We start from the raw sequence: 107,431 nt of genomic DNA, 5'->3' as shown, positions 1-107,431 counted from the left end.
AGTTATGAATTATATTTTTATTTTACATTACATGTATCTAAACAAATTTATTCAAGTTGAATAAAATTATTATCAATAATAAATTCTCTCTTAAAATATTTAATGCAATTTGAATTTGATACACGAATCATATAATTTTGACTCATGAGTCAACTAAGAAGACCAACCCCGATAATATTCAACTTCAGTCACCTTAATTTCATTTTACCTGTGTATTGAAGTGAAATTAGTTTATTTTATACTTTATAGGATTTATTTTGATTGACTTTATATATGTTTTTAATTTATTTAGGTGAGAAAATTGGAATATGTAACATAAGTTGAGAAGAGGAATGATGAGCTCGTGACTGAAAGTTGAGCATCGAAAGAAGTGAAGGAGAAGCAACAAATGAAAGGATGTGTTAGTTCTGAATTTGGAATGCATCCAAACACTCCTCACGGGGAATTTTTTTAGGTTCTCCTCCCGCGCGATCTCTCTTCTATCACCAGCAATGAAACTTTGTCCTCTTTTTCCTTCTCTCTCCACACGAGCCTCTTTTCATATCAGACATTCAAACCCTCTTTCTTTTTCCTTTCCCTCGTGAAAGTGAAATTTATATCATACTCTTCGATTTTTGACAAATAAATATATTTAATTTAATCACAATCTTCGTATTTTCATTGAAATATCATATTGTTATTTTTAAAAGCAGTTTGCTTGTCATATATTTAGGGACTTCCACAATATTCATTATAACAAAATAAATTTTTAGTAATAATAAAAATTGTTGAAAATTTTTTTATCAGTATTTTTACATTAGTCATTAGACATTGTATATAATATTATTAAAATATTTATCGACAATTATTCTATTAGTAAATACTTTAATAATGTTCGAGAAAATTATATAAATTTTTGTGACATTATGAATATAAATACTCTTTAATTATTTTATCTTTAATCGATATAAGACTTGTAAGATGATAGTTGTCATCTATTTATATATTCTTTAATTTTCTTATATTTATAATTATCTTGTCTCCTAATTAATTATTCATTAATAGTTGGTGTAGGATTTAAATTTTTTCCAATACACCCTTCAAGTTTAAGACTATTGAGTTTGATAATGGTGAGTAATCTGATACCAACTTAGAATAGTAATTTATAGTCCAACTCTATCTTACAAAACAAACTTATAAGGTGTGAGTTATCATCAACTTATATACTCTTTAATTATCTTATCTCTAATCGATCCGAGATTAAAGTTTTTCTCAATAAATAATTATCACTAATAATAAATTTTGGTGTGATGCAATACACTTTTAGTAACCATTATATATTAGTCATTAATATTTTTATTATTATTAAATAATTATTAATAATAATAAATTTTATTATAATAATTATTAGATCGTTCAACAATAATTATATATAATATCAAGCTCTAAGTTTGTTAAATTTTTAAAAGTAAAAATAATTTTTAACAAATATAGTCATTCTTCATATCATTCTATTATGAATAAAAAAAATAAACTATTTAATTGGTTGGGAGAGGATTTTCTCCATTCTCTAGCTTCATTCTTCTTCATTTTCCTTGTATTTTGGATGCTATGCATGGAATGAGGAATTAAGCTTTTTATTGTTGGTATTAAATAAAAGAAGGTGTTTGTTTCAAAAATATGATACCACATATTATTTGGAATGTTATTTCTGAAAATATTTATAAATGTATTTGGTACGATTTTAACATTTTTAGAAATGATTTTAAATTTTAAAATAATTAAAAAAATTAAAATAAAAAAGAGTTTAATGAATGAATTAAAATATAACTTTTCATATGAGAATATGTCATTCCTAAGCTTATATTTGTGGAAATGAGTTTTTAATCCGTAAAAAAATCACATCCTAATTAAATTTATTATCCTTGTACATATATTTAATAAATATATTTTTCTACATACTTCAATATTAATATTTTTATTTATATGCTTAATACTTGATCGTTCATAACATGATTTATGGTTTTGATAATAATTGGAAATATTTTCTTAACCATTAGTATGAAAGAAAACTCCTAGTGAACCTTATTTTAGGGACTACCTAGTATGGTTTGCTAGTCATCTTTAAAGTTTAAATCACTTAATGAATTATATCAAATAGTTTTGTTAAATGGGCAAGAATTGACATTTAAAAAAAAGATTTGAGATTTTTTTTATCTAAAGGATTAGAATTAAGAGAGTATTTATAAACTAATGATAATTTTGAAGTTGAAAAATAGCATATAACTTATTTATGAAAAGAGTGTTGTACCACTACACTAAAAATAGTTTTTTTTTTTGCAATTAATTTATTATTTAACGGCCATATAATTTGTCATTATTTTTTTTATCAGCATTTAAATAATGGCTGGTGTATCCAGTGTCGCTAATACTATTACCGACATTTATATAAAATATCGGTAAAGATCTACTAAATTATCGAAAAAAATTTATTTTTTTAATGGCAATTCTAGTAGCCATTTTAAAGGTTATTAAAAGTTGTGTCCTTTACTTTAAATAATTTATTCTTATAATTTCCTTTTCTAAACTCATAACTTATATATTTTTTTATCTCTGCTCGATGTGGGATTTGTAAGATGAAAGTTATCTTTTAGTTATATATTTTTTAATTTATTTTTTTAATTGTTTTGTCTCTTAAGAGATGTGAGATTTATAAGGTGAAAGTTGTTCTCTAATTGTTTTATAGCACTATTGAACTTAGTAACAATGAGTGATTTGATACCAATTTTGAATAATGAATTAGGAGTCAACCCTGTAAAATAAATCTGTAAGGTGATATATACTATTTAATTATCTTATCTGTAATCGATGTGGGACGTAAGTTCTTTTTAATAAATAATTATCGCTAATAGTAAACTTTAGTGTAATATAAATACATTTTTAGTAACTATTATATATTAGTCATTAATATTTTTATATATGACGGTAATTAAATTATTGCCATTAAATAATTGTCATTAATAACAAATTTTATTGTAATGTACTATATTTCTAATATTTCATTCTATTGCATGTTATGTAAATGAGAATATGATAAAAAAAAATATTTTTTTAAACTTTATTTATTATATTTGTAATGAAAACTCAATATATTAATTGGTTACATTAAAATGTTCATTTTATGTATAATTTGTAATTAATTGTATCATCAAGTATTACACGAGTCCTTGAAAATAAAAATATTTTATTAACTTTTGAATACTATTAAACGAATTAGTACACTTTGCTTATAAAAAAAAAAAAAAACAAATTAGTACACTTGTGAAAGAGTTAATTAACACGCCACACCAACATGGCTTGCTCCATCACCAAGTGAACTTGAATCATGTAAGGAATGATTCATATATATATAGTTTAAATTTATATTTTGATACTGAAGTTTAAAAATTAAACATCACAAAATTTTTAAAATTAAAATTATATTTAATTTTTTAGAATTCAAAATTTAAATCAGTAATCTCATGGTCCAAAAATATAATTAGAATATAATATTTATATTAAGATATGGACGCTTTATAAATAGAGGTTTCAAAATTGGCCCTACAAATAGATTGGTCTAGCTATATAATTGGTTTAATCAGTCCATTGCATGAGAAATTTGAGCTTATTTTATTTTATTTTTTATAATGTACCTTTTTCTATTTAGTAAAATGATAATATTCATTATCTTGTTATATAAAGTTTATAGTGATTAATCATATTTATTAATTAACTTGTTATATTTTAAAATATGAGTGGCCCATAAGTCAGTCCACGATATATATACCAAAAGTTGGGATAGGCTAGCAAAATTTCAGTATGATATTAATTAAACTAACTTGATCTCTCCTAAGGTATTCTTGGTGTAGAACTAAGGATTAATTTCTCGAGTTATTTAAAAGTGTCAACTAATGTTTTTTCCAATTACATGAACCTAATAATTGAAACTTATCTGTCAATAATGATAATAAACTTAAATTTATATATAATGCAATGACAATTAACTGTTCCCAAAAACGTTAGATAAAAACTCGTGACAAATGCATCTAGTATGAATTGAATTACACATATAGAGATGTGTGTACATGCACACATAATGACAGGGATCTAGTTCATATGATATGTATGTATTTTGTATTTAGAACTGTTACTTGTTGTTGCTTGCAGTATTGTCACCATTCCACAAGGACAAATCACGTACCCATTCACATGTGTGCCCATTTAATCATCACAACAAAACAATAGTATCCTCCATATATACGCATGTATCCTGCTCCTGCCTTGTCCATTGCCTCCATCAAGAAGTATTTGTTGCACTGCTCTGAACTCCCCTAGCTAGAGTACTCTTTTGGATCCCATTATGTTCACCTAGCCTTTCCTTGTGACCCAATTTTCCACCTCAACCTCTAGCCCAATGCTTTCTTGTAATCTTATATATATTTGGATGCTAGGGCTTTCAAAGATTGTTTAATAAATTAATCGTGCATGCTTATCCACTGACTTATTATTATTATTATATTAATACAAAATATTTATCATTAAAAACAACGATTAATCTTCATCATAAATTATAAATATATATATATATATACCCTTTTTAACATAAGATATTTTATATTTGAATCAAAATTTAAACTTCAAATTCGGACGACAAGTTAAGAAACACACTATTATCACTTTTACTAATTAGATTTGATTTTTGTGGGTCACTTAATGTATTAAAGCTTACATTGTTACTTTTTTTAAGATAAAAAAATAACAAAGTTATTAATCGTTAGACATTAATAACGTTAAATTGAACGTTTATTTTAATATATTTGTATTTATTTATTTTTTAATCTATTTATTAATTAACACTTTGTTTATCGATTTAAGTGATGATAATTAAGGGAGAAGTTCATTCTCCTTAAATAATTAATGTTTTATATATTTTTTTTTGAAATTAATAAAATATTATTATGAGATCTTATGAACAAGTTACATGTTTAAATGGTATTTACACGATGAGAAAAGCTATTTGTTCAACAAATTATTTGTACAATAAGTTTTACAATTAAGAGGAAAATGTATGAGATATAACAAATAATGTGATAGAGAAAAATTGAACATAAAAAATGATATGTAAATTGTTGTATAAATATTATATATTTTAATTGTGTTTCCCAAGCAAATATTGAGTTTAAATTGAGTTCTTCAAACAAGATATTAAGTTTAAATATTGTGTATGGAAAAAAGTCTATGCATGTTATCCATCCAAAAAATTGTTTCTATGAGAGGATGTTTAAGTTGTTATGAGAACATTTTAACCTAGTTCAGTTTGAATTATTGAGGTTCAAATTGATTAATATCAAAAAAGACTTGGAATATATATATTTTTTGAACTTCTAACCAAAATCGATGCGGGAATGTAAAATATCAAAACTCTGTAATAAATGGTTCATACGTGCTCAAGTTTAATTCGTTCTTCATTTTTTTTTATAATAATTATGAAGTTTTTTCGTGTAAAAAGTAAACTTGGATAGAAATTTGTGTTTCTTAACATTAATCCCTCAAAAAAAAAAATTAGTTAATTTGATTTCTGAAAGATGATAGATGTCTACAAAATTGTGGTATTTAATTTTTTAAATTTTGACTTTATTATGTAAGTTAATATTTTTATTATATTTAATCACTAATTTTGTTAATTTCTTGAATAATCAATTAAGTATTATATTGAAACCTATTATTTTTTCCTGTTGGTTATTGTTCTCTCTTCTATCATTTAATATGTGTTATAAAGGATTTGGTACTTTTTCAATCACTAATAGATATTTTATCATGTTTAAATATTTTGGTAATGAGTATTCTCATTAAAATGAAAGGTTGTTGTTGGATGTCTTAATTTCTTGTAGTTGAATTTGTGTCTTGGTTATCCTTAATTTCTTTGTTTATTCTAATTACAAGTTTAGGATTGTAAATCCTATATTATTAAATTTGAAAATCACAAAAATGAGTGGTCATTGTGAAAGATTTTAAGTAATGATGTGTTAATTAAATATGAGAGATTATGCTATGTTTAATAAATCACAAAATTTATTTGCTAAAAATGGGAAAGAATTTAGTGGTAATGGGAGTTGGTGGAAAGAAATAAGTCATTCAAACGTCACTTTAGTTATTTTTAAATTAAATTAAAAATTAAACCTCACTATATCACATATCTACAACTACTTGTTTGTAATTGTTGCATGTTAACTGGAGAGAGAATACGTGTTAATATAAAATTTAACTGTAATTGAATATAACGGAAAGACTAACTTACATAATAAAATTAAAATTTAGAGACTCGAATATCACAAAAAAAAATTTAGGGACTTATTGGTCACCTCTACCATCTTTTAAAAATTAAATTTAATATTTACTAAAAAAATTATCATGTAGTGACACAAATCTTACAGTAACATATTATTCATCAATAAAAAAATACATTTACCTCACTATAGATTTAATATATATTGATATATTGATATTATTGAAAAATGTAAATAAAAAAATACATTTACCACACTATAGATTTAATATATATTGATATATTGATATTATTGAAAAATGTAAGTACAAGCTATATGATACATAAAATATATTATTAAATCTCAGTTAAAATTAATATTAAAATTATGTGTATATATAACTAACAAATAAATTCATACTTATATTATATATATTATATTTATATAATAACACTTTTTTTTATGTCAGAATGTAGTAATCAATAAACGATACATAAATAATATGATAATTTATTGTTCATTTAATTAAATCTTTTTAATTACCTTACACATGCACGCGTAAATATTTCTATAAAGTAAAAAAGTTATGTGCTTATATACACATATATTGTTAAATTTATAATTTTTTATTTCACCGTAATTATTTAGAGCTTAAAAGTTGATGATATATTACGTGCTATTTTTTTAAAAATTATATTCTGGTTTTAGAATACCCAATTTTCACAAAACATCCAACCAGTTAATGATAGTAGTACCATTAATAATAATAAATATGAATAACAGTATAATAATAAAATAGAATAAAAAAAGAAGAATTTTTACATGATTTTTAAACCTGAAAATATCATAATTTTTATTTATAGTCTTTACCAAAATATGTTTATTTTTAGTTGATATATTTAATAAAACATTTTTGAATTGTTCATTACACTTGCTTTTAGTTCTATTTTTTTAAAATTAAATATGCTTTTAATTCATAATAAAGAATTAAAACCATGTTATTTTATTAAAATACAAGGACTGTCAATAAATATTTTATAAAAAAATTGAAAATTGTGACATTGTTAAAAAAATTAAAATATATTTAACTCTTATTTTTATTAGTTGAATCAATGTGTCCGAGTCAATATATATCCATACATTTGATGGTATGACGATAATGTGGGAAAGATACAAAATTATACAGGTAAGCAATTTGTCTTGAATCATGAGCCGAGTCTTTTAAAGTCTATCCACCCACCTTATGTACTGTACATATATATACTTTTGGTACCTTCATTTCAATCAAAATCATATTCGCTAGCTCACAAATCAATAATTGAGTAAGTATTTATGTATTAAAATTAAAAAAACTAATTGAATATGTAACTTCATTTCAATCAAAATCATATTCCCTAGCTTTGGCTAGCTCACAAACCAATAATTGAGTAATTGTATATATGTATTTAAAAAAATCGAATATGTAATTTTATAAAAATATTACATATAATAACATAGAAAATATTACTATAAATATAATATATATATATATATATATATATATTTATAAATCTATTTGATATATAAATACACTCAATTTTAATGATATTTTGAATGAAATTTAAAAATAAATATTATGTGTCATTATAGTTTATACATACATTTTTTAATAATATACTAACATATTATATTTATAGTGTAGGTAATAGAAAAACTATATATTAACATTTCTTGAACCAAATAAAACGCATATTAGAAACCAAAAGCATAATGAATTGAATAAATATTACCAATAGCCATTGCATTTGAAGAGTAGTTTAAATAGCTATAGTTGTTAGTTCTTCCAAGCTCTCATCGACGTATCAAAAAACTTTTGAGCGTGTAATTTAGGGACTTACAACTCATTATATTTGTAGGTATTCTACCATCAAAAATCCATTTAATAACTATTATCATTACATTGATAGTCTGCCTTTTTAAATCCAAAACATTTGAACCAATCAATAAAATTAAACATGATGATTATATTTTAAAATTATTACACCCTTTCACTTGGTTCAAACTTTTAAAGAGTCAACTAAGAATTATATTAAGAAATGATTACATGAATCATAGCAATAGTTTCGAGTATTATCATTCATGTATCACACATAACCAATTTCTCAAGTTTTATACTTAATGTGATAACAAAACTTAATGAATAAACCCCAAGTTTATTCTTGATCCAATGAATAAATTAATGCACACACGAATATGAGAAAACATCAAAATTTATGAGTATCATTATTCGTCTATATGTATACAATCAATATAGAATCAAATCTCATTTTCTCTACATGATCCTTAAATTTTACTGGTGGCATGCCCTTAGTTAAAGGATCGATGATCATTAACTCAATGTTAATATGCTTAGTGATCACTTTCTTTTCTTTTACTTTTTCTCTAATAGTTAAGTACTTAATGTCGATATGCTTGCTTTGACTTCCACTTTTGTTGTTCTTAGCCATGAAGACAACAACTAAATTATTGTAGAAAATTCTCAATGACCTAGAAAATTGAATCAACAATTCTAAGCTCAAAAATGAAACTCTTAAGCCAGACACTATAAAAAGTAGCAAAAAAAAAAAACACAAACTCAGCTTCCATTCTAGAAGTAGTAACCAAGGTTTGCTTAACACTTCCCTAAGAAATAGCTCCATCGGCCATCATGAAAATGTACCATGATGTTGATTTGCGAGAATCAACACACCTGGCAAAATCAAAATCTAAATAGTCAATCACATCTAGATTGTCTATCTTCCTATACATAAACATGTAGTCTTTAGTTCCTTGAAGGTACCTCATCACCTTCTCGTAGCTCTCCAATGATCAATACCTGGATTACTCTAATATCTTCCTAACATTCCAATAGCAAATGCAATGTCAGGCTTTGTGCATATCTGAGCATACATAAGGCTCCTAAAAATAGAATCATAGGCCAAATGAAGAAATTATCGCATGAAATTTAAGATACCATTGACGGAAGGCTTGTTTAAACCATATATGAACCTTTTAAACCTACAAACCAAATGCTCACTTCCTAGAGGAGAAACCTTGGTTGTTTCATATAAACTTCTTCCTCTAAATAACCATTAAAAAATATTTTCACATCCATTTGTTGCAACTCAAGGGAAAAATAAGCAACTAATGCTAATATAACACATAGAAAATCTTTCTTAGAAATGGGAGAAAAGGTCTTTGTATAATCGATTTCTTCTATTTTAGTAAACTCTTTAGAAACGAGACTTGCTTTATATCTTTCAATGTTTCCTAATGAGTCCTTCTTGGTCTTAAAGACCCATTCACGATCAATGACCCTTACTCCATTAGGCAACTCCACAAGATCCCAAACTTTGTTGTTTTGCATGGAATTCATCTCATCCTTCATGGTAGCATACCATAAATTCGCCTCTCTACAACTCATGGCTTGTGTGAAATTTTCAGGATCATTTTCAACTCCGATGTTATAATCAAATTCTTATGGATACACAATGTAATCATTAGGAATAGCTAATTTCCTTATCCTTGTAGATCTCCTCATTTATGAATCAACAATTTCATCTAGATCATGTTGTTCAACTAGTTGTTCATCATTTCCTTGCATTTGATGATCAATTTGATCTACTAGATTATCATCAACAATTTGCGGATCGCTATGATTGGTTGTTCAACGTCTATTTGAATTTAAAGAGTTTTATGAATGACAACCAATCTATCACTCAATGTGAAATGTTTAGATATTGTATGATCATATTTATAAACTAAGTTCCTAGTTTGATCACTCCCACTAATCAAGTCATTTTCAAGAAATTTGGCATTTCTTGATTCCACAGTCCTAGTAGTATGAGATGGACAATAAAACTTATAACCTTTAGACCTTTTGGCATAACTAATGAAATACCCACTAGTGGTCATAGGGTCTAGTTTTTTCTATTGTGAATTATATATCCTTACCTCAGTCGAACATCCCCAAATGTGCATATGTCTCAAACTTGGTTTCCAACCTTTAAATAACTCAAAAGGCATCTTTAGAACAACCTTGGTTGGAACTTGATTTAATATATACACGATTGTATTTAGTGCTTTGCTCCATAAGAATCTAGGAAGATTAGAGTTGTTAATCATACCCGTCACCAGTCCAATAATGTTCAGTTCCTTATTTTTGTAATACCATTCTAGTTTTGGGAACCAAGCATAGTGTATTGGGAAATAATCCCATATGCTTGAAGAAACTTAGCAAAAGGACCAGGTGTTTGCCCACTTTTGGTATATCTACCATAATATTCTCCACCTTTATCTGACCCTGCTATTTTTATTTGCTTTTCGTGTTGGTTCTCAACTTCAACATTAAAGACTTTAAAGGTATCCAATGCGCAAATAAACATATATATATATATAGATCGTGAGTAAAATCATCTATAAAACATGAATTACTTTTTACCATGTGCATCCATATCTGGACAACATATATCGGTGCAAATTATTCAAAATATGTTTGAACTCTTTGTAGCACCTTTCTTAGACATGTTGGTTTGTTTTCCCTTAATACAATCCCCACAAGTCTCATAGTCAATAAAATCAAGAGTATTAAGCATTCCATCTTTTACTAACCTTTTAATTCTCTCAATGGAGATGTATTCTAAGCTTTGATGCCATAGCATAGAGGAATTCTCATTAATATTACATTGCTCAACATCAGTGTGAACATGTATTGAACTATTAGAGGTTTCATGTTGCAAACAAAGTTGATAAAGACCATTAGACAATATATGATTTCAAACACATTCATTATTATAGTATAAGCTAAAAGATGTGTTCATGAAACAAAAGGAATATCCAAATGGTACAAGTCTAGAAACAAAAATCTAAGTTTTAAGAAAAACTTGGTACAAAGAAAGTCCTTTCTAATTTCAAATTAAAATCATTATTCAAAGTTAAAATGCAAGTTCCAACAACCTTCATGGTTGAACTCATCTTGTTTCCTAATAAGATGCTTTGCTCACTTTCCATTGGTTTCTTTAGGTTTTGCATACATTGTAAAGAGTTTACAACATAAATCCAAAATCAATCCACGAGGTGCTAATATTAATGGTAGTCATATTAGATTCACGGCAAACAAATGAGATTGAATTACCTTTGTTCTCAAATCATTTATGAAATTTAAGACAATCTTAACAACCTTTTTAAATAACCTTGGCATGAAGAAAGGCACCCTCACTCAACTTCATTACCAACCTTTCTTCCTCCTGAACACACATGTTTATTAACTCATTAATTGACCATTTGTCCTTATATGTGTTGCGGGAAATCTTGAAAGGTCCATATTCTTGTGAAAGAGTGTTCAAAATGTAATGCACGAGAAAACACTTAGATATATCAACCTTGAGTTTCTTAAGTATAGCTAAAATATGACACATTTGCCTTATATGCTCATGCTCACCTTTCACTTTGGTGAGCCTAAGGGGAGAGAACTTCATGATTGGAGTGCTTGCTAATGCTTATCAAAAGTGACAAATTGGTCATCAATGACTTTAAGCAAGTCTCAAACATTTTCATATTAATCGACAAAATATGTATTTCAACTGAGATTTTAGTCGTAATAAACAGTACACTGAGCAAATTGAATCACTCTCATCGCTCATATAGTGTAATATCAATTTGATCACTTTTGAAATCTTATAATTATCCCTTTTAAGTTGGGAATGTCACATTGAGTATTAGAAAAAAAATTAACATTTTGAGGTACTACATGATTTAAAAACTTGTGTCAAATTTTAAGGCATAATAATTTAAATTATATGTTTTTACCAATGCAAACACACACATATCAAATTGAAACTAGCAACATGAAAATTACATGGCTAAATTTGCAAATCAAATAGATTCATCAATTATATGATAGAATTATCAATTTTGTACATAATTTTAATCTATATGTATATGTCATTTATGATTTTCTATCTAAAAATCAATTTATCAATAAAACTGTCAAAATCATATAATTTATGTGGGTAAATTACAAAATTACGATCTTTTATCCTAATTAATTATACAAATATAACAAAAATACCTGTGAGATAAAATTTATTATATTTAAATATAATTAAATAATTTATTATAAAATTTTATTAATTATAGGTTTTGTAACTAATTCATAATCAATAAAATTATAAAGATTATTAGACAATTAAAATTTTATTTAATGAGAATCAATCAAATTATCAATATATAAACAAAATTATCGTAAAAGAATATCTAATCATGCACTTGGTTTTATTTATACATACAAAATAAATATTCAATTACTATATATATATATATATATATATATATATATATATATATATATATATATATTATTCTGGTTTCCCCGATCCAAGAACTACTATAAAATGAGCATGCCATTGATTATCATATATTGAATTAATAAATATATGAAATACGGGCGTAAAATGCAACCAGCCACTATAACACATGAATATTGTGTGACATTGGACTTTATTTTACTTACAAAAGATGGAACCACACAAACAATAAGTGTTTTAGTTGTCTTCAACGCAACCAAATAGAAACCCAACAGTTTCCAGCCATTTCATATATAAAAAAATTAAATCATAAAAATATTATAATAAAAACTAATTATCTCCCATTTTAATTAATTAAAACCTTAATAAATAAATAAATAAATATATATATATATATATATATATATATATATATATATCTCGAGTTATATATAAAAAAAACTCAGATCATAAGCAAGGCAAATATAATAAAACTGAATCAAATATTACTTTCAACCATTGCAATTTGAAGAGTAGTTTAAAGAGCTACAATTTTTAGTTATTTCAAGCTTTCACTATTAGAAAAAATTCAAGTCTCACATCAACTAAAGATTAGACAATTAAATAGTATATAAGTGAAAAATAATCCTCACCTTACAAGCCGATTTTGTAGGGTTGAGTTAGGCTTAAATTCACTATTCTAAGATGGTACACTACAAAAAAATTGTTATTATCTACGGAATATTATCTATGGAAATTTTTCCGTAGATAACGTTTAATTATCTACGGAATATTATTTACGAAATTTTTTTCGTAGATAATATTTAATTTTCTACGGAATATTATCTACGAAATTTTTCCCGTAGATAATGTCCAGTTATCTACGGAAATATCCATAGATAAGTTATCTATGGAAATTTCCATAGATAACTTATCTACGGAAATTTCCGTAATATCCGTAAATAAGTTATCTACGAAAATTTCCGTAGATAACTTATCTACGGATATTTCCATAGATAAATTCCGTAGGTAAAACATATTTTTATTATCTTTTCATTTTTATTTATTATAAAATAATTAGAATATTTAATTTAACATCATCAAAAAAATAATCATTATAAAATTTATTCTTTTTTAATTTAATTATTTATTATAATACTTTTTAGTTACCGTATTTACCAAAAAAATATTTTAATTAAAATATATTTTAAAATTTTAGTTATTTCATTATCATTCACTTACTTGATTAAAAAGCGATAAAATATAATTAATTTTTAATTAATTTAATAAAATAAAAACTTTAAAATATATATCTAAAATCTGTAACAATTTCTTAAATACAAATATTTAATTAATTAATTTTAATATATACTAAATTTAATATTATAAAATTTATAAATATTTTAGTTATAATTTTTTTTATCTTTTGATTTAATATTAGATTTCTTTTGATTATGAAAGATATTTACCTGGATTTGAGTTATGATTGTTATAATCTTTTGATTTAATATTGGATTTTATTTATTATAAAACATAATAAATAAAATCTAAAATCTAGAGCAATTTCTTTGATACAAATATGTAATTAATTTTAATATATAATAAATTTAATATCAGAATATAGTTTAGTTATGATTTATATAATATTTTGATTTAATATTAAATTTCTTTTGATTATAATATTTTAATATATTTTATTTAAAATATCAGTTAACATATTTTATTATATTTTTATTTTAATTTATTATAAAATAATTAGATTATTTAATTTAGCATTATGAAAAAAATAACTATTATAAGAATTAATTTATTTAATTTCATTATTTATTATAATACCTTTTAGTCACCATATTGACCAAAAAGTTATTTTTAATAAAAATATATTTTAAAATTTTAATTAATTCATTATCATTCACTTACTTTATTAACAAGTGATAAAATATAATTAATTTTCAATTAATTTAATAAAATAAAAACTTTAAAATATATGTCTCTGTAATAATTTCTTAAATAAAAATATTTAATTAATTTTAATATATTAAATTTAATATGAAAATTTATTATTATTTAATATTAATAATAACATGTTTGATTCAAATTAAATTTTAAAATAAATCTTTATTTATTTATTTATTTTAAAACAACTGAGCAGAAACAAAAATTAAAAATAATGCTGATATACGGAATATGTTTTGAAACTTTCGTGTTACCCTAATAAACCTCCTCTCTTCTCTGTTAAACAGCTGCAACACTCCCTCGCCGACCACCATAGATCCTTGTCCGTTAAACCGTTCCAACAGTCCCTCGTTGGCCACCACACCTCGTTTTGTGTTAAACCGTTCCAACAGTCCCTCGCCGGCCACCACACCTCCAGCTGTGTTAAATCGTTCCAGCAGTCCCTCGCCGGCCACCACACCTCCTTGTATTTGGTATTTTATGGCTTCTCTGCTCTGTTTCTCGCTTTCATTCTTCCTCAATTTTTATACTTTTATTTATTTAAGCTTTCATTATGCTCTGTAAAAATAAGCTTCGTTCAGCATTTGTAAAAATACCAGTTGTAGTGACCTTGCTATTCTCTCGTAGATCACCAATTATTTTGACATTTATTACTTTAGGTGGTGCTGAGAATGAAACAAGCATCATAGCCAAACATTTATTGGTTACGGGAAAACAGGGATTCCGGGTCTGTATTCTCTTCTTTGCACTTTACTAAAGGGCATGGAAGCATCAAGTTAAAATATAAATTCCTTTATTCTAGACTTTTGATTTGTGCTTTTGCAAATTAGAATTGCATTTTTTACAGTGCTTTGGGGATGCTTCCTGCTTTTGTTTTGTTTAAAAATTTAATTTTTTTTCATCCCTCATTGAACTTACTAAGCTCTTTACTCTTGTTTCATTGTGGAAAATCTATGCAGAAGCTTTTTGTTAGTATCAGCAGGTACATCTGAGTATAACTTGACCAAAGAGGACGTTGGTTGTTGTTTGGCTTTTGTGTACATTCCCATTAATTTTGAAGGTTTAGCATCCAGACTTCCATCAGTGTATCTTTTCCAAATACTTGTGACTTGTTTCTATAATATATTCATTTGTATCTTTCAGGTCAGGAAGGAAAATCTATGTCAGTAATGTCTCCTGTTGTGAAACAAGGTACCATGATGAGTATTAGCAATATCTTATGTTCTTTGGTTCTGTTTTCTCTTCTCTGCTCTTTGTGATTTATATTGTTTGTTCTCAGTTCCATATCTCCCTTTCTGGAATTTTCTAATTTCATCCTATAAAAGAAGAAGACTTCCATCTTTCACACTTTAAATTCTGAAAATAGTTTTTTATATATTTGATGCATCAGCATTCATTCTTGTAAGAATTTATATATACTTGCCTCTCCTCTGCCTCGTCTATTTATATATACTTGCAATAATTTATATATATTGTTCCTACAATTTATTAAGTTTTACTTTCAGGTGTAATGTGTTGATGAAGTTATACTGTGCATTCATGTTGATAAGTAACATAGGAGGGGGGGTAAATTGGTTCATTTTTTTCACCCCTCGTTTTCATTGTCTTGAAATTTTCTGACAGTGGTCCTAATAGTGCAGCAAAAGTTACCAGCCTTCATATTTGTCTTTTTTAAAATTTGAATGAGTTGGCTAAAGAGGTCACTGATTATTCTCCTTCCGCTCATGATGATAAACCATGATGAGTTTGTCTTTTTTATGAATTAAGATAAGAACATCATTTAGCTAGTGGTGGTGCTGATCATACTGAGGTGAGAAATTAAAATAAAAAGGGAAGCATGCATGACTTAGGGTCCAAAAAGCATGTGGTTTTGGGGCAGCAAAACATATTCATGAAGAATGCTGGAAGGCCACGTCCCACTCCTTGTTTAGTCACACTTTGGAGTCACTGGGACCAGAAACATTCTCTGTGACTTGTGTCTCCTTGACCAACTTCATTCTATTGCCTACATTCTAGCTTGTTCAAATATATTCTTAGCATAATCACCACCTTTGCCTTCCATTCATTAGTATTAGCTCTTGATAGTATTAAAATTAAATTACACATGCGGGGAAATTTCCTTGTTATGCTGTTTCCAACGTTGGATCAACTAGGATTTCTACTGACCTTCATTGTCAGGTGAATTGGTGGTTAACACGGGTGTCTGCATAATTAGCACATTCAGTCTGTTCTGCACGTTTTCAACCAAAATAAGCATTATGAAAATCTAATGGTTATGTGTCAAGTAGTTATGTATCTAAATCTTACACAGAAAGCCAAAATAAGCATTTGCCTATCTAATGGTTTAATCTACATTAGCAAGAGGATGATTTCAGTTATCTAAAAGCTTGAAACATCAATGAAAATCAGATTTATCAGTGTAATTTTGTGAAGGAGCTGTTATGCTAATGCTAACCAAAGAAAATCTAATTTCACATAGGCAGGTTTGAAGCATGCATGCACTCCCCCACCCTCTCTACTGGAACTAGTTTGTTATGCTAATGATTACTTTAGACTTCTTTTTTAATTTCGATAAGTAATACCAGAAAGGTAATGAAGTTTGCATATATAGCATGAGTTTGAATTAATTTTCTATTCGATTGAAATCAATAATAAAATCACTTAAAGTCAAAACAGCAAATAACTTTTTCAACTTTTGACAGTAATTCTGAGGCTGGGAATTGATTATATAGAAAGTGTCTGAATATAGTATTAGTATGATTGATATGCGTCAGCAGTTATGGAGGTAGAATCTAAGTTTTAGAGTTATGAAATGTATGTATGGGACATGTGCAAGTGTAAGCACTACGTACACTTCTATGACTCTGGAATAATAATTAAATAGTATAAAAGCAATATAAATATTTAAAAGTAGTGATTTAATTGATAATAATAAATAGAGATGTGGGCCGGTTGAAGTTACATCAATGGTCAAGGGAATACCCTCAGTAGGCCAACATTTGGTGTGACTTTACTTTTGGGACCTGCACTGCTTCAAAAGTAATCATCATAAGTTAATAATCTATCTCCATTAACAGTAACCAATATGGTTTCTATTTTTCATCTTTCAGTACTGCTACGCAATCATAACTTGCATAAGGAATTGATCGAATGGCACCATAGCCATTATGGGACATGTTTGATTTAAATATAAGATTCTTCTAGCAATCACCTCAAACCATATAGCAGTGCTATATTGGGTTCACTATCTTTCTATGTGGTGACCAAAAATTAACGTGTGAAAGACTCTTATTATGGAGGCAGTTGCTTTGTCAATAGGAGAATATATATATATGACTAATTCTAAACCAAGAAAATCCTCAAAATGATGGAAGGAATGAAGCATCGGTTGTATCTTTATGGACTTGCTATTCAAAAATTAGGCTGTGATGACTCTAAAATCTCTTCTGACATTCAAAATCATCACCAGAGCCACTCAAACTGTTCTTGGTGCATGGTTGCATCTTATTTGGAGTTTTGAATTTTTCATTGGAATCTAAGACCTCTCATATTTAATGATTTGTTTTTTGTTGCTTGTATTCTTGGTTTGTTTATTATTTTGGGTTAGTGAAATATAGGTGAGAACGGAAGGGGAAATAGGGAGCTTGTCTTGGTGAGTCAGGCGTTCCTGATAATTGTGTGGACTGGTTGAGGATTCTTTGTGCTATTTCCCAGTCCTAGTCTATACGCTACATACTTATTGGTGCCTTGTTGAACGGAGACGTGTCTGTTTTAAATTGTTCATTTAGATTTGGATAGTGAGTCCTTATTTCTTATGTTTATAGTAGATTTAGTTTCATGAATGTGCATTTGTCAGAGAAAGTCGGAGAGAAATTTTATTTTTTATTAAATGGATCAGATTGATGTCTTTTGATTTTTGTTTATATGTTTTCTGATGGATCCAATTGTTTTTGATGAAATGTATCAGATTGTTTTCCTTTAATTTTTGTTTATATGTTTTTCTCATCAGCTTCTATAACATTGTGTATGGATATATTTGGCTCCCCAAGAAATAGTTCTTCTATGTTGAAATCAGTTATCTACGGAAATTTCCGTAGATAAACTCATCCGTAGATAAATTCTATATCCGTAGATAAAATCCGTAGATAACGTTATCTACGGAAAATTTTCCATAGATAATGTTATCTACGACCTTATTATCTACGAATTTTTTTCCGTAGATAATCCGTAGATAATTATCAGTTATCTACGGATTTTCATCATTATCTACGGATTTTTTCCGTAGATAATGCTGATTTTTCTTGTAGTGGTATCATAATTATCCTAGATTCTTAAAAAGCCACCCACCATTCATTGATACATGCACCATGGGCATGAGGGGGTGTATTCAAGTCCCGCCAATCCTAGATCATTAAAAAAGGGTCACCTACCATTTATCCACATACCAAGCCTAATAGTGCTTGACGTGAGAGAGTGTATTGGGAAAAACCTAAGTCCCACATCGACTAGAGATTAGGCAATTAAATATTATATAAGTGGAAAGTAACATTCACCTTACAAGCTGATTTTGTATGGTTGAGTTATAGGCTAAAAAAGGGCCACCTACGATTTATTCACATACCAAGCCCAATAGTGCTGGACGTGAGAGGGGTGTATTGGGAAAAATTCAAGTCCCACATCGACTAGAGATTAGGTAATTAAATATTATATAAGTGAAAAGCAACCCTCACCTTACAAGTCGATTTTGTAGGGTTGAATTAGACTTAAATCAACTATCCTAAGACTCACTATCACTATAGATGGTGTATAAAAAACTTTTGAGTATGTAACTTAGGAACCAATAACTTATTATTTGTAAATATTCTATAATAAAAAATATATTTAATAACCATTATTACGTACTATATAGATGATTAACTTTATAAATCCAAAATGTTTGAACCAATTAATAGAATTAAATATGTTCATTATATTTTAAAATTGTTACAAATAAAAATAATTTTTACATTATGGTATTATAAAATAGTGTCATGACAATTTTTTTAGTGATATATATATATATATATATATATATATATATATATATATATATATATATATATATATATATATATATATATATATAATATGCAAGGAGTTGGCTTGTTTAACTTGAATCAAAAGATATAAGTTTTCGATTGATGAACATGATGATATGTACGAAGCAATGTTTTAGTATGATTGGAATCTTGCTTGGATGTAGGTTATATATATTCTTACTAACATGTTTCATGATGATCAAGCTATTCCCGGTTTTTGAGAGTTTCTGTATGTTCCTGTTCGATGAATAATTTCTTGTGTGTAGAGTCAAGCACCAAAGACAAAACTCCTCTAAATAATGACATTTTTGTATATATGTTTTTTTTTTCATCTTCACTTATTTAAAAGATTTCAACTCAAAACGTCTTTTATTGATGAATATGATACGTATGAAGTAATGTTTTGGTATGATTGTTGGAGATTTGGAATCATGGATATATGTAGCCATGTAGGTGATATCTATAACGAGTATTATAATGATGATACGTATTTTTTCTTTCCATATTTTTTATATAATTTTATCTCTTAACTAATATAAACTACATACTATTATATTTTAACCGCAGATAAAAAAATCATCTCACTAAATCCTACTATATATATATATATTAAAGATCAATTAACATCGATCGGTGTCAAAGTTTTATACATACAGCATTTAACTTTTTAAATGATACCAAAAACCTATCAAATTGTTAAATCATTAATATTATATTTCTAATCATATATCAAATTTTACTTAATTTATATTTACAGCTTTGCTATATAATAAAGAACATTTGTTTATATTTTAAATGCTTATTTGTCTGTGTGATTAAGTATCTTGTAATTTTATTTGTACGAAATTTCATAAATTAGATATATTTTATAAAATATTTTAATTCAATAACTGAATCATTTAATTTTATATTTTAAGAAAATATTAGTTATCCATTGTTTAAAATTTTAATGTTACAAGAGCAGTCAGAACTAAGAGAACCAAAACACACTTAGGTTGTATGAGAACTAAAAATGTAAATAAACAAGAAAAATATTAGTTTGTTCATGAATCATCCAACAAAACACAAACGTGCGCTTGTAGTAGTAGGCAGTGTGGTTCGACTTTTAGCTTAAAAATTATCTAAACTAAATAAGAAAAATAAGTATCATTCGATTTTAGTATATCAAGAAATTCAAATCAAACCAAATCATTTGTAACATATATCAATCACTTATAAAACACTTTTTTATATTGTGTATTAATGATGTATATCTACACTATGTATGTAGAAAAAAAAATTATATATAAGTGTGATTCAATTTGAATCGTTTCATACTTCAATTTAAAAATGGATACAAATCGTGCAGTTTAAAAAAATAAATTCAATTCTTAGAAACACATTTAATTGTTGTACCCCATTGTCAACATGGGTCGAGATCCAATATGAAAATGGGCTGACGCATTCATCTCCAACCCAGCAGGATGCTAGTCATAAATTAACTGTCAGGTTTGGGCCTACCAATAGAATCCCTTAACTCAGCTACACCCGACCCGGATAAGACATTCGGGTCCGGATCCTGCAGTGTCAGCAGATTTTGACGAAGAACGAAAGAAGAGTTAGGGAACGTCGTGAGGTTCAGCAAAATGCGCGCCCTAGCAGCTCAGTTCTCTAATGTAAGTCTTTGCTTCTGTTCAATTTTAACCCTTATTCTACGATCAAAAGTAAAAATAAATAATTCATTTTCAATTTCAATTTGTGTTTGAAGTTGATGCTTGTTTTCTGGGTCGTAATAAGTACCCATTAGCTAATTCGTTTTATTCTCAGTATTTATGCAGAAGAAAAGTTGGTGCTAATCTGCGATCTCGTAATTTTTCATCGTACAATGGCAAAGGTATCACCTTGTTTTTTCTATCGGTACTTCAAAAAAAATTATATCCAATTAATTTATCAGGCTATGAAATCATTCTGTTGAGAACGAGAAAGCCCTATAATTGTTTGACTAATCTATTTTAAAATAATGAATAATATAAAAGGAAATTTCTATTTGTATGCTCTAGTAGTAAAAATGGTACGTAGACAATGCTGATTATGGGGATATCTGGGGTTAGATAATGAGGCCAAAATCTGGCACTGTAAAAATACAAAAAAAAGGTTTTTTTTTCATTCAATTTTTGATTTAGGGTATGCTTGGATAAACTTCTTCAAAAAATAACTTTTAATAGAAAAATGAGAAGTAAAAAAGAAATGAGTTTTTTGATAGTTAAAATTAACTTATGCATATAATAATTTGTAGAAGCTTTATCGTATTAGTTTTTCTAAATTCTTTTAACTTTTCCACAAGTTAGATTTAGCTTATGGAGAAGCTCATTTTTATTTTCCTTCTTATTTTTGTCTTTCTCTCCTAGTAGTGTTTTTGGAGAAATTTATCCAAACTCTTAGTTGTCTGAACTGCAATTCTGTTTCTCAATTTCGCTTGTATCTCTTTTGATTTCCAGATGAACTATCCATCGAGGAAGAAGCTGAGAGAAAAGTTGGGTGGCTATTAAAGACGATATTTTTTGTGACTGCAGGGGTCGCAGGATACCATTTCTTTCCTTATATGGGTATTCTCACATTGTCCTGCAACGATTTTCAACTTGTACCCTTCATTTACTCTTGGTAGTTCTGACCTGAGTGTTGCTAAAATAAAAATTTTCAGGAGAAAATTTGATGCAACAGTCTGTTTCACTTTTGCGAGTCAAGGATCCCTTGTTTAAAAGGATGGGAGCTTCTAGATTAGCTCGATTTGCAATAGATGGTAACCATAGTTCTTTGGCACATAATATATATATTGAAGCACTCTGTGGTTTATTAATTATTAGGCATTTGTATATTAGAGTAGTTGTTTCTTAGAACTGATTGTTCTTTCTACAAGCATATTTTCATTATTTTTGTGCTTTACATTGGTGACATTTAGTCATTTAGTATTAATCTCAACTTATTCTTGAGATGATAAAGTCATGGATGAAGGGGAGAGTTGATGGGAGATTTTGAACTTGGATAAAAGAGTTATTATAGATTGAAATTTTGCTCCTGAACTGTTAATGAAACAGTTACTGAGATTTTAATTGAGCTGCATTTGTTAGACACAATTGCTAAGAGTTACCTTGTTGTCAGTTATACTATTTTCATGACATAGCACAGATTGCAGTGATCCACAACTGAGTTCTATTCTGTAGAAGGCAAATATAATATGTACACTGCATAACTGCTTATTCATCTTTAGTTTTTCAATGTATATTGGTATCTCATGAAACTTAGTGAGGTTAGAACATGGTGATTTATTACCTTCTAAAATCTGTTGTCCCTGCATAAGTTGTCTATATTCAAAATTGTTTACCTTACGTTTGCTCACAAGATGAAAGAAGGAAGAAGATAGTTGAGATGGGTGGAGATCAAGAACTCTTAAATATGCTAAGCACCGCCAAAGATGACCGGACACGGAAAGCAGCATTGCAGGCACTTGATGCACTGTCACAGTCAGGTGGAATCATAATTTTAAGTATTTTTATTTATGTGTTCTTTTATGCATATTAGTTAACACTTCACATTTTTCTTTACTAATTAGCCTTTTTTTAAAAATATACTTATTATCATGCTCGTGGAGTGGTAGTTTATTGAGACCAATTGTACCTTAGTGGTCTTGGTCTTAAATAGTAAACCAGAAATGTCCAACCGCTTACTAATTTTTTATTTGTATAATATTCTAGCTCGAATAACTTTTATGAGCAAAGTGTTGCAAGAAGCTTAGAAAACTTTTGTTTCCAGTTTCTGTCATCCTTATTCAATAGATATTGGTTATGTAAAGATGAAAAGGAAAGTAGATTATTTTTTCCATTAATTTTGGGACGTTATATGTGCACGAGCTTATGTGTAATTTATACTATAATTATACATTTATACAGGATACTTTTCTTGACAATATATCGGTTATTAAGAATCCAGTTCAAATAATAGTTGAGGTTGAAAATATGCAACAGTTCAACCAAAATAGTACTGCTGGTACTAGTCCTTTTGTTTTCTTTTGACTGAGATAAAATACTTCATTGTTATATAGATGAAGCTCTTGCATCCTTGCATCTTGCCGGGGCCATCGCAATAATTAGGTCTGCACCAAATTCACTTGAGGATGCAGAAGTTGAGGGATTCAAGTTAGGCTTGATGAAAAGGTTTCAGGATCTGCGGTATGATGTGCCATCATGAGTTGAAGTGTGTGGCTTATTTTTTTGGTTGGTTGGAGCATGAAATATCATGATAAGGAAGAGTAAGCTGGCAACCAAATCATTTTTGGGGAAGAGTACTGAAAATTATTATGTATCCTTAGACGAAATCTAATGGAAGATTATAGTTATATTGTCATTTTGTTTTGCTCTCTTGTTGCTTATTGTTATGTCAATCTTAATAAGATGACAAGATTTATGTTCGCATCAATTTACTTTTTAAACGTTTGTATATTCAGAAGATAATAAAAGATTACAACAAACTAGCATTGAAGGTGAAGTTATTGGTAACTGTAACTGTATATTTGGTTAGCCCTACTTGATTAAACTTAAACCCTTGATTGAACTGTATGCAATATATGATTGATAATACTTGTCCTTATTGAATGTATGTAGTTGCTAGTAAAACATGAGCTTCATCTTTACACCTGGTAATTGTAGGTTGCGGTTTCAGTTGTGTTATTTACATCTGCCTTAACTCGTAAGTCTTAACCGATCCTCATCAGGCTTATTGTATTCCCCAAACAGCAAGTGTTCAACTCCCAGGGGAACATCTTCCACCCGGGATGTTAGAAATTTTATGCCGATCCGAGCTTCCAGAATCACTATCTATTAGATCATGAACCCAAGTTAAATCCTCCACCACACCTGCCTTGTCAATTCCACTATGCAATTTCTCATCAAAGACATTTAGGACCCATTTATCTTTCCAAATTCTGAGTATCCGACACATTCACCATCTCTAATCTTCCATAAGGACCCACCTTAGACTTTCCACTCAGAAGAAATGACACTAGACCAAGTATAACACGGTCTTTATCCTCTTGTGGCTTCTGAAAGCTTCTTTTATGGATTTTTTTTTGTATGATCGGGATTTATCTTTCTTTAATCGCTTTTGTAATCGAAGCATATTTATTATGAATATATATGTTACCATTATTTTGCAAGAAGATCCTCATTGAATGCACTAAGGGTTTCTTTTGTTCAAAAGTGGGGAGGAACGAAGAGGGATTTTAAAGGAGAGAAGTGAAAGAATTTTAATGAAGAGAGGAGATAACTATTTTTTTCGGGATGGTAAAATGGGATGTTAGTGTGCGCGCCGGTCCATTGGTCACCAAAAATTGGCAGTTCTGGTTGGACATCTTGGCTCACCTTGTTTGGTCCATCGATCTGTTAGGTCAAATGATGGGTCATAACGGGTTGATTCATTGGCCTACTTAAATTTTTTTTATTATTATTATCTTTTAATATTAAGTTTAACTAAGTTACATGAGATTTATTATATGAGTAATATGTAATTTGTTATGCAGCAAACATGTTATGCATTTGATTTATTTTATTAAATGTAATTTGAGATTTTTTGTGTAATAAATTTGTTAAAAGAGTTATTGTTATTATAATTATATATCTATTTTTTTATGAAGTAAATTTGAGATTTGTTGTATTGCAAATCAAATCAAATATGATGTGATTTGAGATTTATTTTATTATTTAGGTATACTAATTTATTGGATTCTTTAAATATTGAAAAAGGAATATGTTAAAAGAGGTATTCAAAATAAATATGTAATTTTTTGTTATTATATTTTTTTGACAAGTTGGCTTGTTGGCCTGTCAACCCACCCTTAGGCAGGGTGAGCCAGGACATCTAATTCATTTTCACTTTGTAGGCTAATCTGACTTGTTTTTGACAGGCCAATGGTAGGACAGGTTTAAACGGTTGGGTTGACCTATTTTTTTTTAATATAATTCACAAGGAGAGGGTTAGAGGGGAGGAGTTTTCAAATTAATTTATTTTTGTAGTTATAATTTAAATTCAAAATCACAAATAAAAATATTTTAGATATTATACTAAAAATATTTTAAATATCTTTCCATTTTTCCTCAAAATTGGAGGGGATCCAAATTTAAATAAGGAGAGATTTTTTTTGGTATATAAAAGGGTTTAAAATTGGTTGAGGAGAGATTTACTCTCATCTATTTTCCTTTTATCCATTTTTTTAAGTTTAATTAAATAAAAAAATTATATGAAAAAAGAATTTTTACTCTTTTTTTTATTTTCTTTGATCAAATACGATATAAATTGTTTGAAATGCTATCGATTCTCTTCGATCAAATTCGATATAAAATATTTGAAACATTATTTTTATATGTTAATGTTGTAAAGTTCTCTCAAGTCTCATCTCAATTTTCTTTTCTCTCTCTTGATGCATAACAAAATTTAGTCATGAAGATTTCAATTTAATTCCATAAGTACTTGAGGAATGCAAAATAATTTTGTTTTCTCTCTTAAGGCATAACAAAATTTAGTCATAAGTATTTCAATTTAATTGGATAACCACTTGAGCAATGCAAAACATCTCAAATACAACTTGTTTGAAAACTTGTCAAGCATAATTATCTTTGGGATGCGGAAGCTATAATTATTAGCTTACGGAAATCACATCCCCATTAAACATTCTAATAATGTGTTTAGAAACATGTTCCTAAATCTTAGCGTACATACATTAATAAAATAGTTAGAAACTATTGTGAGTAGCTTCTCCTCTGACACGTGTAAAACTTTGATAAACCATAATAGCGAATAATATATGATGGAATCGTCTAAGCAATAATAACAGATCTAATTAGAACCTCTCAGCTAACTTTAGATGAAACCTTCTCATTCCAACTTCTGAATTTTTGGACATACTTGAATTCCTGAATTTTGGGATGTTAGATTTTCTAATGATAACTTTTTTAGGAACATTTCATTAAAATTCTACTTGTGTACCAATAATTTACTGAAAAATCTTGTTTTGTAATGGTGTCAATTTCGTCTACATTAAAATTTAAAGAGAAAGATACAAATAACTTAACACATTTAAAGAAAAAATGAGTATATTATACTTTTATTCTATAAAATAATATTTGTGATGGCATTGCCACAACAGATCCGTGACTTCGCGATTTATTTGAAAAGTGACAAAAAGGTAACATTAAATGAGTAACATGGAGTATGTTCGTGGACCCCAAAAAATTAACTCCTTGTAGAAACAATAATGTAATATTATAGAATTAAAAAAAAACTACATTAAATAATAGAATAATAGATTATGACATTAGTTGATATTTAATCTACTACACACTTAAAATTAATTTACCGTAATTTGATAAATTCAATATTTGAAGGTAAAGAAAATTTTTGAAATTAGAAAAATAAATAAAAATCTTATGTTTGTTTTATCTTAACAAAACGAGTAAAAGATTAATTCTGCAGAGTAGGCTTTATTAATAGGAATCTAAATTGATTAAAAAAACTAAAAATTGAACAATTGTTGAGCGGGAGAACTCAAAACCCAAAATATCACATTTTTGAATGCAATTTGAATAAAAAAAAATGTTCATATTCAAAACTAAATCGAATTGAACAACATATTAAACTTATTAATTTTCCATTCTATCCCCAATTAAACATTAATCTAAAAGTCATTGTATTGTTCAATTTTTATTTATATATAATCTTAAAGAAAATTCATCCAAAGAACAAGACATTTTACTTTTCTTTAATCCACCGGCTCTTGGTGTTACTACTTTTCAATTGAGCACGTGAACAAGCCTAATTAAACGTGTGAAGCCACGACGTTTTATTTTTCTTCATAAATAAAAATTGATTTCTTAAGTTAAAAACTAACATTTAGATAAGTTAATATGAGTCAACCTAACTCAAGCGAACTTTTATCCCGTCTCCGAAAGCATGGGCCGTTTTCGGACTAATTACCGTTTTCAATATCAAATCATTTTTGGACGACTACAGATTTTCAATGTCACGTTTTCAAATGCTTTCGTCACCCTATAATTGTTTTTAATGCGACAATGCCCACTTTGTCGTCACAAAACATCCAAATCATTATTTAAACAAAATATTTACTATTATCATTATGTATTACATATTATAGAAATTCTAAAAAATTCTATAATCTTCATTTTTCATATAATATACGCATCTTAAAAATATGCGTCAAAAAAGAAAACTTCTATCATTCCATTTCATTGTTCACAAAAGTCAACATTATCCTATCACATGCACGCTACGTAATATAATATAATACACGTGTGTGGATAAAATAATTCTGCACATACCTAACTTCCATATTTATATAATTATAATTTATTCTCCCTATATTTTCCGTATTATATATTAATTCTATCACTTCACTGCATCACAAGAAACAGCTATGCCCCAAACATTTTTGGATAATGGTATTCGCACAACCACCCACAAGGTAACCATGACACGGCAGTGAGACCGACGATAGTGACCAATGCATATTATATTTCTTGTTAAAATCTTAATTTGGTGTCCCTTATAATATTTTTTTTTAATTTATTTTATTTTAATTTTTCATTTCAATTTGGTTACGTGTAATTTAAATTAGTGCAATGTCGAACTTCCGTCTAAATTATTTAAACGGAATTAATTGTTGATCATTTAAATGTCAGATGAATGTTACGTAGATGCATAGGTGGATGCCAAATTTCTTTAATGCATCTGGAACCAGAACGACCTGTTCTGAAACTAGAATGACCCGTTCTAGTTCCCGAATACCAAACACAAACAATCGATGATTATAGTTCACGTCCGTGATTCTAAATCATGGTTGTGAATCGAGCAAGGAAAAAGACCCAAGGTACAAAATATTTTAAACACTGAATTTGGTAATATTGTCAATGAGGATTGATAATTTTAATTGCTAAACATTTGGGCTATACAGTGTATCATTAAGGACAATGTAGTGTATCACTAAAGACAATGGTAGCAGGTTTTATTTCATTGTTAGTCAAACTAAAATGAACCACTTACTACCAAATCGACACTATACAATCAAGGATGAAACGACATGGTGTTTTCCCTTGAAATCATTGACCGATGTAGCCCAACAACAGCAACCTGTTCTTGAGGAGTACAACCTAAAGTAGAGAAAGAGGACACACAGGACCAACATTTCACCACACAATCACATGTACAAGTAGATAATTTTGATATCCTATCAGTCATTCAGTGTTATATGGTGGATAAAATGTATTATTGGCACCTTTAGTGTTATTCAGATGATTTTCTTTCTCAGTAATTTCTTTGAACTTTCTTAATATATGTTATGTTATGAATTTTTGTTTTCAGTCTCTGAACCATATTTCTGTCTTTGATTTTATGTTATGTTATGAATTTTATTTTTAATTTTTGAACCACATTGCGACATTTTGTTGAACGTACGTATGTGATTGGCGTTCTAGAACGACATGTTCTGAATTCAAAACGGCCCGTTCTAAAACTAGAACGGGTTGTTCTAGTTTCAGAAAGACCCATTTTGCTGCACTTGTGGTTTGTTAATTTTGCATCTAGAACGGCCCGTTCCAGATGTAAAATTAACACACAACATGTGTAACCAGAACGGGTCATTTTGGTTTCAGGTGCATTAAAAAAATTTGGCATCCACCTATGCATCTACGTAGCATCCACCTGACATTCACGTGGCTAACAATTAACTCCGTTTAAATAATTTGGACGAATTTAACTTTTGGTCACGTGGATGCCACGTAGATGCATACGTGGATACCACGTGGATGCCAATTTTTTTGAAAATATCTGGAACCAGAACGGCCTGTTCTGAAACCAGAATGGGCCGTTCCAGATGCACTCATGGTGTGTTAATTTTGCACCTGAAACGGGTCGTTCCAGATGCAACAGAACAGGCCGTTCTGGTTTTAGAACGGGCCGTTCTGGGCCCGTTCCAAAACTGAGAATAAAATATTCTTTATTAATTTTATTAAAAATATAATAATTTTGAAAAATATTTTTTTATGGTAAAAATTTTAAAATTACTTATTTTTATAAAATACAATTGTCTTATAAATAAAGTAATAACTTTTTCTTTTTCTCTTTCTGTCTGAAGAAATATTTAAGTGTCACTTTATAATTTTTTGTAACTTATTTAAAATTAAAGGAATAAAATGATAAAAATTAATATGATAAACATAATAAAAATAAAATATAAAAAAAAGAATGAAAACAATAATTAACTTAGATATGTCCCTCCATATGGTTGTTTGGTGAAATGTTAGTCTTGTATATCCTCTTCCTTTACTTCAGGTTCTACCTCTTATAGAACAGGTTGTTGTTGTTGGGGTACATCGTTAATGACTTCAAGGTAAAATACCATGTCATTTCATCTTTTACTGTATAGTATCAATTTAGTAGTAAGTGGTTCACTCCAGTTTGAAATAAAATAAAATCTGCTACCATTGTCTTTAGTGATACATTGCATTGTCCTTAATAATACACTGTATAGCCTAACTGTTTAGCAATTGAAGTTATTTATTTTCATTAACAATATTTCCAAATTCAGTGTTTGAAATACTTTATACCTTGGGTCTTTTTCCTTCCATGATTCACAACCGTAAACTATAATCATTGATCGTTTATGTTTAACAGTGTGGAACCAGAACGGTCCGTTCTGAAACCAGAATGGCCTGTTCTGGTTTCAGAACGGGCCGTTCTGGGTCCAGGTGTTTTCAAAAAAATTGTCATCCACGTGGCATCCACCTATGCATCTACGTGGCATTCACGTGGCCAATAGTTAACTCCGTTTAAATAATTTGGACGGAAGTCCCAAATTGAAATCAATTAATTTATTTGAGATCAAATTGAAATCAATTAATTTATTTGAGATCAAATTGAAATCAATTAATTAATATGGGACCAAATTGAAACTAAAAATAAAAGTGAGACTAAATTAAAACAAACAATTATTATAAAGGATCAAAATAGAGTTTTAGCCGCAATAAATCACAACGAGGTACCCCACCACAAGTCATCAATGTCGGGATCCTTGAACGGCACAAACTTATAAGATATGACTCAAACTTCGTCACCAATCACGTGGACTTTTGGATTTCATTTCTTTCAATATTTAGTATATACATAACAATGCTGCTCAAGACATGAATTCTACAATAAACAACAAGCCATCCAAATACAAAAAAAAATAACACAAGCATCACAAACTATATTTGTCTTTCACCCCCTCTCCCCAAATAAATTTTTCTATAAAATTAAAATAAATAAAAAACAATAATAGAGGGTGAGAAATGAGAGATGTAGCATTATGACTTGCTACTAAATGCATTGTATATGTTGGTGGAAATAGCAAGCACACTTGTCACCACAGCTAGTATAATCATAACCAGTGCTATTATTTTGTCCCTTCTTGTTGATATACCATGAACATCCCTGTCATTAATAACAAAGAAGATTGCAAATCAATTTTTACTTTGGTCTTTACTTAATCAGAAATGGGAAAGATTATGTTAGATTACCTTAAAACAATAGAGCCGGGGAAAATGAAGGCAAGGCACACTGCGGATGATGATCCAAGAAACTGAAAGAAGTACCAAATATCTGGGATTGCTATAGCTGCAAGGTAGGAGAATACAAGTAGCACCAGAGTGAGGATCACAAATCTTTTGTTGTCTGTGGCTAGCTGAGGCTTCTTGGGGAAGAGAACTTCATCTATGTTGGCTCTTAAAGAGAAGTTCAAGAGAGGAAACACCAGCATGATGTGAAGTGCATAGCTTACACGGACCAAACCGTTGAGCAAGGAACCAACCGTGGAATCAACATTCTGGTCAAAATTGATGAGAATGTCTGACTGTGTTGAATCCCCGAATAACAGGTACCCAAATAGGCCTGTGGTAATGTAGATCACAGCACAAAGCAACAATGCCAATCGAACTGCTTTTGTCATTTGAGATGGCTTGGCAAGTTCAAACCCAATGGGATGCACTGCATGCAAAATTTTACAATCATCAGCACAGAAAATTTATAGGCATGCCCTTAAAAAATGAGCAAAGTCATTAAGCCACTACCATTGAAATGAAATGTGAAGGCTGTGACAACAACAGGAACTGCAGTGAACAGATCAAAGAATGAGGTTTGGTAGTCTAACTTAGGAAACAATCTAGGAGTTTTTGTTTTTCCTTGCACCAGAGCAGATATAGCCAACCCACAGCATATGCCAACAAAAGCCACTGCAAGAAGAGTTGACACTGCAGAGCTGTACTTCAATGACTCTACCAATCCCAAAACACCAAAAAGAACAACACACGTTAGTCATGAGTCTATGTTGTTGAACTTGAATCTCTTCAATTCCAGATGCAAAAAAGCATGTTATATAACAAAGTATTCAATTGTTAACACTGACCTACACGTCGATACAATACCAATGGAAGCATTACAAAGACCAAGGTGAAAAACAAAGCGAATTCCCTGGAATTCCACCAGTGAGTTCCGAACCACTGTTGCAAAAGACCCAAATGCACTTCACCTCCATTTTGCTTCCCAGACAGCACATCCCCTGTCGTTCAACAAGCTAATCATCAACATACATTATTTTCTGAAAATCATTTCCTCTCTCTTATTTTTTCTCTTTCTATCTCAATGTGTCTCCACTTCAACTCAATTGTGTCCTCTCTCCGACCATAATTTGTTATGCTTAACACTTTTCTTTTTATTCCAAAAATTTGTTGATGGTTTACATATTTCAAGTGACATTGATTTTTGATATATATTTTTGACAATTAATTTTTTTTTATAATTATAATTGTTCTTATTTTATATATAGGTATTTTAAATTTAATATACTAATATTAAATATTTATTAATAAGTGTGTAAAAGTTTTTAACATAAAAAGTAATGATCTAAAAAGAGTAAAAATTATTAAGTAGTTTAAGTGTATTAAGTATTGATAGTTCCGATGACCACTTCATTATATGTATCTAAAATTTTCAATGATAAAAAAATTTACATGTCCTGTAAACACCTGTTAGAACTGAGTATTCCAGATTATTAAGTTGATGATTCATTTTCCATTCATGTGATGTATGTTCCAGCATTACCTTGTTGACTTGTTCGTTTGCATCCAATCAAATATTTAATACACAAACATTTATTTACTCAGCTGCATCCAATCGAGAAAAGAACCAAATCTTCTATTTATATTAAAAAAGAAAATATTAAAATTTTAAAAAAATCAGTAATTACTAAGCAATAACTCACCAATCAAAATGAGTTTGATGAAAACACCAACGCAAAGTGCGTATTTTCCCTTTTATTTATTTTTTTATTCTATGATTTGAATGGAAAGAGGAAAAAAAAAAAAACAAAGGAGAGAAGAAGTTCCGTTACCGATGATGATAAGGTAGAGAATTAAACCCCCAACGTTGGTGACGATGACGCAAAGTTGCGCCGCCAACGCTCCCGGAGATCCGAACGCCTCCCTCATGACGCCGGCGTACGTTGTCGTTTCGCCGGAATGCGTGAAGCGCATGAGGAAGTCGACGGATAGCTCAGCCAGCACGGCCACCACGAGAATCATGACGAGAGCAGGAATCACGCCGAGAACCTTTATGATCGCCGGAATCGACATGATTCCGGCGCCGACGATGCTGGTCGCCACATTGAACACCGCACCGGGGACCGAAGCCGGCGCCGGCGCCGCTTTGGATTCGCCCAGGAGAGGGACGTTGAGTCCTGCCGCCGGAGACATGTCGGCGGTCAAAGTGGCCCTGATCGGAGGGAGAGCCGGTGGCGGTGAGTGACGGAGGTTCCTATCTCTTAAAATGGTTGTGTAATGAAAATTACACGTTCCCTTCTCTTTATAAAAAGCGCAACTAAAAATAATACTAATAATTATACAAACAGTGAATTTGGCTGCCTGCGATTTACTGGGAACCCAAGTCAATAAAAATAATAATGATCCATACACTGATATTAATAAGAGAATTTACACATACAGTATTGTTAACTATTATATTTATTTTTCAATTACATTTCATTTCTGTAGCTTTTTAGAATATAATTTTTCAAAAAGAAGATAATTATGTTTTACATCGTAATAAGAGCATCTCTAATGAGGTTACTTATAAACAATTCCTGTGTCACATCACTACCGAATCAGCTCTGACTCACTTTATAAGTTGTTTAAATTTTAAAAATAACTTTGCTAAAATTTAAACAACCCATAAAATAGGTCAGTGCTAATTTAATAGTGATATAACACAGGAGTTGCTTATAAGCAGCCCATTGCACGTGTTCTAATATATTCATGGTGGAAATAATAACTTATTTTTTACACTGTTTGGCTGCTTTTCTTTTACTTTGTGTGAGAGAACATGGCTTGGTGAATTACCTGGTTGGTGGGCCTTCAAGTAATCAATTCATTCATTCATTCTTGGTAAGCAGGGACCGAGCATGGGCTTATCATAAAAATAATTTCTGTTTAATAAATATATAAAATATTCATAATTACCTGCTTTCTAAAATGTTTGTTAGTTTTTCAAAAAAAATGCTTATATAGACAACAAATTAAATTTATACTTTTTAGAGTATCCAAAGTTAGATTTGTCAATCATTAATTTAGGTGCTACTAAGATGTTTCATTAATTTATAATGAATTTAATATACATGATGATCGTAATTTTTGTATGGAAAAAAAATATTATTAAGAATCTACTAAATCAAAATAATTTATCTTATTTACCAAATTACTTTTTACGACAATAATGATAACTATTAAAGAAGAAAATAAAAATAAATTATTGTAAATAATTAATTTGTTTGAGATTAAAATGAGTTTTAGCGTGTTGGAGATTTTAATTTTTTTAATAAAAAAATGTCATGTTAGAATAATAAAAAAAGTAAATTTTTTTAAAAAACTATTATTTTAATTTTTCATTCTAATATTAATTTTTAGTTCTTCATCTATTTTTTTGGTGCCTTTTTATTGTGTAAAAAAAAATAAAGACCATACTTATAAGGATGGTAAAAATATTCGTACCCGCGGGTATCTGCGGGTAAAATTCCTTACGGATAATAAATGGATAGGCTAATTGGGTACTCGCGGATAATGAGGACGAATAATTTTTTACCCGTTTATAAACAGAGCGGGGGTGGGTATGATGATATCCATACCCGCGGGTACCCGTTTAATAATATTTCTTAAATATCCTAATTATCCTTGTACCACAACCCTAAAACTACACTTTCTCATCTTTTTTTTCTTACAAAAGTGAGGTTGTTGAAGTTACCAACATGTGTTAAACATGTTATAGAATTATGTTGGATATAATTTGATTAATTTTTTATCTTTGATTGGACCAATAAAATTTATGTATTTTAAGTTGTTTACTTTCGTTTGGAATTATGAGTTTGAATTATTGTAGCTTTGTGATGAGACTTTAACTTACTTGTGAGATTGATGTATTTTAAGTTATTGACTATCTTACATTTTTATTATTATTTCAACAAAATTAACGTTAAATACAAGTTCAAAATTAATATTAAATTTTTATTTTTAATATTTCAATTACATTAAATATAAACTTAAAATTATTTGTAATTAATTTTTTTAATTTCTTAAAAATTTATAAATATCCATGGATATCCGCGGGTATTCAAGAAATTCATGGATACCCGCTTAATAGATACCTGAGCTGATATAGGTTGGGTATGAAGCCAATTTTCATCTAACGGGGCGGGGGCGGAGGCGGGCTTACTATTACCCGCCCCATGGGGTCCCATTACTATCCCTACATACTTACTACATTATAGCTTATAAAGTAACATTAATATAAATTTTATTTAATTATGTATTGCTTTTTTTAACCAAAAAAATTAGATTAATATAAGGTACCACTTCATAAAGATTATAATTGATTACTAACTTTTTTAAGGATTTAAATTGTTTTCTTTTAAAAAATTTAACCTTATTATTAATACAAAGTATTTATCAACTTCACGAATAATTAATTTTTGTTGATGAACCTGACTAACCACTTTTAATGAGATCTTTTCTTCTAACTACGTTTTATTTTTTTGAGTTTAATGCTATATTCAATATTTAATATATAAGAAATAAATGAGAATATTATTTTAGACTTAATTATAAGAAATATAAATTTATTTTTAAATGTATTAATTGGTAAGAAAAAATTCTCTCTTAATTTATTATGAATCTATTAATGAGCCATCCACTCATTATATGTTAGGAGTGACAAATATATCCATTTAATCATCATCTATTTCATCTATCTATAAATAAATTTATCTAATTCATTTATTACAATAAAATAAATAATAAATTGAATAAAATTTATTCATTTAATTTTATGAATGTTGTCCATTAGTATTTCAGAATTCATTAAATTATAATGAGATATTTATTGAATTAAGATTTTAAAAGACTAATTTAATATTAAAAAAATCTTATAAATTTTAAAATATTATATAATAATATAATGCCTTATAAAAAAGAGAGATATAAAATATTTTTAAAATAAAAGAAAAAAATTTAAAACATTACTTTTATTAATGAATTAAATATTTTTTTTATAAAAAATTATTAATAGATTATTTGAGTAAATTTTTTATTGAATTAAATTTTAAGTGAAATTTAATAGATTTAAATAAATTGTTAAATTATTTTTATCCAATTTATTATGATTGATTTAAAAAAAATTTAGATCCATCCATTATCACTCCTATTTTCTACTTGCACCATTTACTTTTATAGATTTTTTGGAATTAAATATTAAATAATGATATTATTAATTAAAACTAATTAATTATTTTTATTGATATTAATAAAGTAAATATTTGTTTTTTATATATAAGAATGAGATAATGATTTATTATCAAATTTAAATCTGTTTTTAATTTATCAAATTTGAGATAAGATTAAAATCAATCATTTTAGTTGATGCAAAATATGTTATTTACCACGCCCATCAAGTAATTTTCGTCTAAAATATACACTTTTATCTTTGTTAGTTCTTTACAAAAAAAAATGTTAAATAAAATAAGTAATAGATGCACGAGAGTGAAAAAAAGCAATTCCTTATTCGGTAAGACATCTAATTTTAGAGCAAAATAATAAAAATAGACCAAATCATGTCTGGTTGATACGGCTCCCCAATAAAAAAATTAAAACAAATATGAATCGTGATACTCAAATGCTAAGGACAACATTGCAAGTTTATTCTATTTTGGAGTGGATTTAGATATTCGAAAGAAAAAGATAATAAATGTAATAAATAATACAATAATACTCCCATATATATAAGCACGTTTTCTTTTTAAGAGCATTTCTAGATTCCCAATGAAAGCACTAGAATAAAGCGAGCCTTTATGTCCGATGAGCTTGCTAGTGCTTACCATACTTTATGTTTGGGTTACAAGTATAATAGCTAATCACTTATATATTATCATCACTTATATATTATCAGTGTAAAAAAAAATTATATTAATAATTAATTATATTTTTTAATAATATTATATTAATTATTTATTTAATAAAATAATAATAAAATAAAATAATTTAAATAATATAATTAGTTATTAGTATAAAAAATTTTACGATAACAATATAAATAATTAGCTCTAAGAATAAAGTATAAATATTAAAAAAACATATATAATTTTCTTTTCCACGTTCTAAATACATTAATACCGTACAATCTTGTCGTTGCCATGTCAGTTATCACGTTATCTCTCTCCCGAATTCTCGAACCTCCATCAATTTTAAGCTAGTAATGTAGCTTTATTTTGTTTTATAAGGAATAGCTAAGTAATGTAAAGTTATTTTCGAGAAAATAGACTAAAAAAATGTAAGATTTTATGCTGGATATACAGATTTAAACATTTTATTTTATATTTTGAACAATGTTGATTCTCAAAAAAAAAAATAACATCTTCCATCTCATTCCATTTTTATTGTAAAAAATAACATTCCATTTTTATTGTGAAAAATAAGTAATATAACACTCAATGGTATAACGTTATAATTATAATTCTTTTAATTAATTCATGTTGTTTAATTGAGCTGCTGTTTAGTATTGATAAATTCTAGGATATGAGGATCTTTTAGAAATTTTAGTAGTGTTGAAAGTTTTTCTAAATTGAGATCTAATTAAACTTTGAAAGAAAGAGCATATAAAGTTTTTGTTTTAAATAAAGTCTCATAAATTCGTTTTCTCAACGACTTAATGAGAGGATTTTAAATAGAAGGACTTTGATTCGTAAACTTCTCTTTTATCTAAATCTTCTCTTTCTGTTTCTTTGATTCTCATTGTAGTTGTATTGTTGTTGGATTCAGGTGTTTAAGAACCTTGAATTGAGTTGTAGATCTATTTGCAGTTGTGTTGTGGATTATTCGAAGTTTTCTTTTTCTCCTTCCCTAGTTCTTTTCGCTTTCGAGATGAGGGAAGTTAAACTTAGTATTTTAGTTGAGTAGCTGAGTTATGTAGAGATTATTTGAGTTGTATGTTACATAAACTCCATTGAAATTCATGGCTGAGTTGATCAATCAAAGTGTGTTGAAAAGGAAGGTTGGGGTTTGAGGTTCTTAGCAAGACTTGAATGATTTGTTGTTGCATGTTAGTTTTAAAGGCATATTTATGTTGATTATGATGTGTATAATTGTTGTTTGGTGTTACATGTGTTGGATCCTCGCTTAATTTCAAGTGTTTAGTAAAAATTGAATTCTACATATGCAAAATTTTGATATCGCATTGAACGCACATTCTAGGTGTTGGATGTTGTTCCAACATGAGACTCTCTGTCTCGTTCACATTAGGTGCATGATTGGTGGTACCAAGCATGAGGAGAGAGACTTGTCTCGGGTTGGAATGACATGGAGCCTGAGAACCTTGTGAAGTCTTTGACTTGGTGACATTAGGCCCAAGTTTAAGTGGCGCTAGTGTGACCAAGCTAGAACTCTATGTATGGATGATGTTGAGCCCCAATATGGTGACGTTGAATGTGAGTCAGGTAGAAACTCTCTGCTTGATATGGGGTCAGACGTGATATCTGACCATGCCAGGCGTGAGGTTTCAGGGGCCTCTGCCTTATCCACATTGGGCATGGGCAAGCAAAGAATTTCCTACCTTGATGACATCAGATGCAAAGTGTGTTGCATCAGGAGCGTTTGCAAAATGATAATGCCCGACCTCATTGCAAGCAACGAGTCTTTGTTTGATTCACATTTGATGTCTTCATTGTAGACACCCAATTTCGTCCGGGGGGCATACAAATAACAAGATAGGACATCAGAGGGCCCAAAGGCCCAAACCAATTTTTAGTGGCCCGGAAAGGGCCGTTCCAAAATCGGAACGGGCCGTTCCCAAGTCCGGAACGGGCCGTTCTCAATCAGAACGGGTCGTTCTCAATCAGAACGGGTCGTTCTCAATCAGAACGGGCCGTTCTCAATCAGAACGGGCCGTTCTCAATCAGAACGGGCCGTTCTGGGCTTCTAAAAAGCCTAAAAAAAATATAGGTTGGAACGGGCCGTTCTAGACCAGAACAGGCCGTTCCGAACCAATCAATGGGGCTTAAAATCTGTACCCCAGAACGGCCGTTCTGAAATCAGAACAGGTCGTTCTGGTTCCCCGGAACGGGCCGTTCTGGTTTCAGAACTGGCCGTTCTAGGGTGCAAATGTACTGCATAACGTTCGGATCTGGAACGGGCCGTTCCGAATCCAAAACGGGCCGTTTCGGCCCACATCTGATGCCTATAAATAGAGAATCTCGGCCAGCAGTTGAGGGGACCTCCAAAATTTCGTCCAAAGCTCCATAGAGCTCGAAATTTCTCCCTTTTTTCTCTCTCTCTCTCCTATTGTACTTCTTGAGTTTTGTGAGGCTTATTGTAGTGTGAAAGGTTGCCACAAAGCACCTAAAATCCCCATAGTTGAAGATCCAATAAAGCTTGTTACGAGGTATTACTCATCAATCTCTTGTTTTATCTTTCTCTTCTTTTATTTTACATTGTTATAATAAAAATAATCATGTAGATATTTTAGAGTCAATTGTTTAATTTAAATTTCAAGCATGTAAATAGTCATCAATAAAAGGGGATTTAATATTTATATTATTATTATTTATAATGTTAAACTTCGTCATAGGGTACCGATTAAGGGCGTTGTAGGGGTGCTTAATACCTTCCTTACACGTAACCGACCCCCGAACCCAATTCTGGTTATCAAGGCCATTATTGGACTTTTAAAAACCTTTTCTTTTTCCAATGTTTTGAGTAAAATATTGGTGGCGACTCCATGAACCTATTTTCAAAACCATTAATTAAGGATTAGTCTGGTGTTTGGGCATTCCTTAATTGATGAGATTTTTAAAAGGATGTCTAAACCATAGGTCGCAAGATCGGAAATTTTCGGGTTGCGACAATCATTCTGGCACTTGACGTTATCCAAAAAAAGAGCTTTGACTTGACCACGTTTGACACCACTCAACTTTGGGTTTGTCACCAAGTCAGAGGCCTCCCAACATTCTCACGTCTAATGCAATTTTAACTCGACATGAGTCTCTCTCCACATCCAATGCCATCGATCATGTGATCAATGTGATCGAGACAAAAAGCCTCAAACTAGAATGACGCTTGGTGCCATTATGGGGTGCCCAATGCGATATGCAGAATCCAATTTTGAGTCAAAACCTAAAATCTAACAAGGTTTCAACACATGCAACATGAAAACTTCACAAAACGACTTCAAATGGATCTTTGATTCAATTCAAGGCTCCAAAGCACTTGAATTTACCTCCAAAGCACTTGAATTTACCAACAAAGTGTCATAGAGTAAATCAAAGAAGGAAAAGGAGAAGATTGAGAGAAAGATAAGCTCACCGACTAAAGTCATTCTCTTTAAAATTCTCTCTCTAGAATGTTGAGGAAAAGAGTTTATGAGGTTTTGTTCAAAACAAAAATCTTATATACTCTTTCTTTCTAGTCAAACTAACATTTTGTCCAAAGAAACTCTTAGTACTACTAAGATTCCTAAGAGATCCTTATACTATAAAGTCTCTCAACACTGATTAACAGACTCAGCTTAAAAACATGAAACAATTTAAAATAATTATAACATTTCCACAACTCACAATATAATGAAAAAATTTTTTAAAACAAAACTTTATTCATATTACTTCAATCACCATTATTAGATTGACATTCTAAAATTATAAAACCTAAAAACCTTATTTTAGAGTTTTAGGTGTGTTTTAAATACTAAGAATTTATAAAAAATACTAATTTATTTTAGATTTTAATATTATAAACTTATGACATTATATTTATCTAATATTTTTATAAAAATAATTTTTAATTATTTAATTAATATTCACCATTCAACTTTGACTACACTATTTAGTCTTTAAACTAATATTTGAATCGAATCAATCTTAATGTGAAAAAGGTGTCATAATTAGATTGAAATATCTTAAACATGGGTCGATGACCTTTTAGGTTTTTTTTTTTTTTTTTTTTTAAAGACGGAAGAGAGGCCCTAACAACAATCAATTAAAATCCATGCAAAAATAAAATAAAACTAAAATAAGCTTGAATAGCTAAAAATATAAAAGACTAAACAGAATAAAAAAAACTTTTAAATTATTTGTATGACACCTTTTATAATTGGCCAACTTGTGGACTAGCATATGCTGGAAGCAAAAGATACCAAACCGTTATGGCCTATGGGAATCACACATGTTCTACAAATGTAGTCAACAGTTTCAACATCGTCACCACACACAGGAGGCATCTACTATCATGTGCTTTAGTGCTTAGCAAACCTAACATCATTAGATCATTAGTAAATAAGGCATTCACAACTATCTTCCTGACTAAAATCTGAATCCTCTTAAGAATTAGGCCAACGCCAAACTGCTCCAAACTCACTATTACTAGCTCTTTTCCTCGACAAATAGGAATTAATACGTTGCTTTGATGTATATTTGAAATAATTTTACTTGTGATGATGACTTTGGTCAACATTTCTCTAGAACTTTTAAATTTAGTGGAGGTATAATACGAGTTAGACTTGAGCCCAGTTCATAAGAATTAACAAAATCATAAATTTAGTATTATTTTTACTCTAAAATCATTGATTATGTCGCAAGTACATGTTTGGGAAGATTTCTTTTAAAAATTTATAACCAATGAGAGAATAAATCAATTAACGTAGTGTTATTTTATTTTAATTAGTGATATTAATTTCATTTTAACGAAGTTAGGTATTCTTTAGTTCCATTTGTGTTGTGCATTAGCATTGAAAAACTCAAAGTAGCCCAAGTCCCAAGAACCAAGAAGCCTAAGCCCAAAAAACTAAGATGGACCCACGACAGAACAAAGAAAAGGCAGAACCGGCCCAAGACGGAGCTCGGAAACAATTTTCCAAAAAAGCGAAAATTGACCATTCCCCTTTCTCTCGCGATTCTTCAAACCCCCTAACGCTGCTTCTATTTTCTGATTTCTTCGCTTGCGGTTTTGGATTTGGACTTTGTCGTCAACAGAGTCGAAAACATCTTTATCTTTGCGCTCCTTCTCCTTGGCGCATGAGTCTCAATCTGGTTCCTGCAACGCAACACAGTCGTTTCAACTAATCCATCCATCCATCACTCGCTTTCGATCGGAGCAAAAATGGCCGATCAGTTATCCAAGGGAGAGGAATTCTTGAAGAAAGCCGAGAAGAAGCTCAGCGGCTGGGGCTTGTTTGGCTCTAAATACGAAGATGCCGCCGATCTCTTCGATAAAGCCGCCAATTCCTTCAAGCTCGCCAAAACATGTTTTCTCTCTTTCTCTCTATTCATTTTTTTTAATTCCATTTCGTGTCTCAAATAAATGTTGATTAATTGAGATAATTCGATTTTCACTCATTCTATTGTTATTACTGCAATCGGATAGTGTGGATTTTAGGTGTCTGATTTCCGTTTCCTAATGCAGAACTCTCCAAAAAAGATAGCGGAAAAAATAATTCCTAGCTTTAATTTTATTTTATTTGAAAGGAATTTTAACTTGATCAATTCGTTTCATGGTGATTAGACTTATGTACAATAATCAACTTATTAAGTGATGTCAATGCTCACCTTCACTTTGATGACTGATTGCGTTATTTTGTTTAATGTGGCTTAGTTTAAAATCGATATTGGAATGGCTTTGGACATTTTTTTTACTTGATCTATGTGACATTTTAGGGGACAAAGCAGGATCGACATACCTAAAGTTGGCGAGTTGTCATCTGAAGGTAACGTACAGGAGCGAGATTTTGGAGTGGGGGGTTTATCCTGTTGAATCTCTTTTGCATCCCTTAGTTCTCTATGGAGCATGCAATGACATTGATGTCTTATTTTTCTAGTTGGAAAGCAAGCACGAAGCTGCACAGGCCTATGTTGATGCTGCACACTGCTACAAGAAGACGAATATAAACGGTATGCATGCATGTACTCTGTTACTTATACATACACGGGATTTTTTTTCTCTTTCATGGTTTATGCTTTAAATGTTTCTCTTGCTTCCATACAGCAAGGCCAATTCCTTTTGTCCTTGATATTTCTCCCTATTGATTCTAGCACAAATCATATAGAACAATTGCACCATTTTTGCATGAATAAATGATATAAGAAGCCCTTTTTGTACCTCATTGTTTAATCTTTTCCATGTGTAAAATCAAATAATGGGCTTGGTATAGATAAGCTCTAAGTTGGGGGTTCATACTTTTATCTAGATTAGTTTGTGTGTTCCTTATGTCTGAACTCCGTGTGATTGCCTTTTTTTTTTTTTTTAAAGACTGTCTACACGTGTCATACCTATATTTTGATTTCTTATATGCGGACTATTGTTAGATTGGAACTCATGATTATATTCCTAAGCAGAAACAAATTGTATAATGGTCTAGCTTGTCTTAGTATGTTCTCACTCCTCACTTCCATTAGTAACAAGACAATTTAAGTTTCGTTTTCTCTTTTTGAATACAGAGGCGGTATCTTGCTTGGACAATGCTGTTAATCTTTTCTGTGACATCGGAAGACTCTCTATGGCTGCTAGATATTTAAAGGTATATTACTATATCTTTATATTTTTGTTTCAGTATGAATTAGGGGTGGCAAAAGATTTCATTTATCTATCATTCATCCGTTTCATTGGGGGTAGCAAAAGGATGAATGAATCGGATAAATTTTTAGGCAGATCATAATGGATTGGATAAAATTAATCCATTTATCCAGTTAGATCTATTAAAAATTCACAAAAAAATCCAATCCATCTAATCCATCTATTAACAATTTTTTCATGGATGGATATTGAATACATCCATAAAAGTAATGTTTTAAAAATTAAATAATTTTTATTTTTGAAATATTTTATTTCTCTCTTTTCTTTATAAGTCATTACATTCTTATATAATCTTTTAAAATTCACAAGAATTTTTTTTATATGTCAAAATAGTCTTTTAAAATCTCAATCCAATAAGCATCTCATATTATAATCTAATGGATTACTAGTCATCCATAAAATTAAATGGGTGATTGGATCTAATTCATTATTTATTTTTATTGTAATGGGTGGATTTACTTGTAGATGGATCAGATGAATAATGGATAAATGGATTCATTTGCCACTTCTAGATTCATCAACAAATAAATCCATCCGATTCATCCATTACAGTAAAAATAAATAAGGATTGAATTTAATCTATCCATTTAATTTTATGGATGGTTAGTGATTCATCTACTAATTTTTAAAAACTCATTAAATTACAATGAGATGTTTATTGGATTGAGATTTTAAAAGATTATTTTAAAATATTTTTTTTGTGAATTTTTAAAGACTATGTAAGAATGCTATGACTTGTAAAGGAAAGAAATACAAATAAAATATTTTAAAATAAAAATTATTTAATTTTAAAATATAACTTTAATGGATGGATTGGATATCCATCCATAAATAAATTGTTAATGGATGGATTTTATGTTTTTTTCTCTTTAAATGGATTGAGTTTTTAAGTGAATTTTTATTCAATTAATGGATTGTTTTTATTTGGTCCAATATGATCCGTTTAAAAATTATACGATTCATCCATTTATCACCTCTAGTATGAATATTTAAATTAATGGATTGGAATGCATATTTGGTTATCTGTGCTACATTGATATCCCTCCTCTTGGTATCTTTTTTAATTTATTCTCTTGCCCATATTCTAGCTTGTTGATATTGATTGTGTAATTCAAGAATTAAACATATATGATGTCACCTAAGTCACTATTAACATGTTTTAACTGGGTTTCACTATTTTATACAGGAAATTGCAGAATTGTACGAGTCTGAACAGAATATTGAGCAGGCTCTTGTGTACTTTGAAAAATCAGCTGATTTTTTTCAAAATGAAGAAGTGACAACTTCTGCAAACCAATGCAAACAAAAAGTCGCCCAGTTTGCTGCTCAGCTAGAACAGTAAGATTTTGTTCTTTCAGCATGTTGTATCTTTTCTAATAGTTGATGACTTGATTAATATTTCTTCGACTTGGATTTATTCTTTATTGGTTAGTAATTTCTTCTTGGAATTTTCTTATTGGTCTTCATTTTGCTCAGTAGCTTTTCTCCACCCCACTCTCCTTCTCTGGTTAACATTAGCACAGCTTACTGTAGGTTGTTTGACACTGAGAATTTATTGGTATGGGTATAAATAATCTTAACAGAAATCTGGCATGTTTTTTTCCACAATCCATAATATGTTGACTTGTTTACATGGTGTGAACAAAAGTCAGTTCATTGCTGCGCCTGGTCTGGATTGCATATTGTGTGTGATTTGTTTTAGTTATAGCAGGAACTGCTAAAGAAACTCACTTTTTTTTTTTAATGGAAGGAACTTTTTCAGAGCTTTCTTGTTATTTTAAATTGAATATTAACTGTTTATGTTATGATAACTCCAGATATCAGAAATCAATTGATATTTATGAAGAGATAGCTCGCCAATCCCTCAACAATAATTTGCTGAAGTACGGAGTTAAAGGACACCTGCTTAATGCTGGCATCTGCCAACTCTGTAAAGGGGACGTTATTGCTATAACAAATGCATTAGAACGATATCAGGTCCAATTTTTTTTTTTCAATAATTCACATCTGGAGACTGAACATCTTACTAGTTGCTCAATTCTTTGGATATGTATTTCTTATGCAGGAATTAGATCCAACATTTTCGGGAACACGTGAATATAGATTGTTGGCGGTATGTCACTAGTTTTGTAATTTCATTATTATATTTTCATGACTAAGTAGTATGGATAAAAATATTTGGACTTCTTTGTAACTTCCTCCTGCATCATAATATTTTATTGCATTTTGGTATTTAGCATAGCAGTGTGACTATTTTGTTGGTTGATTTACTCGTACATTTGCCTAATGAAATACTGACATTTTTTTTATGCTGGTGCATAGGATATTGCTGCTGCAATTGATGAAGAAGATGTTGTGAAGTTTACTGATGTTGTCAAGGAATTTGATAGCATGACTCCTCTGGTAAGCTCCAAAAGTTGTAAACTAGGAAAGTGTTGTTCAAGTGTTTAACAAGAATATTCCCTCTGTATTTTTTCTTCTTCCACATTTTATAACAATAAACACAATCTCTAATAACTGAATTCTCATTTTTACAACAATTAAATGGAAATATTTTCATTAACTTACACCGGTTTGAAATTGCCCCCAGAAATTCAAGTTCTATTTGATTACCTGGAGTGCAATTTTTGTGTTTGGTTGCTTGATCGTTATGTGTATTCCTAATCTCAAGTTTCACGGTGCAATATATCAAAACAATTTCTTTTTAATTTACTTATGTAAACTTCGTTATCAAGCTTATTGTATAAGCCTTCATGTAATAAGCTTGTTGGATACTTCGATAAGCTCTTCGGTTTGTATGGATAAACTTTCTAATAAATACTTTATAAGGAGTCTTGTGCATTCCGTATATATTATTAGTGTTTCTAGCTCATCAACATTGTCCGTGTGCTTGAGCAGGATTCTTGGAAGACCACACTTCTTTTGAGGGTGAAGGAAAAGCTGAAAGCTAAAGAACTTGAGGAGGATGATCTTACTTGAATTGTCCCTGTATTATTGTGGTGTTTGTTCCTATTGTTTGGTGATTTACATTGTACTATGCGTGTCTGTTCAGTTGTTCATCCTACACACTACTTACGGCGTGTACTTGCTTTGGTTTCAATTGAATTGGTCTGACTGAATTCAAGAAATGAGTTTTAATGAGGTTGCTTGAATCTAATCTTATCTAATCATTATGAATTGAATTATTATCATTACTTGTTTTACACTTGGTTTATGCAAATCTTTATTTTATGGCAATACTTCGTAAACAAAAGCTAATCATCACAATTTATTTATAAATATATGAATACGTTGCCAATTAATATATAGAGTTGTAAGTAAGTTGGTGGTTTTCTTCGGTAAGATTTTCGCCTAGTAAAGCCAATGGTAAACAAATTATAGTTTATATGGAATCTAAGGAAGGTTCTCAATCGCAAATTATGCCCATCATCCTCGTGAGAGCAAGGAAAGATAATTCAGTAGAATAATAAAAGAAAGCCCAACTGTTCGCAACTCTATCGCTCTCTTTTTCACTTTTTTCATTCCCCAACAATGCATCATGACAGTTCTGCTTTACATTTCGACTTAATTTTTGTAAAGGAAAGATTCAAAGAGAAAATGGGAACTGAACTTTTTATATTTTTTCTCTTGATTATCATGGTCGTATTCTTTTTCCAATCTCAATAAAAGTACAAAACAGTCGCAGCTTTTTTATTCCTTCAATAAGACACTCTAATAAACATTATCATTTAATTAAGTTTTGTCAATAATTTAATTAATATGCTTTTTATTGACTTTTTATTAATGAAAGTATGATTTGGTAAATCATAATGAAAGAATGAATTGGTAAATCAGTAATTTCAAGTTTGAGTTATAAATATAACTGTTAAATATAAAGAGGGATAGCCGGATAGCTCATGGTCCTATCTGAGTAAAAAAGAAAAAAGATAGTTAATTACGTTCGTGCATGGAAATAAAAGAGAGATGATGCATTGATGGTTGACAAGTTGATACTTTTGATCTTCTTTGTTAGCCTTTTGCCCCACAAAATGAATTTATCATATTCTCAGTACTTCCTTTGCCTTTACTTTTCCTGGACGGTGGCAGCCGGTAACCAGCGTCCAGCAGTTATATTTGGACGTTGAATTGAAAAGACAATCTTAATTCATCCCACATTCTTTGACTGCGTAACCTGTGAGTACCAGGAGTTTTTCTTGTTTTTGCTACTTTATGCGTGTCACTTTTATTTATTTATTTATTTATTTTACTTTACCTTTGTACTTTTGATTGCATACAATTTCTTGTTTCTGAACAACTTCAAATAACTTGCATTCACACTTCTTCATCGTCATGAGCCAGCTAATCGGTATGTCTAACTCTCCTTACAATTTTTCACCACCAACTTGTGCCTTCAAAATTTAAATTATTCTTAAAAAAACTATGTGAGCCTGTCTGTTTGGGTGTTTGTCTCATGCATATGTCACTGTACTGTGAGCTGATTTTTGTTGTATAATTATAATTTGATTTCGATTTTCATTTCTGGTTTTAAATTGTTTATTAAGTGTATAATAATCTTGGGACATCATCAAATAAATAACCAATTCTGTCTTTATTTTTTTTTTTTTATATTTGCTTTGTCATCTTCCTCGGTGCTTGGATGGATCCATAAGAAGTTTAGTACGGATTTGTAATCTTGGAATAGTTTCCTCTTCGCAGTATTTGTTCTGATTTGATCTAGAACGGTCTGAGTTTTTTAATCAGAATGATTTCACTTGATAATGGGATTGGAAATCCCAAAGATGAAATTGAGGAATCTAATGTGAGTGAAGTGAAGGAGTTTGCATCTATAGATATTTCAACAACAGACAAAACATTTCTGAGCAGTGAAGATCCTCAGAGTAAGCTTCAAGGCACCTTAAGTTCTTCTGTTCCTAATAGGATAAAGTTTCTTAAATTTGGTTCTGCATCTGCCAAATTCAAGAGGCTTGCTACTGAGAGAGATCAGGTTTCACTATCTGTGCCTTCTCGTCCAAAGAGCCTAAAAGCACGATTCAGTGGCTTGTTTGCTCAGAAGCTTGATGGGGGTTCAGTCAAGAAGATGTGCATGGAATGGATCAGAAGCCCGGTGAACATGGCACTTTTTATGTGGATCACCTGTGTCGCTGTTTCGGGTGCAATTCTGTTCCTTGTCATGACAGGCATGTTGAATGGTGTGATACCAAGAAAGTCTCAGAGAAATGCTTGGTTTGAAGTAAACAACCAAATACTCAATGCACTGTTTACACTCATGTGTTTGTACCAACATCCTAAGAGGTTCTACCACCTTGTTCTTCTGATCAGATGGAGACCAAATGACATCTCTAGACTAAGAAAGGTATACTGCAAGAATGGCACTTATAAGCCACATGAGTGTGCTCATATGATGGTAGTGATCATTCTCCTTCATGTTAACTGTTTTGCTCAATATGCACTCTGTGGTCTAAACATAGGGTATAAAAGGTCTGAGAGACCTGCCATTGGTGTTGGAATATGCATAACTTTTGCAATTGCTGCTCCTGCAGTTGCTGGCATGTACACTATTCTTAGCCCACTTGGGAAGGACTATGATTGTGAGATTGATGAAGAAGCACAGCTTCAAATTACTGCTTCTCAAAGGCAAGAGCAGCTTAGAGAGAAACCATTTGAGAAGAAATATTCATTTGCATCCAAAAATGAACAAAGGGTTGTTGAAAATAGACCAAACTGGAGTGGAGGAGTACTTGACATTTGGAACGATATTTCCTTAGCATATCTCTCACTTTTCTGCACCTTTTGTGTGTTTGGGTGGAATATGGAGAGGCTTGGCTTTGGAAACATGTATGTTCATATTGCCACTTTTATGCTGTTTTGTATGGCTCCTTTTTGGATTTTTGTTTTGGCTTCTGTTAACATAGATGATGACAATGTTAGGCAGGCTCTAGTAGTTTTTGGAATCATACTTTGTTTCCTTGGTTTACTTTATGGTGGCTTTTGGAGGATCCAAATGAGAAAGAGATTCAATTTACCTGCCTATGACTTCTGTTTTGGCAAGACTTCAGTTTCTGATTGCACACTTTGGCTATGCTGTTGCTGGTGCTCTCTTGCTCAAGAAGCACGGACTGCAAATAACTATGATCTTGTAGAAGATAAAGATAAACTCTCTAGGAAAGAAATTGATACTGATGAACAGCCTTCAATTTCACCTTTGGCTCGGGAAGATGTAGTGTCAACCAAAACTGGACCTAGTTCTCCTATGGGTAGCAACACTTCTTATATGATAAAAACATCTAGTCCTTCAAATTCAAGCAATGTCTTAAAGGGATATTACAGTCCAGATAGAGTGCTATGTACTGTAAAAGAAGATAACTGTGAAAGAGGTAAAGATGGAATAATGAAGCCACCGGTTCCCTCAAGAATACAAAGAGAGACTCCTTAGTCCCCTGAAGAGAAAAAGGGTGAAAGGATTCTTTTCCTTTTGCTACTTAAGTATGACATTATTTGAGATGACCCTTTACATTTTTAGTGCACCCCAAATCTTAGTTTTGCTCTCAAGTTTCACACTCATCAATATAAAGTAACCAACCATTTCTTTAATTTCTTTTAGGATGCAGCTTTTAGCTGTGTTTGGATTCACACCCTGAAACTGCGTTGCTCTCAAAATTTCAAGTCAAATTACAAAATTATAGATGGTACTCTGTAACTTTTGGCTGAATGTGCATTGAATGCTTTACATGGAACCAAAAAACACATTTACTTGAGTGATTGTAGAGTCTCACAATTTTAACGAGTGTTCTGAGACTTGTCAATGGTTTTGATTTGTGAATATGCAACATTAACTTGCCCTAGCAAATAAATTTTTTTTTGGCGACAGAAAAATTTGAATCTAGAATTGTTACAAATTACTCAAATCTTTTACCACCAAGTCCACCTTAATAGGCCATTTGTTGATTCATATAGTTGGGCTTTTCCTCTTGTTCAGTCTAAAGATACAACGCTCTCTACTTTAAGGGAAGATTGAAAGCCTGTATTGCATTCATACTGGTATGGAATCGATAATCTTCAAAAATTTAAGGTAATGATATGTTAATATAGAATACAAGAGAGAAAAGGCAAAAGTGAAAGAGAAAATAAAAAAGGGTTAGTGAAATGAAAAGTAAGAGAAAAATTGAGAGCGCAATACATCAGTAAGTGACATGTGAGAGAAGTGTTGGACAATGTTTATATTACTATACACAATATAACAAATTAAATAACATATATGTAGATTATTATAAACATTTAAGAAAAGAATTTAACAAGTTCATATTTCATAACTTCATAAGTAAAGATGAATGAATTTAATTGAGTAATGAAACTAAAAATAAATGAGAGGAATAAAGGAAAACATTCCCTTATTTTAACTAAAAACCATCATTTTTTAGGAAAAATTAATTTGAAGTAATACCTAAGGGCACACCTAGTGGTAACTGGTAAGCGTCTAAACGTAATCAATGTCTACATCTACATATGTACCACGATCTACCCGATATGGGTACTTTCACAAAATGAAATACTTTTGTCTTTGAAGCTTTGTATGTTATTTGTTTAGAAATTATATTTATCAATTAATTATATATTTTATATAATAAATAAAGAGAGACACTAAAAGTAAAAGATGAGAAAAATATTGGATAAGACAAATAATATGGTGAAGATAATATTAAAAAATATATATCGAATATTATAACCAAATTTTTTATCTCAATGGTTGTAAATTTTGTCTTGACATAAGAGAATTGACATAGTTCTCTTAGGTTTTATTTTTGTCCTATGAAAATAATGTTTGATGAGTATAAATTAATCACGTCTTACGAGTATATATTAATATTTAATTATTAATTTTGAAATATTGTGTGAATCATTTCTTATAAAAATTAATATGAATGTTATAAAATAATATAATCTTTATTCTTACTAGTAGGATTGAGGCACTTTATGCTTTTATTAAAAATAAAAAAAATAAAAATTAAGTAATGAAAATATGTTGGTCTAATTGATATTATAATTAGTCTATTAATTTTGAGTTCTTAAATTTGATTAAAAAATGTTATTTTTAAAAAAAATTAAAATTAAAGGGTATAATGTCAACCAAATATGGAAACCAAGGTAGTTACTAAAAGGGTATGCCCTTTATATATTAGTATAGATTTATAATATCCAATTTAAAGTAATTATTTATTTTTTTATATAAGATCAAATTCATAATATTTGATATGTTAATTATTTCAAAATTAAAGTGATCTTAATTAAAATATGTTCTCTTAATTTGATGGAATCTATAATTATAGACACTTTAAAATATATGTATTATAATTGGTTAAAAAAGTTAACAATATTAATTATGAAAAAAAAATAGTGCAAAAATATTTTCAAAAATAAAAATTTATTTTTTTTAGTTTTCTTAATATTAATATTAGTGAATTAGTAATTTGGTTATACGGAGGTAGAAAGAAAAGGAATTATATACAATTACTAACTAAAGGGGGTGTATTAGATTAGGATTTTAAAAGACTTTTTTAGTTGAAAAAAGTCTTGTGGATTTTAAAAGATTTTGTAGAATTTTCATGACTTTTAAGATTTTGTAGGATTTTGCAAGACTTTCAATTAAGATTTTAATGAATTTTGCAAGACTTTTAAGTTAAGATTTTAATGGATTTTGTGAGACTTTGTGAACTTTGCAAAATTTCGTAGATTTAAAATATTTTGTTTATAAATTTATAAATGATTAAAAAAACAGTTGGACAACTACCCTACTCTCTTATAACTAAATATGTCCCTTCATTTTATATTAGTATTTGAGTAAAAATTTGTCTTTTATACACTTTTATTCATTTAAAATATCTTAGAAATTTATAAACATCAATTAGGAGAAAAAAATCTAAAATTTGTTACAAGTACAAAATGAATTTTTTTAATTTTTTAATTGCTTTCAATTATTCACTCGTGAAAAAATATTTTTAGTATTGAATTTTAAGATACTGCAATATCTTATGTTAATTTTCTTTTTTAAAATATAAAAAATCCTAATTTCACAATATAAAAATAAAAAAAAATATAATTCATAATATAAAAAGAAGAAATAAAATAATCGTTGAGTCATAAAAGGGGGAGGATAGGAGTAACAAATTCAAGAGAGGGAGAAAGGTCGCAGTTTTTGTACTTTGAGGGTTCTTTCTCCAATTAAGATCCATTCTTATATCATTCTACTCACAAAAACTCTAACTCAAATTCATATTATATATATATATATATATATATATATATTATTCTAATAAATCTAAATTGATTACAAGGTCTTGAAGATCTACAGTTGATTATAGAGATCATGATATCAATTTTAGCTTTTACGTTTCCATTTTCTTGATGCATGTTATAAAAAAATTACTACTTAAAAGTTAAAATTTCAAGCGTTTTTTGTGTTATCTAACTGAGGAACAATATCAACTAAATAGAACAAAATAGAACAAGTCAATTAAAGAGAACGGAGAGAAAAATAGACCAGGTTAATGACACTATCATTTACATATAGAAGTTTTACCAAATAGGAGAATGGAATGAGAATAGTAATACAATATTATATATGAGCAATAATACAATATTATTAGCAAGAGAAAAAAATGGAGAAGACATGAGCATAGAAAAAAAAGAGATGAAAAGTCACTTCAAATAATCCTCCAAAATCTGATGAGTTTAGATGAGATTGTTTTATGAATTTGATATTTATAGATACCACTAAAAAGTTCTTCAAAATTCTTCTAATACAACAATCCTTTAAAATTCCTATATTTTGAATACCAATAAATTATTTTAAGTTGTAAATTAAAAGGTATCAAATAAATACCAATGAATTTTAATAGACTCTTAAAAAAATCTTAAAAATCTATATTAAATATTACTAGATTATTTTTAAGTGACATAAAATCCTGATTGAATACCTACAAACTTTTTAACTAAAAAAAAAATCTTTTAAAATCTTATAAAATCCTAAACCAATACTCTATCAAAGTTTTTGTTCTCCACAACCAATGCCACCCCACAAGCACCCAATGACACATGTTTATTACGTTGGAACGTGGAACGCAACAAATGAAAGAAGAAAAGAAGAAGACGACACGCATGCCATGATCTTGGATGTTGTGTTTGCATTCATCGTCAACTAAACAATTTTAAAAAGTAGTATTTCCAGTGGTCTTCGCAGGTCACTTCATCCCATTTTGTTAATTAGCTGTCGATCTATCCTTTAGAGCTGGGAGATAGCAACATGACAAGAAACAAGACAAATTTTATTACTATATTAATTCTATACAATATTTTCTTATAAATAATTGACATAAATATATGTGATAAAATTAATTATGTAATAAGAAAAAGTAGAGATGAAAAAAAAAATGCAAAGGTATTCACTATTCAACTACAAGTTAGGGATATTGTTGGTAATTTTATTTTTTTTTTGCATATTTATTGTTTTTACTAAATAACTTAAAGTTAAAGAAAAAATCTAATTTTGATAATTAAATTGTAAGTGTTTTTATTTCAATTTTTTTATAAAGAATTTTTTTTTCTTTCTCTTTTCTCGATGGTGCCATAAAATATTTCTACTTAAGAATCTTAAATGAGGCTACAAAATTTTGGGATTGATGATGGCACTCTCTAGTTATCCCTTGACCCTTGTTTTTTTTGGGTACATGGTCTACCACTCTACCCTTAACCCCATTTACCTCTTCCATACATTTATAAATATTAAGAAGTTTTTCATCGAAAGAATCTTTCCTTCCTTGTTACTTTATAATTCCTATTAATTTGAGTGATTTAACCAGCGGTGGTGGCGATTGACTTCTGCAGTTGAGCTCTTTATGGCACTCAAGCAAGATTGATTTCAAGAGCAATTGATTTAGTGTGTTTACATTGGTGGAGAATTCACTATGATTTTTTAAAACAATAAATAGATAAAAGTTACTCATCCATACACTATTAATGTAAAAAATTTTACACTGACAACCAATTATATCTTTTAAAGTTACTTATTTTATTATTATTTCATTAAATAAACAACTGACATGACACTATTAAAAAATATGATTAGTTGTCAGTGTAAAAAAAACTTTACACTGACAGTTTATAAGTGATTAACTCAATAGATAAAATCATAGCGAGTTCACTACAAAAATAATTATTTACTACTTTCAAAAATCAGTAAATTCAATTCTCCACCAATTCAAATATACATTAGCTGCTGAACAAAAATAGTGTGCATCCTTATGTTAATCTCTTTGACAATTGGGCCACAATTAGAATATCATGTCCATTTCTTGTTGGGCCATTTGTAAATACTGTAGTTTCACATGAAAACAAAAATAAATTATATTTTTAATTTACGCATTAAAAAATAAGGTATAAATTTTATTTCATCAACAACTCAATTCTATATCCACCGAAATAAATAACTAAAGTCATTCTATAGTTTTAAAAAACTAGTCTTTAGCGCCTACACTAAAAATAGAAGTTTACTCAAAAGGAAACACACAAGATGTATTCAAGTATGAATAAAGAACATATATAAGGAGATTTATTTATTATAGGAATAAGTTTATTTAAACTTACTTTTTTAATAAACCCATGTTCTACATTAAATTTTAACGATATAATTATTGAATTTAAAATTTTTAATATATGAATCAAGTCTGTAAAATTAAAAAAAAATTAAAAATTATTTGATATTTTGCTTCATTAATTCAAATAAACGTATAAAATATTTTTATGCTTATTCATCAATTTGAATTAATGAAACAAAATATCAAATAATTTTTAAATTTTTTAAAAAGTTGCATATTTGATTTATACATTAAGAACTTTAAATTCAACCGGAAGTATAGATAAACTTGCTCCTAGTATAAATGAATATTTCTCCTCTCTCTCTCTCTATATATATATATAAGAGAAGGAATCCATTTATGACGTGTCATTGCGCACAATCTAATTTTTTTTAGTAAATAATGCTCTCTGAGTTCCATAATAAGCGTTATATTTTGAAAATAATTTTGTAAAATCATTATTATCTTTCATATATTTTTTGTTGTTGTTTGATTCGTTAAAAAGTATGGTACAGGATAAAACAAATATAATTATTTTGTATTTGACTTACAAAAGAGTCATTAATGTCGACAGTGTCAAATACCCTAACTCTTACCATCACCAACCAACACCACTATCACTACCTACCACCATTGTCCTTAACTATTGATGTCATTCTAACCTATCATTACTGTTGTCATCACCTACCACCATGTTGTCCTTATCATTATAGTTATTGTTATTGTTACTATCACCATTGTCAGTGATATTATTATTGTCACCACAATTTTTACTATCATCATTCTCATTAAGCTCTTATTTGTTACAAAAGAAATAATAAAAAAAAAACTAGTTAAAAAGAGAAAAACATATGTAAAAAATAAAATTATAGAATTTTTTGACAGAAGAAAATTATGTTGATGAAAAATAAAAAGATGTGGGTCATATACCTTTTTTATTTCCATGCTAATATGCACATAAATGTAGAGTTACACTAATAACATTTATTAGCGATATTTTACCGACAGTTTTAGAATTAAATCTATATCCATTGACATGAGATAATGAATATAGATGAATCTGTTGAGGTGTTGATGTTGAAAATGCTTTAGGCATTTTAGGCATGTATGTTGATTGACTTAGGTTTAGAGGATAAATTGTTTTAAAGTTATATATCTCATTGTGAGGATATTGTGTTATGGTGCTCTGGTAGCCCAGTTGATTGAAAATCCTTCTTGAGAAGTTGACCCTTGAAGTGGATAATTGAGTCTCCTCTATGACCTTAGTTGGTGTAGTATATTTGGACCAAGTTGGGGCATAATGGCTATAAGTGATCATATTATAGGGGTCAAGTCAAGCTATACAGATCATAAGTTACCAACTGAGTAAAGTACAAAGTTAAAGACTTAGTCCCTAATCTAGTATCAAAAGGGCGTAGTATTTAGAGGATAGTTGACACTTGATAGGCTAATCTCATATATGACTTAGTTGATATATCTAATGTCGTTATAGGCCTACACTCAAGTTGTTCTATGTACTCTAATAAGAATACTAGACTTCCTAGTTCAAGTGACGACATCCGAGAAACTAAGTTGTCAGGGATTGATATCCCAATTGGCTATTAATATAGATGGATTGAATAGATCATGTTATTGATTTAGAAAGGTTAAATCACTTAGATTGTTCACTCATATTATAAGATATCTTTATAGTTAAAATGCGTGACAACGCATATAGTTGATTGTTGTACATATGATGTGTTGCATGAAAATGTTGAATTAAGCATGATATGTGAATATATGATTATGATTCATGTTTTCTGTTGACAATGTTGATTCTTTAGATTGTAGCTTACTCTTATTTGTTTTCATGTGATTAGATTATGATAATTATACTTAGTATAAGAGTAAAACAAGGATAAGTATAAAGAAGTGAACAGTGGAAACCATTTGATAGATGGTAGCATTTGATACTATTTAGATGCTACTTTTATGTAGCTAGTTTATAGATATTACTTAACAAACAACTTAAGATATATATATATATATATGTTACATTTACTGGATTACTATACTTAATTATATTGTGTTTATACATATATAATTATTTTTACACTTATATGTATATTATATAGTACATATCCAAATATTTTGAATATATATTCTTAGGTTAATAGTGATTTCTGTTATTAGTTGTTAAAAGTTGAATGTGAGAATCATAATGGATAATTACATAATTTATACAAAACAATCAAAGATTATACTTATTTTAAGACGCACCGCGTAAAAAAGAAGAAGAAAGAAAGATCAAGCATCGTTCATTGAAATGTGTAGATAAACTTAAAAAAAAAATTAATTTTAAATAAATGCATGAAACTTTAGGTTGAATTTTCATTTTTGCCGTTACACTTTCGGCTTCCCTGGGTTTAAGAAAAACAGTGACTAACACCGTCACACTCCATAAATGGCACCCAACCCACAAACCAGTGTTTATACTAATAGGCTGAGTCAGGAAGCAATATAACCCACTTTCCCGAAAAACCTAAAATATAAGAAATGATAATTTTGTGGCCATTTATTTCCATATACTTGCGACTTTTGAAGTGAAACATAAGACGAAATAGACAGTGACACCTTATAGATAGCTACATTGATGCAATGAGTAGCTTTTCCATAAATGATAAATGAACATCTTGTTTTGGTATGGGACAGTGGAGACTGGAGAGTTCCTTCTGGGGGAGTGCTTATTTGGTGCATTGCCATTTGCCATCACTGCACATCATGGACCATGCTTATGCCACTTCGATTATCGCACTACAGATTGGAACACTTGTTACCGTAAACAACTCAACTTGCATTTCCTTATTATTGGAAAGGCATTGCACAACTTATACAAAGATAAAATTATATTTCTATATTGAATTAAATGTCAGTTAAGATATACTAAATTTGCTTTTTTTTTTATCTATTCAATTACAATACATAATAACAGCACTAAAAATTTAGACTATCTCAATTTTTAATCACCAAACAAATTTTAAATTTCATTCATTTTTTTTTACATATGTGCTTATTTAAAATAAATATATTATTTTAATAAGAAATAATCTGCTTATGATGTATTAAAAATGCTTTGACAAACAGAAAATCACATCAATTAAATTCTTTTAATCTTTTTGCACAAGTTTAAAATTTATATAACAATTAACTAATTTTCTAAAAAACTAATAAATAAATTTTTATGTATTAAATGTGAATTAAGCGTTTTTAAGAATTATTTTTTTATGGGAGCGTTTTTAGGGATTTCCTTAACTTCTTATCTAATTTAAGTTTTTACAGATTTGTAAATCATTTTCACTAAAAGATAATTTAATTATAAAATACTTTTTAATTTATCAAATTATCTAAAATTTTAAATATGTCAATTACAAAATAATTACTAGAAAAAGTATGAGATTTATAATTCTTTTTTTACTAGAAGATAATTTTATTTTAAGAAAATCAAGTTACTAAATTAAACTCTAAAGCCTAAATCTTAAACCTTAAACTCCAAAACTCTATATCCCTAAAATCATAAATCTTAAATCCTAAAATTTAACCCTCATATATATTTTTTTAACTTTATCAAATTATCTAAAAATTCATAATTAAAAAATTAAATATGTCAATTACAAAAAAAATCACTAAAATAATTACGAGATTTATAAACTCTTTTCACTAGAAGATAATTTTGTTATAAGAAGATAAAACAACTAAACTAAAAACTATTTATACACAAAAAAATTTAAATTTTTTTTAAAATATTATGTATAGTTCATGTTTAAAGTTTGAAAGATAATTTTTTTTAAAAATTAATGAAATAGATATTAAGTTTAAATAGAAAAGCATTTAACTTTTTTTTATCTTTTATCTTTGTACTATTTCATTTTCCATTTTATATGGTGTATTTTTTTTATCTAAAAATTAAAAATAAACAAAATAAACAAGATTTTGAAATCACATTCACCAAAAAATAATTTAATTGCAAGAAAATAAAGCTATTAAGATATTAAAAAATTGTAATTTAACTATAAAATAGTTACGTACAAGAAAAAAAATGAAAAGAAAAAATATTCATAAGAATATAGCTTCAATATAGTTTCAAGGGCATATTGCGGAAAGAGTTTCTCTCTTTAGTTATTTGAAATGTTAGTTGTTTCATGTTACTCATGCTTAAATCACATTTTAACCTTTCTAAATTATTCACACCTATTAAAATATGGACTATTTTAGTCATACATGTTATCAATTTTATTTGGTATATTTTTTAACTAAAATAAAAATATAATTGTTACAGAAAGATTTACAAAATATGATAGTTATGAGAAAATATAATTAGGAGAGATGAAGATCTTCATCACTATAACATAATGTAGCTAAAAAAAATAAAGTCCCACTAAGTTAAAAAGAAAAAAAAAAGAGAGATTATGTTGAGTAGAATTGTCGATCTATTTATTTATTATATATGTATGCGTGGAATAAATTAACAAATTTACATTATTAAATATTTTTATATTATGTCACGAGTAAAATTTGAAATTACTAAAGCTTTTTTTTAATAACATTTTTTTAAGTTTTTATTAATATTTTTTAATAAAATGTATCATCAACCAGATGTCATAAATAAAAATAAAATATTATCATTATTAATTCTTAATAAACATATTATAAACTAATTTTAAAAATATATAACAAAGTTTAAAGATAATTTATATTAAAGATAAGTTACGGTCAACTTTAGTTACGTAACTACAAAATTAATTATTTATCCTTTTTAAAAAATTATGCATAATAATATAACTTTTCATTCTGTTATTATAGTTGGTATCCTATCAACCAAATAAGTATTTTAATACTATGTACCAAATATATATATATATATATATATATATATATATATATATATATATATATATATTAAGCTAACAAATTTACATTATTAAACTTATTTATATTATGTAATTTGTAAAGATTGAGATTACTTAAGTTTTTTTTTAGTAACAATTATTTTTTTTATAGTTTTTTTAATTATATTTTTTCAGTAAAATCTAACACCAACCGGACGATACTCTATATAAAAATAAAATATTATTATTATTGTCCATTAATAAGCATATCATAAATTAATTTTAGTAATATCTCAAGCAACACATACACTCAAATATGTAAAAACAACATATATTAAAAATAAGTTAGGGTAAAATTTTAATTTTATGATTATAAAATTAATTATCAATCTTCTTTACAAATTTTTGTATAATAATATATATTTTTTATCTTATTATTATGGTGGATATAAATACTTTTATACCCGTTTTATAATATTGTTTATATAAACTATTTTATAACTATATTAAAAGTGTTGAGAACAACCTATATTAAATATAAGTTGATTCAAACTTTAACTACACAACTAAAAATCAATTATCAATTCTATAGAAAACTATCAATAATGTGATGAAATTAAAATTTAGGGAATCTACATGTAAAATAACCACATTTATAGAACATAAATACCGTTTTATTCTATTCTTATTTAGAATATAGTCATAAAATAATTAATTTTTTTTATAAATTTATTTTACAAACATTTCATATCTTTTAAATAATTATTTAAAATTAAGTTTACATATTTTTTTTAGTGCTTATAAAATGTAGAAGTATTGATTTTGGTTCTTATATTTTTATTTTCTATTTCTCATCTTTCTAAAATTTATTAACATTTAATACTTAAAAATATATATATTTTTATTTTATTTTTATCCCTTTAAAATAAAAAATATTATTTTTATTCTTAAAAATAATTTTAAATAAATAAATAATATTTATTTTAAAAACTTATAAATAATCACTACGAGTAACATCTAAAATGATAAATTAAATCTTTAATAAATAAATAAATAATTAAAAGTAATTATATAATAATATGAACTAAAAATAATGATTATAAATTTTACAAAATAAAAAAAATAATTTTTTACAAAAATTAACATCAGAATTTATTCATTTTGTAAAAGTCTAAAATATATTTAAATCTTAAAACTATACACGGAAACTAAAAGGTATTTTTTTATGACAGTTATAATTTATTAGGGTTGGTAGGTTAGAATCGTAGTCGGTGCCGTCACTTGAATCCAATCCAACCAAAAAGAATACAACCAACTGACGGAAGCGCTTTCCTACCAAAATATTTTTAAAAAAAATCTAATTATTCTGCGTCTCTTATTCGTTTAGACCGTGTGAAACTCATTTTTGATATTTTTAACCCGCAAACAAATAATATTAGTTATTCTTTTGTCAATTACATTTTTTTTTATTCATATGAGTTGCTCTTTTATTTATTTTTAAACACATAAATTCATATTTATCAAATATTTTGACCAGTTACCTTCTAATTGAAAGAAATTAGTGAAAAAAAAACTAAGAAATCAAATGGCGTATCAAAAATTAAAAACCAAATGAATTATTACAGGTGGTATGGTGGTCGATAAATAATAAAATTGACATGATTGAATAAATTCCATTTAAATTTGAGTTAAAAATATAAGTTAGAAAATTAGGTGGAAAAGTATGTAATTAGGTAAGCATTAAGACCAAAATAGATTGTGTGCTTGGCGTGTGAAAAGTCTAAACTTTTTAACGACTAAACAAGTGACGTAACATCTCTGCCTTACCTTTTAATTAAGGCAGCGAATGAAGTTATGCTAAAGCCGTTAACGTAACAATGCAACCATTATATCATTTATTCATACACGCTTTCGCTTACTTATATCATTTACTGGAATCGAGTCTAACTCAATCTTATAAAATTAATTTTTAAAATAAAAGTTATTTTTTAATTATATATTATTTAATTATCAATTTTTAGTCGATATGAAACTTAAATTTTCTCTAATATTTACAAAAAAATAATAATAATTAAATCTCTTGAAAATAAGGAATTACGATCAACTTGATTTTGATAATTCTTGTAATATGCGCGACATACATAGAGTAATCTTTCATAAATTGATTTTTAGCAACAACATTAATGTATTTGTTGTGAACTAGGGGAATTACCACACATATACATATATCTTTATGTTGGTGAGATATTGTCTGCTTTGGACCCAAGATCTCACGGATTTGTTTTTGGAGATCACCCAAAAGGCCTCTCTACTAATAGAGACAACTGTGTGTATATAAACTCATCTCTTATTTGAACGATGTGGGACTTTGCTTGCATCTCAACAATCCTCCCCTCAAATAGAGGACCACGGTTTACCCCTCCCCTGCAGCGAGAACTACGAGTATTATCCGATGGTGGCCCCACATAGCTCACTCACGCTCACCCTTCCCTGCAGCGAAAATTACGAGTATTATCCGATGGTGGCCCCACAAAGTTCACTCACGCTCAGAGTGCTTGCATTGCCGCTCCTTCATGATCTTCCTCATGACAGTGGGACACGCCTCCTAACCCTCCATGTTACCAGGAAGCCTCTTTTTCACATGGACCCACCGTTAGGAAGACTTTCGACATACATAAGGGGGTTTCCATACATATACACATGTCTCCACATTGGTGAGATATTGTCCGTTTTGGACCCAAACAACGAAGCCATCAACAGTGGAAGCACACACACGAGAGAAACAAAATAGAGAAACAAACTCAAAAATTAACGTGGTTCGGCACTTCTTGCCTACATCTACAAACACACTCAACACATTATTTTATTTCTCTCCACATGCAATTTTTATAAGGATAAAATTGCAAGCCCTTCTTCAAAATTACTCGATGTGGGACTTTGGAGGATACCCACACACTTTGGGCACAACAACATATCTTCCCTTCATCCAAAGTCTCACATTAATCGATCATCATTCACAAGTTTTCTGACGAATCTTGAAAACTCTCCTTCACAAGTTTTATGTTGAAACTTGAAAACCCCTTCCTTCCTTGGTCAAAATCGATGTGGACATTGGTGAGATATTGTTCGCTTTGGGCCAAAGCCCTCATGATTTTGCTTTTGAACATCATCCAAAAGAATAGAAACAACTATGTGTATATAAACTCATGTATCATGTTGTTTGAACGATGTGGAACTTTACTTGCATGTCAATAATATTTAATTTTGGTGAAAGTGGTGCAAAGAGAGGAGTGAAGTGAGAAGTGAATAGGTATTAGGCTATAAGTGCCAAGTCAAAAAAATAGGCTTGACCGTGGCTTGGTTTTATTATCCATCCTCGTGACCAAAAAAAGAAATTCAAACATAAAATAGGCGTTGTTTCTGAACTTGATCCTCTCATCCTTCAACTGCCAATGGGAAATGGACACGTGACAGAATGGAAATAAGTGGAAATAGTAACGGGCGCAGGGGATGAGAAACGTTGGGGGTGAGATGTTCCTATAAAAAGCGGTGTTCGGTCTCCTAGGAAGACTCAACTAAACTGAAAACACAAAGGAATCGCTTAAATTTCCTTGCAAGGAAGCATTAATCTCGAACTGGCTAACTCTCAGGGAACTCATTCCGACGCTGATTCCAGCAGTAAGCGGCTGGTGCTGGCACTGTATGACGCCCTAAACTCCGCCGACTCCCACGCCGTCGCTAACATCCTCGCCGCCGACCTCGAGTGGTGGTTCCATGGTCCGCCGCACCACCAGTTTTTGATGCGCATGCTCACCGGCGATTCCAACGACACCTTCCGCTTCCTCCCCCTAAGGATCGCCTCCTTCGGCCCCACCGTCATCGTCGAGGGCTGCGACACCGCACGCGCCATTGCCTGGGTTCACGCGTGGACCGTCGCCGATGGGATAGTTACCCAGGTCAGGGAGTACTTCAACACTGCCCTCACCGTCACGCGCATCCACGACTCCGACGAGATTCTTCCGGCCACCTCCGCCGCCGGCCGCCTCCCCTGCGTCTGGGAGAGCAGCGTCTCGGGTCGGGTCGGCAAATCCGTTCCCGGTTTGGTTCTCGCCATATAAATAAATAAATAAAAATTATTAGGACGCGGTCTCGTGTTGCCGTTACTATAATAGTATTAAATAAAGGCTTGCACACGTGGCGGTTAGAGTGGTGTGAGTGTGAGACCCTGTTGTTATTGCCGTGGTTTGTTTGTTTGTTTACTTTTGTTTTTCAATATTGCTGTTAAGGTTTGTGTTTGTTTGTGGTTTGAAGGGAATCACCATGGGTGTATCCAGGTGGTTTTACTTTTATCCTTCTTGTGACTCTGTCATGGGCTATTTTCATGATGCAATAAGAATATCTATGGATTCTGCTTTTAAGACTTCTGTCATCATGCTACCTAAATGTTGGTGCCTCTTTCACTCACATCTTTACTCATTTCATCTCAATAACATTCAACAATTTTTAATAAATTTCAATTTCAATTATAAACTCTGTATTCAGTGGACATAGGGAATATTTTATGGATAAAAAATGTTTAGACTTTTAAGTTTTTAAGATTTTTTTAATAATAATTCTTTAAAATTTAACTCAGTAATAATGATTTTTTTGATAAAACCCACTGAGATTAGTTTAGTAGTAAGAGTCTGAGTAGTTTATACAAGAGATGTTGTTGTAAGCACGCAATAAAACTCTATAATTAAAGGATTTGTGTAAAGGTTCACTTTATTTTCTGAATTCTATGATGTTTTGCCAGGGGCTACTTCGCATTTATATATGTCTCTCTCATTTTCTCTCCGATGTGACAAAATTGAAGTAAAGATGTATAAAAATTAAAAAGTTGAGATTTTGTTGAGGTGACCGGTTCACTTTACTAATATTATAATTAAAAAAGTCAAGAAATTTCTGTTCATTATTTTTGTAAAAGGAAAAAATAAAATATAAAGAAGTTATTTTTTAAAAATTAAATTGAATAAAAATTTTAAATATAATATTTACATTACATGGGTCTTATACTCTATTTTTTCTCTATCTACTTGCTTCAGGGAAAATACGTGTTTTAAAATTGAACAAGGCACTTAATTTTGTGGTCATTCGTTACGTGCTAAAAATATTTTTATCAATAATTATAATTATAATACTCAAGTCTCGTTCCTAAAACGTTTGTTTACTTTAACGGGATATAATATGTCCAGAAAATTATAATTAAATAATAAAAATTATGCAATTTTTTAATTATAATAATTTTAAAATTATCGTCAACAGACAAAGGGTAGACAAGTATTTTAACTTTTACGGGAGTGGTAGGGATAAGATTCTTTAGGAAAATTCCAAAAGGGATGCAATTGAAATGGAAAGAGATATTAGTGAAATTAGTATTCAATAATTTAAGAAAGCGAAAGATAAATTTGTAGCTATACTATTTTGATGTGAAGTTGCACTTTTTTTTTTTTGGTGTGAAGGTGAAGTTGCACTTTATATAAGCTCTTTGCTTACTTCATTGAAAAGACTCAAATTTAGGGCATGCTCGATAAACAATACCCCTTTTACATCAAAACTTCTAATTGTTTCGTGTATGTATTGTCCATATATGAAAAACCCTAAACAATTCTATATTATGATTCATTATGCCTAATTGATTAAATTAATGGTGTAATCGGAATGGAGATAAGAGATAGACCTGGGAATCTGGTATTATGTCTAACAAATTGAATTTGGCAAGTGGAATCAAATTTAAAATATTATTTTATACAGCCCAATTAATAAAGGTATATATGTTACAATGATAATTATATTTTATATTATTTTGTGGCTAAAAATATAATTAAAAAAAATGAGTTTCTAGAATGTTGTGGAGGCTAGGCACAGCTAATAGGGAGGTGGAGGAAGGTCCACCATGTCTTAGGAGATGGCAACAAACAAAACCTCACATCCTTGAAGTAGGACACTTGACTCACAACACGAACATAATAATCGAATACAGCGCAACGCATCGTAATGCATGGTCTCGCTTGTGTTTGATGAAAGGTCACTTTCCCACGGTCGTCGCAGCAGAATCCGCCACTTCCTTAGTTATAGGACCCATTTGTCAGATCAAGATTCGTGGAGTGAAGTGAAGATACAATGTGCATTCATTTCGATTTTGTTACATGTTTTACAAACATGTTCCGAACACAAGGGAATCTCTATGTTAAGTGCTAACACATATCCACCATATACGGGTATCCATTCATATCTTTATTGTTTCCTCTCCCATCTTCCTTCTCACATTTTTTTCTTTCTTTCTTAGGAAGGAAATATATATATATATATACGAGGAGAGATCCTTTTATTTCAAAGTAAGTCTTATACTTACTTTGTTCAATAATTCATATTCTACATCGTTCAATTTAAAATTTTTAATGCATAGATTAAATCTACATATTTTTAGAAAATTTAAAAATTATTTGATACTTCGTTTCATTAATTTGAATCAATGTAAAATGATTTTATAATTATTAATCAATTTGAATTAATGAAATGAAATATTAAATAATTTTCAAAATTTTTAAAAATTTGCATATTTGATTTATGCATTATTTAAATTAAACGGTTGAATCGTTAAAATTTAATGTAGAACATGAGTTATTAAACGAAGTAAGCCTAGGTAAACCTACTCAAAAAATAAAATGATCCTTCCTCTCTATTATATATGTGCACGTGCCTTTTAAAAATTAATAATTAGGTAGGTGCAAGATCAAAATCTCTTAGTTAAGAATAACTTGTGCGTGTTAAATAATAATTAAACTACATGTGATGCGGGATTTTATTCCTTTTGAATAATTGAGATGAGTGTGCATGAACAAAAGGTGCGCCTCTTGGTTCGCGTGTAGTACACAATGCAGTGATTTTTTGTTTCACACTTTGACTAGATAAAAAGATAGAAAATAATAAATGTTTTTATGAATATATAAAGAAACATTAGATTCTTTTTTCCTATATGTCGAATTTTAATTGTTTAAAAAAGGACAAACTTTCTTGGACAATACAACAATTCATCACCATCTCTTTGCATCAGATATTAGTCTACAAATCCAACTCTGGTTATATATTAATTCATTGAATTTGAACTTAAACAAGAAGACAGATAATTCACCGTTTCTTATGGATGACTTTGCAAATCCTAGACATGAGTTATTCATTGGAATTGAATTCAGACAGAACGACACAAACAATTGGATTTGGATCTCAAACATCGTTATTCCATTAGAAAAATATGGGTGTTTTGTTTTTCTCTCTTGATCACAATGTCTAGTGGAGTTCACTACACAATGACTAGTTCAAAGATAAGATAAACAGTGAAAACCCCGTGCATATTTTCAACGAAAAAATAATGGACGATCCAAATTTAACAACTAATAATGTTGAGTTGTTAAATCATACCTATAGGTCTATTTGCACAGCACGAGTTGTGAGAGATCCACTAGAACCAATTTGTGTTTTTCTATAGACTAATAACATAAGTTCTCATGGAATTTTAAACGTGTTGTAACTCCACAAGGTTTGATATGTAACTATTTTTTCTTTTTCTTTTTACATCGTGTTTTGCTTTAATTTTATTTTGATATTAGTTATAGTTTTAAGATTTATTTTTGTTCTCTCAGGCATTTGAATACAACTTTAAGTATTAAATTAATTACTTTATATTGAATATCTCACATTGATTATAACCAAAATATAAGATAATATCAAAATCTATTTAACAAGTATTGTTGAATAAGGTCTAAGGCCCCTCAAGAGTCAAGAGTAATGTTACCTTATTTTTATTTCGGTATAATAAACATTTAACTTAAATCTAGAACAAAGTATGATTCTCTTACTTATGAGTGTTTAATAAGAAACTTAAATGTGGTCCTAAAGTTGACTTGTCAATATTTTGATAGGCTGAATTAATTTAATACTGAGTTAAGATGATCAATTATAAATATTGGGGCTTAAGCTTAACTCAGTTATTTTTTCTCAACTTAACATATTCTGTAGGGTCTAAATGAGTTAGATAATGTGAATTTAGGCTTGACTCAATAAAAAATGACTTGTTCAAATTTGACTTATTTATTTAAATGAATTTAAATGAAAGTTTGAATTTGATTTATTTATATAAAAATAGACTTAGTTTAACTTGTTTAATTCATTCATAACTTAGTTATTTTTTGCTTTAATGTAAATTTTCTTCAAATTATTTTTTAACTTTATCAAATTTTGTATTTAATAAAATATTTTTTATGTTAAATAATAACACAAATAGAAATATGTGCTAGAATGTTTTTGAAAGCTTTGACTAACTTATTTAAACAATTAAACATAATTTTACACTTGAGATTGATTATTTAATTTAATAATTAAGTTACTTGATTAATTATTTAGAGAGTTGAGCTCAAATAGTTTACAAATAGTTCGATTTATTTACACTTCTACATATGTGAATATATCGAGTTTATAATTGAGTTTTGAGGTCTTCATTTAAATGAAGACAAAAATGTATCTTTATTTAAAGTGCTTTGTAGTCATTTTTTTATATATATATTTTTTTCTTTTTAATTTTTGGTCAAGTTATAATTTACTAGTTAATGGTCATGTGATATGTTTTGGTTGGATATGATTCTTAAGCATCACAATAGTTGTGACAATCTCCATAGGACATCATGGAACAATTACAAATATTAATTGAAAGGAGGTATTGTGTGTACCCTCAATTTTGAGGTGGAAATGTTAGTTTTAGCCTTGTAAATTTGTCTATACGTAAGGCATTTTCTTTTCTATTGTATCCCTTTATGTTTGTTTGAAACTATGCTTCGTTTTCTCCTTTACAACTTCCAACTACCATCAACCACTGTGAACTTTAGACTTTTGGCATTTTCCTTTATTTTTTTATTCTCTTACTTTCCTCCAAAGTTTTTTCACCTAATTAAAAGGCTGGCTTGGGACCACCTGAATTAGAGCTCCTAAAATTTTTTAGACTTGTGTTTTTTTTAGGTGTACCACTTCCATATATATTAAGATTATACTTTAGTTGCTTATACATAATCTAAAAAAAAGCTTTATTAATCGTTTAATTTGAGAATACCAAGAGATGTTCGTTTCTCTCATCGAATTCACTTATTTAGATATATAAAGTGATATCTCTAACGCTATTTCATACTAAAATCAATATTTAAGTTTTAGTCCTTAATTGAAAATTAAGATACACAAATATCAAATAACTACTTATATTTTGTTACTCATGATTCAAAATTATCTTTAATTAAATTAGAATAGGTCTCACTAATTAGTATATTCACTAGTATATATCTTATAGTAATTTCAAGGTTTTCTATAAAAAAAAAAATCAAATTATTAGCACTACTTAGATGCGACTGATCACCTAATTACCATGGTATTTATCCTTGCCAAATTAATATGTTCTTAGCAATTACTACGTGGACAAATTTAAATTAAGTTCTTTTCATTATAATTTCCTATTGAATAAATATATGTGAAAATTTATTTTTAATTTTAGATATATATATGTAGTAAAAAATTTTTATTAAAAAATATTCACATGTAATTCTTAAAAAAGAACAATTTAATTATAAAAATACGAAGAACTCGATATAAATATTATTAATGTAGGAGAGAGAGAAGTTATGAGGTTGGGTGGGGATAAGATCTTAGGGAACACAAATACGTCACCTTCGTTTTCAATATGGCATTCGTTTTAAATCCCTATTGATTTGTTTTCTGTAATTATTTTCAACTACCGAAAGAATAAATCCAATAAAAAGGGCAGCTTGGGAGAATATCACGTAAACACATTTTTGAAATTCTCTTTACAGGATTTTCCCTGAACTTGGATTATTATAAGCATTCACATAACTGGATCCAGATTTCGTTTCCTTTTAATTATGTTCTCCCTTTACCCAAAGTAGGTGGGGTTCTGGCCCAGCTAGCGTTGCTACATTCCACATTCGATTAAGGAATATTTCATCATTGGATTCCACTAACAAACTGAAGAGTCGAATCAATACTATTTGTTTATTTTACCATAGTTGATATATGTCAAATCACTGATTACTGATTAGTGATCTGATGCTAATTGTGAAGAGTCCACGAATTTGAAGCTATGAAAGTCATCGTATTATTATAATAAATAATTTTTGATCGAGATATTGTCTATTTTAGATTTTAAGTTTTTACAGTTTTATTTTTTATCATCACTCAAAAAACTTCTTAATTATTAGAATATTTGTGTACTTTATAAATTGTTATTTTTTGTTTTATTTTATCGATGTGAGACTTATTTGTATCTTAACATAATTTGAGAGTTTTTCTGGTGGATGGAGGTCCAATTTAACCCTAGAAGTGAAGATATTCAAGGTTTTTGTTTAAGAATGAGTTTCATAAGTTCAAATCTTCAAAAATCTAAAAAGATGAACTAGAGAAATAAGCTTTAGAATCGTAAGTTTTCTTCATCTCCAAACTCTCATCTTATGAGAAAAATCTTTTCTCGAATATTCATTGTTTTGTTGATGAATTTAGGTCAATAAGGACTTGAATCCAGATATTAGATTCCATGTAAAGTGACCTTGGACTATTTGACGTTCTTTTTCCTCATTCCTCTTTTCTTATTGGTTTGGAGACTTTAGAGGTAAGAAAAGTTGGATTATATTCTTGTTTGATGTTTTGAGTTGTTTGTAGATGATTCTTCTTGTAAAAATTGTTGTTGTGTTGCTTCAGATAAGTTTGAATGCTTGGAGGTTGAGGATTGAGTTTTGAAGCATGTTGATTTTGAGTGGAGTTATGTGTTGGTTGTGATGTATATAGATAATTGGTATCATTGCATGCTTGGAAGTTTCTGGATTTTAGGTGAAGGGAGACAATTTAGTGTTTTGTCTTGGTGCAAATCTCTTGCCTTGTCGGACACACTTTCTAAGCGTTAGGCACCATGTCAAAGTGAGGCTCTTTGTCTCATGCATGCTAAATTCAGGATTGGTGGCACTGAGGGTGAGAAGGAAGAATCATCTTAAGTTGAAATGACACCAATCTTAGGGACTTCTACCTAATCCACGTCGTGCGTGGGTTGTGTAGCATTAGAGGTGAGCAAGGTAGAGGATCCCCTATATAGATGGCGTTGAACAGTGGTTGTGTTGCGTCAGACACTGAATTGTTGAATGAAAATTTGATGTTTGACTGATAGACTGCTGAATATGAGATGAGTATAAATATATGTTGCTTATTTTAAGCTACTAAATGTTGATTGTGTGTATGCGTGTGTGTGTTGATATAGGATGGTAATTAGAGATGATTGATGATTGAGAGTTGAAAATGAGTTGAGTTATATGTTGTATGTTGCGTGCTAATGATATAAATGAGTTGAATATGATTTAAACATGTTGTGTTGCTAAGATGATAAATGCTAGGAATGTTTTTAGATATTTAGACATAATGTTGTTGAGTTGTGTTGATCAACCTAGGAGTAGATGGGAGATTATTTTAAAGTTGCATATCTCATTATGTTGATATTGTGTTATGATGTTCTAAGAACTCAATTTGTTGAAAAACTCTTCTTGGGATGTTAACCCTTGAAAAGAATAGTTGAATCTATTCTAGGACCTTGGTTGGTAATGTGTGTGGACAAGATCAAGGTACACATGTATAAAGCAACCAATTGAATAAAGTATGAAACCAGAAACTTTGTTCCTAAACAAGTATTGGAAGGGCATAGTATTTAAAGGGTAGTCGATGAGTTAATTCTATACGAAGATTAGTTAAGCTAGTTAATGTTGAAATGGACTTATACCCAACAATTCTACCTTGACAAAAGTATTATACTTCCTTGTTTAAGTGATGACATCCAAGAAATCAAGTTGCTGTGTTGTGGAATGATATCCAATTTGTTGTAAATCTAGAAAGCCCAAAAAGATTATTTTGTGTTGTTGGTTCGGTAGCGTCAAACTACTTAGACTACTCACGCTATGTTGTAGGAGATCTCTTAGTTGAAATACATAACGACACATGTAGTTGCTGTGTTATATATACTGTGTTGTTGTGATAGAAAATTAGAGTTGTCGATGTAGTGATGTTTCAGTTGGTATTATGCTATGGTAGACAAAGTTGTTCATGTTGATATATATTAATAGTTTTGTGGTGTTATATGTTGATAATGTTGAAGGTGTTGTGAAGATGTGATGACATATTAATGTTGTTGATACTTTGTGTTGTATATATGTTGTTTCATTAAACTCTAGTTTTCCCTTGCGTATTTTTACATGAATGGATTGCGATAATCATACTTGATATGAAAGTAGAGTAGAAATATATTTATGTGAGTACTATTTTGGAGGCTACATTAAGATTAATGATGCTAATATTTTGTGCTACCTTGAAGTAGCTAGTTAATAGTAAAAGTTATTTGATCGATAACTTAAGTTGTATAATTTATTTTTATTGAATTATTGTATTGATATCATATATATTTATAGTATATGTTTAGATATCAATAAATATATAACTCTAAATTATTAGTCGTCTTTCACTACTAGTTCTTAAGCCTTTTTATAGTGATTGTGTATGGTTATTAAACTATTTTACTATTGTTAAAAATATAAATTGTAGAAGTTATTAAGTTAATAAGGCGAAAATTCATTTAATTGAATAAATAATCAAGAAAGTTTTTTTTATTTAATAATTTAACGTATATCATCATCAAATAATAAAGATACATGTATGATACTTTGGTCCAGCGGAAGATTTGTACAGCATTTGGCTCAATTTTTATTGAATTAAAAGTAGATAAAGTACATTTTAAATTTTTATAAATAATATTTTTGAAAAGCCAAATTGTTCAATTTGGCAATTATACCGCAGCTTCGAGCACCCACTAAGTAATAGTATAAAGTATATTCTCATATTCCAACTGATCTACGAATATTCTCGAATAGCACGTTTGTGAATTCCATTCTCAGACACCAATCAGCATATCCTCAACTCATTTGATTCCTTCTGCTATTTATTTTTATTGAAAAAAGAGCTAATTAATAGAAGTATATTTGTTGATTCTGAACTCTAATTAACCATACTGATCTGATGCCATTTCAGAATATTCTCTGTTCTCTACAACTAATCCTCACAGCACAATTAATAATTATAACCCAATTAGATGCCATAGGAATATGACTATGACATAATATAATGCCAATTGACCATGTCATTAGGAGAAATCTCATTCCTTTTTTTTTTCTTCCTCTACAGTTTTGATATGGACACCCCCACTTCCCTTGTTTTAAAGACTCAGAAATTTGTACTTATCATATGCAATGATATAACGTATTACTTTTAAATACAAATATAAATTATAAACGTAGGATTATATGTGAAATTATGATAAGGATGTAAGACATGCTTGAAAATTTATATGAGTGGTGGTATTGGTATATGATATGAATGGACTGGCTACTTATCTTATCTCATAAGCTAAAGAAAAGTAAAGGCTGTGGAAAAATTTAGACAGTGATGGAAAAAAAAAACGAAGGAAATGACCTGCCATAATTAAAAATTAAAAATGGAGCTGACTAAGACGTGAAATAGCAATATTCCTCTACATCATGTAAAAAGCATATTTGGCAAATGGTACACGTTAGTGTTCTTAAAAAATAATATATTTTTTTTCTTCTTTCATAAGATTTACACTGTATTTTAAAAAATTCATAACTAAAAATTAATTTACATTCATTGACTTTTAATTCTATTAGAACTAATTATAAAATTATGTTGAACATCAGAATTACAAATAACCATTTGAACTTTCACCTTAATTTTGAGATCAAGATTGATTTCAGGGTATATCCAAACACGTCAATAAATATTGAAGTGTATGTTGTGACGTAATTAAAGAGAAAAGTCTCTGATTTATTGTTCTTATTAATTAGAATATGAATCAGTCTTGTTCACTATATGTAAAAGCAAACTTATATAATGATACTATTATCGATACAAACAAATTGATTTAAGTAACTGTTATACAGCTAATGAAAAGCTTATTTTTTTTCTTCCCATAATCTAATGGTAGATATGTCAAATAACTTAAAATTGAGTCCTGGTTAACCAGTAAAGTCATTAGTACAGGACCAAAATATTTATGATGCTTACTGTTTTTAAAATTTGAAATATTTACTTTATGTTGCATCAAAATGTTCCACGAAATTTCCAATGAAAAAAGAAATTCCACTAAAAGATATATTCTAACTTTTTTTAGCAGCTATGGCAAATGGAGATTTTAAAGTGTGACGCAACGGGCCTTTTAAACAACACCCAAATTACACTAAAGTCATTTGCCATTTTCTGTGACTCGATTCCTCCAACCACATGTTTCAGAATGCGTTTTGCGGTAAATCACGTCTAAAAGATGCAAAAATTATAAGAGTTTAGTTATATATATATGGATAAGACGAGAAAATACTCTCAATATTATCCGACTGGATGCTAATATGATGTTGGAATTACAACAGAGACTCAGCATAAAGAAAATGATAATTGTGCAACAACTTCGATAACATTATTTTTTTATTAACGATGGAGAAATATAAATACATAAAATAATATTTGCCCCGTCATGACATATAGAGTAAAATGATTGGTTGGTAGATAAGATGTTTTGGACCTTGGATTTCTTATCTCTCAAGTCTCAACAACTTGGGAGGCTGTTTTCTATCCACTTTGTACACACATGTTGTCTGATGTTGCAACTTGCAAGCCATAGGGTTAGCGTTTAGTAGCTTACAGGACCATTTACTGTCAGTTTTGAAGTGACTGTATCCAGAATTTTTGCTAATGTATCATCAGATATTATACACTTTATTAATATCTACGCGCAATGCAACAAACTTGTTAAAAAATTTGAGAACCATACGTGGAACTGCATTTGCATCTTTCACTTTTCACGAAAACGACAGCTACATTACTCAAACACGAGTGCCATTCTCAACACTAACTTTTTAAGTATGATTGCCATTCTCAACACTAACTTTTTAAGTATGATTTTATTATATAGAAAAGAACTGTGGAATTTTACGAATGTATACGTGTACTTTAATTTAAATATTAATATTGGCTATCTGTTTCTTTTGCTCCGCAAATTTGTACAGTATAAGTAGAGAAGGCCAAGCCCAAGATTCTTAACATTTTGGGCCTTACCTGAACAAGGATTTTTAGAAGTTTCCAAAATGGGTTTGTAATTGGTGTATTCAATATATTAAAAGAATAAAACCTTAAACTATAACTTATAATAGCGAAAATGTACTTTTGTTGTAGTCATTGTTAATAAACTGGTAAATATATAACAAAGAGTATTGGTGATATGGAGTATTGATAAAAAAAATAAATTATAAAAATAATATGAAGTTATTGATATTTCTTCAGATTGGATGTTGTGGTTTTATGTCTAAATGTATATACTATCTAGTATTCTTTGTCTGATGTAAGATGTTCTAGTTTTCTCTTCAACACTTGTGGGCTTTATTTAACTTAGGGTTGTCACTTGTCACCGTGATATGATATGTGATACAATACAAGCTGGTTGCAGTTGGATTTACATTGTTGAGTCTTGTTTCGATGGGTAACACAACATTTTTTAAAATCTAATTGCTTGCCTTCACATCTGGAGGACTCAACCAACTTCTTGTTAGGTCATGTGTATAGTTCCATTTGTGGAGAGTAATTTATACATATTTAGCCACTAATTTATAAGAAAGAGCTTAAAAATTGTTACTTTGATGCAAACCAAAGTTTAGTTATAGAAACTTATCCTACTGCTATAAGAATTATATTGAGAATACTTCTAATCAGCTGCTGTATTTTAAAATTTCATCAATAAAATTCCTGTTACGATCTATAAGATTATTTAAGATTTTGAATAGTAAACAAGTTTTAAATGGTTAAGAAAATTTTATGCCTAGTAGTGTTGAAAAGAGCAAAATACTTTTTTATGATTTTATTTTTTAAAATTTAAATTTTGGCACATTATCATATAAAACTTGACACTTTCAAATAACAATTCAATTTATCAGTAAAGCCATGCAACAATTCCTATATTGTTTTTCATAGCCGTATAACATGTTATTCATAATAGCTTAGCTTTACGTTCCACTTTGCTTCTTTGGACCTTAACAAGCAAAGTCCAAAAGTCTCCCATTGTGAGAAACTAAATTCTTACTATTAGATAACTTCACATTTAATTTTTTTTCTTATTATTTTCCTAATTTATAATTCCTTACGGGACAGAACCAAACAAGCCCCCACTCAAATACCACAAATCGATAACAGCAACACTTTGCCTTTGATGTCATTGAGAGAAATATTCACCTACACAATAAACAAAAGGCATAAATCTGAATCTAGCAAAAAAAAAGTCAACTATCAATTTCTCGCAAGCCTCCCCTACCCCAACAAAGAACAACAGCATTAGGGTCTGGATCAATGTCAATGGAGGAAAAGCCTCGTCTCGTGCTGCAAATCTAGAAGGGAGGGAAAAGGAAAAAATAAAAAAATAAATCAACCAACCAATTAAGAATAAACAAATTTAACAGAGTAAAACAAATCCACACTAGCCTCAATCCCAAAAGTGGTTAATATGCAAACCCTGATAAGCCTTACGCACTGTGATAAGACCATGCACACCACTCGGGTATTTTGCCACTAATCTCAAGTGTTAAGACAACAATCTTTATTCAACACCTCGACGATTTAGCAACCTCTCTCCATTATTTTGCTACCACGCTTGGAGAGTCCCCGTTAAACAATGTATGCGCGTGTAATTTATTAAATAATAAAATTAAAATACAAAATAAATATTAAGAAACCAGACAACATAGAAATATATACACATACAATAGGAAAAAGTGGGACAGAAATGTATTGATAGCATTCCTAATATCAATTACATCAAAACATTTACAACATAACAATTTGAAACTTTTTTTTAATAGAACATGCATTTTCGAACCAGATTATGATGATCCAAGTAATAACAAGTAGTCCAAAATGGCATCTAAATTTTAGAACTCAAATCCATCAAAATTAGGGCTGTTCAAAAAAATCAAAAGAATCAAATTGAATTTAAAACCAGACCAAACCATTTAAAAAACAACTAGAACCAATTATAATAAAATTGAACCGGATTTAATTTTTAAAATAAAACTTAAAAACTGAACCTATTTTTTTAAAAAAAGTTTGATTCAGGTTCACTAAAATTTGGGAGGAGTACTATACACGCGACCTTTCAGTATTCCCTGTCATCAGCTGGCTAGCTACTGTGTAGTGTTCGCGACTTTAATTTGCCGCGTTGGCTCTTTTATTTGTGCTTACATGTTTTTTTCTTTTTAATTTGTGCTTACATGTTTGGAATAAAAGATAATTTAAAAAATAGAAAGAAAAATAAATAAATTATAAATAAAAAAATAATATTCAAGAAATTCTTATTTATAATTTTAGTTAATATTTATGAAAATTTACACAAGAATGAAAAAATAAATTAATAATATATCATGGGAATTTTATTTTGAAAACAGTTTATATAGTCATAATTCCTTCAAGTAACAGCACCACTCAAATAATACTATTATTTATTATTTAGGCATGAGTCGTTATTTTGAAGCTAGTTTCTATGTAGCAGCACCACTATCGCTGTGTGGCGATTGTGCAGTAGAGGTCTTTAACTACCTAGGAAATCTTCTGACCGAGTTCATTGTCAAGGGCAAGAATCAGATGCAAGTAACAGAATTAGAATTCTGGCAAGTGGTGGTTTATTTCTTAAAACTAGTTCAAAAACTAGTTTGGTTATAAAACTAGTTTTAAACTGATTATAAACTTGTTTATTAAAGTAGTTCAATTTTAAAATGGTTTGTTAAAGTAGTTCACATAATTTATAAACCAGTTCATTTTATTAAAGTGGTGTGGTGCAGTACGGTGCAGTTTTTTTAAAAAACTAAACCATGCACACCCCTAATCAAAATTAACTTCAAATCAAGCCAAATTAGTGAGCCAGGCCACGACTTGAATACCCCTGATACTAACTACCGAACCACTAATAATGCTGATTTATTAGTGGAGGTTGGCAGATTCAGTCAAGAATACCTAGTTAGATGCAGGAAAGCAGATTTAACAGAGTATTTCAACTGTTTAAAGTATATGACAGGATAACTGAAGACCTGAAATACTTAAAATGGAAAATCAGAAGAAAAAAAAATTAAAACACAGAAGATATATAACAATGGCACAAAAACAATAACACTCTAAGAAGCCTTGGTCTCCTCAGCAGCTGTCTCAAAATCTTGTCCAGGAACAAGGTCTGGGACATCATCATCGTTATCCTCATGTACTGTGGCTGGACCAGCACCTCCTTCAGGAGCTTGCTTCTGAAATTGCTCGGCTAACTTCTTCAGGTTTTCCAAGTTATCTGGCCCTGCATTTTAATAATCAAAATGTTAAACTGAGAAGAAAAAGAAACACCAAAGGCTTTCAAAGAAAAAAAAGTACATACCTAATTGGTGAATAATGCTAGGGAGTATATCCTGCAACTCTGTAAAACGGAAAAGTTTGTCAATTTCAGTGCCAATTCACTCACAAATCAGTGAAGACCCAATTGCTTATTTTTCAAAAATTCTCTTTGAATGTTGACAAAAATGAGACTTTATTTATCTAAAATAAACTGAACCAAAGACGCACCAGTCTACAAATCTAGAAATTGGGGGAAGCATTGCTATAGTATACTAAGACATAAAAAATTTCAGATATACTAAACACAAATGTTTATGTCCTTGATGCATTAAACCCTATGTCGTATGGTATAACCTGAATACCAACACAGCCAAAGTTATTATTTACATTTCTTTTGCAACATGTACAGATAAATTGGCAATGTTCTCAAAGAGGAAATAAAAAATAAAAAAGCAGAGCCATGCATACAACAACAATGAAAAGAGATATAATTGCTTACTCTTTGTTTGCGGAGAACCACTGACAACCCAAGTATTGGCGGCAATGGATGCTTGCACTGGAAATAAAAATTACCAACTTGTAATAATTGACTTGAAATAATTGAAGAAACATAAAAAGAAAGCTAGTACATTAATAATATATATATATATATATATATATATGTTGTAAAAACTGCAGATTGATATTACCTTTGGGATTTAGAAACTGGATAACTACATCATCCTTAAAGATATTGACCTCCTCAATTGCAGGGATGGCATTGACACCTATTCTCTTCAGGGTGCTCTGAAGCCTTTTGTCATCTGTGGTTGTAGTCTTGTGGACAGCCTTCTTCTTTCTAAAAAAGAGAAGACCAAACATGAAGGGAAATTTCAACAAAATAGATACATGCTGTGTTTAATTCCAAAAAACACAAGAAATGGTTGCAAAGCCTCAAATAAGTGAAAAAAGGAGGGGGATAAGAGAAAATCTAAAAATTTCATATGTTGTTATATGGCTAATGTTACATCCAGTGAGACTAAAGATTTAACAAAGCATTTTGAAGAACGTAGCATGTTAAAATATAATATTACAAATAATGCTTGATAAGAAATCTGATTTCATTTAGATGAAATGCTGGGTTAAATGTATGGATATACCTTCTCATGGTACCCTTTCCTCCAGTTCTAACCGAACCGGCCATCTTCATCAACCTTTCCCGATTCATCTGGTGAAAGGCAAAAAGAGAAAAATAAATTTCACCACAACCAACTAAGACCAGACAAAGATCTAAAAACGAATAGCAACAAGAATACATTATAAAGGCAGACAAAAGACCAACAATTAAACTTGGTTACAAGCGTGACCAACAATCAAGCATACATGACATAAATGCTAAAAGCAGGAGTAATAATTTTATATGGACGTCTAAGAGTGGCCATCCAAAACAAATCAATATACAAATTCATAACAGAAGTTTAAAGTTGATAAGCTACTTAATTCTATAATGAAAGAAAACAATTAGATTTTAAAAGACGTTGTGTTACCCATCAAACCAGGACTTAATTCTTAAGCTTGGGCGCAAACACAAAGTGAATCCAACTACAATACTAGATCGTATTGTATCATATCACATCAAGGTGACAAACCTAAGTTAAATAAAGCCCACAAGTTTGCTAATTGCTTCACCAAGTCCATATTCTAGAAAAGATATCTACAACATCTTACATCAAACAAACAATACTAGATAGAAGATGCATTCCGAATATTAAATGACAACATCCAATCTGAAGAACATCAATAAATTAGAATATAGAATACAGAAGGATCTTCAACACAGCCTCCTCAGTTCAGGTCTCCAATAATTTTCCACATTGAAACAACTCGGAAGAACGAAAGTTTTTCTTTTTGTTCATCCTCGGAGGCTATCATAAAAGCTCAACTAAAAAGCCAATTGCGACACATAATGACCCTTAGTTGAATTGGTTATTCCAAACCACCTATCCACTTTCCGTCTTTCACATAAGAAAACAATAAAAAGCAACCATTATAATTTCCTTTCCAACATTTTCCACAAAGATGCACTTTGCATTAGAAGAAGAAAAATAACCTGTTATTCGAAAATGTTGGAAGCCCTGAACCGATTGATGAAACAGAAACGAAAGAAAAATCTATTTCCCGAAATCCCATATACAAAAAAGAGAGAGATGGATTGGAGAGTATATTAATCACAACAAAAGAACCCAAACTCGGAGAAAAAAAAACATCACATAGAGGTGAAAAGCAACCAATAATAAACATAAACCATAACAAGGTAAAACAAAATGGTGATTAAAGCAGTAAATACGGTACCTTTGTTTAAGCTGAGTGTTTGGAACAAATGGTAACCCTCACTCAGAAGACCTAAACAATGCAAGAAGATAAATGACTCTCTTTTTTTATCAACAACACCTAACAAGACTCTAAGCTTTTTCTTTTTCTTCTTCGTTTTTGTAATAAAAAAACCCTACTTCGTTGGGTCGGCTAGTGTCCAGGCCCAATACCAAAAAATAAAAGCTTTTTGACAAAAGAAGTTTATTTGTTTATTTGTAGGTACAAAATAAAAATAATAATTATAGAATAGAAATAGAAAAATATGCGTTGTTTAAAGAAAAAATAAATAAAAAAGGAGATTTTTCCGTTTATTTGTATAAGAGAAAATAGGTAAATGAATATTATATAAAAAAAAATATGAAGTTAAATTAGATTGAAAGTGTTGAGCATTGGAGTTGAAGTATAATGATGAATATTTGTTGATGTTTTGGTTCTTGGTTGGAGTTACAGATGTTTCTTTAGTAATGAATAACGAAAAGGTATGTGTATGTGCAGGGACGGAGCCAGGATTTCAATACTGGGGGGCTGAGAATAAATTCCAAAGTGATACCACATAGCAGGCCGTACCAGAAATCCAAAAGTTGAATAAAAAAATAAATTTGGGTTATTCATTTAATTATACATATGAGTTTATATTAAAAATAGGGGGTGCCATATAGTAATATATATGTATATAAAAAAAAATTAAAATTGTTGGGGGGGCCGTGGCACCCGTAGGTCCCCCTTGGCTCCGTCCTTGTGTATGTGTCATGTGTGTGTCCTTTGGTGTGCATTTTGATTTGATTTTGTGGGGCTCGACTTTGCAGATAAGAAGACGACTAGGGTCTAGGGGATTGCCACTTGGGTTGGTGGTGACTCTCCTGAGGACTGAGGTGCAAGTTTGATGATGCAACGGATCCACATAATTAACAGACTAAGGAAGGTGACACCCAAACTCTACCACCCAAAAAATGGCTAGCAATGTTGATTATCGACAAAGGTTGCAAATATTTTATAAAGGCGATAAATATTGATTATTTTGTGTTTTTAGTGAACGATTCATTTAAAGAAAAAATCTGAATCGATACATCTTGTAAAATCCATTTGATTGTCTTATCCATTTTTATAATAATAGGTTGTTTTGATTTTATTCTTTTTAAAAAAATTAATTGTAAAAAGAGAATAATTATATTATTTTAAACAAATCTAATTTTTAAAAAGTTTAATCTATATTTTTATAAAATCAAACTGATCAAATTTATAAAATATAAACTCACTAATTGATCAATTTTTATAAAATAGATCAATTTAATTTTATTTGAATTTATTATGAGTTTAATTCATAGACACGTATAATATGAGAGTTTACAATGAATAATTGTGTTTGATATAAATGAAAAATATAATTATTATAGCTTTAAATATCTAATAATAGATGTTAAAAAATTCATAATTTTAAAGGATTAATTTTTAAAAGTTTTATTTTAAATACTTACATCATTGCTTTAAGTAATTTTATCTTTTAATATTTTATGTTAGGAAGACTTTCGACACAAAATTTTTTTTTTATGTTTGAATCCACCTATCAATTTTATCATTAATTATCTAATCAAACTAGATACATATATTCTTCACTTTAAAATTAAACCTTCATAATTTTATTTTTGAATATCATTAAAAAGATCTTTTTCTAATAGACAATTATACAAATATAAATTTATGTTTATCTTTTTATTTGAATTATCAAAGACTTTGATATTATCACAACATATTCCAATAACCTGACGAAATTACTATTATTATCTTTCAGGATTAAATAACTTTATGTGAAATCAATAATAGATAAATTGAAGAATATTTTGGACTGAAATCAAAATTTAGGAATTACTCTATCATCTTTTTTTTTTTTTAATGTAATTAACTTTGTAGTTTAACTACTGTGAACCTAAATAACTTTGAACATGAATAAATGTCTACTGATTTGTCTTTCAAACAACTACATGTATGTTTTTAGTTCAGTTGTTTTGTTTAATATTACATACTATATATATATTCGATGCTAAAATTGACACATTGATTCCACGGGTACCGATGCTAGTATATATACATTTAACCCACGATTTCATCTAAATGAAAATCAGATGTCTTATAAAGTATTATTGCTAATATTATATTTTAACGTGTTATGTCATTCGTGTACATGTACGAAGGAAGGATACACTAGTAATCTTCTTGTACTCTGAGGGTTGAATGAGAATTTCAAGTGAATATTCTGGTGAGAGAGAAAATATATGCAAAAGGCACTTTGACGCTCAAGTCAAGACAAGCACAAATATTGATAATAATTAATGAACAGTGACGTTATCTCGTGACATGAACTATTTATACTGACATAAATGAGTCCTGATTTCCATGGACCTTGTAATAAGATTGTCATATTAAATAATACATCCTTAATTGACTTATTGGTGTGATTAGCCCTTAATTCTTGATTAGGAGTAATCCCTGAGTCCATGATGCACTCTGCTTGAAATTTCGACTACTCGTGGCCGATCAGATGTCAATTACTAAGTTCGACTATTTGGAGGTCGAAGGAGTATCGGTTATGTAGTGGCCGAATGCTCTTACCCGTACACTTCAAATCGCTAATATTTTCACAGGGTCTATTTAATATATTTTTTTAATTTTGTATTTTGCAATAAATTATAATCAATAAAAAAAAATATAATCATGAGTGTGTTACTATTCATCTCTATAAAATATTAAAAGCGTTCTTGGCATTTGGACCTAACCCTTTTGCTATTTTGTATCAAACTATGATTTGATTATCTTCCTCTTACCACAGTTAACATAGGGTGCTCATATTTTTTCAAGATCTAACCAATTCGAGTTGCATACTATACTAGATATAAGATGTAAGATCTTTGTCTTCCCCAACAACAGCGTCCACTTAAAAAAAAAAAAAAAACTGAAAATAAAAGCAACAAACCTTTTATTTTTTTTGTTGTTGTTGGGCGAGATTAGATTTGATGGGAAAATATCTTGAATCTGCTGCGAGACTTGAAGGGCTATCGCGAATTGTGTCATCTGCGAAACCCCAAAGGCCAAAAGGAACGGTACCCAGATCGCCAAACCGTGTGGCAACCCCTCGGAGTGCTAACCCAAGTGCTGTTAAGGTCGAAACTGTGAAAAAGATGGAATCTTTGGAACAATGTCGGACACCCCTCGCCAAGGTTGTCGCCGATTGCTCCAAGCGCTGGTTCCAGGACACTCTCAAGGAGGCTAAGGCTGGGGACTCTGCCATGCAGGTTTTGGTTGGTCAAATGTATTACTCTGGCTATGGTGTTACAAGGGACCCCCAAAAGGTATTTTTATAATTGATATTGGATTATGGTCATATGTATTAGCACCTAGTTTTGTTAAGTTACCCACCATTTGGTGCCAAAGTTACGTGATTTTGTTCCTGGTAATGATAATCATCCACCCCATTTTTAGATGAATTGGGGGTTGGAAATAAGAGGGACATAGAGAGAGAAAGTAATAAAAGTGATAGATGATGTGATGATAAAAGAAGAGAGATAGAAAGAAAATGGGGTGGAAGTGAGATGGAAGAAAAAGTGAATGTATGATGATAATTTTTCCCTCCTTGAAAAAGGAACTGAGATGGAGTGCAGAGATGTTGGAAATTTTTTTATTGGTTTTTTGATTTGAAAATTTAAATCCCTTTTCTTGTATTACAATTTTTATCATTTTGTTGTTTGTTTTTATTAGTAGGCAAGATTACAATGACTACATAGACTTTGTGAATACTAATCCAATCCTCCTTTATTAGACTGTTACTAGTGGTTTTTATTGTATTGTTGCTGTTTATTAAAAAGAATACGCATGAATTCAATTGCCTGTTTTGAGTTTTTAGTTGTGAGCCTGTTTTTCTTGAATTGCTTTGGTGGATGGGGCTGTTAAGGCTTCTGAATCTTGCTCAACTGGCAAACAAGACCCTTGACTGATGTTGATTTGGATTTTTTTGGAATGATATTCGCTGCTCCTCAACTTCAGGTTACTGACTGTACTGTAACAAGCTTTGTTTATAGGGACATGTTTGGATTTCTAAAGCTTCAAGGAATCGAAATTCAGTTTGGAAAGTGTGTGGTAAACGGCCAGGTAAGCTCTTCTTTTTGTTGGATTAATGAATTGCGGTTTTGTGTCTCCTGATTGGTCCCTATTTTGTTGACAATCAGGTTACAGAGCAAGTGATTCAGATTCATGTGAACTGGAGAGCAAAGATAAATCTTTTCCTTAATTTACAAGTATAGCTCCCTATTTTTTCTTTTAAAGAAAATGAATTTCAACTTCAATTCTATATTATAGTATATGTAAACTTATTGTCGCTGATACTAGTGGTTATTTGTTGTAACATCCAAAACATAAGTCAAATTTTGTTAACTAACAATTGTTCTACGATGGTGTCTCTTGTAAATTAGTTGCTGTGTTATTCATTTTCAGGAAGGTGATATAGTAAAGTAATAACTAAACATCAAGTTTTTGCTTTATTATATGGCTTATTTATTATGCCTAGGTGAGTATTGTGTTATTTCCTTTTTTTTTCTTAAACATCAAATTGATGTCTAATTTACAATGCTCTTATTATTGATCACCCGGCATCTAGGACTTCGATAGTAGTTATCACACTGGGACTTTAATCCATACTCCTCAGTTGTATGGAGATCATTGCTACAAATGTTATTTTCTGAGAGTCTGATACTAACTAGCTTCTAGTTTACTTCTGGCATTGTTGCAATTAGTATGATAAGCTGCCCGAAACTAAATGTGTTTGGTTTAGCCTATTTTGAAGAAATTATCACTTTTTTTACCAGCGTCCTAAGTGTTTTTTTTTTTTTTTTTTAATAATAAAAATGTGATTATTTCCCAAAATAATCATCTGCTAAGCATGTACTAACTAGCATTATATTATCAGTATCTAGGATTCTAGGTATATTCAGTATAATATTCTGCCATTAGTATTTAGTATGAAATCTTAAAAGAAGGTCAGGCTGCTGGCACTGATATCTATTTTGGGTATCTCGTGTCTAAACCAATTAATACATAGGATGCATTTGGAAGAGCTTATTTATAACTTATTTGGACTTATGGCATATATATTTGTGTAAGTGTTTGGTAAAACTTTGAAAATAGTTTATGATTTATCCATAAGCTGTTTTTAACTTATTTCAATTAATAATCTCTTCAGGGTAAATTATGAAAATAATTTAACCCCATTTTCTCTTCAATTATATACATAACTTGCACACAAATACTTATACGATAAACACTTGATTAATAAGTACTTAATAAGTGCTTATTTGGGTTTCTCTGCAATCAGTATGATAAGATGCCTGATAATAACTGGAGAGCAATCGATATTTGGGTGTATTCAGTATTATGAGTATGATAAGTTTGAAAGGAGATCAGGAACAGGCAGCTATGCACTGGCATCTACTTTGTGTGTCCTGTCTTGTATTTGAAGTCGATTAATAGGAAGTATATTTAGGGTAACATGTGCATTTCAAATTTTATTCCCTGGGCAAGTAAGAACAGATTTAATGTTGGAATTTTGGAGAACTGGCTGGATTAAATTTCTTTATGTAGACTAACATTTGATTGGAGAATTGATATCACGATTGTGCACATGATACCAAAGAAAATTCATTTTAATAATTGACCTCAGTAATTTTTGTGAATGCGCCTCGCTAACTCACATACTAGATAATGAAGAAAACTTAACGCCATGAAAATGATCAGATCAGTGTTGTAATTGTTACCATGAATTTTGATTTTGTATAATTGATACTCAAAACTTTACTATGTTTTACAAATAAATATCTTTATTTTAATTTTACTTTAATTAAATCCCAAAATTTATTTATTTTTTCAATAATCTCTTATATAATATTATGATTAAACTATCAAGAAAGAAAAAATATCAATCATTTATTTATTTAAATTCATAGTTAATTATTAGATATTTGTACACATTAGTTTTATTTTCATATGTTACTCTTCTATATGTTAAAAGTTAGTTAAATAGTACTTTTGATATTTTTATTTTTATTGATTTGCAATTTTGGTCTAACTATTTTAAAATAGAGATTTTAGTCACTTTATTTTAAAAAACATGATATTTAATTACATGTTATATATGAATAAAAATTAAAAAAAAACAAATTTTTAAATTTATTTTTACTAGTAATTGATGTTTATTTTATTAATAAAAATCTTATTTGTATATTTTTATAATTTTTTTATTTTTAAACATTGTGTTACTAAATGTCACATTACATGAGTAAATGTTAAAAATTAATTATTAATAAATGTCAATTTCAAATTTTATATTTTTAAAATTAGAGAGATTAAATGTCTTTATTTTAAAATAGAGGGATTAATATTACAGATTAATAAAAAATAGAGGGACTAAAATTGTAATTTAATCAATATTAAAATATCATAAAACTTTTAGAATTAGAAAAACCAAATAAATACTTTTTTATCATTATCTTTTTCTTCTTCTCTTTTTTAATAAATTCATATTTTTATTTTATTTGAAAAATAGTTGTACCAAAATGATAGATTGATATTTAAGATAAATAACTGAACTCTAAATTGATAATAAAAAAATTGTTTGTAAAAAATGATAAAATTTAAATATTATTTAAAATGAAGTTTGATAATGTTTATTTGTAAAAAAAAGGTAAAATTTAAGAATTAATTGGAACAAAATTAAAGTTTATGGTATTTATTTATAAATGAGATAAAATTTAAGGATTAATTAGGATAAAATTAAAGTTTAGGATGTCAATTTGTAAAAAAATGTTAAGTTTAGTGTGGGTAAATACTTTTGTCCCTACTAAAAATATTTTAAAATTTTTCATTCTTTTAAATCTCTCCAATATTAGAGGGGAGCTAAATTTATTTAGGTGAGGAGAGATTTTGCTTCATCTAGCTCCTAAAAATTAAATCAAACAAGAAAAATTTATATGAGCTCCTCTTGTTCCCTTTATTCTCATCAAACAAAAAACTATGTAATTATGACTAATAAATTAAACTAACCCTATCAATAAATCAAATAACTAAAAATAGTATATACTTTTTTCTATAAAAAAAAAGTAATAATAATATTTATATGGTGATTAACCTTTGTTGAAAATCGTGAATAAATACAAAGTTATACCAAATAAAAATTCATAAATATCTTGGTTAAGAAACACAAGTCATTATTACATATATAATTAATATTAATTTTAAATTAATATATATATATATATATATATATATATATATATATATATATATATATTTGGAATCATCTATACAACATTTTGGATCATCTTCAAAGTAATATATTTAATATTGATGTAATTAAGGTAAAAATTAAATTATAAGAAAAAAAATCTAACTTTAAAAAGGTTTAAATTATAAATAAGATATGCACAATTTATTCAAATTAATTAGATTTAAATTTAAAAGATAGAAGTTAAACATTATTTTTTTTAAAAAAAATAGATAAAATTTATCCACTTAAAAAATGTAAGAATTTAAGAGGTGTTTGAAAAAGCTTGTATAAAGTTTAAGGTTTAGATAAATGTAAGAATTTGTACACTTTATTACTCATTTTATCCAAATACATCTCTATTGTTGAAAATATTTTTCAATTTCCAGGTAATCTTATGTATAAAAAAATGTTTTTTTTTTTTTTGCGTGTGTAGATAAATGAGAAATAAACAAATGAATCAGAAATTGATAGGGAATTAATTATGTATCTTCAAAATTTTCTATATAAACTTCGTTTATAAAAAACAAGATATATTTTTTTCTTAAATATGTTTTTAGATCGGACACTGACTAATTTCAAGAAATAGAATTAATGAAATAATTTTACAATTATAGTTTAATTTTACTAATTTCATTAAAAATTATTTTCTCTTAAATTTCTGATCATTAAAATTTAATTTTAGGAATAATTAATTTATTAAAATATAATTTCAATTAAATAAAGAATACTTTTTAGATGATATAATATTAAATAAGGTAAAGTTACTTAAAAAAAATAATTATACTGTAGTTCATCGATCATGGATTTTTTCTGTTTATATTTCAACATGAAAAGAAGATTAATTGATTGAATAAAGCATGCAATGCACTTATAAGTACTCTTGATTTGATGACAGTTTAAGACAAATATTTCTTTCTTTATTTACTACATATTCTTATGTTGTTTTAGTTGCTAATGGGTGGAATCTAGACACTCCCAAACCTTAAAATAAGAATAAAGTTTCAATTATTTCTTACACAAAGTAAAAGGTTTCCATAATTCACGTTAAGAATCCAATTCACGCAGTTCCATAAATCATTACAACCCCACTTTTCCTTTTTCATTTTCTCTTTCTCTTCCATTTCTCATCTCTGTCTTATCTAATTCTCTAATGGCAAATGTAAGTAAGAGGCTACCACAAACCCACCTTCTAATTCTGTTTTCAGCAATTGAGAGTTTCTTCTTCTTCTTCTTCTTATTCTTCCATGTTATCAGGTTGTGGAAGTCAAAGTCGGTTTGCACTGTGACGATTGTATCAAGAAAATCCTCAAGGCCATCAAGAAAATTGAAGGTTCTTAATTTTCCCTACACCAATAAATTATGAGTATCGATACATTACAATAAATCATGCAACATTATTTTCTATATATCATGTTATCTTTTTCTTAATTTCTTGTACCTATTGTAAAATTTCCCATCAAATAATTACTTTGTGTTTCTTGGTTTCTTTCCTTGATTACTGATCAGTTTAAAATTTGTGGCCTAGCAGATATTGAAACCTATAACGTGGACACACAACTGAACAAGGTCATTGTTACTGGCAACGTAACAACAGAACAAGTGATCAGAGTTCTTCAAAAGATTGGCAAGAATGCAACTTCTTGGGAAGATGCTCAAACCTATAAGTGAAAAGTTTAGGGTAGCACACTTTTTCTCCCTCAAAACATTATTCTCTTTACACACTATGTACTATGAAATTCAATAATCTATTGTCAATAGTTTAATTATATCTTCCTTAGTTTTGTAATATATTTCTTTATTATGTAAGGCTATTTGTTATATATTTATAAATTGATTTTGAATTTAGTGATTTTTTTAGAAATAAGAAACAGATAGTAGTTTATGTTTATTTATAACTATATATTTTTTAAAATGATGTACACTGTACTTTTTATGAGGATAATTTTTATCATACATAACTTCGTATATATAATCTTAACTTCCGATTACTGAACTGATTTTAATGATCCATTGCTTTTTAATTGTATTTTTTAATTTTTTTTAAGTTTTTAATTATTTTGAAAAGTCGTAATAAATACACTTTTTTAAAAAACTATTCTTTCTTAAAAAAAAAAGTAACTTTTTATGGAAAAAAATTGCCCTTTCAAGAGATGGGGGAACCATTGGATGTGATCAAAATTCCACTTAATGCTATGTTGGGTTTATGCAACGAAAACGAAAATGGATTTTTATCTAGAAATATTGGATTTGAGAGGGTGGATTCTCATCCATGACTATGAGTGGTGGCGTGCTTTTGCTTCTTATATATAAGCAATGTACATTGACAAATAATATTAACCAATAACCACGATATGATGCATATGGATATGGCAATAGCTTTTCAATTTACACACTTCGGTGGATCTGCTAAAAGGTCTATCATTTGTGTTCCTCCAAACGGACCTTGTATAAATATAGATATATATGTATTCCCGTACTTTGCAAGAGTGGTATAACCACCTTGCTTGAAGGCAAACCGTTAAATATATCAAATGCAAAATACAAGGCCAACCTCTTATATCTCGTGCATGCTTCATGGCTTTGCATTGCAGCACTGTTATCCTCGAGGAAAATAGCTTTTAACAATAAACACAAGAAAAAAAGCTAAGTTTTTTTTTTTGTTTACCCCTTGATATTTTCATTCACATATATGGCAGCTATTGCAGCTGGAACAGGAAATAAGACATTGGTATGCCAAGATCCCCACAGTTATGGTCACTCGGATATCTGGCACTCAGGCAACCCTTTCCAGTCCCCCTCTAGTCTTCTCTTTATGCAGGTTTCTTTGATTACCTTAGTCACACAGTTCATAGACAAAGGTCTCAAGCCACTAGGACAATCCTCTCTTGTATCCCAGATTCTTGTAAGCTTTCTCTAACCTCATCAATTTTACATTATTCAAGGTTCGAATCTTCGCTGACAGAAGTGCTCACGTCTAGTGTGTGATAATGTCTCAATCAGGATTGTTTCCAAAAGAGGATACCTGTATGGTTAAAGAAAAAAAATTTGTTTAGAATTCTCTATGGCAATGCAATTCTAAATATAAGACTGACAAGACAAAAGATTACAAGAGAAACTTTGAGGGAAATTATAACAATTTTGCTGGTCCAAATTAACAACAATATTAAACACAAAAACATTGTTTTGCCATTACGAACTTGTTTAGATAAAAACTTAAAAGTATTTTTAAAATCTTTATATTAATTTAAATAAAGAATTTTTTTTGACAAGTTTAAAAAACACTTTTAATTTGTATCTAAATAGACTCGACAACTAAGTAAGGAACTTTCTTTTAAGTACTACCACCCATAATGGAAAAATGTGATTTGTATATGAATTGAATAGAAAGCTCATTGCTTGCTTCAGCAACTAGTGTTAACAAATGATGCATGGTAACAGGGTGGAGTGGTGTTTGGACCATCAGTTTTGGGGCACAAAAAGATTCTAGGTCAACTCTTATTCCCCATAAAGGGTGCTCTAGTGCTTGAAACAGTTGCATCGTTTGGCCTCATGTTCTTCTTCTTCATATGGTGCGTTAAAATGGATGTTGCCACAATGTTGAAGACGGAAAAGCTGGCCATCACTCTTGGTATTTCTATATTCTCACTCACATTGATAATCCCTACTGCACTGGCCTTTCTGTTGAAGAAATATGTTCCAATGGACAAGAGTCTCGCTAACGCACTGCCCTTTCTAGCTGTCTCACAAACCTTAACTGCGTTCATTAGCATAGCAGTGCTCTTGACAGATCTCAAAGTCCTTAACACCGACTTAGGACGTTTAACCATGTCAGCAGCGATGTTTGCTGATGTTGCGGGTTTTACTTTGACAGTGGTTTTGTTTGCAATAATGCAGAACAAGAGTCATAACCTTTTTAATCTAGTAATCATCCTTGTAGCCACAGTTTTATTCATGCTTGTTATTATATATGTGTTGCGGCCAGCAATACTTTGGATGGTAAAGCATGCAGGAAATGGTTCAGTTAATGAAATTTGCATTGTTTGCATCTTTCTCTTTGTTCTCTTGTCTGGACTTCTCAGTGAGTTTATTGGGCAGCATTTTATTATGGGACCGATAATTTTAGGCCTGGCTGTTCCAGAAGGGCCGCCCTTAGGAACAGCTTTGATGACCAAATTGGACACAATCTGTTTGACATTTCTTTATCCCATCTACCTTGCTGTTAATGGGTTGCAAACTGATATCTTCAAAATCGATATGCAGTCTCTCTGGATTTTGTGTCTTGTACTGGTTGCGGCTTTCTTTGTAAAGATTGGTGCTGTCATGTTGCCAGGATACTTTTACAATCTACCCATGAAAGAGTGTTTTGTGATTGGCCTACTTCTGAATGGAAGGGGTATAGCTGAGATTAGCATGTACAATTTGTGGACAGCAAGCAAGGTATGTATGTGTGTGCATGAGATTGAGACTAGAGAATTCAATTTCAAACCATCCAAGGCATGTACATGTTGATTGATCAACTAACGGCAAACTATTCATTTGGTTTCTATAGTTGTTCCTATTTTTAAGTTTTATTCACTGCACGAGAAAATTGGAGGTTTTAGTCCCTAGACGTGCATAAAAGTTTAAGTTTCGGTCCTTATTAGGGAAAACTTTTTAGCTGTATAAAACTGTTACAAAAGCTTTTTCACATGACAAACTATCACAAAAAAATATTCACAAGGGAGTTCAATGATAATACATTATCAGGTGTAAAATTTTTTTACACTTTCAACTAATAAAAAATTATTATTAGTATTTTTAAACTAATTATTGTAAAAGTTAACAAACTTATCATAAATGATGATTTGTTATTGAATAAAATTATTCTATCAGTGAAAACTTAAAAATGAGAACAACTATAGGAGCCAAATGAAAAGTTAAACCTTAAGTAATTAACTAACATTATAAAATTTCTTCTCTTTTCTGTGGCAGCTACTATCGGAACAAGAATTCTCATTGATGGTGATTTCCATTTTAGTAGTAAATGCTATATTAGCACCACTCATAAAATACATATATGATCCTTCAGAACAATACCAGACCGGAAGAAGATGCACAATTCAACACAATAAGCGAGATTCGGAGCTTCGACTCATGGTGTGCATTCACAACAATGACAACCTTCCCACAATTCTCAACCTCTTAGAAGCATCCTATGCAAGCAGAGAGAACACTGTCACGGTCACAGCATTAGTCCTAGTGGAGCTTCATGGAAGAGCAAGGCCTATTCTTGTTGCTAACCAACCCTATGATGACCTTCGCTCGGGGTCATGCAATGCAAATCACATTGACAATGCCCTTAGGCAATATGCACGGCAGAATGAAGGATATGTATCTGTTCAATCTTTCACTTCAATCTCCACATTTGACACCATGTATGATGACATTTGCCGAATATCACTAGATAGCGGAGCCAACATTTTGATCATTCCATTTCACAAGAGATGGGAAATAGATGGAACCGTTGAGGTTTCTCATAGGTCAATCAGAACCGTGAACATTAAAGTCCTCGAAATGGCACCATGTTCTGTTGGTATTTTAGTTGATAGAGGCACCTTAAGTGCTTCTCCATCACTCTTGATGGCTAGAGCAGCATACTATGTTGCTGTGTTATTCGTCGGGGGTGCAGATGATGCTGAGACACTAGCCTATGGTACTAGAATGGCTAGGCATGAATCTGTGTTTGTGACAGTGGTTAGGTTCCTTCTGTTTGGTGAGGAAAATTCTAAGGATAGAAAACGTGATAGTGATCTTATAGATGAATATAGATACTACAATGCTGGAAACCGTAGGTTTGAGATATTGGATGAAGTGGTGAAAGATGGAATAGAGATGTCTAGCTGCATAAGAAGGTTGGTGGATTATTTTGATCTTGTGATGGTGGGGAGGGAGCATCCAGATAGTGTTTTGTTTCAGGGACATGACCATTGGAGTGAGTGTCCAGAGTTAGGGGTCGTTGGGGACATGCTAGCATCACCAGATTTTGCGACCAAGGCATCGGTGTTGATTGTGCAACAACAGAGAATAAGAGGAAGGTTTGCGACACAAAGTCTGAATCCTATGCCAAATCGCAAAGATCAGCTCGTGCATGATGTTCCAATCGATCACACGTTAAGTCCTTCATGTACTATTTCAGTCGACAAATAATGTGACAGAATGTAGACAGATTCCCATGTCAGTGAAATTTTTTAGATTCTCTAGTTTCCCCCTGCCCAATGTTTTTTCATTGTTGATATATTCATGCATGCATGTCACGGATTTTTAATTAAAACCGTCAAGGTACTTGCGACATTCGACAAAGCAATGAAAAAGTAAATTGATCCCTTGATTATAAACACGTAATTAATAATCTCAACATTAAGTTTTCACAAGGTGGATTGCTTAATACAGTGATCTATATAAACTTATAAGTCATCTTTGGATTAAGCAAATATTAATTAATGATCGTGGAAAGGCCATACTTGGAAGGCAAGTAGCACAACTTTTGGTGAACAAAAGACATTGGCGTCACCAAATAGCATCTCTACTATTTATGGTGCGTATTCACATCATCTCCAATAGAATAAATTCTTATGTGATTCAACTTTGTACCATTTTATGCTGCGATTTAAGGGTACACACTAAAACGTTCTCGTCGAATAATAAGGATTCGTCAAATAATAAAAAAAATCAATAAAATTATATTGGCCTTAAAAAGTAGAATAGATTACACTCTGTTATTTTTCTAGTTCATTAAACCAAAAACAAATTTTATACTTTATTTCCAAATTATGTTACACTTTCATAGTTTAGTCTTCTATATTTTCTTTATGTATTGCTAGTTAAAGTGAAAATATTATAATCACATTTAAATTTGCCGTTAATAAGCCCAATTTTCTTTTTTATCAAATCAAGCAAGAATAATGGATAAAAGGAAAGTTTAGTGATACAAAGTTTTTCATAGTTTTTAATTGTTTAATATGTTCACCTTTTTCGGCCTATAATTTTTAAAATAAAACTTAGATATAGTATTATAACTATTCTTCTCCACTTAAATTGGTATTTTAAGTCTGTATAGACGTTGATATCCTATTAGATTATAATAAAATTTAGATACAATTTAAATTGATTATATAAATTGTATTTATTCATTTTTAAAATAAATAATTTAAGTAATAAATATTATTATAATAAATAAAAATTATTTAATATTTATTATATTTTTGAATTAAATAAATTTTTTTAAAAATATTTTGCATTTTATTTCTAATTTACTAAATATTTTTTTTTATCCATTTTTCTTCTCTCTCTCTTTTTACTTTTCTTCTTCTTTATTTCTATTCTTAACCAAACCCATGAGAAAACAATAAACTTTAATCCTTACACATACATAAAAAGTTAAGTTTTTGTCTTAATCATGGAAGCAATTAGTAACGTGATTGACGTTAACAATGTTACAAAATTTTTTTGGACAATTTTCTTAGTACTAGTAGATGTAAAAGCATAAATAAAACGAGGCCAAGAAAAAAAATGCAATAATTTTTTAGGGACTAAAACATTAATTTGAGTTGGTGTGAGTAATGAAAGACTCATTTTGTTTAATTAAGTGGTTAAAGATTGAATTCTGATTATTATAAATTTTAAAAATTTAAGGTGAGAGATAATATTCATTTATTTGATACTTATTAAACACTCGAAAAAAATTGTTTACCTATTAAATCCTGATTCTTACAAATTTAGAAAATTTAATTTGAAAAGAGATAACTACATATTTTATGTTTGTCAAACTTTTATAAAAAAATTATCCATTTATTTAATAAAGAATACTCCTTGTTAAGAAAAAAAATCTAAAATTCCTTTTAAGGAATTAAAACTTAAAATAAGAATATCTATAGAAAACAAGTAAATAATTTTAACGGGAATGAAATTTTAAATGTTAATAAGTATAAGAAAAGGAAAAAAGAAAAGCAATGCCTATGCATACAAAATTCCGCAAGATGATGTGACTAGGAAATTTAATAGGATATTACAAAGACTTAAAATCATTCCACACTATCAATGGGCGGTTAGGTTAGGATGAGACAACTTTAAAGTCAATTTCAAGCATCATGCTTAACACAATAATAAATATGACACTTAATTTCTTTGGTTAAAGTTATTTTATCAGGTATAATTAAAATTAAAATTTTAACATATTCAGTTTCATTGTATTTAACGTTCAAGTTTTTTTTATTTACAAATATTAAACTTGATATGCTAGATTTTATAGAAATGATTATATAATTCTTTTATAGTATTATTTTATTTTTCATATTAATCAAATCATCTTTTGTTTATAATCTTTTTACATTTTCTCATTACAAAATAAAAATAAATTTAACATTTTATTAATATTGTAAAATGACTATTAAAATGGAACTTTTATTATTATTATTATTATTATTATTATTCTCTCTGAAAAGTAGCACATATATAGGAGTACAATTTTACAAGAACATAAAGCAACTCTTGCAACGATAAGATACAAAAGCAACTTTTAAATACAATAAATTCGCAATTAATAAAGACAAGGAAACAATTATTTCAAAACCGCATTACCTTCTGTACCAAATAAAATAAATTTAAATAATAGTATTATTATCGAAAAACTTATAGCCACTACTCCAACACTATTCATGTAAATATCTGTAGAAGACAATTGTAATTTTTTTAAGAAAAAAATTGCAGAGGAATCCAAAAATGCAAGATTAAAAAGAATAGTTGAGTGTTGAGTGATTCTAAAGGTTGGAAGAAAAATAAAAGAAAGAAGAACAAAGAGATTGTTAAAAGGCTTAGCCTTGAACGTGACGCAAACGTGTCTGGCAAGGGAATGGATAGAGAATTATTAAATAGGTCTCATTGTTTGCTTTCTTCCTTAATTCTGTAAGCATCTCATTCTCTTGTTTTCCTCATTTGCAACCATGTCAACCTCATCATCTTCCCAAACCCAATCCCTCAAAATTGGCATAGTTGGATTCGGCACTTTTGGCCAATTTCTGGCCAAAACAATGATAAAACAGGGCCACACATTAGCAGCAACTTCCAGATCCGATTACTCCGACCTCTGTCTCCAAATGGGTATCCATTTTTTCAGGTAAACCAACCATGCATGCATACACATGATTGTACCACTCACCTTTCACGATAACCATTTCATGACATGTCAAACGTTATTGCAGGGATGTCAGCACTTTCCTTGCCACCGACTTGGATGTCATAGTGTTATGCACATCGATCCTATCACTGTCTGAGGTTGTCAGGTCAATGCCACTCGCTTCCCTGAAGCGCCCAACACTCTTTGTTGATGTTCTTTCAGTCAAAGAGCACCCAAAAGACCTTCTTCTACGAGTGAGCAGTTACATCCACCTGAGTAGTAATAACTTTGTTTACTTGTTTGTTTCATGTGGTTCATTGATCTTTTTTTCCTTTTTTTTTTTTTTTTTGTGATGATAAGGTGTTGCCAGAGGACTCGGACATTCTCTGCACACACCCAATGTTTGGACCTGTGACTGGGAAGAATGGATGGAGAGATTTGACTTTCATGTATGACAAAGTTAGAATACGAGATGAAGCTACCTGCTCTAGTTTCATTCAAATTTTTGCAAGTGAGGTGCGTTAACAAAGATGATATATAATAATTGTACACTCCCACATCCTAGGTTATATAACCTCAAGAAATTAAGTGATCAAATCTCATAAACATGATCGTTATTGAGAATAAATGAATAGTAAATAATTCAATCTTCAATTTTCCCCTGAAGCTAGTTTAAACAGAGTCTTCACAAGTTTGGACCTTTATTGGTTGGTTTACAAAAGAAGCACAAAAATCAATGGTGAATGCCTTACATTTATGATTTATTCCGGGTAGATCTATTTCACTGTGTTTTGTATTATTAAGTAGGGTTGCAAGATGGTAGAAATGTCCTGTGAGGAACATGACAAAGCTGCTGCGAAGAGCCAATTTATCACACACACAATAGGAAGGTATGTGGCTTTGTACATATCCAACAAGTCATAGACAAGCACTAATGTAAATGCTCTTAGATGCAACTTTTGGGTGCTTCTTGATCAGGACATTGGGAGAAATGGACATTAAATCCACACCTATTGACACCAAGGGCTTTGAGGCACTTGTTAAATTGGTAAACAATTATTAGCATTTCGTCCTAGTTCCTCCAAAAGCTTTCCTTTATTTTATTCATCACTAGTTATAGTATAATAAATCCAGTTATATAACATGTGAAAAGTTACTTGCAGAAGGAGACAATGATGGGAAATAGTTTTGATTTGTACAGTGGATTATTCGTGCACAACAGATTCGCCAGACAAGAGGTATGGAATTGCCAGCGAAATGCTTATCTCCAAAAATTGTACCAAGATTTATTTTCAAATCCCTTTTTAGAGCATCAAATCAAGTTCCTCAATATAAACTCGTGAATTGTTAAAAATATGCAGCTGGAAAACCTTGAACATGCCTTGTACAAAGTCAAAGAAATGTTGGTTCAAAGGATGAATGAGGAGCAGGGTCAAGAAAGACTTGAAAGTTGATGCATATGTTTTATGATGAAGATATATTCCGGGAATATGAAATTTTCTCTTGTAGTTCCTGTCATATAAATTATTCCCATTTCAGTTTTCTTGTTACCAAATTGAAACCGATAAACCAAAGAAACTGGTATATGTTCAATCTTGAAATTAAAATGTTGCTACATTCTTGTTCCCGGCGTTTCCTTAGTAATTTCATGAAGTTAAAAAGCATATTTAGTGACCAACGCCTAAAACCATTTAACTTCAGTTGGTTTCACTCAATGAGACAGTGTTTGGTTCATCCTTTTCTTCTCCTTAAAGAAAAGCCGAGTCACACATTTGAAAAAAAATTCTTAAAAAATTAGAGAGCTTATTTTTTATGAAGGAAAAGGAAGAAAAATGTCAGAAAATATAAGGAAAACTTTTAAAAATGAACTGCACACAACCAACCTCTTTCCTTTGAAACTACTTATCGAAATACTTTGTCTCTATTTTTTATATAAAAAAAAAAAAAGAATTTTGAGAGCTATTGTGTATCAACAATGTAAAAGAACATGAAGATCTTACATTGAGAAGAGAAGCAAGAGACGAGAAGAGAGAGAAAAAAAAGAGAAGACAATTGTAGTTTTCATTTATAATTTTCTTAATAAGGTTAAAAGACTAAAACATAAAAAAATTTAGATAAAATAAATAATTTAATTTTTTATGAATGTTTTGAAAGACAAAATAGTCTCATTAAAAATGAAAACCAACAGCAGTTGAATGAGAAAATATTCCCTTTATATATTATTATAGATAAAAAATTGAAAACCAAAGCAAGTTATCCCCTTATAAAAGATCAAAGTTTAGTTTAAAAGACACTTTTAAACTAAAACCGTCAAATAACTCCTATTTTATTGAGTTTTAGCTTTAAAGTGTTTTTTTTTTTTGTTGAGACTTGAAAGTAGCTTTTAATTCACTTTAAAGTAACCGAAAAGCCCAAAACAAGCTGGACCTAAAATGTCCCGAGTTCCCTTGATTTTAAGCCAAATGTCAACTACCCCCTTCATTCCGAATAAATAAATCAGAAGTTCAGAACACCCTGTGATCCTCTGGGGTCTTGACACGAGCCTTCTGGCTTTCCAATAAATGGTGTCCATAGAGCATGTATTTCCTTGAGATTGAAGAGAAATAATCTAAAACTATTTACCAAAGGTTACTGCAGATCTAAAGAAATTTTTTTACACGTGATAAAATTGATAATATAAAGATGTACAAACGTCAAACTCCATATCAGAAAGTTAAATACAATTGCTCCTGTTATCTTTTTATTACCATTTTATCAAGACTTACAAAGAGATATATCCCTTAAGCTGAGAGTATAATAACTTAAATTGGTTTCGATTTGAAACACCTCTATTTATTCCTCTTAAATTTAAAAGAAAAATATTACATTCACCAAACTGGACATATCAGAACGTATACAATTGAGCTGTAATGGAATTGTGAACAGGTTCATTCAGAGAGGGAGAGAAAGATACTATCATGTAAACAATAACCTATTCCTTTGTGCCTATTTACCAGCTTTTCAAGAATAATATAAATTACAAAGAAAAAATGTCGCAAGATATTTTCACCTCATTCATTTTTTATCTCATCAATGCTAGCTTCTTCTGTTTCGTTGCATAAAATTGCAGCATGATTCGGAGAATCTGATGTCGGTAACTCTGTCTTTCTAACTTGAAGGCCAGTAAAGCGCGCTAGGTCAATCCATTGCTGCAGCAATTCACGAAAAACCAAATTGGAAACTTCCTAGTCAAATTTAGAAATTAATGTGCAGATGATTAACACAAAACTAAATTATACTCAAAATAATTGTTAGTACTCTGGCAGTTTTAGTCTGTTTCAAATTATGTCACTTTCGAAAACCAAGAAGATATTGCTTGTTTCCTTGTCTTTTGGTGTTTCACAAAGTAAAATGAAATAGCATTAACGGTGTGAGAGGATACTATAGTCAAATTAACTTATGTTTTCCTGAAATAGAGAATATTAATGACTTTATCGATCATAGTACAAACCAATAAATAATTATTGTGAAATAGAAGTAGTATTAAAGGCAAATGCTAACCAGATAATTGGTTAAGAAGTGTCTAAGTGGTTAAGAAATCAAAAATATTTTTTTTTATCAGGAATTGTTATTAATGGATTTCCATCATGATTTTCAATACATCCCCGACATGATTCCCAATAAAGACTTTCCTTAAAGACACTTGTAAAGGGATATCGGAAGTTTTAAATGAAAAGTAACGTGTTACATGTTGTAGTTCTCATTAAATACTTTATAGTTTTTTATTCCTTAAAGGCACACCTTAGTTTAAGATCACATATTCCAAGACAGGAAGTTATTCTCTCTGTCCATCACAGAACTTCACTTATGTGAAATTGCACCACATATTCTCGCTGTCCAAGACAATAAGTTTTTTATGATTTACCGCACTTGCACCAAAGCACACACTGACGCAATTATAACTCCTCAAAACACATTTCCATATGAACACTTTGAATGTGAAATCGGCCACATTAAAAAAAAAGGAAAAGTTATACTTGATTTTTGAGAAGAATTAGTGTTCAATCCCAAATAAATGAAATTGGCTTACAGATGAGATTGTAAACATTGAGCACTGAAAATGAACAAAAGTAGATAGAAAATAAAGTAATTAAAAAAAATCTGACCTGAGTTCCCCAATAGGAATTGATTGTCCGAGCTACAAAAGAAAGCATATTTACAAGGAATGTTTGGGAAGAAAACTGTTCAGAAATTCGATGCTCCACGATCCCAGCAATTATCTGCATAACAGAAATATTGTAATTTCGATATTAATACAGAAGGACAGTTGCAGACTTTAAATGGACGCAAATTTATGGAATATGATATGACTAGAGATATGTATAGTCACAGAAAAATCAAAAATCAATTTTACAAAAGAAAGAGCCCAAATAATTAATCAGCAGAGTGCAGATGAAGAAGTAGAAAGAAGGATAAAAATACAAAATCAGTTACAATAGGTATTGTTGAACTATTTTTTTTATTTATTTTATCACTATTACTTTTAATAGCATTGCACCCGGTGTTTATTAACATAGTATTTGGTTGGAAAATAATATGGGGAATAGGAAGTCAATATTTTATAATACTTCCTCTTTTGGTTTAAAAATTTGGAAGGAGATGATAATTGAGGGGAGCAAAATCCCTCGATCAAATTTGGCAAAATCCCTCTTCTATCAAATTTGGCCTCCTTCCAAATTTTGAAAATTTGAAGAGAGAAAGTTTTACACTAATTGGACTAAACTATCCTTAATAGTTTCATAATTTCATTTATACATTCTGAGGATAAAATAATAAATTATTTTATTTTCCCTCTTATTTCCTTGTGAACCAAAGTAGGTGTTTCTCCCCCCTCTTCCAAATTATTTTATTATCAGTGCGTTCAGGATCTAAGTTGCAAGAAGATAATAAAGCATACGGCATTACTGTCCAATATTTCCTATTGTGCCACCCACCATAACATAGTGTACAACTTGTTATTCAAGAAGCAGCTGGTCAACTCCAGCTTTCAACATGTAAACTTAAATTTCCAAATGGTATTTGTCTGGCTTGCTTCAATAATTGTATATTGGGAAAAAATACAAGACATCACATCAACTATTGAAACATAAAACCATCAACGTGACAATCCTTCATTTCCTACAGAAACCAGCTTCAATCTTCCTTCAAGTCTATTGTTTCATATTAGTTAAAACCAAAAATTTATGCAACATAAAGTTCTCTATGTACCTGATAACGGAGATTTGCAGATACTCCGAGAAAGCAAGCATATACAACTGCTGTTTTGAGTATTGGTGACCTCATAATCCGTTGTTCAGTGACAACTTCTGGATTAAGGTATTTACGAATTGCATATAGAGAATTTGATGAAGCCACAGCTCCTAAGCTTGAAATAAATCCAACACTAGCAAGTTTTAGCCCACCAAATACAACTGATGCAACTCTATGATTGAGATTCCAGTTTGTTCCTGCTGGATTCTTTTGAAATGCATTGTCTGGGATGGAGCCAAGAAGTCCCATTAGAGAACCAACGTTGTCAGGTGCATTCATCTCATCAGCATATGAAAGGAATGACAAAGTTGGTGCAGGAAGCCACACAGTAAAGAAATCAACAACTGATCCTCTGACAGTGTCTGTAATAACATAGTCAATCTCTTGGAAAAAATTTTCTTTCCGCTTTTCATACTGTGCCAATAATGTTGTTGTTATTGATATAGCTTCTTCTATGGCCAATCTATGCAAGAATTTGGGATCTGCCAACAATCTTTCCCTGAAACCCTGTATCAAAAAGAACCAGATGCAGAGGTGGGAATATGAAGGGAACAAAGGGATGAAATTATCTCATGATAAAAAGCAGACTAAATGGTTGCATTTTCAAACAAAAATTTACCTGGAAACGGTGAGTGAGTTCTGAAATTAGAGGATACTTCTCTAGATCAAAAAAGTTCTGCAACACCTCTGGTGATACTAAACCAAGATCAATTCCCTTTTGGAGATCCTGAAATCAAAAGGAAAATATTATCTATGTTCGCAACCAATATTGGCATACACTATCCTGTTTAAAGCTTAAAGTATGATCATCTCATTTATTTTCTGTCTAACAGTTGTAATGAGTATTTCATCTTTGACTATTAGATTGAATAAAATAAAGAGTAACCCTTTTAAAATTACTTAGAGTAATGTGATCCCTCCTCATATATATATATATATAGAGAGAGAGAGAGGAATGGCACTAAATGCTCATTGGATACCGAAGTTATATTGCATACAAAGAAAATAATTCAAATATGTACTGACATGAGACATCTAGTAACATGCAAAATCTCTCATGTTTGTATCACCAAAATGGACAATGAGAGGGCATACAGGGCTAATAATTGGAAGGAGGGTCTACAGGGCAGGAAAAGTATCAGTCAACCAAATTAGTAAACGTAATTGCTGGCTTACCTGTGGGAGGGCATCTCGCCTCCGCCCAGCAGCATTCATAACCCGAGCAATCTCAGCACGGTCAAAGCAATTTCTACTGCAGGGTCTGGCAGCAGAATACCACAAAAAATCAGCAACAGGAACTTCTCCCTCTCTGCGAATGAATTGTCTTTCAGGGTCAAGTAATATAACTACTTGGTTTTTCTTTTGTATTTTTCTTGAAATTCTTGCTGGCACTCCAGTTCCTCTAGATCCATATGTAACATGGCTTGCACCAGTCACAACTATTAACATCCCGGTGGCCCCTCCATCAAGTACGTTTTGTAAGATAATCTGGGACATTGAATACTCATCAACTACTTTAGCCTGTGCAGCAAGGTATGAGCTTGGACCAAAAGGAATAGACAGATTTTGAGTACTATCAACTGAAGATCTACGTGAGACAGAAGTAAAGCCTGATACGAAGCCTGAACCAGCTGGAGGTGCATATAGTTTACGTTCATCCTTTGTAAGGCCACGAATTCCTTCTGCTTGGACAGTTCTCAAGATCTGTGGATGAGAAAATAGTCAAATTTTAAGTATCATTTTTGTGTCTTGACCTAGCAAGACAAGAGCTGAGCCTAATCCTACTGGGTGAAGTTGGCTGCATGAATAAATTGAAATTTCAAACCTTTCATCTCTATAAAAATATCATAATTTCAGAGAAACATTTAATGCCAGGTCCATTTGGTGCTCCGAAAGTTTTCTGAGGTCATCCTCTACCCTTACAACAGACTATCTTCCCTTCTCATATCATGACATGACTTATTTATTATTCAAGGCATCTTTAAATAATCCTATCTCAATTTTTTTTTGTAAAATACTTTTTTATTTTTAATATGGCAACCTTGAGGATTACGACTTATTTATAATTCAGTGCCTGTCTGTTGTAGGTTAGATTTTTCTAGACATATTACGCATATCATTTTACAACACATCTGCACCTACCTTTTGCATAAGTTTCTATGAAAATTTATGCATACCTTCAGTGGAGTACCACAAGCAACAAGATGAATTCCATTTTCGCGACAGTAGCTCAGAATAGGTTCATACTCCTGCCATCTTTGAGGAGGCCAATGTATCGTATAAGACTTCAAGGTTTCTCCATCTATCCTGCCACAAAGTCAAGTTTTAGTATAAGTAATGCATAATCGTGGAAGGCAATCAGACTAAGATGAAAGAAGCAGATATCAACAAAAATGAGCACAGCAAACATCAGTCAAGCAGATATCATATAGTTTCTCCAAAAAATTACAAATTAATTTGTGTATAAGCTAGTTTTAACTTATAGAAAAACTTGTTCCATTTTTCCTTCTTAGTTTTCTCTTCGTGAAGTACTTCCGGAGAAATTTATCCAAACAAACCCATGATTAATTCATTTCCAAAGCCAATGTGGCATAGGCGCATAGCATAGCTCTAATTCTAAGGATTATTAACACGTTCAAAATCACATAACTAGAAGATTCTTCCTCAAGCCCGCAATTACAACAGTCAACAAGAAAGCACCTTCAATTTACATGTTCAGAATCAACTCCATGATGGTTGCTCCACTTTTCAAGCTAATATTCAAAGTCAACGAAAACTTTGACCATCTATAATATCGTTGACGATGGCATTTAACAGTCTTACACAATGTAAAACAAATTGAAATGCATAAATTCATTACTTCTTATCCATATACTGATTGAGCGGTTCCTGAAGATTAGAGGGAAAGACTTCGAGCGCCAGAGACAAACGCTTCTCCTTCTCCACGCATCGCCTCTGCAAATTCTTCACAATCTCAAGCTCCAATTCCCTATCGTCTCGAACGGGAACCTGCTCCGCTTCCCCTAAATACACCACCCGAGCGTTTATCAACTTCTCCCACACTTTCCCCTTCTCTTTTCCTATCGCCAACGGTTCTCCTATCACCGCCGCGTCGTAAATCCGAGACGTTATCACTTCCTCCTCCTCCGGCTTCGGCGCCGGAGGAGGCTCCGCCGACTTGTCCTCTGCTCTCGCCGCCGCCGAGAGGAGAATCGACGCGCCGGCGGCCAGGAACGGCGCCATCAGAACCCCTCGCCGGCTGCTCCGAGCAGGAGGCTCGTCGCCGTTGGAACGGCACGGCTGGGAAGCCGCGGTGACGCGGCTGGAATGGCGGACGGATAGGTTGATGCGGCGGCGCTTGACAGGCGAGGCGCGGCGGAAATGGAGGGCGGCGGCGGCGTCATGAGGAGTGGCACGTGCGGCAGTGGTGGAGCGGAAGTAAGGCACGTGCGTGAGGGAAGAAGGCTGTGTGTGGGGCTTCATACTGATTTTGGCTTGAATCATTGACAAATGTTTGTGGCACAGCCACAGCCACACATAAACTAGCATTCCTTTATTTTCAGCCTTACATGACTGCACAATCTTTCTTCTATCATGCCCACATCTTTACAATTACACTCTTTATTTTTTGTTTTTTTTTTAATTACAAATTTTAACTTCTTATTTAATAATTTTGTAAAAAGGTTAAAATCATATAGTTTCCATTCTCTACTTTTTAGTCTTCAGATATTTTTAGTCTGTATATTTATTTTTTTATTTTTTATTTCATATAATTTAAATATTTTTTTTAATTTTTATACTTATAATTTTTAATTCTATCATCAGTTTTTCTAATATTAATTATTTTGTATTAATATGTAACAAGTGAGTAAAAATACGAAGTGATAAGAAATTTAATTTAAAATAATTTTAGTAAAATAAATTTGATATAAAATATATGAAGTTAAATTTCATCCACATAAAAAAGACAACAATTATAAAAAATAATAATAACAAAAACTAGAAGATTAAAAAAATTATAAATTAAAAAATAAAAACTTAAAAAATCTATTTTAAATTATAGGAATTAAAAGAGATTAAAAATAATAATTATAAAGGTTAAAATAATATATTTTAAATTATAAAAACTAAAATTTAAAATAAATAAAATTATAACGACTAAAAAAATATATTTTTTTAAAAAAATTAACTAATTTGAATTTTTTAACTTGATACAACTAAAACTTATAATCAATAAATACTTTATTATATATTATATTATTATAAATAGTTTATATTACGATGCACAATTATCTTTAACTATAGGCTATTTCTTCTAAAAAAAATAGTCGCATCCAAAAATAGTTTGTAAGAAAGTTTCTCTATCCATATATAATATTTTGTATTTTGATATATTTAATTATGAATAGAAGAAATATATTTTATTTATATTTTATATTTCTTTTATT

The 107,431-nt window shown here is 29.8% G+C and overlaps 10 protein-coding genes and 1 non-coding gene across 19 annotated transcripts; 7 read left to right on the top strand and 4 right to left on the bottom strand.

The window, feature by feature from the left end:
- Nucleotides 1-14,781: 14,781 nt before the first annotated feature.
- Nucleotides 14,782-24,141, top strand: LOC109816583 (ARM repeat superfamily protein). 3 transcript variants are annotated; one of them, XM_083071415.1, is made up of 10 exons: nucleotides 14,782-15,015; nucleotides 15,202-15,269; nucleotides 15,502-15,602; nucleotides 15,686-15,733; nucleotides 21,083-21,275; nucleotides 21,427-21,493; nucleotides 22,098-22,205; nucleotides 22,301-22,399; nucleotides 23,000-23,125; nucleotides 23,699-24,141. In XM_083071415.1, exons 5-10 carry the CDS (start codon nucleotides 21,246-21,248, stop codon nucleotides 23,842-23,844), a joined length of 576 nt encoding a protein of 191 aa, XP_082927541.1. In that variant the 5' UTR covers nucleotides 14,782-15,015; nucleotides 15,202-15,269; nucleotides 15,502-15,602; nucleotides 15,686-15,733; nucleotides 21,083-21,245; the 3' UTR covers nucleotides 23,845-24,141. The 3 variants fall into 3 exon arrangements, with proteins under 3 accessions (XP_082927541.1, XP_082927542.1, XP_082927543.1); XM_083071416.1 differs by having other exon boundaries at nucleotides 21,080-21,275; XM_083071417.1 differs by lacking the exon at nucleotides 15,202-15,269.
- A 6,624-nt stretch (nucleotides 24,142-30,765) lies between these two features.
- On the bottom strand, nucleotides 30,766-33,564 carry LOC109816579 (amino acid transporter AVT6C). The gene is made up of 5 exons (XM_020381647.3): nucleotides 33,086-33,564; nucleotides 32,102-32,254; nucleotides 31,767-31,970; nucleotides 31,218-31,683; nucleotides 30,766-31,131 (listed from the first exon to the last, which is right to left on the bottom strand). Exons 1-5 carry the CDS (start codon nucleotides 33,444-33,446, stop codon nucleotides 31,005-31,007), a joined length of 1,311 nt encoding a protein of 436 aa, XP_020237236.1. The 5' UTR covers nucleotides 33,447-33,564; the 3' UTR covers nucleotides 30,766-31,004.
- Nucleotides 33,565-42,131: 8,567 nt separating this feature from the next.
- On the top strand, nucleotides 42,132-47,038 carry ALPHA-SNAP2 (alpha-soluble NSF attachment protein 2). The gene is made up of 9 exons (XM_020381669.3): nucleotides 42,132-42,522; nucleotides 42,932-42,981; nucleotides 43,093-43,165; nucleotides 43,712-43,791; nucleotides 45,034-45,185; nucleotides 45,665-45,824; nucleotides 45,913-45,960; nucleotides 46,170-46,250; nucleotides 46,746-47,038. The coding sequence occupies exons 1-9, from the start codon at nucleotides 42,378-42,380 to the stop codon at nucleotides 46,824-46,826; spliced, it is 870 nt and encodes a 289-aa protein (XP_020237258.1). The 5' UTR covers nucleotides 42,132-42,377; the 3' UTR covers nucleotides 46,827-47,038.
- Nucleotides 47,039-47,740: 702 nt separating this feature from the next.
- LOC109816565 (uncharacterized) lies at nucleotides 47,741-50,602 on the top strand. Of its 5 annotated transcripts, none has more exons than XM_020381631.3 (2): nucleotides 47,741-48,020; nucleotides 48,543-50,602. In XM_020381631.3, the coding sequence occupies exon 2, from the start codon at nucleotides 48,589-48,591 to the stop codon at nucleotides 50,278-50,280; it is 1,692 nt and encodes a 563-aa protein (XP_020237220.1). In that variant the 5' UTR covers nucleotides 47,741-48,020; nucleotides 48,543-48,588; the 3' UTR covers nucleotides 50,281-50,602. The 5 variants fall into 5 exon arrangements, with proteins under 5 accessions (XP_020237220.1, XP_082927540.1, XP_020237214.1 ...); XM_083071414.1 differs by having other exon boundaries at nucleotides 47,742-48,020; nucleotides 48,500-50,602; XM_020381625.2 differs by lacking the exon at nucleotides 47,741-48,020 and adding an exon at nucleotides 48,027-48,192.
- A 13,297-nt stretch (nucleotides 50,603-63,899) lies between these two features.
- SAG20 (senescence associated gene 20) lies at nucleotides 63,900-64,757 on the top strand. The gene has a single exon (XM_020381658.3). The coding sequence runs from the start codon at nucleotides 64,140-64,142 to the stop codon at nucleotides 64,455-64,457; it is 318 nt and encodes a 105-aa protein (XP_020237247.1). The 5' UTR covers nucleotides 63,900-64,139; the 3' UTR covers nucleotides 64,458-64,757.
- Nucleotides 64,758-78,507: 13,750 nt separating this feature from the next.
- On the bottom strand, nucleotides 78,508-81,375 carry LOC109816585 (nascent polypeptide-associated complex subunit beta). 2 transcript variants are annotated; one of them, XM_020381654.3, is made up of 6 exons: nucleotides 81,217-81,375; nucleotides 80,025-80,092; nucleotides 79,575-79,723; nucleotides 79,385-79,441; nucleotides 78,929-78,967; nucleotides 78,508-78,850 (listed from the first exon to the last, which is right to left on the bottom strand). In XM_020381654.3, the coding sequence occupies exons 2-6, from the start codon at nucleotides 80,090-80,092 to the stop codon at nucleotides 78,681-78,683; spliced, it is 483 nt and encodes a 160-aa protein (XP_020237243.1). In that variant the 5' UTR covers nucleotides 81,217-81,375; the 3' UTR covers nucleotides 78,508-78,680. The 2 variants fall into 2 exon arrangements, with proteins under 2 accessions (XP_020237243.1, XP_020237244.1); XM_020381655.3 differs by lacking the exon at nucleotides 81,217-81,375 and adding an exon at nucleotides 80,975-81,112.
- Nucleotides 80,704-80,790, bottom strand: LOC114917075 (small nucleolar RNA Z159/U59). Its single transcript, XR_003805802.1, has one exon. It is a non-coding gene; the product is annotated as a small nucleolar RNA Z159/U59 (small nucleolar RNA).
- Nucleotides 81,376-84,011: 2,636 nt separating the features above from the next.
- LOC109816586 (uncharacterized) lies at nucleotides 84,012-85,674 on the top strand. Its single transcript, XM_020381657.3, has 3 exons — nucleotides 84,012-84,581; nucleotides 85,308-85,377; nucleotides 85,455-85,674. The coding sequence occupies exons 1-3, from the start codon at nucleotides 84,246-84,248 to the stop codon at nucleotides 85,514-85,516; spliced, it is 468 nt and encodes a 155-aa protein (XP_020237246.1). The 5' UTR covers nucleotides 84,012-84,245; the 3' UTR covers nucleotides 85,517-85,674.
- Nucleotides 85,675-89,797: 4,123 nt separating this feature from the next.
- Nucleotides 89,798-94,800, top strand: LOC109816574 (cation/H(+) antiporter 14). 2 transcript variants are annotated; one of them, XM_083071412.1, is made up of 4 exons: nucleotides 89,798-89,873; nucleotides 90,072-90,221; nucleotides 92,804-92,980; nucleotides 93,515-94,800. In XM_083071412.1, exons 2-4 carry the CDS (start codon nucleotides 90,174-90,176, stop codon nucleotides 94,727-94,729), a joined length of 1,440 nt encoding a protein of 479 aa, XP_082927538.1. In that variant the 5' UTR covers nucleotides 89,798-89,873; nucleotides 90,072-90,173; the 3' UTR covers nucleotides 94,730-94,800. The 2 variants fall into 2 exon arrangements, with proteins under 2 accessions (XP_082927538.1, XP_082927539.1); XM_083071413.1 differs by lacking the exons at nucleotides 89,798-89,873; nucleotides 90,072-90,221 and adding exons at nucleotides 91,241-91,445; nucleotides 91,982-92,171.
- Nucleotides 94,801-97,327: 2,527 nt separating this feature from the next.
- Nucleotides 97,328-99,319, top strand: LOC109816588 (arogenate dehydrogenase 1, chloroplastic). The gene is made up of 7 exons (XM_020381659.3): nucleotides 97,328-97,694; nucleotides 97,780-97,948; nucleotides 98,055-98,210; nucleotides 98,502-98,584; nucleotides 98,673-98,742; nucleotides 98,858-98,932; nucleotides 99,056-99,319. The coding sequence occupies exons 1-7, from the start codon at nucleotides 97,522-97,524 to the stop codon at nucleotides 99,146-99,148; spliced, it is 819 nt and encodes a 272-aa protein (XP_020237248.1). The 5' UTR covers nucleotides 97,328-97,521; the 3' UTR covers nucleotides 99,149-99,319.
- A 1,185-nt stretch (nucleotides 99,320-100,504) lies between these two features.
- On the bottom strand, nucleotides 100,505-106,575 carry LOC109816571 (protein RETICULATA-RELATED 5, chloroplastic). The gene is made up of 7 exons (XM_020381640.3): nucleotides 105,844-106,575; nucleotides 105,161-105,290; nucleotides 104,160-104,687; nucleotides 103,603-103,710; nucleotides 102,942-103,490; nucleotides 101,840-101,953; nucleotides 100,505-100,882 (listed from the first exon to the last, which is right to left on the bottom strand). Exons 1-7 carry the CDS (start codon nucleotides 106,530-106,532, stop codon nucleotides 100,745-100,747), a joined length of 2,256 nt encoding a protein of 751 aa, XP_020237229.1. The 5' UTR covers nucleotides 106,533-106,575; the 3' UTR covers nucleotides 100,505-100,744.
- Nucleotides 106,576-107,431: the final 856 nt, after the last annotated feature.

The sequence above is a fragment of the Cajanus cajan genome, chromosome 3 (genome assembly GCF_000230855.2).
Source record: "Cajanus cajan strain Asha chromosome 3, NIPB_CcT2T_4, whole genome shotgun sequence".
Classification (NCBI taxonomy): domain Eukaryota; kingdom Viridiplantae; phylum Streptophyta; class Magnoliopsida; order Fabales; family Fabaceae; genus Cajanus; species Cajanus cajan.
This window is presented reverse-complemented; position numbering and strand designations above follow the sequence as displayed.

What these genes read in the sequence shown, in the direction of transcription:
- SAG20 (XM_020381658.3), top strand. Translation starts at nt 64,140, where the DNA reads ATGCGCATGCTCACCGGCGATTCCAACGACACCTTCCGCTTCCTCCCC.
- ALPHA-SNAP2 (XM_020381669.3), top strand. Translation starts at nt 42,378, where the DNA reads ATGGCCGATCAGTTATCCAAGGGAGAGGAATTCTTGAAGAAAGCCGAG. An exon ending in CAAGAAGACGAATATAAACG is followed by an intron (nt 43,166 to 43,711) that starts GTATGCATGCAT and finishes TTTTGAATACAG; the next exon opens with AGGCGGTATCTTGCTTGGAC. An exon ending in TTGATAGCATGACTCCTCTG is followed by an intron (nt 46,251 to 46,745) that starts GTAAGCTCCAAA and finishes GTGCTTGAGCAG; the next exon opens with GATTCTTGGAAGACCACACT.
- LOC109816585 (XM_020381654.3), bottom strand. Translation starts at nt 80,092, where the DNA reads ATGAATCGGGAAAGGTTGATGAAGATGGCCGGTTCGGTTAGAACTGGA. An exon ending in TGGTTCTCCGCAAACAAAGA is followed by an intron (nt 78,968 to 79,384) that starts GTAAGCAATTAT and finishes TCCGTTTTACAG; the next exon opens with AGTTGCAGGATATACTCCCT. An exon ending in TAGCATTATTCACCAATTAG is followed by an intron (nt 78,851 to 78,928) that starts GTATGTACTTTT and finishes ATTAAAATGCAG; the next exon opens with GGCCAGATAACTTGGAAAAC.
- LOC109816586 (XM_020381657.3), top strand. Translation starts at nt 84,246, where the DNA reads ATGGGAAAATATCTTGAATCTGCTGCGAGACTTGAAGGGCTATCGCGA. An exon ending in TTACAAGGGACCCCCAAAAG is followed by an intron (nt 84,582 to 85,307) that starts GTATTTTTATAA and finishes CTTTGTTTATAG; the next exon opens with GGACATGTTTGGATTTCTAA. An exon ending in AGTGTGTGGTAAACGGCCAG is followed by an intron (nt 85,378 to 85,454) that starts GTAAGCTCTTCT and finishes GTTGACAATCAG; the next exon opens with GTTACAGAGCAAGTGATTCA.
- LOC109816583 (XM_083071417.1), top strand. Translation starts at nt 21,246, where the DNA reads ATGCGCGCCCTAGCAGCTCAGTTCTCTAAT. An exon ending in TAGCAGCTCAGTTCTCTAAT is followed by an intron (nt 21,276 to 21,426) that starts GTAAGTCTTTGC and finishes TTTTATTCTCAG; the next exon opens with TATTTATGCAGAAGAAAAGT. An exon ending in CCATTTCTTTCCTTATATGG is followed by an intron (nt 22,206 to 22,300) that starts GTATTCTCACAT and finishes AAAAATTTTCAG; the next exon opens with GAGAAAATTTGATGCAACAG.
- LOC109816571 (XM_020381640.3), bottom strand. Translation starts at nt 106,532, where the DNA reads ATGCTAGTTTATGTGTGGCTGTGGCTGTGCCACAAACATTTGTCAATG. An exon ending in AATCAGTATATGGATAAGAA is followed by an intron (nt 105,291 to 105,843) that starts GTAATGAATTTA and finishes ACTTTGTGGCAG; the next exon opens with GATAGATGGAGAAACCTTGA. An exon ending in CTGCAAATCTCCGTTATCAG is followed by an intron (nt 101,954 to 102,941) that starts GTACATAGAGAA and finishes TCTGTTATGCAG; the next exon opens with ATAATTGCTGGGATCGTGGA.
- LOC109816574 (XM_083071412.1), top strand. Translation starts at nt 90,174, where the DNA reads ATGCAACTTCTTGGGAAGATGCTCAAACCTATAAGTGAAAAGTTTAGG. An exon ending in CTATAAGTGAAAAGTTTAGG is followed by an intron (nt 90,222 to 92,803) that starts GTAGCACACTTT and finishes ATCGATATGCAG; the next exon opens with TCTCTCTGGATTTTGTGTCT. An exon ending in ATTTGTGGACAGCAAGCAAG is followed by an intron (nt 92,981 to 93,514) that starts GTATGTATGTGT and finishes TTTCTGTGGCAG; the next exon opens with CTACTATCGGAACAAGAATT.
- LOC109816588 (XM_020381659.3), top strand. Translation starts at nt 97,522, where the DNA reads ATGTCAACCTCATCATCTTCCCAAACCCAATCCCTCAAAATTGGCATA. An exon ending in ATGGGTATCCATTTTTTCAG is followed by an intron (nt 97,695 to 97,779) that starts GTAAACCAACCA and finishes ACGTTATTGCAG; the next exon opens with GGATGTCAGCACTTTCCTTG. An exon ending in ACAGATTCGCCAGACAAGAG is followed by an intron (nt 98,933 to 99,055) that starts GTATGGAATTGC and finishes AAAAATATGCAG; the next exon opens with CTGGAAAACCTTGAACATGC.
- LOC109816579 (XM_020381647.3), bottom strand. Translation starts at nt 33,446, where the DNA reads ATGTCTCCGGCGGCAGGACTCAACGTCCCTCTCCTGGGCGAATCCAAA. An exon ending in TCTCTACCTTATCATCATCG is followed by an intron (nt 32,255 to 33,085) that starts GTAACGGAACTT and finishes GTTGAACGACAG; the next exon opens with GGGATGTGCTGTCTGGGAAG. An exon ending in CCCGGCTCTATTGTTTTAAG is followed by an intron (nt 31,132 to 31,217) that starts GTAATCTAACAT and finishes TATTAATGACAG; the next exon opens with GGATGTTCATGGTATATCAA.
- LOC109816565 (XM_020381631.3), top strand. Translation starts at nt 48,589, where the DNA reads ATGATTTCACTTGATAATGGGATTGGAAATCCCAAAGATGAAATTGAG.